The sequence below is a fragment of the Gobio gobio genome (genome assembly GCF_949357685.1).
Source record: "Gobio gobio genome assembly, chromosome: 2".
Classification (NCBI taxonomy): Eukaryota; Metazoa; Chordata; class Actinopteri; order Cypriniformes; family Gobionidae; genus Gobio; species Gobio gobio.
This window is the reverse complement of record NC_137098.1, coordinates 6,014,614-6,158,792: the sequence shown is the minus strand read 5'-3', so window position 1 is coordinate 6,158,792 and position 144,179 is coordinate 6,014,614. Positions and strand designations below refer to the sequence as shown.

Sequence of the window (144,179 nt, the reverse complement as noted above, 5' to 3'; positions counted from 1 at the left end):
ACTTAACATGTAAATCACTCGTGTGAAACGCTTCATTCGCATCTGGTGTGAACGCACAATAAAAGTGGAGTTAAACGCAGCCTAAAGACCTTGATTGGCTGGTTCAGGTGTGTTTAATGAAAGTCGGGGCTAATCTCTGCATTTCTGTCCAAAAACATAGTCTGAACCCTATCCCTATCCCTAAACATATCCCTACCTATAACTCATCCCTAAAATCTGAGGGAAATGATGCGAATAAGAATGATGTAGAAGCTTGACATTAACTCCAAACCCATCCCTCAAATTTGATTGGTTGATTGCAATGTTGGTCCTGAATCAATGTTCCAATCAACCAATCATGTTCTACTTGGTGAAATCACATTCACTTATAATCTGACTACTCATAATCATAAAGTCTTACTCGTGAATGCATGATCAGCCTGGTGGAAACGCTCAAGAGGGACTCCTCTGATTCAACACGTGCCCTGAAACACACACACACACACACACCCACAGACACATTGCATAACTGGATACACAATATTTCCAGATATGTTGTTGTTGTTGCATGATAGGAGCCACCTGTTCATTCATCTGAAGCAAGAGCTCAGGTGCAGGCCTCATTTGAACAGCTGTGTGTGCTGAGGCCAGTGACCTGAGCTCATCTGTGGAGCCACATCAGTACACTGACCTCTCCAGAAGAGCACTCAGCTGTGGCCTTCAGCTCTCAGTGGGAATATGATGGTCTTAATGTTATCTAGAAGCGAGTGTGCCCCGAAACAATGACAACATTCACATTTAGAAGGTATACGCATTCAAATCACTTCTGCAAATATGGATCAATGATTTTGATGACATCACTGCACTTAAGTTTCTCATCAGATTTCCTGTCCAATCAAATGCTCTCTAGATTCAGACAGTGCACTATATAGGGGATAGGGAACAATTCAGACATTATATAGGGGTGATTCAGACAGTGCACTATATAGGGGATAGGGAAAGATAGACAGTGCACTATATAGGGGATAGGGAAAGATAGACAGTGCACTATATAGGGGATAGGGAAAGATAGACAGTGCACTATATAGGGGATAGGGAGCGATTCAGACAGTGCACTATATAGGGGATAGGGAAAGATAGACAGTGCACTATTTAGGGGATAGGGAGCGATTCAGACAATGCACTATATAGGGGATAGGGAAAGATAGACAGTGCACTATATAGGGGATAGGGAGCGATTCATACAATGCACTATATAGGGGATAGGGAAAGATAGACAGTGCACTATATAGGGGATAGGGAACGATTCAGACAATGCACTATATAGGGGATAGGGAAAGATAGACAGTGCACTATATAGGGGATAGGGAAAGATAGACAGTGCACTATATAGGGGATAGGGAGCGATAGACAGTGCACTATATAGGGGATAGGGAGCGATTCAGACATCGCACTATATAAAGGATGGGGAACAACTCAGACATTATATAGGGGATAGGGAACAACTCAGACATTATATAGGGGATAGGGAACAATTCAGACATTATATAGAGGATAGGGGGCGATTCAGACAGTGCACTATATAGGGGATAGGGAGCGATTCAGACAGTGCACTATATAGGGGATAGGGAGCGATTCAGACAGTGCACTATATAGGGGATAGGGAAAGATAGACAGTGCACTATATAGGGGATAGGGAGCGATTCAGACAATGCACTATATAGGGGATAGGGAAAGATAGACAGTGCACTATATAGGGGATAGGGAAAGATAGACAGTGCACTATATAGGGGATAGGGAAAGATAGACAGTGCACTATATAGGGGATAGGGAAAGATAGACAGTGCACTATATAGGGGATAGGGAGCGATTCAGACAATGCACTATATAGGGGATAGGGAAAGATAGACAGTGCACTATATAGGGGATAGGGAACGATTCAGACAATGCACTATATAGGGGATAGCGAACGATTCAGACAGTGCACTATTTAGGGGATAGGGAGCGATTCAGACATCGCACTATATAAAGGATAGGGAACAACTCAGACATTATATAGGGGATAGGGAACAATTCAGACATTATATAAAGGATAGGGGGCGATTCAGACAATGCACTATATAGGGGATAGGGAAAGATAGACAGTGCACTATATAGGGGATAGGGAAAGATAGACAGTGCACTATATAGGGGATAGGGAAAGATAGACAGTGCACTATATAGGGGATAGGGAAAGATAGACAGTGCACTATATAGGGGATAGGGAACGATTCAGACAATGCACTATATAGGGGATAGCGAACGATTCAGACAGTGCACTATTTAGGGGATAGGGAGCGATTCAGACATCGCACTATATAAAGGATAGGGAACAACTCAGACATTATATAGGGGATAGGGAACAATTCAGACATTATATAAAGGATAGGGGGCGATTCAGACAGTGCACTATATAGGGGATAGGGAGCGATTCAGACTGTGCACTATATATAGGAGATACGTCAAAACATTGAATAATGCTGTGCGTTTCCAGGCACTTCAGTGGGGCTTTAATAAAAAATAAAGTAAGTTACAGTTGGAAGATATAGAGACAACTGGAAGATATAAAGTCGCAATTACCTTTTACTCTATAAAGTGAAAGCAGGCTTCCATACTAAATAAATGAAGAGTTTAAAAATAAGTTTAAATCAGTCATATCAGTAGCTTATTATTTGAGCATTGCAAACTGAATTATACACATCTATGTAATTAAATATACAACCAATACGTAATATGGCAGGTTTTTGTTGGTCCTATTCTCACCCCATCAGATCAGAACTAAGCGGACTGGTTTTACCCAGCTGTTGACTGCGTCTAGCCTCTGAAACCCTGCAGCTGATCATACAAGGTTTATAGCTGTCAAAGGTTCATAACGACACGTGAAATCAGAGTTCTGAAAACTTTGGTCACTGTCCTGCGTGAGATGTGGTGTGTAACACACTTCCAACAGCTGAGCTAACACAGACACGGGCCGGCCGCTGCTGGCACCCTTGAAAAGCCGTCCCTGGGTTCAAAGCCACTACAGTGGATTCTAGGAAACATTGACGACATTTCCAGAAAGTAGAAGGGACGAGTACTGTAGTAGCACAATGAGCAATAAGCACCATGATAAAACAGTATAATACAGAGAATATTCCTGTATACATGCCCCAACTGTCACTCTAAAAATATGGCAAAAATCACTATTTTTTGTGCCATTTCCTCAAAAATCTGTCAAAATAGACTGATTTTTGAGGAAATGGCACAAAAAATAGTGATTGCATTGGACAGCAGAGAAACTCTCTGGAAGAGAAACTCTCTTTCTAGTAGTTTGAGAGACAACAGACCCGTGGATCCCATCGCAGATATGATTCAGGATGAATATGCATGCATTCAATAATGAGACAATAAGACTGTTCCTCACTCATTTAGTGAGATGAGCTGTTGAGGACATTGTGACCGGGCCAAACAAGCATCCGAGGCCACATACTTGCCTACTTTTCATACCCAACGACAGATATTAGTTCTTGTTTTAAGCACAAACTCACTTAATTTTGTTCAATTTCTCACTTAATGTATTCATTGTGCATGTCATTCAAATGTATCTTGATTTAAGGATGTTTTGAATTTGCTGGAAGACAAAAATCCTGAGGAAGAACATTATTTTGTGCAGTGCATGCAATTAAATTTTGTTAATATTGTGAATTAGCTTTTATTTTTATATTTTCATGTACATTTTTGTTAAGTGATGCTATCTTTGAATGCATATACCACATCGCTCCCATGGTACATGTTCAAAAAACACATGGTTTGGTTATGAGAAACAATTCAAATTGCATTTCCAGTCAGGAATATACACATTCATTTACATGAAAAAAAATCAACATAGACATATCTCAGAAATTCATCATATTTATTTCAAGGTGTGCTAGAATTGTCCACATTCACTGTATTTCAACAATAAAATGCTAAACCTTTCCGCCATTAATATCACATTTTAAAGGTTTAGCGTTCTTAAAACGTTTAATCTATTGAATTTTACCTGTTTTTTCAGCCCTGTCTCTGAATTCCTAATGATATAATTAGAAAAACAAATCATTAGTAAACAGTGGGTCTCCTATGAAGCTGATTTGAGGTAGGGCTGGTATTTTGTGGCACATTAAAAAGTTGATACCTGAGCCGGAAAAGTTATTACAATGAGTAAAAAGGCACTGGTGGAGAAAAGGTGCAGCGTCTTAAAAACCTTTGAATATAGCAACACATCCCTCTAAATAAATAAAACAAGGCGAAAGATGACTCAACTCAACTGAAATGGAAACAAAAGGCAGAACAACAGCAGACAGGGAATAAAAAACATAAGTAAAAAGCTACAGTGTCTTTTGCAGTGGCTGTTTCCGTTTAAGCCTTTAACCATAGCACGGCTACATTGAAGCATGATTGGTCTGTGTGACCCGTGATTGCACCACTTAGACATGATATTGCTTTTGATAATTAAGGATCTGGCACGAGACGCTCCCTTTTATCTTAGCGAGTTCTTCTCCAGTAAACAGCAGCTACAATGAACGCCACTGCAGCGATGCAGGACACGGTGCGCCACCTCGACACGCTGCGGAAAATGCCCTCCTGCAACACAGGCCAGAGAAAGCATTAGATACACCCTGCGTATGAACACGAGACCTTTACACATCCATCAAAAGAAGGACTTTTTTGCATGGATATCAAACTGCTAATGAGAGCAACAGTTGAGGGAAAGATTTTCATTAAATAATGACTTCTATTAAGGAATGGGAATTGTAAAGAATATAAAAGGTGAAGTATGTAGTTTCTGCGACGCTAGTAACAAAAGCCACGCCCCAAACTCTACAGTAGCCACGCCCCGAACTCTCCCCCTGCTACAGTAGCCACGCCCCAAACTCTCCCCCTGCTACAGTAGCCACGCCCCAAACTCTCAGCCTGTTACAGTAGCCACGCCCCAAACTCCCCCCCTGCTACAGTAGCCACGCCCCAAACTCTACAGTAGCCACGCCCCAAACTCTCCCCCTGCTACAGTAGCCACACCCCAAACTCTACAGTAGCCACGCCCCAAACTCTCCCCCTGCTACAGTAGCCACGCCCCAAACGCTCCCCCTGCTACAGTAGCCACGCCCCAAACTCTCCCCCTGCTACAGTAGCCACGCCCCAAACTCTACAGTAGCCACGCCCCAAACTCTCAGCCTGCTACAGTAGCCACGCCCCAAACTCTCCCCCTGCTACAGTAGCCACGCCCCAAACTCTCCCCCTGCTACAGTAGCCACGCCCCAAACTCTACAGTAGCCACACCCCAAACTCTCAGCCTGCTACAGTAGCCACGCCCCAATCGCTCCCCTGTTACAGTAGCCACGCCCCGAACTCTCCCCCTGCTACAGTAGCCACGCCCCAAACTCTCCCCCTGCTACAGTAGCCACGCCCCAAACTCTCCCCCCGCTACAGTAGCCACACCCCAAACTCTCAGCCTGCTACAGTAGCCACGTCTCAAACTCTTCCCCTGCTACAGTAGCCACGCCCCAAACTCTCCCCCCATTACAGTAGCCACGCCCCAAACTCTCAGCCTTTTACAGTAGCCACTCCCCAAACTCTCCCCCTGCTACAGTAGCCACGCCCCAAACTCTCAGCCTGCTACAGTAGCCACGCCCCAAACTCTCCCCCCGCTACAGTAGCCACACCCCAAACTCTCAGCCTGCTACAGTAGCCACGTCTCAAACTCTTCCCCTGCTACAGTAGCCACGCCCCAAACTCTCCCCCCGTTACAGTAGCCACGCCCCAAACTCTCAGCCTTTTACAGTAGCCACGCCCCAAACTCTCCCCCCGCTACAGTAGCCACGCCCCAAACTCTCCCCCCGCTACAGTAGCCACACCCCAAACTCTCAGCCTGCTACAGTAGCCACGTCTCAAACTCTTCCCCTGCTACAGTAGCCACGCCCCAAACTCTCCCCCCGTTACAGTAGCCACGCCCCAAACTCTCAGCCTTTTACAGTAGCCACTCCCCAAACTCTCCCCCTGCTACAGTAGCCACACCCCAAACTCTCAGCCTGCTACAGTAGCCACGCCCCAATCGCTCCCCTGTTACAGTAGCCACGCCCCGAACTCTCCCCCTGCTACAGTAGCCACGCCCCAAACTCTCCGCCTGCTACAGTAGCCACTCCCCAAACTCTCCCCCTGCTACTGTAGCCACGCCCCAAACTCTCCCCCTGCTACAGTAGCCACGCCCCAAACTCTCCACCTGCTACAGTAGCCCCGCCCCAAACTCTCCCCCTGCTACAGTAGCCACACCCCAAACTCTCCCCCTGCTACAGTAGCCACGCCCCAAACTCTCCCCCTGCTACAGTAGCCACGCCCCAAACTCTCCCCCTGCTACAGTAGCCACGCCCCAAACTCTCCACCTGCTACAGTAGCCCCGCCCCAAACTCTCCCCCTGCTACAGTAGCCACACCCCAAACTCTCCCCCTGCTACAGTAGCCACGCCCCAAACTCTCCCCCTGCTACAGTAGCCACGCCCCAAACTCTCCCCCTGCTACAGTAGCCACGCCCCAAACTCTCCCCCTGCTACAGTAGCCACGCCCCAAACTCTCCCCCTGCTACAGTAGCCACGCCCCAAACTCTCCACCTGCTATAGTCGCCACGCCCCAAACTCTCCCCGTTACAGTAGCCACGCCCCAAACTCTCCCCCTGCTACAGTAGCCACGCCCCAAACTCTCAGCCTGTTACAGTAGCCACGCCCCAAACTCTCCCCCTGCTACAGTAGCCACGCCCCAAACTCTCCCCCTGCTACAGTAGCCACGCCCCAAACTCTCCCCCTGCTACAGTAGCCACGCCCCAAACTCTCCCCGTTACAGTAGCCACACCCCAAACTCTCAGCCTGCTACGGTAGCCACGCCCCAAACTCTCAGCCTGCTACGGTAGCCACGCCCCTACCTCTCAGCCTGCTACGGTAGCCACGCCCCTACCTCTCAGCCTGCTACGGTAGCCACGCCCCTACCTCTCAGCCTGCTACGGTAGCCACGCCCCTACCTCTCAGCCTGCTACGGTAGCCACCAGTGATGCGCGGGTTGATCCAAAATGAGCGGGTGCCCGCGGCCACCCGCGGTTACCCGCGGTTACGAGTCATCCAAAAATATTTTTAATGATATTCGGGTCACGGTCGGTCGGATCGTCAATAAATCCTTATTTACCTTTTGAATGTTGAGCGTTATTAACTTTTGAATAAATGCTGACGCGGGACAAAATGCCCGATTTCCCAAAACGTTGAACTGAGCAATGCCATTGTACCATTTTAATAGGCTACTTTTAAACGCATTTAAAGTCAGTTTTATGTATTTTCTGAGAGGGGGCGGGATTTTTGTTGGGAAAGTCGGGGGAGAGACGCACACTTCGATTAGACTGGATAAACACATGCAGCATCTTAATTGTTAAGAAAATTAAACGAAATAAATGAATAAATCAAGCCTGTATTACATAACACTAGGCTATATCATACAGCATTCAGAAAAATAACAGTTTGCGCTCCTAAGGGCTTTCACACTTTTCCAAATGTTTTCCAAATGTGGGCTGATGAATTCTTCAAGCCGGGTCGAAACATAAACATCGCGTTCATCAATAATATGCATCTGGAGCTGAAATGGAAAATGATGGGCCGCCTCAAGAACTTCCTGCTCTCGCTGCTGCACCTCTGAGCGCACCACGTCAGGGCCTGAAACATTTTCTCAATGGCCCAATGAGCTACGATGAGCATTTACTACTTTTAAAAAATGCGGGTCAGGAAGCGGGTCGGGTACAATATTTTCTTCTTTTTTTTTTGCGGTCCGAGTTGCGGGCGGGTTAGTTGAAAACGTCGGTCGGGTGCGGGTTGTTTATACATTGACCCGCGCATCACTGGTAGCCACGCCCCTACCTCTCAGCCTGCTACGGTAGCCACGCCCCAAACTCTCAGCCTGCTACAGTAGCCACGCCCTAAACTCTCAGCCTCCTACAGTAGCCACGCCCCAAACTCTCAGCCTGCTACAGTAGCCACGCCCCAAACTCTCAGCCTGCTACAGTAGCCACGCCCCAAACTCTCAGCCTGCTACAGTAGCCATGCCCCAAAATCTCAGCCTGCTACAGTAGCCACGCCCCAAAATCTCAGCCTGCTACAGTAGCCACGCCCCAAAATCTCAGCCTGCTACAGTAGCCACAGCCTAAACATACTAATAGTAGTCAATGAACAATAAACTGGGTTAAGAGAATCTATTTCAACATATATGTATTTAACATCTTATATACTTCACCTTTAACTATTCTGTTCAATTAACATTTTAGTAACAATATTTTTTTTTGTCCATGCAGTCACTTCTACATCTTTCATTCAGTTTAAATACATATGCACATTTTAATCTAAATATTTGAGCGTAGTGCTGGGCGGTATACCGGTTCATACCGAATACCGGTATTTATTTTTGTTATGATATGAATTTTGATGATACCGCAATACCGGTGTGTCGCTTAAACAACGTTCGGAACGCGGCGCAGCGCGTCATTGTTTGAGAGGGGACGCATTTCACTGTTGCACTGTACTAGTGAGAGCAGTCAGAGCACCGCTGAGATTACATTACAGAATCCGAGATCGCCCCCTATACCCTCATTCACTATTCCCTGCGTTATCACTTTATTTGAAGGAGTGAATGAAAACGAGAGCGTGAAGTCACAACCGTTGTGTGTACATCAGCTGTACACTCGTTATTGCGGTGCAATGGGATAGAATGAGTGCACTCAATAACGTCCACTATGGTTTCGGACACCACTAAGCGCTGTCCCCTCCAAATAATGCTATATTTGAGGTTATAAGGGGCGATTTCGGATTCAGCCCTTGATCACAGTGCAGAATTCAAACTACACGCGGCGCGCGCGCGAGAGAGAGCGGTTTCTGCGCGGAGCGCCGCGATGGGTTTAACAACGCTCACCACATGGATCATATAGCTCTGATATAGACCAGAGCGAGCGCGTTTAAGTTTTTTATGGACATATTTCATATACTATAGTGCTCTAAACGTGAACTCGAAGCGTGTATGCGCCCATATTTCATCAGGTCTTCAAATGAAATGTGCACTGATTTGGCTACACTGAACCATATACATCTGATCACGACCGCGATGACACGATGGATTATTCTGCTATACAAAAGACAATGAATGATGTAAGTTAATAAATAAACTGACAATTCAAAGAAGAATGGGCAAAAAAGTAACTGCTTTATTCTTTCTGTGCTAAACTGATGTGTCGTTTGTTCAGAGAGCTTAAATGTGTTGCAAATATCCGCGTTTTTCCCTCGTTTTGGCAGTTTGTTGTTATAGGATTTTTATAACAACAAGATAAGGTTTTTTAAATGCAAAAGGTGCCCTCAACTCTGTTTATTTTCTCTCCGTGGTCATATTTTAATATTCATGTGTCTGTAATGAGTGTGTTGCAGGTCTGTGTTTTATTGGTGGTCTCTCCACAGCATCATTTTGAGGGGCTTTGCAAACCTGTATTAACTCTAGTGTGGAATTCTTCTACAATTCTCTCGTCATGACAGTAAAATAGGGCATTCTAGTCAATCTACTGCAGTATTTCCTCTCTCAATCAGTAGAAAATGTGATTAACACCCGGTCATGCATAGGGGGAAAAAATACCGTCATATACCGTGAAACCGATATAATTTAGAAAAATACCGTGATATACATTTTTGGTCATACCGCCCAGCACTATTTGAGCGTGTCACAATCAGCGCATGTGCATAAACCACTGAGTGTGTTGTAAAAGAAAACCTGCGATCAAAAATGACTGTTAGATATATGATATAACGTGAGTTTTTACTAAGTTATTACTCTGAGATTTGCTATGTGGTATATATTGATTTAAGTGAGTGTATTAAAAGTATGCCGGTGGCTGTACTTTACATCCAACTTGAAATATATTGCTGGGCGATAATATAGTATACATGATATAAATCAAGCAGTTGAGATTTGCTATATAGTATATATCGTTTCACGGAAATATACTGTATTTATACAGGTAACGCTGGATATACTTTCAGGAGTTGTAGGTTGGAGTTATTAATTTATGTGGTGATATTGAAGTTTATGAAATCTACTAAGGCTTGGTTCAATTTATAGCAATTTGGTGTAGAGACAAGCCTAATTAATATTTAGTTTTGTGTATCACTGCCATGGATAAATGACCAGGTTAACATTTCAGTCTATTTAACTGAGGAGTTCAATTGAGAGTCCCAGCATAATATTTATACATAACACATTGTACATATTACATCATATCTTTGTTGTGCAAGCCAAAAGCAATTGTGGCATGGAATGAAAAACTTGGATAATGGAGGAAAAAAAAAGTGATGTCAAATTGATTGAATTGTAATATTAGTGGCACATTCCCCTGCAGTTCAATCTCTAAAATACTACAGAAAGCAGGTGCCTGATCCTCCTCAAATCCCCAAAAATGAGGGTCAAGCATACAAGCGTCACGTCTCATCCCTCGCTGCGTCTGCATTCTTCAGGCTCACAGTAAATATTGTCACATGTTTAGTATATGGCAGTTCTCAGGGCCACAGTTTGCTCCATGACGCCCGAGTGTTTGAAGTCTAAACCCAGCACCCCCACATTCTGCTTGCTTTATGATCATATGTGTGCTATTAAACTGGAGTGGCCCCGGGAAAGTGGAGGCTCTGCAGCGCACATGCCAACCGCATCTTACTGATGTATGATAACAGCAAGAGATGAGACGCAAAAATAGGCATTCTTGATACATATTTTCAAGAGGTGTAAGATCAGATCACTGCTATCTATCCTGGGTCAGTGGGTTTGTGTGTCTGGGTATTGCTAGACAGGATGTGTCTGGGATTGTGCTCATGTACTTCCTGACTCGAGTGGGTGCGTCTCTTAGTGTGTGGTGGCTCATGTCTGGCTCGACCTGTGTGGCTCCACATGGGTGGCCAGACAACACACACAAAACAGCAACTTACCCATCCTCCTTGCTGTCTGATCCAGGCAGAAATGTTTTCCTTGATAAACTGTAAAAACCAGCTAATGATCCTCCTGATAATATCAAAGTGGTTCTGAGTCAGAGCCTAGAGGAATGAAAAGTAATCAGGTTTTTATACATCTGCATTATTCAAAATAATAGCCATTGGTTAGTTTACCAACAAAAAAAAATTCTGTCATTAATTACCTGATCTCATGTCCTTTCAAACCCATAAGACTTTTGTTCATCTTAGAAACAAAGATTTTTTTTAGGAAATCGGACAGATTTCCGTCCCTCCATTGAAAGTCTATTCAACCAAACCGCTGACGATTGTAAAACAAATCCATATGAATCAAGTAGTTTAATCAAAGCCTTCAGAAGAGACACGATCGCTTTATATGATAAACAGATTTCGTTAAGGCTTTTATACACAAAAATGAACCTCATTGGTTCTTGCTGAAGCTCAAACGTGCTGCGTAACACGAGAATGAACCTCATTGGTTCTTGCTGAAGCTCAAACATGTCTCTTCAGAAGACTTGGATTAAATGTTTGCTTGTGTTTTGAAGATTGCCGAAAGGTTTGGAAGGACATGAGGCTGAGTAAATTATTTGAGTCAGTGAACTATCCCCGTGATTATTTCTTAATAATGCAATGCCAATGACACTTTGATAGAAGAACAAATGGTGTTGTAATTCTTTCACATTTTAATTTAAAATTAATGAAAGATAACAAAATGAATCATGAATACTACAATGCTGTTTTGAAATAAAATGCTAAATGAGTTTAACCTGGTGAATGATCCTATACGCGAGGTGAAACAGAGCCACCACGCGTCCCCAGTTAATGCCATCCTCAAAGATGCTCCGGGCCACCGTCATGAAGACGTCCTGAGCGCAGTTAGCTTGAACAGTGCCGATGAGACTGTGAGGGGGGGGAAAAGTTTATGTTGTTATGTTATGTTAAAGATTTTCCCTGAAAAGATCATCACTACACATAAATTAAGCCTAAAAAAATCCTCAAAAATTCCAATGTTCTACTTTCAGACGAATTTTGCTAAAAGATTGGTGTGTGTGACGGCTTCTGGAACTTGAATGACTAGCCTAAAAAACATTCACAGATTTCTGCAATCTTTAAAGTGCTGTCATTCAGTCTTTTGTTCCTCATTAAAAGGTTTCACCCATAAAGAAAACAGTACTTTTTAAATGATTTACACCCACATGAGATGAAAACACCCAATAAAAGCCATTTCAGATGTTCGAGATCACATGACCAGTCAAATTGATTTCCTTTTATCCTGATAACGCATTTTTTCATGGAATAAATGAATCATGGCTGGCTGTAAATAGAGCATTTCTACAATAGCGTCTGTTATGCTGCGTTCACACCGAATGTGAATAGAGCGGCGCGAGTGATTTCCATGATAAGTCAATGGAAAGGCGAGTTGACATGCGTCTGGAGGTCCTGCGGCGCAATAGACGTTTCGAATTGAGCGTCTTGCGTGATACGCACGTTATGCACGAGTGGTGATTTCTGTGCATTCACGCGTTTGAAGCAAATTCGCGTCTGACGCCGAGCTGAAAAATCTGAACTTTGGCGTCAATTCGCACCGCGTTAACCAATCAGGAGCCTGCTCTCTGCTGTCACATGGTAAAGTGATGTAATGAGAAACCCTGCATAATTAAAGATACTACTATTGTGGCACAAAATGTAGTTAAGATTTTTTCAGGTGGGAATACAGTTGTTTAAAGCTCAAATCTGTGGTTTATTTATAAAGAGAGCGCCTATTTAAAAAAAATGATCTTGTGTTTTTGGAGTTGTGAGATCCAGGCGATCACCGGGCGCTCAGCGTTCATTAACCCCAGCGAGAGCAGCCTTTCCTCGGCTAGTCCTTCTGAAGTTTGCCATTGGCTCTGATGTCCTGTAGTGGTTAAACATGAGATATAATTCATCTTGTGTAGATCTAACAGGCGATCTTTGGTGTCATGAATCTATAATTTGTTGTCTGCCAAATCGTTTTGACTGAGGGCAAAGAGAAGTTTCATAACTATTTTTTTTAGGATATTTAAATATACATGCAGTGAAGATAATGTAGGAGTTGCCTGGACCACATTTGTGTGACTATTAATGTTTAAAGGGTTAGTTCACCCAAAAATGAAAATTCTGTCATTAATTACTCACCCTCATGTCGTTCGACACCCGTCAGACCTCCGTTCATCTTCAGAACACAAATGAAGATATTTTAGTTGAAATCTGATGGCTCTGAAAGGCCTCCATTGGCACAATGCACGGTTCACTCTCAAGACCCTTAAAATACACTAAAGACGTCGTTACAAAGTCCATCTCACTACAGTGGTTCTACAATAACTTTATGGATACTTCATCATGAAGCTTCGAAGCGTTATGAATCAGTGAGTCGATTCAGCAGTTTGAATCACCAAATTTCAGCAGTTTGGTGGTTTGACACGCGATCCAAATCATGTTTCGGCTCAGTGATTCATAACGCTTCGAAGCTTCATGATGCCGTGTTTTGAAATCGTCATCACTATATAAGTCGTTATTTAGGGTTTTTTTGCGCACAAAAACTATTCTCGCCGATTCATAAAGTTATTGTAGAACCGCTGTAGTGAGATGGACTTTGTAACAACGTCTTTAGTACCTTTTAAGGGTCTTGAGAGTGTAAAGTACATTGTGCCAATGGAGGCCTTTCAGAGCCATCAGATTTCAACTAAAATATCTTCATTTGTGTCTGAAGATGAACGGAGGTCTTACGGGTGTCGAACGACATGAGGGTAAGTAATTAATGACAGAATTTTCATTTTTGGGTGAACTAACCCTTTAATATATATTTTTAATGAAAATGAAAAGAGTCAGAGTGGTGTTTTATGGCATATTTCTCCTGGAGCCCCTTGAACGCACGTCTATTTCGCTTCAAACGCTCACTTTATTTGGAATGTACTCGCAAATGGATTCAAAATGTTCATGCGTCCAACTAGACACGGTAGACTCGATTTTGACGCTCTATTCACGTTTGGTGTGAACGCAGCATTAGTCTGAATGTTTGCTTTTGCATCCATGCTGTTAGGTGTCAGTCGCAGACGGCAGTGCAACATATAAAAATGAATGAGTGCATCTTTAAGCAAAACTATATGCAAATTATTGGCTTAAACTTTTACTATTTCAGTTTCTATTTCACAGCAGTAGATAGATTCATACTGCGCATTACATTTCCAAGCCAACTTTAGAGTACAGATAAAAAGTCACAATTAGCTTTTGTCAATTTTTATCCCGTGGAGGAAACAAGCTTCCATATAAAACTTTCTCGGGATGATCTCTAAAAGAGAAAATGCTACAATTACTAAAAATACTATAGGTCGTCATTATAATTGAAAAAAAATTATATATTAAAGCCGGTTTCTGTTTGAGAACAAACAGCTTTGTCATGCCAGAAGATGAACGGCATGATAAATGTCTGTTGCAATGTGTAATTTGACCATAAAGGACATTTGGTTATATTAGCCAGGACAGGAATTAAAGGGATAGTTCACACAAGTTGTTCTAAGAGTTTCTTTGTTCTGTTGAACACAAAAGAAGATATTTTGAAGAATGTTGGAAACCACCAGAAACTGTCTGATTATCAACGTTCTTCAAAATATCTTCTTTTGTGTTCAACAGAACAAAGAAACTCATACAGGTTTAAAACAACACATGTTAATTTTTTTATTTTGGGGGTGAGCTTTCCCTTTAAGAACCGCTGTTATAGACCTTATTCAGAGCAGCACCTGACCGGTAAGAAAGCGAGGCTGTGAGACTTACCATGTTTTCAATAAAATGCTCTTGCTCATGTTGACTAGAGTTTTTTTGTCTACTGAAATTTCTTGGAAAGACATTTTTGCAGTGTTTACAGGCAGAACAATCCAAAAATACATTAAATAACAGTACAACCCACTGAAGAGATGTACTGTACCATATTTTCCGGACTACAAGTCCCACTTTTTTTCATAGTTTGGCTGGTCCTGCGAGTTCTATATCAAAATGAATTCATATTGACTGACAAGAATAAACATTTAGCTACGTCTACAGCCGCGAGAGGGCGCTCTATGCTGAAAAAATTTACTGAAAACTGAAAAAAACTGTTAACTGAAATATTAACTTAAAGACAACAGAGAAAGACTGAACACAAACAAAATCCTATTCTGCAAATTACAAATTGCAGGTAGTAAAATATGCAGCCGAAAACAGTAATCGAGCAGCAGAAAGAAAGTTCGGAGTGAGTGAGAAACTTGTGAGGGACTGGCGAAAAGCAGAGGTTACTTTAACTGTAATGAAGAAAACAAAGAAAGCGAATCACGGACTGAAAGCAAGATGTCCAGAGCTGGAGGAACGAGATGGGTGCTTGAACAACGCTCTGCCGGGAGAGGCTCAGCTGCGCGAGACAAACGCTGCCAGTGTGAATGCACAGCGGGCGCACTGCTTCTGCCCTGCCAATGCACTGCTTGTGTGTGCGGTGTGAAGCCGGCGTTATAGTCCAGTATAATGCGACTTATAGTCCAGTGCGACTTATAGTCCGGAAAATACGGTATGTTTATCCCTCAGTCTCGCTTTCATTGCCGTCACAGCTGTGAATAAGGTCTATAAGACAGGAATTTTATGGAAAATGGGAGGCCTTCAATCAGAAAGTTTGAGAACCACTGGATTAGACACTATCATACACTCGGCGCAATGTGACGCAAGTGTTTTTTTGCTAGTTTCAGCCTGACGAAATTATCATTTGCAGTTATCGTCCAGCTCCATGTTGTTTAAATAGCAAATGCACTCGCGCCAATCTGTTCGTGCTAGTCTGAAAACCAGGTGTGTTCAGGTGCATTGTTGGCGTGTTGCTATTTTGAGGAACTGAAAACGAATGCGCCATTGACCAACACAAACCTGCTCTAAAGTCAATAGCGCAGTATTTTGTGTGCTATTTAAAGGGTGTGTTAGTAATATGCACCTTTAGGCGGGTGCACAACGCGCTAGGGATGCACCGAATCCAGGATTCGGGTTCGGCCAAATATAGGGCTTTTTGACAGGGTTCGGTTTCTGTTTTTTTCCACAGAACCGAACCCTAGGCTTGCGTGCGCTCCGCTGGTCGAACGTAATGACGCCGCCATTGATTATGGGAAGGTGTTGACTAGGTGGACCGTTCGAATGCAGGCTGTGAACGAAATAGAACTCGTGAGCAGAAAACGTGTTGTTTGGCAGTATTTTCAATCAAAAGAAGGCGATTCAAGTCGAGCTACATGTTCAATTTGCAATGAAGATTTGTCTCGTGGTGGAAAGGACCCTAAACAGTAGCCGCTGTTAAAACATTTGCGTATGAAACATCCGAAAGAATATGAGTTATGCATGAGGGAATCTACAGACAGCAGCCAAAGTGCAGCAACGTCAGGTACAGCAAAGGAAGGACAGTCATCCTGGCATAATGTTGCCTATTCTTTCTTTTTTTACAGTTAAAATAAAATAAAATGAAAAATGCACTGCTGTGGACGTTGTTTACTTCATTAATGTGTTTACTGTGATAATGGACTGAGGATGGGAGCAGGATTCGGTATTCGGTTTCTGCAGAATCTTAACCAGTGGATTAGGTATTCGGCCGAACCCCAAAAATCTGGATTCGGTGCATCCCTACAACGCGCATACACTCTGCTTATTACACACACAGGGACACGCAGCAGCACACACACATTTTTTAATATTGAAAATAAAAGGACTCCTCTCTGGAGAAGCGTTCAGTCTTTCCACTCGCCATGTAAATAGTGAATCGGCCATGGTGTGAGCGCAACTGGCCTTTAAAGGGAAAGGGAGATGAGACTGATTTGTTTATTGCACGTTACGCCCAAAACACACCCATTACTCATTAAGAGACTAGGGACAACCCTTTTGGACCATGCCGACCGTTTTTTTCCCGTCCTTAAACAAGCAAAGGTGGTTTCAGACACACCCTAAGTGCACCTGCGCTTCAGACCATGTGCTCAGATCTTTCAAATAGGGCCCTTAAGCTGTGTTCTTTCCCATCACAAAATCTCATATTCTAGGGCCCTATGAAATCCGTTTTATTTTTTCCCAAATTCCATTTTATTTTTTCCCAAATTCCGTTTTTTCCGTTTAAATTTTTGCTAATTCCTTTTTTTTCGTTTTAATTTTTGGGAATTCAGTTTTTTTTACCCTTAACTGTTATTTTAGTCGTAAAAAGAGTGTTTTTAATGTTAATATAATAGAACATAAAACATAAAATAGGAATGACCTTAAATTTATTGAGGTAACAAACATCACATTTACTTTTCAGGACAAATACTGCAACATAATACTGCACTCTAAGCACTTCAAGTCACAACTAGATATTAGTGCTGTGAATTGATAATTTAAAAAAAAAAGAATTAATCACATTTTTTTCTGTAATTAATCATGATTAATTGCAATTAAAAACATTGGAGTTTTTTATATTTTGATATTGTAATAATTTCAGTTACTCTCCAAATTAATTTAGAAACAATTTAAAGACAGCATATTTTAAATGTGTGTTGTAATGGCATCTTTTTATGAATGAAGGCCAGTATCACTGATATTAATGTCTATATGAAACATTGATGACGTTACATTACAGTATAACCGAAAGCTACCAATTTCAACATTTATTAGGCTTTAAAAAAACTTTTAACTTTTAATTTAATTGAACTTAAAACAATCTTTACATAAATCTATTATAATAAATGTTATATTTGCCTGTGGCCTTCCCTCTCAGACATAGTCTACACAGAAATTGAATAAAGTTATCAACACCTTTCTTAACTGCATAAATAATAAGTGAAATATAGATTAATCATCATTAAAGCTACAATCTTCTCTTCCCGTTGTTCTTTGAACATTAATGACAGACATTATCAGTGCTACTGTCACTTTAAGAGCTACCTCAGCCAAACATGATGTGGATAATGCTGCCTTCACGTGCTATCGGAAATTTGATGATTCCGACTTATGAAGTCGTGATTACGAGCGCATTGCATTCAAGTTTCAAAATGTGAGGGCGTTCATGTGCAATGTTTACCTAGGAAACTTGTATATTACGATAATTCCGAGAGCACGTGAAGGCAACATAAGACGCGCTGACCCGCGCATCTCATTTCCTCTCAAGTTCATTTAAGGCATTATTTCCCATACAGTACATTAAAGTGCATTAAAAACAAGGCAAAATACAGCAAGCACTCCCTGAGGGAACTGCTCGGCTCGGTACTGAGGGCTTATCGTTGAGTTTCTTAACTTTTTCGCCGACGAAAGCAGAGCCGTGGAGCCGCTTCGCCATACTTTCAGTGTTTTGAAGGAGGAGCTGAAATGACGGGAGGGGTTGTGCTTTCCCAGATTTGCTTCCCCCGGTCTGCATTTCCCCAGACATACGTTCTTCTCCCACACAAAACCGCATTTCATTCCAAATATGTCAAATTCCGGGAAATTCCGCGTTAACAATAGATTCCGCGTTAATATGCCAATTCCGCGATTCCGTCCGCGATTCGGTGATCGCGGAAATCATAGGGCCCTAATATTCACAGAAAAAGACAAAATGAGCTGGAACAAAATTAAAAACATACTGTTGAAGCTCAGCATGCTTGTTGAGTTCATCGGCTATCTTCAAAAGTTGATCTACGACCTCTTTGATTTGAGGATCATCTCCGTCATGAGGTCTTCCTCCTAAATCCTCATGGCTCACATGCATGGATGGATCCTCTACAGTAACTCGCTCTATAATATACCTTCAAGTGAAAAACCAAAGCACAGTGAGAGAGATGCATTCATTCACACAAATGCATGAGTATAAAACAGAACATATAGATGGCCTATTTAAAACTGACGATTACATGAGTTTACCCTCTTAGCAGAACAGCACCCTGCTCAAGGATTGCATCGTCTATGACATCTGCAAATAAAGGGAAAACGAATATTAAATCGAGTTCATATGAACAATAATCTTCAAAATACTGGAAGGTCAAAGTACAGGAATCAATCTTTGTATTCCTGGGCGTGAGAATGGAGTGAGATGGTATTATAAATGTGGTGAACACTGACATCCCAACTTCCTGTTTTGATATGCCACAGGTTTATGAGAAGGTTTGTGGTGTAGCCAAAGCACCCTATTGCCAAATGTTGACTCTCACTTCCTGTCTTCTTGTCAATGCCTTGGTTAAAGTTTGATTGTCTAATCTCGTCTCAAATAGCTTTAAAGTATACATTTTAATGTTAAAGACTAATTTCCTGACCCTTTTGCTGGATGTCATTAGTGTCGGGTATTAAAGTGTCTGAATTTGAATTTGTTGTAGTGGCTGTTTTACTCGTTTAAAGCATTTAAAAACAATCTTAGATGCCACAGACTCCAAAATATGATCAATACTAATACGTCACACTTTAGTTTAGGGTCCAATTCTCACTATTAACTAAGACTTTAGCCTCAATAAACTCCTAATTACTGCTTATTAATAGTTAGTAAGGTAGTTGTTAAGTTTAGGATTAAGGGATGTAGAATAAGGCATTAATATGTACTTTATAAAGTACTAATAAACAGCCAATATCATAGTAATGTGCATGCTAATAAGCAACTAGTTAATAATGAGAATTGGACCCTAAACTAAAGTGTTACCATTTATCGATATCTATCCATCTATATTTTAATCATTTTCAATGTCTAAAGACACATTATAAAACAGATAGTGCCGGTCCTTGATTCTGATTGGTTGAGCTGACACCTGTGATATCATTACATCATCACTATTGCTGTGATTTATGTATTTCAGCAGAAGTGTTTAAGAAGTATGAGTGACCCCTGCTGGCGTTGTGATGCATCATTCACCTTTAAGTTTGAGAATACGCCTTGGTCTAAAAGAATCTTCACTATAGGATGAGCCGATGGCATTCGAGTACGAGATGCGAATGAGCATTTGTTTGGTCGGACCGAGTGAACAAATGCCGCATTTTCATGAATTCTGATAAGATTTGCTTTTTGGGTAGAATGCTTATGACGCCTTTCTACACTCAAAAAAATTAACTTTCACAGTTGTTAGTTGCACTCAAATCATCCTTGTTCAAATTACTTAAACTCATGTAACTAAATTTACTTAGATTTACTGAGTTGTTTCTACTAAAAATGAGTATTGTCAGCTTTACTTAATAAGTGTTTGTTTGGTCAACTTAACATTGCTGAGTGAAACGAACAAACTGGGCAGTGGATCTGTAGTTCCCAGCATGCTTTGCAAGGGACTACATTAGGAGAGTAAATTGTGGGATTAAAGTGTTATTTTATCTTTTTCAGTAAAGGGAAAGATGTTGTTAGTTTATATTAGTGTTATGTGCAGTTATGTTGGACATTTAGAGGAGTTTCTGTAATTTTGTGGTTACCATTATGCAGAAGAGTGCCTGTGTTTAGGCACTCTTTTGTTGGATAGACTTCCTGTTCTCAATTAAGTTATTTTTTTTAATTTTGTTTCTAAAAAATATGCTTTTTGTTATATTTAATAGTTTTCCACTTACACTTGTAGAGCAAGAAGTTAATTTAATAAGGTAAATTAAATCAATAAATGTGTTCACCTAACATAATAACAATTGATACATTTAACATAACATTATTAAGTAAACTGCACATATAAATATTATGTTACCGTGACAAATTCAAATGGTTTGTATTTACTTAAAGACATTTTGTCAGCTTTACTTGACTTTCTTTTGTTCATATAACTCAATTGTTATTTGTAAAAATGACTCAATATAGTTGTGTGGAACCACTTGACGTAGCTTTTTTAAGTAAATTCAACAAATAATTTTTTTGAGTGTAGAGTCTCTCAGGTTCTGTTTACACTGGTATTAAGCTGCGTTTTGGTCGAACGGATCACAAGTGGAAGCACCAAATACAGGTGTAAACGGGTCTAAAACGTTGAGCGTGTCCACTTTCGACCACTTCCAGAGGTAGTGGAAAACACATTAGACCGGATTGCTTTCGTAGTGTAGACGCTCATGTGGTCGAATGTGTTCAAACAGCCACAAAAGACTGTCTTCTCTCCGCCTACTGACCTAATGCATGAACATTATGGACAGGATTTAAACTGTCGTCTGAAGACACAAGTTTGGTTTGAAGATGAAAAACGTACCAGCTCAATGATCTCTCTCCATTCCTGATGTCTAACACACACTCAAAGCTTTCGGCTGGTCTTGCGGCTGTCAGAGCAGAAACTGAAGCTGATGCTCTCCGTGTGTTTTCCCGTCGTATCCAGTCACGTTCATATGTAAATAGTGTGAGCTATTAGATGGAAAGATCTGAAAACCCCCATACATTTACCCGCCCCTCGAAGAAATCAGGACAGAAGTGCTTGAAAGTGGACAAAAGAGACGGATTAAAACACCAGGTGTAAACGGGAATGTGTCTCCATCGTCTACTTGTGATCCGAGCGCCCAAATGCATCTTAATACCAGGTGTAAACACAGCCTTAGTGCAGGGCCATAGGGCCTTATTGCATGAATTCCAACCCAACGCTTCAGTTTTAACCGTGAAAGAGTGCGAGTCAAGATACAAGTCAACATTTAATATTTAACAACGGTTTTGGTGAAAAGATAGGCCATCATTTACGTGATTTATGCAATCTATAACTGTGATGGGACATTTATTAGTTCTCAACCTTTATTAGACTCCAAAAAGTCCACAACAATATTCAAAGGCCTCGTGACTTTTCCAGTCATTCATGATTTTAATACATTATTTTAAAGCTAGACATAACTAGAATTGTTTAAATAAAACTGTCCAATTGAGTTAAAAGATTTTATTTATTTATATCACTTAAAGTCTAGACTTTTTTTCTAAACAGTGGCAATCTTGGTTCTTTTATTTTATTGTATTTATTTGTTTACTTTTAATTTTTTAAAAAGCACTTGTTGAGGGGTTGAATTAAAACAAGCAATATCATGTAGTCGTTTTAGCTTATTGTAATGCTTTTTTTTGGTCTTGTATTGGTTGTAAATCATTTAAATCATATTGGATGTTTGTGGCAACCACCTGTATAGAACCAAAAAATAAAAATAACTAAATATATATTTTTTTGTACATATATCAAACTCTTTACTTAAATCCAAACATTCACTCAAAACACAAAACAAGATTACTTGTCGCCATCTACTGAAGAAAAAGAAGAAAAAAAAGTTCAAAGCACAAATTAAAAACACTCAGTCACCACTATTTCTATTTTTGTCCTGAAAAACCCCAACACGCCCCGACATACGTCAGACTGGATTTAGTATGACATCAGATGAAGTTCCATGAAACGAAATGTTTTATATTTTGATAACAATCGCTAATTGTCTGTTTATCACTCCTTTATGTTTATAGCTCATAATCTGACTGGTAATAAAACTTTTTTTTTTTTTTTTTTTATGAAAAGGAGGTCCTATAATAAGTGAAACGAAAAGTTAGAAGACGACTATGAGGCTAAACACGAGATATAATGAACTAATTTAACAGAAAATCGCCATATATCATAAACTGAATGTCAATCAATCTAGTATTATTTAAGATATTATGAAGATGTTCAAAGTCAAGTCGCCGTCGAAGAATCGGTGACGTCACGTCTACTTCAAAGAGCTAGAAAATGGATGGCTAGTTCACAGAAGTCGCTCTAATTCGTTTAAAAGTTGTGCCCCGTCTTACCTTCGCCACCTGTTGCCCCGTTCAGCTCGTTTTCGTCTGTCCTCTCTCCATTGTTGGCATCTGCCATGGTTTTATTCGGCGCAAACACCGCCCGGCTCGAGTAATAGCTTTGCTAACTAGCCGGACCAGCCTAACAATCTCTGAATGCGCTAAATTCACAGTTTACAAGAAAACACAACATAATCTAGTCACGTTATCGACGCTTGTGGTTATGTCCTGCTCGGGAGTCCCATTAGAGTGCTAAAAACATGATATGAAAGTTTAAAAAGTGGTTAAGCGGCTTCAAGAAGGGCTCCGCCAATCCATAGGAACGCTTTCAACGCGGAAGTGGAGACGCGTCAGGCGCGAGCTGATATTATATGAGCTGATTCGTTGTGCCAAGAGTAAACCACAAACATTCATCCTCCCGTTATATTAGTTGTTTTACAAACCAATCAAGCTATTAATAATTCTGTCATGAGTGTGTCATTTGTAAAATAGTAACAGAACATTCTTGCATGGTCTTTACTGAAGCCCTCAGAGTGTAATTTTTATTCAATCATAATATATGTAGGCCTGTATACAAAATATTCTATACAATAACAGATGGGAATGTGAATAAGGATAGGATATGTTAAATAATGTATACATATGTGCTGTGTATTGCATGTTGTTTTTAAAGCATAGTTTAACACAAGAGTCTTTATTTATTTATTTGTTTAGATTCATCTTTATTCAGAGGCTTTGGGCTAACTATCTATCTATCTATATCTATCTATCTATCTATCTATCTATCTATCTATCTATCTATCTATCTATCTATCTATCTATCTATCTATCTATCTATCTATCTATCTATCTATCTATCTATCTATCTATCTATCTATCTGTTTTGAGGTTAATCTTTTTTATGTAAATATTAGACATAAATGCTATATTATAGCTAATACTCGACATTCCTAAATCCCTTTATTGCATACTAAACCTATTAAAGTTTTTCCCCCGGTTTATTTCGCAGAAGCAGGCGATCCTGTTCCCCTCTTCTGTGATTGTTCTTGATTCTGAAACTGTGATTGATTTTAATATGCGATGTGATATTAATGTCTACAGACTGTAACGCACATCATTCACCACAAGATGTCGCTATCAGACTGAGGATCAGGGTTACGGCGAGCATTAGCATCAGTTTCCTAAAATAGGGCATTTAGCTATCTGAGCAAGGGGAACAGGTCAATTACAAAAATGTATGCATGCATCGTTGCCAAATTACATGTAGGCCTATTTATTTATAAGAGCCAGTTCCCGGTTTCTCTTAACATTACAGAAAGTGAGACACTTTGGCATGACTCTGTCATGAGAATTTCTTCCTGACCTCAACAGGACCAGCACTCTCATCATAAACCTCCAGCAAACCCAACCCAGCCCACATTAGCAGGTGCTGCAGGGTCAGCTGAACCAATGCACTCAGCTCGAGTAGAGGTGTGTCTAACCGCTAGATTCCCACCACAAGAGAAAGATGATACTGGTGAAGGAAGAGAATCCAGCCTTCACACAACCTGGATGCTGTTTCTCAGAGTGTGAGAACGTCTCCTTTCCTTTAGGCTGGCCACATGCAGTTATACATCTCATGGTCAGCTTTGGTTTTTATTTGTAACATTTACAGTTTTTCCTCAATCGCATTGGCACTTTTTTCCAAATCATTCTCTAAAGGTAAGCTCAATTGTCACAACTGTTTGGAACATCATAACTCTGCAAAATTTAGTTACTCGCCCAAAACATTTCATTCACACTTCAGATGTGTCAGTAAATTGGCCAATGCCACCATAAATAAGTTCATTTAGTTGTTATTTAGTGGCCCATGGAAAAAAACTATCCCTGAGTCTTGATCGATCTGTACGATCAGATCGAACTCCCAGCATACCACGGCGTGATGGAATAAGTGGACTGGATAGTGGACTGATAGATGGCCACCAGCAACCTTTGTTCCAACCCACTTTTCCTGAGTACTCTCAGAAATCAGAGGCGCTGCTGGGCCTTCTTTATCCATGCTGTGATGTTGGTGGTCCAGGAAAGAGTCTCTGAAATATGATGTTGCTCTCTCTACACAATCTCCATTTATGTAGAGGGGTTTGTAATCCACCATATTTCTCCTAAAGTCAAAGTTTTATGGTGTTGTGTTGTGTTAAGATGATTTGCTGTGCACCAATCCGTCAACCCCTGAACTGTCACCCCCCTTTTTGAGAATAGACATGAAAATGCAAACTTAAAGGGCTGTAATTTAAGACTGCTCTGGAATATAGACCTAAGTTTATGTCTTGTTTTAAAGAAGACACTCGGCAGATTATTGCTGAAGTGAAAGCATTTCAAAAGATGAAAGTATGAAGTTTAAATGTACAGTTTTATATTAAAAAAAATACTAGGGCTGCCACTAACGACTATTTATGTCGATTAATCTATCGACTAATTTATCGATTAATCTATCGACTAATTTATCGCAATAATTCTCAACAATTTAACTTAAAAAACATTTAATTTAACTCACAACGTTGGCCTTCAGTAGTGTCCTATAAAAAAGTATAAATGTAAACAAGCCCTTGACAAAACGTTAAACTAAGTGTAAAAATGTAAAAAGGTAAAAATTTGTAAACCAACATAAAAAAAGAGAATATCAACAAATACTTTTTATATAGAATTGTGTTGTCACGATACCAAAATGATGACTTCGATACGATACCAGACTAAAATACCTCAATATCGATAAGTTACTGAATCGATACCATGGCAAAAAAATGTAAAAGTAATTGAATAATATGACAGAACTATTGATTGTTTAATCGTTGTTTTAGGGTTAAAAACCCCTAAAAACTCACTTGGCCGGCATGTTCCTGCCCTGCTTCACACAGAATATGAAGTCCGGCCAAATTCATTGTAACACCCGATTTCTCATTCAACTCTGTATACGTTCACTAAAGACAAATCGGTACTACCGGTACTAATATCATTTCATATCGTAGCCGCACTTTTCTGTTGCGTTCTTTTCCTGAGCTGCGTCAATTGTGCCAATTGTGACATGCCTAAAAAATACTGTACAAAATATTTATTTTACTTTATATAAAATATATAATAAAATTACAATAAAATCAAAGCCATGTGTCTAACCAAGTTGTGTTCCAAATTTGAAGTTGATATCACAAAAATTGAAGTTCCCATGAGATTTTGTTTAGGCGCTGTACCAAAAATATCCACCGGTGTCATCCATATTCCATTGATTGTTTTGTTTTTTTATGCATTTTTCTGTAACAAATTAAAAAATGTCTGTCCAAATATCACTTCCATCACAAAACATTCACCAAATATGGAACCTTGAGACGCAGACCTTTCTGACGATATGTGTTTTTTTCAAGATTATAAAAGATTATAATTATAAAGTAGTTAAAATAAATTTTGTAATATGAAACATGACTCCGCCCACTAGGGGGAGGAGCCTGCTAGAAGAATTTAGAGTACTGTTTCCATGGTAACGCAACATCCTATTTCAAAACGGTTTTCACAGGATGAATTTTGAGCTTTCGAATGATACCTAATTTATGATTACTAAAATATATGATACGAAAAAAAAAGTTTATCAAAAAAAGAGCGCCAAGCGCCCCACCAGCGGCTTGGTGACTTAAATGCCACACCCCTTCTCTATACGCCATCCCATCCCCACCTGAAATAAGTCTGACCACTGTCGTATCATCCGCAGACTTTATGATTATGGGGTTTCTGATTAATTGTGTGTTTTTTTTTTTTATTATTATTATTATCTTTTTATTTGGAAAGGCAAATTCCCATCCACTCTAAAAAAGCAATTAGGTTGTTTTAAGCAAACATTTAACCAAACTGCTGGGTTAAAACAACCCAATTGCTGGGTTAGTCCATTTTCAACCCAACTTGGGTTGTTTTTAACCCAGCACTTTTTACAGTGACATACATTAATTACAACTCTATTTGTTCAATTACATAGGTAGGGATGGATTCAGATTCTTATTCCAGTTAAGAACATTAACAAAGCAGAACAGAACCGGGATGGGCACCACTTCACGTAATTAAAACATCACATATAAAGAGGGCAGGTCTACACAAAGCACCAGTATAGACAAATTACATCAGATCTAATTGGTTTTACATATTCAGTCCATTTAGTTCTTTTTCAACTTTGAGGGAAAAGGATATCTTTTCCATAACATAAATCTCATAGACAATTTCAATCCATTCATCAATGGTGGGTGGGTCTACTTTTACAGTTGTTCTCAATTGTTTACACACATTTTCTGAAAGCATGCCTCATATTCTCAGAACTCTACACACAAATCCCAAAAAAACACACACAATGGGCAAAACCCCTCAATTCTCCTGCAAAATGAAACTTTACATTCAAAACAATGTTATTTCTTCTCAAAATGGGATTTTGTTTTCAAATGACACACACAAACCATCATATGAATAGACATTTATAAGAACCAGTTGAACACTGCTGTGCTCAATGTAAAACACTATGATGAATGGAAAACACTTCATTTCCATTCATCATAATGACTTAGGTCTTTTTTTGGTTCAATGTTACACTTACAGACAGTACATACACATAAGTGTGTTGTAAAATATTTGAGTATATTGTTTTTATACTCAGAACACACAAATACACTGTAACAAATATATTATTTTTCCCACAAAAACAATGTACACAGTGTACATCCCAACCAACACAAAGTTGCACATACAATGGTCTGCAACAACAGAAGAATTTACTGTATACAGTTACAGTAAAAAACTTTGCTGCTCCAAAAGAAGAGCTCACCTATTGTCCTTTTATGCTAAAGCTCTGTTTGCTAATTGTAAAACTGTGTGACGAGTGTTTGCCCTTGTGAAGAGTCAGTGTGCATTTTTGAATGGCAGTGTGTTCCTTGTGAAAACAAGATATTTTCTGCATGAAAATTGTGCCAAAAGCAGAGAATTGTGTGTAGTGTTTTGAAAAAAGTGTGTTTTAGAACTGCAATTTGAGTGTAAAGCAGGAACTGTGCTTGTAGTTTAGCAGAATTGGTTCAGGGGGTTGGTGAATGAGTTACCTGTTGTGGTCATTGTGTCTCAAGTACCAGAATTTGTGTGTAAACAATTGAGAAAAATTGTAACCATTTCCTCATAACAGATTTCTTACTGGCTGCCAATAGTATCGCCAGCAGTTTTTTTACCATCAATGTTCCATGTTTCAAACCCTAGATTGCCCAAATACACAGTTTCACATTTAAATGGAATGTTTACATTAAATATATTGTTTATATGTTTATGGATCTCTTCCCAGTAAGGTCTTAAAAAAAAGTCCCAAAAAGTGATTAGCTCCATTAGATCCACATGGTCTCCAACAAGCATCTCCACTTCCTTGATATCGTTTCTGAATGGGTGTGATAAAAAATCCCACAATGTTTTTCCAGCAGAACTCCTGCCATGTGTTTGACCCGGTTGATAACCATAACTGGCATATTTCCCCAGCTCTCCTGTGTGATCTTCACGTTTACCTCCCTTTCCCATTTTTTCTTTAAATATTCAGTATTTTCTTTTTTTAGATAAGTGTATAGCATTATAGATTAATTGTGTTTTGTTTCATTCTGATATTCTGATCAATAAATGACTGGATCTGCAGATTCCCCCCTCTCCTTGTGCCTGGATAAAGGACTTCTTAACCAATAGACCATAAATTGTGAAATTTGTCTCTCGCATATCAAATTCAAATTGGCTTTATTGGCATGAATGTAAATCATACAATATTGCCAAAGCTATGAATATATGAACATAAATAATTATACATGAACATTAATAATAATATTAATGTTGATAATAAACATCAAAATAATAGAGGAAAATATTACAACATAACTTAAACTTAAATAAACAGTGTAACAAATTAGAACATTTGATACCAGAGTGTTTAAACATAACATATCCTCCTCTCTCACACACTCAGCACTGGATCACCAAACTTTCACCTCAAAACAGTTCAATCTGTGCTCAAAACTGGACTATGTTGTCAAATCGTGCTTAAAACACTACTAAATAGAAAACACAATGCTCAGGACATGAAGCTGGAGAAATAAATGTTTAGTGTTCACTGTAGGCTAAATGCATGTTGCAAAAAAACAACAAAAAAACTGTGCATTTAGCACTTGTACAAAAAGACAAAACAGAAAACTGATGCGTTTGCCACTTGTGTACAGTAAGCCCATGTAAAAATAAAGTACAAAAATATACATGGAATACTAGGCCTACAAACAGTTAGACCAACCCTCCATTACAATATTACAGAATATTGGTACAGTGATGTCCTGAAACATATATTTACTTACAGTATACTGTGGTACAGTATACAGTAATTGCTGTCAACTTTTACATACTGTACTATAATGTCAAAAAAAGGTAATTACCTGTTCTCTTCTCTAAATCTTGGGATTATGGTGGACACAGTGATCTACTGATGTTTGGTTGTACCTTTTGTCCAGCCTCCCTCATGCTCATAACATGGTCAATCACAGGAGCTCTGATTTCATCAGATATTACTGTTCTTTGTCTTCGCTGACCTCCTTGACCTCCTTGACCTCTCTGACCTCCTTGACCTCCTTGACCTCCTCTCTCAGATTTCTATCTATTGTAGTGCCTCACAAACCAGTGCTCTCTGAACTGGCTCACTGTATATGTTCCCTCACATCATCAGCCACAAGTGTGATCAGTTTTGAGTTGTTGTGTTCAAGTGGTGACATCTGTGCTTTAATTGTGTTTAACTTTTGTCACCATTATGCAGCACGGGTGCATCACAATGAAAATGTGTTGGCAAGTTGTGTCTAAACAGGTGAAAAGTGCTTATGGTTTTGCCAAAAGAGTGATTGATTCAATCAGTGGGTTCAGGCTACTGGGCATATGGTTCAGACAATAGGGTTTAGTGTTTTAGCAATTGAGAAAAACTGTATTGTGTTGCTCATTCCAGTCTCACCACTGCTCTCTGTAATTACCACTTGTGGAGTTATGTGATAACATATGTACAATATAGCCATTATTATGTTTTTTTTTTATCTATACCTGTATAACTTGTTACATGTTTATTGCTTTGGCAACATTGTACTATTCAACAGTCATGCCAATAAAGCTGAATTGAACTGAATTGAGAGAGAGAGAGAGAGAGAGAGAGAGAGAGAAAGTGTGTGTGTGTGTGTGTGTGTGTGTGTGTGTGTGTGTGTGTGTGTGTGTGTGTGTGTGTGTGTGTGTGTGTGTGTGTGTGTGTGTGTGTGTGTGTGTGTGTGTGTGTGTGTGTGTGTGTGTGTGTGTGTGTGTGTGTGTGTGTGTGTGTGTGTGTGTGTGTGTGTGTGTGTGTGTGTGACTGGTAATCCCTACGTTATGGGGACAAAATGTCCCCACAAAGATGTCAATCCGAAATCCTCATCCTTGTGGGGACATTTTTTGGTCCCCATGAGGAAAACATCTTATAAATCAGACTAAGTGATGTTTTTTGAAAATGTAAAAATGCAGAATGTCTCCTGTGATGGGTAGGTTTAGGGGCAGTGTGTGTGTGTGTGTGTGTGTGTGTGTGTGTGTGTGTGTGTGTGTGTGTGTGTGTGTGTGTGTGTGTGTGTGTGTGTGTGTGTGTGTGTGTGTGTGTGTGTGTGTGTGTGTGTGTGTGTGTGTGTGTGTGTGTGTGTGTGTGTGTGTGTGTGTGTGTGTGTTGCATTTTAACAAACATTCCATGCCATTAATATCTATGGAACAGAACATGTCTGACAGATTTTGATGTCTGAATGGATGATTTTGCATGAGATGCTCACGATGAAAGAACGTTTACAAGCTGTGAAGAGTTTGACAGCTTCACTGAGAATCAAGACATGTGCTTTTAGTCATTGTGCAAATCGTGGACAATTGTACAACTCTCGTCTCAAATGTAGACAACTCTTGTGCCAAAACAAATGCAATTGGCTTAAATCAAGAAGAAATTCTAATCTGATGTGAACAAGAAATGAATTGTTCAGAGATCTGAACTTATTGTTTTGAGGGGGAAAAAGGCTCATTTGAGAATTGAGGAAAACTGTAATATGTGCTTATTCTAGCCCTGTCTAGTTATATGGCAATCACGTAAAACATGGCTTTAGTGCTTCTGCAGACACATAGTGACCTGTAAACCTCAAATGTCTACATTTCCTGCTGAATGTTATTGGAAGTGGTGCTGTCATGGAGTGTTTTTATGAACAGTGTGTTTTAACCTTTTTTGACTCCCAAACCTGAAACGATTACTATGTAAAATGTGAGTGATTTAATTGAAACATTCCCAGCTTAAATGCATTAAAATTCAAGTACTGTTAATGCAATGGATCTTTTTTTTCAGTTAGTGCAATTCAATATTTTTTTGAATGCATTTGTCATTATTTTTCTTCCGTATATTACATTGGCTTGGTCTCAACCCCTCTAAGTCTTGGTCTTGTCTTGGTCTCAACCCCACAAAGTCTTGGTCTTGTCTTGGTCTCAACCCCTCTAAGTCTTGGTCTTGTCTTGGTCTCAACCCCACAAAGTCTTGGTCTTGTCTTAGTCTCAACCCCACAAAGTCTTGGTCTTGTCTTGGTCTCAACCCCTCTAAGTCTTGGTCTTGTCTTGGTCTCAACCCCACAAAGTCTTGGCCTTGGCTTGGTCTCAACCCCACAAAGTCTTGGTCTTGTCTTGGTCTCAACCCCACAAAGTCTTGGTCTTGTCTTGGTCTCAACCCCTCTAAGTCTTGGTCTTGTCTTGGTCTCAACCCCACAAAGTCTTGGCCTTGGCTTGGTCTCAACCCCACAAAGTCTTGGCCTTGGCTTGGTCTCAACCCCACAAAGTCTTGGTCTTGTCTTGGTCTCAACCCCTCTAAGTCTTGGTCTTGTCTTGGTCTCAACCCCACAAAGTCTTGGCCTTGGCTTGGTCTCAACCCCACAAAGTCTTGGTCTTGTCTTGGTCTCAACCCCTCTAAGTCTTGGTCTTGTCTTGGTCTCAACCCCACAAAGTCTTGGTCTTGTCTTGGTCTCAACCCCTCTAAGTCTTGGTCTTGTCTTGGTCTCAACCCCACAAAGTCTTGGCCTTGGCTTGGTCTCAACCCCACAAAGTCTTGGTCTTGTCTTGGTCTCAACCCCTCTAAGTCTTGGTCTTGTCTTGGTCTCAACCCCACAAAGTCTTGGCCTTGGCTTGGTCTCAACCCCACAAAGTCTTGGTCTTGTCTTGGTCTCAACCCCTCTAAGTCTTGGTCTTGTCTTGGTCTCAACCCCTCTAAGTCTTGGTCTTGTCTTGGTCTCAACCTCTCAAAGTCTTGGTCTTGTCTTGGTCTCAACCCCTCTAAGTCTTGGTCTTGTCTTGGTCTCAACCCCACAAAGTCTTGGCCTTGGCTTGGTCTCAACCCCACAAAGTCTTGGTCTTGTCTTGGTCTCAACCCCTCTAAGTCTTGGTCTTGTCTTGGTCTCAACCTCTCAAAGTCTTGGTCTTGTCTTGGTCTCAACCCCACAAAGTCTTGGTCCTTTCTTGGTCTCAACCCCTCTAAGTCTTGGTCTTGTCTTGGTCTCAACCCCTCAAAGTCTTGGTCTTGTCTTGGTCTTGTCTTGGTCTTAACCCATCAAAGTCCTGGTCTTGTCTTGGTCTCAACCCTACAAATCCTTGGTTCTGACTCGGTTTCGCCCTGTCTTGGTCTTGTCTTGGTCTCAAGCCCACAAAGTCTTGGTCTTGACTCGGTCTCGCCCTGTCTTGGTCTTGTTTTGGTCTCAACACCACAAAGTCTTGGTCTTGACTCGGCCTCGCCCTGTCTTGGTCTTGTTTTGGTCTCAACACCACAAAGTCTTGGTCTTGACTCGGCCTCGCCCTGTCTTGGTCTTGTTTTGGTCTCAACACCACAAAGTCTTGACTCGGCCTCGCCTTTTCTTGGTCTTGTCTTGATCTCAACCCCACAAAGTCTTGGTCTTGACTCGGTCTCGCCCTGTCTTGGTCTTGTTTTGGTCTCAACACCACAAAGTCTTGACTCGGCCTCGCCTTGTCTTGGTCTTGTCTTGATCTCAACCCCACAAAGTCTTGGTCTTGACTCGGTCTCGCCCTGTCTTGGTCTTGTTTTGGTCTCAACCCCACAAAGTCTTGACTCGGCCTCGCCTTGTCTTGGTCTTGTCTTGATCTCAACCCCACAAAGTCTTAGTCTTGACACGGCCTCGCCCTGTCTTGGTCTTGTCTTGATCTCAACCCCACAAAGTCTTGGTCTTGACTCGGCCTCGCCCTGTCTTGGTCTTGTCTTGATTTCAACACCACAAAGTCTTGGTCTTGACTCGGTTGTCTTGATCTCAACCCCACAAAGTCTTGGTCTTGTCTTGGTCTCGGCACACGCTGGTCTTAGTCTAGTCTTGGTCTCGTTTTAGGTGGTCTTGACTACAACACTAGTGAACACACCCTAAATCCCTTTGTGGAGACACAAGCATCATGTGACCCCTTTATATTTCAGAAAGCAATTAACATCAGCAATTTTTTTGGCTGTGAAAAATAAATAAATCCATGATACAGGAATAGAAAAAAGATTAATTGAATAAGAGGGCAGTAAGATCAATGATACCCATTATTGGAGTGTTTTTCTGTGACCTCACTCAGAGAAAAACATCCTCCCCAGCACACACAGGATGTCCAAGCTCTCCCTCCAAAAATTCCAAACTTAGTAGTCCCACGACGGCCAGTCCTCAGCATTGTCATAACCATAACTGTGACCATCACACACACACACACACACACACACACACACACACACACACACACACACACACACACACACACACACACACACACACACACACACAAACACACACTGCCTTGTGCCAAAACGATGCTGTTGGCCATCGCAGTCCCTGAGATTTATGTTCTGGACAGTTCATGGAAAGGATGTTTCTCTTTGTTCTTGGTGTAGACCCTTCATCTTCAAAAGCTCTGCAGTCTCCAAATGACCCTCAGTTTACTTGACTTGACTGAGCCTGTGAGAAAATATTCAGAGCATCCTAAGAACAACTAGGCTGCGTGACAAGCTTTCACTTTGACTGTTTGGGATGGATTGCAAGCTGATCCACCAGCCTGTTTCAATTTAAAATGAGAATTGTGACAGGAAATATGGGGATAAGAGGAAGTGGTCAGTGTATGGGAACTTGTTAATGGACTGTTTCAGATTGGGGTGAGGAGAGTAATAGACATATTTCCCATGGAGAGTGCATTACCACTATCACAATGTTTATAGTCCATAATTAATCTGGGTTCAAAAACAGTTTCCGAGATCTCATTCTCAGTGCACAGTGTCTGATCTTAAATGTATAATAATGGTAAGTTTGATACTATTTTGCACAAATTCGAACAAAAATATTTGATCTAGTCCGTCTTAAAGGAATGTTCTGGGATAAAATACATGTGGAAAATTGCATTAATGCACTTATAATGTCTGGGGCAAGGGAAGAGTTATTTGTTTTTAACCCTCTTGGTCCTCTTTGGTCGAAAAGTTTTACTTTCTTTTTTTTTTTTTTATGTTTTGCGTTATCGGAATGGGATGACACTTGGTGGTTTTTGTCGTATTAGCTATGTGAACGCACAAAAAAAAACATGGACATGATCCGGATATGTTGTGGAGCATTTGGACTGAGCCAAATAATGTCATAACGGCTTTGCATGATGCTAATGTGCGCTATTACTAGCTAAAAGTTTGTCAACTAGCTAGTACAGTATTATAATTCAGCTGTGTAACATTAAAGTAAATGAAATTGAATGCCTGAATCATGTCAGGGAGCCATATAAAACTCACTTTGAGACTACTTAATTAGGTCACTTAAAATGTATTCATTCCATGATGTTGAAGTTACGTCAACAAATTATGTTTGTTCAACTTAATTGATGTGGGACCGATGTACACAATTAAATCATGTAAATCCAACACACTTTATTTTCAGTGTTGGCTGGTCTTTACAGTGTGTTTAAGCGCAACATTTTGGCCCAGGTATGAGGCAATACAGTCATTCTTCATCACCACTACACCCTAAAAAATGCTGGGTTGTTTCAACACATGTTTGGGTCACATGTGGACAAATCCAACCGTTGATTTAATTAATTAATTAATTAATTTGTAGATATTTAAACCCATCTGTTGGTTTAATTTTTAATTTTTTAAACCCATCTGTTGCTTTCCTGTAGCTCAAACAGTAGAGCATGGCGCTAGCAACGTCATGGGTTCGATTCCCAGAGAAAGCAAGAATGGACAAAGTGTAAAATGTGTACCTTGAATGCAATGTAAGTCGCTTTGGATAAAAGCATCTGCCAAAATGCATAAATGTTCATTTTTACATTTTTAAACCCAACTGTTGGTTTAAATGTTAAATTTTTAAACCCAACTGTTGGTTTAGTGTTTACATTTTTAAACCAAACTGTTGGTTTAATTTTTACATTTTTAAACCCAACTGTTGGTTTAATTTTTAAATTTTTTAAACCCAACTTTTGGTTTAATTTTTTAATTTTTTAAACCCAACTGTTGGTTTACATTTTAAATTTTTAAATCCAACTGTTGGTTTAATTTTTACATTTGTAAACCCAACTATTGGTTTAATGTTTACATTTTTTAAACCCAACTGTTGGTTTAATGTTTACATTTTTTAAATCCAACTGTTGGTTTAATGTTTACATTTTTTAAACCCAACTGTTGGTTTAATTTTTACATTTTTAATACCAAACGTTGGTTTAATTTTTACATTTTTTAAACCCAACTGTTGGTTTACATTTTAAATTTTTAAATCCAACTGTTGGTTTAATGTTTACATTTTTTAAACCCAACTGTTGGTTTAATTTTAAAATTTTTTAAACCCAACTTTTGGTTTAATTTTTTAATTTTTTAAACCCAACTGTTGGTTTAATTTTTACATTTTTAAACCCAACTGTTGGTTTAATTTTTACATTTTTAAACCCAACTGTTGGTTTAATATTTACATTTTTTAAACCCAACTGTTGGTTTACATTTTTAATTTTTAAACCCAACTGTTGGTTTAATGTTTACATTTTTAAACCCAACTGTTGGTTTAATTTTTACATTTTTAAACCCAACTGTTGGTTTAGTGTTTACATTTTTAAACCCAACTGTTGGTTTAGTGTTTACATTTTTAAACCCATCTGTTGGTTTAAATGTCAAATTTTTAAACCCAACTGTAGGTTTAATGTTTACATTTTTTAAACCCAACTGTTGGTTTAATTTTTTATTTTTTAAACCCAACTGTTGGTTTAATTTTTACATTTTTTAAACCCAACTGTTGGTTTACATTTTAAATTTTTAAACCCAACTGTTGGTTTAATTTTTACATTTTTAAACCCAACTGTTGGTTTAATGTTTACATTTTTTAAACCCAACTGTTGGTTTAATTTTTACAGTTTTAAAACCAACTGTTGGTTTAATTTTTACAGTTTTAAAACCAACTGTTGGTTTAATTTTTACATTTTTTAAATCCAACTGTTGGTTTATTTTTTTAATTTTTAAACCCAACTGTTGGTTTAATTTAAAAAAATTAACACCAACTGTTGGTTTAATTTTTACATTTTTTAAACCCAACTGTTGGTTTACATTTTTAATTTTTAAACCCAACTGTTGGTTTACATTTTTAATTTTTAAACCCAACTGTTGGTTTAATGTTTACATTTTTTAAACCCAACTGTTGGTTTAATTTCTTAATTTTTAAACCCAACTGTTGGTTTAATTTTAAAAACTTTAATACCAACTGTTGGTTTAATTTTTACATTTTTAAACCCAACTGTTGGTTTACATTTTTAATTTTTAAACCCAACTGTTGGTTTACATTTTTAATTTTTAAACCCAACTGTTGGTTTACATTTTTAATTTTTAAACCCAACTTTTGGTTTAATGTTTACATTTTTTAAACCCAACTGTTGGTTTAATTTTTTAATTTTTAAGCCCAACTGTTGGTTTAATTTTTTAATTTTTAAGCCCAAACTGTTGGTTTAATTTAAAAAAATGTAATACCAACTGTTGGTTTAATTTTGACATTTTTTAAACCCAAATGTTGGTTTAATTTTGACATTTTTAATGCCCAACTGTTGGTTTAATTTGTAAATTTTTTAAACCCAGCTGTTGGTTTAATTTTTATTTTTATTTTTTTTTTACATTTTTAAACACAACGGTTGTATCAATTTTTTTATATTTTAAACCCTATGGTTGGTTTATTTTTATTTTTTTAATCCAATGGTTAGTTTATTTATTTTTTTAGAATTTTTAAACCAAACTGTTGGTTTACTTTTTTTTTACTTTTAAACCCAATGGTTTGTCTTAATTTGTTTCAATTCTTTAACCCAATGGTTGGTTTACATTTTTAAACCCAACGGTTGGGTTTGTCCATATTTGGCCCAAACATGGGATGAAATAACCAAAAAATTGTATCAGAATGTAGTTCTTTGATGTTGGATTGGCGTGTCTAGGCCTTTAGGTCGACTTCATTTGCACTACAGACCTGATTCTTCGCGACATCATTGTCATCATTAGATTGTGTATTCCTGATAAGTAGAATAAGTTGCAAATCGTCACTGCTCGTTTTGGAAGCCGGTCTCCTATATACTTCTGCTTTCATGTCTCCTGCATCACTCAGTTTCTCTCTTTTCATAACCGACTGTACTGAGTGCCTCTGAGGATTGCAGATCTTTTATGGTGAACATAAAACTTTCAAGATTTGTAGAAGCTCGGGAGTCTCCTGTCCTCTTAAATCCCGAAAATGAAAACACTAGTTGGAAGAACAGCGAGTAAGTGACACATGGAGCATAAAATAGGGAAAGATTTATGTTTAGGTTATTACTTTTCTGGCTAAATCAGACTCATGATTTATGCAAAAATACATTAGAATGTGTACATCAGAGACAGTAAGCAATGGGCAAGCATCCCTCAAAATGTTGGATAAATGTGAGTATAAACGATATATATAGTTGTCCAGTTATTCTGGGCTCAGAGAAGACAAGCCAAATGTTTAAAGTCTCCGTGGTGTAAAAAGCGGAAATAAACATGGGGTTAGATTGTCGAGGATATGTCAGCACAACCACGGAGGGCCTGGGTTCAAAGGTCAGGACAAAGTTTCTGACAAACGGGAAATGGTGGTGGAGCCTATAGCGATGCTGTTGTTGCTGAATTCCCAATGGAAAGATTTTTTTTCCCTAAAACATCATCAGCTTCCCGGCTTTATCTAATGCTACATCATGCAACATAGATTCTGACCACAAATGTTTGTCGTTTACTGTGAGAACAGGATTAGAAGTTTAAATATAGCATCACTTGTAGAGAGACCAAAACAAAATCTTGTTTTTTTGGCTTGGTCAGAGTGGAGGATAGAGTTTGCATACTGTCAGATCCTGTAGCATCAAGCGGTCACTGATAGTGATAAACCTCTTACATTTTAAAACTTAGGGTGGGGGCATTAAAATGGACCTTTGTTGATAAATAGAATGACATAAACATTTGTGATGTTAACTTTTCGTTGTTTCTCACCATTTGGAACTTCCAACATACATTTGTGCATTCAAGGGGCGATTCTAGGATTTTCATAGCGAGGGAATGAAAAAAAAATGGTAAGACTTTAGTTTAGGGTCCAATTCTCACTATTAACTAGTAGCTTATTAGTATGCATATTAGGATATTGGCTGTTTATTATTACTTATAAAGCAAATATTAATGCCTTATTCTGCATGACCATATTGTACATCCCTTAATCATACAAAAAGTAAGCAAGTTTATAATCAGAGATCCCATAAGTGAGGTTAGGGTGGTTCGGGGGCTTGAGAACATTTAGATTTCTATGATCTACATATATGCATTTTAAGATGTTCTGAACGCCAAAAAATTTGAAAACAGTAAATGTTAGTGGGCAGATATGACTGATTAAGTTTTTCCATTTTCGTCAGTGAAGAAAGTAAACATATGTTTAACAGATATTTATATGTTTTATGAATCATTTTCATAGACATAGACAAATAATTTTGATACCCCAATTCCCGAGATGGGCGTTTCAAGCTTTAAACATGGTGGCGGGGAGAACTATTGCTGTGGTAGGTGTGATTTTATTGTTTTTTTCCCCAAAACAGCTTGGTCATCTTGTCTTGACATTAATGTAGTACATATTTACATGTAAGAGTAATCATATGAAGCGTATTGTATGCTTGGTACACAAAGAAAATAGCCTGCATTTGACTGAAATTACAGAATCAGCAGAAAGCGGACTATCTGGAATGTTTATATGGTTGTCGGTGCATGGGAGACTACAAATGATGTTGGTTTTAATAAGATTTTCCCCATAAATAGGCCAGAATAACCTGGTGTCCACCATGATTCCTGTTCACTCCGACAACAAAGCACTTGAATACAACAAGCTCGTAATCACGACTTCTGAAGTGGGAATTAGGGAATTTCCGATAGCACGTGAAGGCAGCATAAATGCACCTAATCCAGATAATCAAGTCCATCAGGCTTATTGAAAACTATATGTTGGAACTAGACTCTGAAGGGCTGTCCAGGAAGTTTTGCACACCTGGTGTTGGGCCTCCTTTTGCGGCCAATACTCATTTTGGGAATGACAGATGCAAGTCCTGCACAGTGGCCAGAGGGATTTTGAGCCGTTCTTCTTCCAGAACAGTGGCCATGCAGGTCACTATGTGATGCTGGTGGAGGAAAAAGATTCCTGACACGCTCCTCCAAATCACCTCAATATTATTCAGATCTGGTGACTGTGCAGTGCCATGGGAGATTGACTTGACTTTCATGTTCATCAAACCATTCCGGCAGAAAGTGTAACGTCTCTCACAGTTCAAAACGATTGCGCTACGTCAGATGTCATACAGTTGAATAGTAGGTTGAATACAGATGGCGGTCTGGAAGAAGCTAGATATTTTACATTTTTAAATATGGATATTTTTCTTATAAAAAACCCCATCGATTCCATTCAGAAGGCCATTATTAACCCCCCGGAGTCGTGTGGATTACTTATATAATGGATGTGTGCGCTTTTTGGGCTTCAAATTTGGGGCTGCCATTATAAAGCTTGGATTAGCCAGGACAGTTTTTTAATATGACTCTGATTGTGTTCATCTGAAAGAAGAATGTCATTTCCACAAGTTTCCTATGCCACATGAAGCCTTGTGTCAAAAGTGGAAGTGTCTTCCAGTTCGAAGTAAACAAGCGGGACATTATGCATTTCCATCGTAGTTTATGCACACGCTTTCGTATCGAATAGAAAATGTATCCGACTCAAACAAGCGCATATATTTTTTACAATTCATGCGCATCTAGGTGCAAAAATAGGTGCATGGAAACATAGCTTATTGACATTCAACAGTTAACAGTAATTCAAGCTATCCAAATTTGCTAACGATGTGGGAACACAACCTCAACAAAGTCCATCTCACTACAGTGGTTCTACAGTAACTTTGTAAAGCGACGAGAATAGTTTTTGTGCGAAATAAAAATATATAAAAATAATGACTTTATTCAACAGGTGCTTGTCTTCCGTCTAAGCCTCAGACGTGAACTCACGAAGCACCACGAGAAACGCATGTGCGAGAATAGAGTCGGCGTTCTGACACATGACACAGAAGCGAGTATCTTTGTTTATAAACAGAGGAAGACGTGCCATATCTAAGCTGTTGAATTCTACATTGATCGTGCTTTAGGTCTTGGCGTAGTGCTCAAAATGGGGCTAAAGTGTGCATTTCATGGATGCCCGAACGCCGGTGCTACGTCATATTCTCGCGCATGCGTCCTCGATGAGTTCACATCAGAGGCCTAGACAGAAGACAAGCACCTGTTGAATAAAGTCGTTGTTATTTTTTTGCGCACAAAAACTATTCTCGTCGCTTCATAAAGTTATTGTAGAACCACTGTAGTGAGATGGACTTTGTAACGACGTCTTTAGTACCTTTTATGGGTCTTGAGAGTGAACCGTGCATTGAGCCAATGGAGGCCTTTCAGAGCCATCAGATTTCAACTAAAATATCTTCATTTGTGTTCTGAAGATGAACGGAGGTCTGACGGGTGTCCAACGACATGAGGGTGAGTAATTAATGACAGAATTTTCATTTTTGGGTGAACTAACCCTTTAACCCTTGTGGCACCATCTGATAAAAAAATAGTAAAAATGTTCCTTTTGAAACCTTGCCAATGATCCGAAAAACACTTAGCCTCTTCACTAACTAGCACACAAAATACCATTGGTATACTACTTCCACCGCCTCACCGGAAGTTGTACCCACATTCTTTTTTACAGTAGCGCCCCCTGGGAAAAGGTGGATACACCTGGGATGGCTTGAAGCTCAAAGAAAGTGACATTTTGGGCTAGTCACGACATGTTAAAGGTGCACTATGTAACATTTTTGCAGTAAAATATCCAAAAAACACTGGCCAGGGTTATATATTTTGTTCAGTTGAGTACTTACAATATCCCAAATGTTTCCAACTATTTGTAAATAGTGAGAAATTGCTATTTTAACCGAGGAACCGGGACGTGTGAGGGCGTTGCCTGTCGATGACATCATATCTGCGTTACCCTCTGTTTCCTGTTTTATTTTGCAGAAATGCTTTACTCTCACTGCAGTGTGAACAAGTGTCATATCAGCGGTTTTCGTAATGTCATAACATCATTTTCAACACACTCAGATGTGTCTAATATGATCAACAGAGCTGCGTTACCTCACACTCATGAGCGGAGGAGCGGAAGTGGCGCCCGCGACTGTGGCATAATAAAAGTCCCGCTGCTCGCGAGGCGTGTGTTGTGTTCATCTCATTAACAATCGCTCCAGCGGTTCCTCAGCTCCACAACACTCGCTCCTGCTCTGCATCACTACAGTAACGTTAATAATCACATCAACATGATTTCTGCCCGAGTCCTATCCCGATTCTTTCCCACCGGCTGTGAGGTGAAGACCACATGTCCCAAGATTCTGCGCTCAAACGTGGCGTCATCAAACTACGCCTTTGTTTTGAACAGGCGACCTCTTGTGGATGGAAAAGTTACATAGTGCAGCTTTAATCAAACCAATAAGTTTGAAAACAGCCATTTGTACCAAACTCATATCAAAGCGTGACCCCAAAACCAAGGTATCTACCAAACCGAGACTTCTGTGTACCATTACTTTCCTAGTTAACAGTCTTGCTGTGTGTAATGGTGCATGGGTACATTTGAACCATTGGGTGCACGTGTTCCTCCAGAATGGTTCTGCAGTCCTTGGCATTGGTAGTGACGCATGCCCATCAAGCACAGTAGGGAATGCCATGATATTGCAGCCCAAACCATCACTGATCCACCCCGTGCTTCACTCTGGGAACCTGCAACAGTCCAGCTGGTAAACTAAACACCGTAACTCTCTGGGATGTGGGAGAGACAGTGAAGATGGACTCAGAGCCGACATTTGGCATGAGTGACTGTATGTTTGGCTATAGCAGCCTGACCACGAATATTGAGCCTGTGGAGCTCCCAATGAACAGTTTAGATGGAAACGAGAGTCGAGGTGCACATTTAACTGTGCAGTGAGTTGGGCAGCTGTGGTTTTATGTCTTTTGGACACAAACTGGGTTAGTATAATGACATCCCTTTCAGACAGCTTCAGCTTCCTCTTGCGTCGACGGTTACTTCTGCTGGATGTGGTTCAACCTTCGTGGAGGTATACTGGTACCGTGGATTTCGATACACCACAAAGAGTCACTGTCCTGTTAACAAATGAGCCAGTGAGACGTGCAACAATTATATATATTCTTTTGAACATTGATATGGCTCCCATTGTTGTGTGGTTTCCAGTATTTTAGCACAGCTGTTCTATTGCTCTGCTAATTCAACCTTCATACTTGGCTCTTACTGATGGAATGTGAAATCAGTGAAGTTTGGCCACATATATAGCGTAAAACCCAACACTATATTGGCCAGTGTTTTAGTTTGATTGTCCAACCCTGTATATGGACTGATGGCTTCATTGATGGCATGAACATTTAAATACTATAGAGGAAGAGGAAGTGATGACAGTTGGTGATCTCTGTAAACTCAAAAATGTGTCATTTGAAAAAAACTCTGGACCCTTTCTATCAGAACCAGCATTAACTTCTTGAGCAGTTTGAGCTCCAGTAGCTCGTCTGTTTGATCGGACCACACGGGCCAGCCTTCACTCCCCACGTGCATCAATGAGTATTTTTTGTACCGCTTTGAACTCATCGCGACCTCATGTATGAAAATGATGGATACAGCACGGGTGCGAGCCATAGCCTGTAAAAAAATATGGACGTAGTGTCCGTGACGTCACCCATAGGATTTTGAAGAGCAGTTTTAAAGGATAAAGTAGGGACGAGCTGGCCATTGCCATCTTGGCAGTGCGTCACTCCCAGTCCCGGATAACAGAAAATGGGCAAAGAGACGGGACGTGGGCGGAGCTGAGTTGACGCGATGACTAACAGACAGCAGACAAACGGCAATCCACCTGTGACTCAAAGTGGCCATGCCCTTAATTATGCAGAACTTTAAGGCTTTATATAATGTAAACGAATGAGTTATAAAAAAATTCGTCATCACAGTCGTCATGAAGGGCAAAATTAGCCGTATAGACCAAAACTACAATTTGTACCAGACTGTAAACATGTGTTTTTCTGCTGTAAAGTTGGACATTTTAACATGAGATTCTGCTCCTTCTGGAGTCTGTCTCTAGTGGCCAGTCGATGAATTGCAGTTTAAGTCACTTCCGTATTGGCTTCAAGAGAAACTGCGGGAGGTTGTCGCTTGGTGCAAGCATAGGCATGCCGTCACCGTGACCAGTGAGTGACTGATTACCATGGACACTTGAAATTCATGTAGCTTATATAGATAGACTGTCTCTTTGAATTTTAACCTCTTAACCGGATTGAGGGCGCATTCGTCCTTAAGCTTTATTTGTTTAAATTAGCTCAAATGACTGTCAGATGGAAGTAATTACAAGTGACAAACTATACATCATTTAAAAGATCTAAGAGTCAAGCTTCCATTTTTTACCTCTGTTTTATTCTCAAAGTTTTATAGTGACAGTAATTTGTTAATATGTGTCAGGAGTTATGAATATGAAAACCGCGTCTGTACCGTTTGATTGTAATATGAGCCTCAGCTGATCTCATTCATAAAAAAACTCCTCTATTCTCCTCACTCACGACAAATCAACATCCCTCAGGGCTTTTAGTTCAAAAGTGTGCAGATGAGGAGAAATATTGATAGATTCTCATATGTCTGTGTCAAATTTCTAAACAGAGGAGTATTTTTTATTCAATACTTCCTCAAAATGCGCAGATGTAGCCTAATCATGAGCGATTGAGTCTCTTATGTGTTGTTTTCAATTCATCCTGGCAGCCGGAGGGCGCTCTGTGCACATGTAGTCCATTTGGTACAGACAGACGAAGAAGATACCATGTGCCATAATAGAAGTCCATAATAAAAGCTTCCTGAGATCACTAAAGATGCAAATAGAGACATTTGAAGATAATAAACACACAATCGCGACGATGTATGGTTTGTCTGTGTTCTTTATACCATTTTGGGTGTATTCATAATAGATTATATTTATAATGCAATGCTATTCGACATAGCTTTTATCAATATGCAGAATATTGTAAAATGATATATTTTCTGTCTGATTTTTTGATCCGAAGCCAAATCTGAGACCACAGAAGGTTATTTAAAACATCCCACTTGTGATATAAAGTAATTTTGGAGAAAAAACATGGTTTTAATCTTTATTGTATTTTGATTGTGTGCTAAGCTAACATATTAGCTAGCCAATGCACCTGCCACCTGGGCAAATACGTTATTTTTATTAATAATTTTGAATAGACTGAAATGAAAAACCAACTGAAATGTTTCTATTGTCAACAACGGCATTTGAGGCTTTTTAGAAGGTGAAGTGAGAAGTTTGATCATAAATGAGGTTTGAATAGAACAGTTTGAATAGAGAGTCGTCAGTGATTACAATGAAGACAAAAGAATAATTTAATAAGAGCCATAACCTGGCCAGAGAGGTGTGAAAGTGTTCTGGGGAGACTGAAACTGAATGGGCAGTTTGCACCTCAAAACAATAGAGACAATAAACTGAATCGTAGCTCAGAAGAGATGGCAATAAACATCAGTTAACATTTTAGAGAAATCTCAAAATAAAATCGTATGACATGATCTTGAAAAACATTTCATAAAATTCAGAGTTTTAGACTTATCATCTTCAGATTTGAAATATAACATGGTCAGACATGTGGCTTCAGCTGTAGTGCACTTCTAGATTGCTAAAATGCCAACTTCAATTTTATTTTCATAAAGATATTTCATACAAATATATTTCTAATGACTTTACAAAACTTTGAAGCTTATTATAGCTATTTTTGATTATGAAAATAATTATAATTTTGAATTTACAGTAAACTGCCAAGTGTCTGCTTTCAAATGATGCCATACTTATGATTTTAGTGCAAAGGAATCATTAACTGTAACGGTTTTAGTCTGATTATGCCATTTCTTAGGATTTTTTCAAAAGCGGGGGTGCAGGCTAACAGGTCAAAATCAATTTATACACATACATGAAAACCTCAACTTGTCGTGAGCACACTTGCCCAATGAAAAAGTGCGGGGGACGAATTTACATTTTATAAAAAGTGGGGAGGACATGTCCCCCGCGTAATCACGCCCATGGCCTGATCGGTGTATAATGAACAAATAATCCCTTAATTTCCTCTCCTAATGCAGTCCCATGCAAAGCATGCTGGGAACTACAGATCCACTGCCCAGTTAGTTATGTCAACAAAAATTGATTGAACACAATTAAATTAAGTTGTGACTTTAGCTCATTTTAATTAATTACACTGAACGAGAGGCTAAACATTTTGTGTGTGTGTGTGTATTTTCTCCTTTTGTGTTCCACAGTAGAAAGAAAGTCATAAAGGCTTGGAATCTGGAACGACATCAATCAATAAATGAAATAAACAAAATTAACTAATTCAAGGAAACAACTGTGTCTTTAAAGACCAAGCCTTGATTCATATGGTCTATTTGTGTTGGGGCTTGGGAGGTCCTTCCAGACCAGTGAAAATGAGGATCTCCCACCATGGATGGACTGAGACGGCCCACTCAGACTGAGGGCTTCTTTAGCAGTCCAGCCTTCACTCGCTTACACAGATATACAGTGCATCTTTCAGTATGCTGCATATTTTCAGCGAGTTGAGGAAGCTTTAAACCGAAGGAGAGGACGGAAGAGGCACGCTGACAGAGACAGACAATTCCAAGAGCAGGTAAACATGTATATAACATTTTTATGCATCAAATAATTATAAGCTGCACCTAAAAATGCATGCACTAAAATGCTAAAAACACAGCACTAACTGGCATTTATTTAACGCAAGCATAAGATATGCCACAAACATTTTGTTTATAAACAATAGATACGGGAAAAGCACTTGTACACTTGTCAGACTTGTCAAACTGGTCTATAGTTAATGTGATGGATACTCTGACAGGAACTTGAGGGTTCATAATGTCCTTGTATTCAGTTTGGCTGAAATGTAATTTCAAATATGACTCGGAACAAATGCTGTTATGCGTTAATATTAACACTGTCATGCATATGCAAATCAAGGTTTATTTTGGCCACCATGTGTAAATCATAAGTTGTGCCAAAGCATACACGTTTTATCAGTTCACTTTTATCTGGTACAGAAACAGGTGCTGGCTTTCTGTATTTTGCCTTACTAAAAGTAGGTTATCAATGGCTGGGTGCATAAACTACTTACTCTATAAGAATGGTCCTAACTTTTTATGGTCAGTTCCATAAATCGATCTAATTTGAATTGGAAAAGACTGATTAACTCTTATCTAACTGCTAGTTGGTCAATATAAGTCTATGCAACTGGCTCCAAGCAGGCGGCATTATATTCTGAGAAAAAAGTCCTGCATCATCTGTTTGCAGAGACACTTTGCATGATATGTTGTTATCTAGTGCAATGACATGCTTCAACAGAGGCCACAGAAGTCACACACACACGTTTTAACTATATGGAACAGACAGAAAGCGAGAGAGTGTATAATAAAGATAAGAGAGGAGACTAGTTTTTTTAGAGGTTACATTAAAAACTGATAGTTAAGAAGAGCTATGAATTGCATTCATGTCAAACTAACTCTTGTTTATTTCTGCTTCACACTGATGGCGACCATTAACATAAAATCTTGTGACAAAAGAGGAAGCCGATTTTTTTTCCCACATGCACTGACTGAAGTCATCTGAAACCAAGCCACAACACAATAGAGAGCAAAGCTATAAAGACCAGACACATAAGAGGAATGTACACACTAAACCCCTTTGCAACAGGCAGGTTATGTGTATTGAATGACTCTACGGTCTTTTGAAAGAAGGTCTCTGGCTGGCTTATCTGTTATATGCCTCGTCAGAAAGCCAAGTATAACATACAGGAACGCTGGAGTGTGTGGCGATTGGAAGAGTCAACAGAGGGAAACCACAGCCCTCGGGAAAGCCTGGGGTGTTTTGGAAGCAATTAATGCTGTGGTTTGATTGCAATTAAAGACGAACACCCTGTTAGACAATGGGGTGGATCATCTGTGCTATGTGAACCAGAACATACTGTACCAATGAATGGAACATATTTATGCACGCAATGTGTAAATATAGTTCAGAGCAAACCACACACTTACCTCAAACTCTTTGAACTTTAACGGGGTCAACATGTGATAGATACTGTACAGACAGACAGACAGACAGACAGACAGACAGATAGATAGATAGATAGATAGATAGATAGATAGATAGATAGATAGATAGATAGATAGATAGATAGATAGATAGATAGATGATAGATAGATAGATAGATAGATAGATAGATAGATAGATAGATAGATAGATAGATAGATAGATAGATAGATAGATAGATAGATAGATAGATAGATAGATAGATAGATAGATAGATAGATAGATACTGTACAGACAGACAGACAGACAGACAGACAGACAGACAGACAGATAGATAGACAGATAGATAGATAGATAGATAGATAGATAGATAGATAGATAGATAGATAGATAGATAGATAGATAGATAGATAGATAGATAGATAGATAGATAGATAGATAGATAGATAGATAGATAGATAGATAGATAGATAGATAGATAGATAGATAGATAGATAGATAGATAGATAGATAGATAGATACTGTACAGACAGACAGACAGATAGACAGACAGATAGATAGATAGATAGATACTGTACAGACAGACAGACAGACAGACAGATAGGTAGATAGATAGATAGATAGATAGATAGATAGATAGATAGATAGATAGATAGATAGATAGATAGATAGATAGATAGATAGATAGATAGATAGATAGATAGATAGATAGATAGATAGATAGATAGATACTGTACAGACAGACAGACAGACAGATAGACAGATAGATAGATAGATACTGTACAGACAGACAGAGAGAGAGAGAGAGCGATAGAGAGAGAGAGAGAGAGAGAGAGAGAGAGAGAGAGAGAGAGAGAGAGAGAGAGAGAGAGAGAGAGAGAGAGAGAGAGAGAGAGAGAGAGAGAGAGAGAGAGAGAGAGAGAGAGGGAGGGTAAGGTTTCATATGTTAACATTAGTTAAATTCTTCTAACGCATTTACTAGCGGTACTAATGGGATGTTGTTAAGTCTCTGTCCCAATCACAACTTCCGTCCGAGACCTGTGGTTAATGTGAGGAACTTCACTTCGCACAAAGCACTTAAAGACATCACATTTGGCCATGAGATGATCAAACTGTGTGCGTGCATGTTCGGTGTGTGTTTAAGATCTCACTGTGTGTTAACAGAGAAAACATTTACCCAGTCATTAGACTGTGAACGTATAACTTTTCGCCAGTCCCGCGCCTGCCCACACTCAGACCTGCTCGGGTTGAAAGTGAGGGGAACACCTATGAGTACGTCATAGCAGGGCTGTGCACGCGCCCTCCATACATCGCGCACATACGCTGCGTCGCGTCGCTTTTGAACGAAAAGTACAGTACTTTAGTGAAGACTTCGCTCTTTGTGAGGTGTGAAGCGGAGAGATATTTACATGTTCTTGAGTGCTTGATAGATAAAGTGCTTGAGCAGGTGAGCAGGAGTCAAGAGCTGGAGCGCTGGAGTGAGCGAGTTCCTCTCCGAGCACAAGTAAGAGTTGGCATTTTCATTCTTTCATTCTCAAGTTGTGAAATCACCGGCTTTGAAGCAAAGCTGACCTGAAAACGTCTAGACGTTGTTCTCTTTCGGGAAGTATTGACTGTCTAGTGTTGCCGGTGTGAGTCTGTAAGGTGTGCGCGCGCCCTCAGCTGATCTCTGTAAAGTTTAATCAGTTTGACATACTGGAAATAATCACAAAATGTTACCGCACATGGTGGTTGTGTAGCCTAGCTAAGAAACGTTTAACATCACACTTAAGTTCATAAGAATTGAAACGGACCAATCATTACAAAAAAAAAAAAAAAAAAAGTCCATAGGCGTCGAAAAAATGCCACTCATTCCTACTTTAAAGTCATAATAAAAAAATAAAAAAAACTTCATTATTAACATTTTGACCTATTTTAATTAACTATACCATTAGGCTAATTATTAAACGACTTTTTTTTGTTGTTGCTCAAAACAAGCATTGTTATTGTTTGTGTACTGCAATTGGCTGGATGAGCAATATCACACTTGCTTACCTGCATCTTTTAATGCTTTTGTTCTTTGGGTCAAATGAAAGTAATGGGGGAAAAATCTGCTTGCTATTTCCCTGAGGAAATCATAACTTTTTTGTTACAGTATCCTTACAGTGAGCGCTGGCGAACGCATTTCTCCAGAGCAGGGGTGTCCAAACTTTGTAAAAAGGGGTCAGATTCGATGTTGTGGACAGGGGGCCGGTTCCCTTTCTATTATATATATATATATATAATGTATATGTGTTTTGTTTCTTGGAAACATGACAAATTTGACAAAAGCTTGAGCTGACAGTTGAGTAGCTTGTAAAATGTATAGATATTTAACAATATCTGTAAAACTTTTTGGCTGATGAAAGTTTTAATGGGTGAAATGTAAATATTATTAGTGAGTTAGAACTCTATTCTTATTTAAATGAATGTGCACTCTATTTAGATCACCACAGGTAAAACCACACTGCAAAAAAAAGCTTTTCTTACTTAGTATTTCAGTCTTTTTTCCACTCCAAATATCTAAAGTCTTAAATCAAGATGCTTTTACTAAAGAAAATTACTTTTTTTTCTTCTTGATTTCTGGGGGGGGGGGTTTAAAATTGTTTTTCCTTAAAACAAGCTAAATTATCTGCCAATGGGGTAAGAAAAATAATCTTGTTTCTGTCCCAAACAGAAACAAGATTATTTTTCTTACCCCATTGGCAGATAAATATGCTTGTTTTAAGCAAAAACTCCCTTAAATTTCATTTTATTTTCCAGAAAACAAGAAAAATATCTTATGTAATTTAACTTATCTAGTAAATGCATCTTGATTTAAGAATTTTTAGATATATTTAGACTAGAAACAAGACTGTAAATACTGAATAAGAGCATTTTTTGCAGTGCACACATGACACTTCACTGCATGGTAAAAAGTAAAAAATATTAGTGATCGGGACACTCGCAAGTAAACACATTTGTTCCGAGTCAGAGCTCGCGAGTTGTGCTGTGCACAAGTATCGCTGTTTCGCTGTTGCCGCTGTTTCCCTGGCCTAAAATCTAGCACTTTGACATTGTGAAACTGCATGATTTGTAAATGATGTGTGGCGAGCCACATATAATACACTGTGTGCAGAATTATTAGGCACGTTGCTGATCATATTTTTTTTCCAGGCACATTTGACCAATTCCAAACCACAGTAATCCTAATAACTACTATTGATTTAGTATTTAATAATGTATAAGTGATATATAATTGTTCATGAAGGCTGGAAATGAAAACACTTTATATTCAGGTGTGCAGAATTATTAGGCACATTTTCTTTTATAGATAAAGATTTAACTCAGACTGAAAAGTCAAAAAATATTAAATGCCTGTGAGGATACAATACTAATGCAATATTGCAGTTAAGGCATGACTATTGGACATTGAAATGCTCATTGGGTCAGCAGGGTCAGACAAAAACATGTGGCGGAGAAAAGACACCTGTTAACCGAAAAATAATGATAATGTCTAGTATTGCATTAGTATTGCATCCTTCTCATGGGCATTTAATAATTTTTGACTTTTCAGTCTGAGTTCAATCTCATTTTTGGCTCCTTTTATCTGTAAAAGAAAACATGCCTAATAATTCTGCACACCTGAATATAAGGTGTTTTTCATTTACAGCCTTCGGGAACAATTATATATCACTTATAAATTATTAAATACAAAAAGTTTAATGTGGTTTGGAATTGGTCAAATGTGCCTGGAAAAAAAATATGATCAGAAAATCAACGTGCCTAATAATTCTGCACACAGTGTATATTTGAATAGACAAGCTGCGGGCCGTTTGAAATTCATCCCCGGGCCGGACTTTGGACACCCCTGCTCTAGAGTGAAGTTTAAAGCTGCAGTCTGTAAGTTTTGCCTCTGTCGCCATCTCTGTTTGAAACCTGCAACTGCAGTTATTTGTTGAATTATCATCTTTACGCGTGTTGTGCATCGTCACGGCTCCTCAGCGCGGATTTATCTAATGTTTTGAGGAGTTTGTGTGGTGAGGCCATTTTGTATTGCTGTGGGGAAGAGTTGTTGTGGTATAGTTAGTAGGCTGGAGTGTTGTTGCCGCAATGCCGACGAAACGCTGCTATTTTCATCCGGATTGCAGGTCCACTTTGTTCAGCCTTCCTAGGGACGGGGGAGTTAGGGATCAATGGTTTTAAATTTATTTTTAACTCGGTCCCTCATAATTATTACCCAAATCTCTCTGTGCTACACATTTCACGGAGGAAAGCTTCCACAATCTTCGCGAGTTCAATGCAGGATTCGCACAACGGCTTGTCCTGAAAGATGGATTTAAAAACAGAAGCTGTTTACGGGCCACAACCTGTAAGTATGATTTATGTCTCGTCGATGTGTTTTCCTGTAATAGTTCGTTTTGTTAATTGTACATTGTAGCAAGGAAGTAAACAAATGACAACGCTGTTCTGCAAACCAGTCTGTTAAATGCTCATTCATACTTAACGTTATGCGACAAACACCTAACGTTACAAACTAAACTTGCATACAACGTATCTAAAAAGTATGAGACAACAACAACAACAACAACAAAAAAACAAATCATTCTGAAATGTCGTTTAACAGCCATTCTTGAACAGGTTCTGCTCGATCATCTTCACTAAAATGTTCTGGGTTAGCCTGGATGCCAGCCGAATTTAGCCCCGCCCACAAAATGTTTTGCTCGGGCAATTCGGTCTGGACTCGCTCCATAGAGGAGGAATTATGCCCGAACAGAAACTGTTCGGACCAATGAAATTGTCAGGACGGGCTTTAGACGATGATGGACAGATGATCAACAGTAACGTAATCATCCACGTCATCGAAGGCTCTTGGGTTGAATTTGCTCTTATCCTAAACGGAGAACTTGTTCGTATATGCGTTCACCTTCACTATTTCTCTCAGAAACGATGATCGTGTTGGTAAGTACTCTTTGTATCCTTAAATTATTTTATTACTGCCAAAGATCGTTTACACTCATGTTTTTCTTGTAACGTTACTTAATCATGCGTGCGTGCAGACAGGGTTTCCAAGTGTTTTTGCAATGTCGCGCACAATTGCTACTCAAAACGTTTGGTTGGCAAAATATGTTATTTTGGCAAGGTTGCCTGCTAAAATTCGCATTCCTGGGTTTATATAATCACATAATTGGGGTCGCTTCAGCCCACGGACATGGAGAAAAACACGGACTTGGTAACAGTGCAGTTGAGTTCTGTTGACATTTGACAACTAACGTTACGCGTCGCTCCGTTGCTCTGATTGGTTGTGGGTCTATCCAATTGAGGTCTTTCCTGGCTCGGTTGAAACACGCCCCATAATCAAAGCTCAATGGAGCGGTACCAGACTCAAATTCTGACTAGAATTGAGTATGGCCATGCCAGGCTAGTTCTGGGTCTGATTCGGGCTCAAATTGGTATGGTTTTATTGACGCCATTGTTTCTAATACTACCAAAGCAAAGTCTACCGGTAAAGGTAAGGGGGCGTGATGTTTCCGATAAACGTGCACTGCGGTTAGCGAATCACAACACACTGGGCCAGCTAACCAATCAGAGCCCATTGCGTATTTTTGAGGGACTGGCTTCATACAACCCGGAAACCATCAGACCGTTTTTACAAGGAGGGACAGAGCAGTGTAGAATAAAGGTCAAATATATGAAAAATAAGGATTTTTTTCAAAAACGAAGCATGAACACATGTTACGGTGCACCCCACAAACACAATCGAAAGAATGTGCTTTACAACCCCTTTCAATAAATACAAATACTGTGAACAAACACTTTTTTGCCTCTTCTGTTACACATAGGTCTACATCAAGATATATCGTAGATAAAATTTGTCTGGCAATTTTAATAGAGTAGGCTATTGCAGAATCACTGTATCACGATACCATCGATATGATGGACAAAGTTGTATTGTAGTTGCGAGTACACCTGTGCAATTATTCTTGCCTCACTAAATGTGTCCTGCTTTTTGGTGTTATGGAAATGGCCGCAAAATGTAACCCTTATATAAAACATTCTAGCCTAATTACAGGCCAGTTGGTCAAAACAATGGTTAGATATTTTTGTAGTTTGACTAGAAATGTTCTAGTTTTTCTTCATTTTAACGGTGAAACATTTGTAAAACTGAGCTAGCTGGAGTAAAAGGTGCGACGCGACGACTAGCCCCGCTTCACATTTATAGCCGACATGTGTAACACAAACATGCTGTAGAGTGAGTTCAACACATAATTTAGCAGAGCAGAATGAGATAAGCCCGCATTCAACTGGTGTTGCTTCAGGAACTGCCCAAAAGCGCATCTGATAAGAGGACGAGCTCGTGTGTGTGGCAGTGATGTAGATGTGTGTGGTTGGTGCGCGAGATAAAACGCAGGATATTCCAGGAACGATCTCTCTCTCTCTCTCTCTCTCTCTCTCTCTCTCTCTCTCTCTCTCTCTCTCTCTCTCTCTCTCTCTCTCTCTCTCTCTCTCACACACACTCACTCTCACACACACACAACTTCCACTTCATCCACCTGGAAACTAGACACAACGCACATTTGTGCCAATGAAGGGAGAAGATGATGTAAATACTGCGATGAAAGATGAGGAGACTGATGGCTCGGGTGAGTTTCTCGCGTTTTGTGTTGAGATTCCTTTATTATTTTGACAATGGAGATTAAATATCGACAGATATCGCTCCGTAGACAACCAGAATCCACCAGTCTGATAAAATGTTCATTTCTAACGCATGGTTATGATGCACAGATTGCTTTGCGAGACAGTTTATGATATCCAGGTATGTTATAAATAATGCATTTGAGCAAAAACCTGTTGAGTGATGTTATTCATAATAAAATAATATTCATATTAAAGGCAGATAAGCTGTATGAATATTGAAGCTTGCATTATTAGGTGAAAAGCAGTGGGTTTAGTGCAGTCACGTATTGCCTGCAGGCAGCGCGCACACACGCGCGCGCGCGCACACATGAGGAAAATCCATCGCAGCATCATCTTCACCTGAGGAAATAGAGAGAGAGAGAGAGAGAGAGAGCGAGAGCTGTTCTGAGGGGGCGGTGCATGTCAACTTGAGCTGGCAGAGGGGATTTTCCCAGTTGGGGAAAGTGAAGGCATGTGGCATGCAGGGAGAATGTTAATACTATATTGTAGAATGTATGCATGATAGATAAAACCTGTACTATTTTACAAATTTCTCTGAAAACGAGTTTAGCAAAAGCGACATGATTAATAGGTGTCAAAATGTTTTCATTTGTCTGACATCATTAATGTGGATGTACTCAATCTTCATGGTCTATACACTGGCAAATGAGTATGAATATGGTCCTCTTACACTCTAAAAAATGCTGGGTTAAAAACAACCCAAGTTGGGTTGAAAATGGACTAACCCAGCGAATGGGTTGTTTTAAGCAAACCTTGAACCCAACCGCTGGGTTAAAACGACCCATTCACTGGGTGGTTAGTCCATTTTCAACCCAACTTGGGTTGTTTTTAACCCAGCATTTTTTAGAGTGTAAACATAAAGATTATAACATGTGATGATGGGTTGGGGTTATTAGTTTTCAGGTTAAGGTAGGACAATTTGTTAAGCAGTTCTGATGAATTATGATGATTCATATGCATACTGTTATGAGCAAGCAAGCACAAAGCAAATATCATGCATCAGTTAGAGTAGCTGTGCTGTAGCCCAAATATGATACTGATGCATGTTGTATAAATCAACGTTTTACTGGCAGCTACACTGATCAGGCACAACATTATAACCGGTCTATAACACTGATTATTACGCCACCTGTTAGTGGGTGGGATATATTAGGCAGCAAGTGAACATTTTGTCCTCAGAGTTGATGTGTTAGAAGCAGGAAAAATGGGCAAGTGTAAGGATTTGAGCAAGTTTGACAAGGGCAAGATTGTGACTGGGTCAGAGCGTCTCCGAAACTGCAGCTCTTGTGGGCTGTTCCCGGTCTGCAGTGGTCAGTCTCTATCAAAAGTGCTCCAAGGAATGACCAGTGGAGAACCGGCCACAGGGTCATGGAGGACCAGTGGAGAACCGGCCACAGGGTCATGGAGGACCAGTGGAGAACCGGCCACAGGGTCATGGAGGACCAGTGGAGAACCGGCCACAGGGTCATGGAGGACCAGTGGAGAACCGGCCACAGGGTCATGGAGGACCAGTGGAGAACCGGCCACAGGGTCATGGAGGACCAGTGGAGAACCGGCCACAGGGTCATGGAGGACCAGTGGAGAACCGGCCACAGGGTCATGGAGGACCAGTGGAGAACCGGCCACAGGGTCATGGAGGACCAGTGGAGAACCGGCCACAGGGTCATGGAGGACCAGTGGAGAACCGGCCACAGGGTCATGGAGGACCAGTGGAGAACCGGCCACAGGGTCATGAATGACCAGTGGAGAACCGGCCACAGGGTCATGAAGGACCAGTGGAGAACCGGCCACAGGGTCATGAAGGACCAGTGGAGAACCGGCCACAGGGTCATGAAGGACCAGTGGAGAACCGGCCACAGGGTCATGGAGGACCAGTGGAGAACCGGCCACAGGGTCATGGAGGACCAGTGGAGAACCGGCCACAGGGTCATGGAGGACCAGTGGAGAACCGGCCACAGGGTCATGGAGGACCAGTGGAGAACCGGTCACAGGGTCATGGAGGACCAGTGGAGAACCGGCCACAGGGTCATGAATGACCAGTGGAGAACCGGCCACAGGGTCATGAATGACCAGTGGAGAACCGGCCACAGGGTCATGAATGACCAGTGGAGAACCGGCCACAGGGTCATGAATGACCAGTGGAGAACCGGCCACAGGGTCATGAATGACCAGTGGAGAACCGGCCACAGGGTCATGAAGGACCAGTGGAGAACCGGCCACAGGGTCATGGAGGACCAGTGGAGAACCGGCCACAGGGTCATGAAGGACCAGTGGAGAACCGGCCACAGGGTCATGGAGAACCGGCCACAGGGTCATGAAGGACCAGTGGAGAACCGGCCACAGGGTCATGGAGGACCAGTGGAGAACCGGCCACAGGGTCATGAAGGACCAGTGGAGAACCGGCCACAGGGTCATGAAGGACCAGTGGAGAACCGGCCACAGGGTCATGAAGGACCAGTGGAGAACCGGCCACAGGGTCATGGGCGGCCGAGGCTCATTGATGCTCGTGGGGAGCGAAGGCTGGCCCGTGTGGGCCGATCAAACAGACGAACTACTGGAGCTCAAACTGCTCAAGAAGTTAATGCTGGTTCTGATAGAAAGGTGTCAGAATACACAGTGCTACCAAAGCATTGTTGAGACCATGTCCAGCCTTTCGTGGAAACGGTATTCTCTGGTGGCTGTGGCTCTTTCAGCAGATAATGCGCCGCCACAAAGCACAAATGCTTCAGGAATGGTTTGAGGAGCACAACAACGAGTTTGAGGTGTTGACTCTGCCTCCAAATTCCCCAGATCTCAATCCAATCGAGCATCTGTGGGATGTGCTGAGCAGACAAGTCCGATCCATGGAGGCCCCACCTCGCAACTTACAGGACTTAAAGGATCTGCTGCTAACATCTTGGTGCCGGATGGCACAGCACACCTTCAGGGGTCTAGTGGAGTCCATGCCTCAACGGGTCAGGGCTGTTTTGGCAGCAAAAGGGGGACCAACACAATATTAGGATGTAATGTTATGCCTGATCGGTGTAGGGTTGCCAGAATAATTAGCGAAGCAATGTTGCTGCTAAATCACTTTTGTGCCTTTAACATACACTGACAGACAACATAACACTGATGATGATGAAGAGAAAACCAAACGATGAATCAAATTCATCACAAGTAGCCTTTCCACAAGCTGAGGTAAATACTAATATATAGAAGGTGCACAGAGTCATGCACTCAAATACTAAACACCTTTAACAAACACGACACTAAAATAGTGCAATAAACATTAATTTAATAACATAAGATGTAACATAAAACCCTAATGTACATAACTGACACTTTATTTTAAGGTGTCATTGTTAGTGTAAATATAGTACTGAGTAATATTTATTAACAACGTACTTATTATAGGATGAGCGTTAGTTGCATGTAATTATGTATAATTTACTGTTATTACTGTAATTATGTGCAACAAGGACACTGTAAAATAAAGTGTTACTGAAAAAACAAAAAACAATAAAATGAAACCATCAAATGTGAAGTGTCACACAGGGAATTCATGTCAGTTTACTGCTTTTCACTTTAAAATATTATAATTTGTTATTTTACTTGAAAAAAATTTACATTTGTGATTTACTGTAAAATAACACAAAATGTAAGGTTAGATCTATATTTTCCCCCTATATATATATATATATATAGTATGGCAACTAATTAACAGGACATTGTTTGGCACATGGCTTTCAATGGTGAGACTTTTGTTTTTGTAATCAGTCAATCATATATCTCATTATATAAAAATTTAGATTTATCAGCCAATATTTCGGTTATCTAGGCTGGGTAAACCCAGCCTGATCTGCCAGCGATTTGATTTCTCCCGGCAACTCAGTCTGGAAACCCGTACATTCACTTCTACTGCTTCTGTTACACTTTTGCGGGAACCAATCACAGCCTGGCTTATCCACCTGGCGAGCTATTGGAGAGATTATAACGATGACGGATAGAGAAGCGATGGGTCGTTGGCAGTTGATCACGCCTCTTGTGGTCTGATTTGTTGAAGGACTATCCAATTGCGTACAGAGTCATTTAATTTATGCGCGTTTATGCTTGCGTGTGCAGTAGAAAATACAGAGCAGACTCACCAGACCAATGTTCAATCTTAAATTGAGCTTGGTCTGGTGATAGCCAGACAATCGGTTATCGGCTTTTAAATATAAATAATTATCGGTTATCGGTACCGGCCAATATTTTCATATCTGTGCATCCCTAGGAACATGCTAGTTAGTTTTGGTTATTAGCTTGTCTGAATTGATGGATCAGATGGACTACTAGCTCATGTGGCTGAGATTGTCCTGTTAGACTTTTTCCAAACTAGTTCAGGCTGGTAAACCACCTTGGACCAATAACAAACTAGCTATCATGTTCAACTTACACTGATATGACATGGATTTCCCGCAGGAACATAAGTCTAATTCAACAAAATCTTATAATTTATCACTTTTTATAAAAGAAAATAGCTCTAAAGATGTTTTAATTATTACAGTAAATATTATATAATAATATGAATATGATATTATATAATAAAATGAAGAATATTTCCGTTAACTAATTATTTTCACATTTAAAATGCTATTTTATTAGGATGATTTTTATTAATACCCCTAGATAAGATGTTGTATTAAAACCTCTAGTTTCCATATATAAGGAATATTTTTCTTGTGTTATTTATTGTGATCACATTCCATTTTAAATTGAATACATAAGAAAAAAGGCAAGCTGACATTATTGCAGTGACAATCCCCTTGGAGCAATTTGAGGTTACACACACACACACACACACACACACTTGTATCCCACAATGACCTACATATGCACTCTAGGGAGGAAAATGTAGCCATGCCTTTCTATAGGACGTTGTTTTTTTAGATTTTGTTTCGCCATAGAATAGCACCCTTGTATTACCACTCCATTTTAAAGAACATGATATTATCTATTAGGTTTTATCAAGGTCTTAAGATGGAACATTTGATGTGTACAGTATCTAAAATGAACTGTATTTGTTTTCAGCTGCTCTGTAATTGTGTTGGGAGGCTTTATTTTTATCAGGCGTCTGCAGTGCTTGCATTATTTTAGAAAAAAATGTTGACCCCTGCTGCCCTCTCTGTTTTCCCTCTTGTGATTTATAAAAAGCAACATAAGTCATGATGGTATTAAATATAGTATGTGTAGTCTGAGATTTCAGTGGAAAATCAAATGTAAATAAATGGTTGAGCAAAGAAACATAATGTGAAAATAATAAATATTTAAGATTCTACATAATTTCTTAGGGACTAATCATATTTAGAATACCGACCATGTGACCACTTTTTTAATGTTCGTATATTGATTACACTTTATTATTATTTTGATCATATTTAAGCTCATAGCACATACATTCTTTTTGCATTTCTTGATTTATTTTGCATTTAAACTTGCTTTTTCTCTTTAAATGCAAGTCAAACTAATCTTCACACCAGATGGTTATTTGCAATCCTTTGACACAAATAGTTGTTGGGTCATTCCATGTCAAAGCAGCCAAATTTCAGAAACTTCCACGGCTCAAATGTTTCATTTCTTCTGAAGAAAGATGAACATAAATAGTGTAATGAAAGGCAAAATATTAACTGTAGTGAATGTATATTTATTGATTAATCCACTGTTTTGTAAAAGGGGTTGAAATTACAATTTTCACCTGAGAAGCCAAATTACAGGGGGTAAAAATGACTTTGGAAAGATGGCAGCATCATTATATTATTTTCACACAGAGATTGATAGGTCTATTAGTAAAATCTGTTGACTTTATCAATCTTTGTTGCATTAAATGCCAATGGTGACTGTTCAAAAATGGTGATTTGGTCAATTGGTCAAACCAAATGTGGGTCACTTTGCATACAGTTGATGCTTTTTTCTTTTAAAGAGGAATATATGAACAACAAATAATGTAACAAGATACACTTCTAGTTTCCTGTCAACGCAATTGCATAACCGGTCTGAGTGCCAGAAATACTCTTTTTCCAAAGTTTGCATGCCTGTCACTCAAAACATTATTAAAGGTATCACAATATGATTTTAGATTCTGATTCTTAACAAACTTTTCTTTGGAAATTTTCATTTTCAAGGCCCAATGTGATTCAATCCCATAGATGTGGGGAGCTCAATATGGCTCTACGTTCATTTTATTGTATTTGACCCATTTTCAAGTGCCCAAGTTACACAAATGCTTTTCCCCATTCTTGAACAGTCACTGTTGGCATATAATGCAACAAAGATTGCTAAATTTAACATATTTTACTAATAGACCTATTAATCTCTGTGTGAAAATAATATAATGATGCTGCCATCTTTCTAAAGTCATTTTACCTCCCTGTAATTTGGCTTCAAATTGTCATTTTGACCCCTCTACAAAAGAGTGGATTACTCAGAAAATATACATCCATGACATTTAATATTTGGGCTTTCTTCTTTATTTACGTATTTCTTTCACCAAAATCAAACTTTTTTGCCGGGGACCTTTGGTTGAGTTTGATTTAGCATTGCACTTTGTGTTCCTATCACAAAGCAATAATGTTTGCACTGATGAATTTCTGTTTTCTCTTCAACAGGTGAGAAACTCTTGGGTTTCAACAGCACAGAGGAGCAGCCACCAGGGCCGGGAGGACAGGACAGCATGTGGCGAAATGAGAGGTATGAATGTGTCCCGTTGGACGTGAAGGGGATTGATGAAGACAACTCTAAAGGCACGAGGGACTCTCTACACCCCCAGACTGGCTCTGCTGTAAGTCACAACAACAGAGGAAAACTTACTCCGCACATCTTGTCCATTTCATCCCAGGGATATAGACATAATACCAGTTCCACTTTAAACATCCATGTTTTCCTGTCTTTCTAGTGCAGCATAATTTGCAAGTCAAACTTTGGGCAAATATATGGACATTTGAATGCTTCAGTTTACACTTTTGCAGTGGTGTCTTTGAGAACAGGTGATATGAAATTAAAGCTAGGGATGTTCAATTACACACATAGTCACATTTGCATTGTGTTTATGCAAGGCAAATACTCTTATTAGCTTTTATCGTAGTTGATCATTCATAAAACAACCAAATATATGTATTTCACAAAAAGCCAAAGCTTGCCAAACACACTGCCTCCCATGCTCCAGATGGTGCAGTAAACTTCAAGCACTGCGGATCTTGAGTACCCTGTGTGTGTGCAAAACTATTTTGCATCCTGAGGGTGTATTTGATCATTTTTGCAAATTTACAGGACAGACTGGTCACTTTGAAATACCCTCTGCTAATTCTGAATCACTTTATACAAATGTATTCAACCATGTGTTTGGTGCTTGTTTATAGATTTGGTACTATTTGAGTGTGGTGTGTTACAAGTCCTTAAAAGGATGTAGGGGAGCGCGGGGCACAACCTAACCCGGGGTTAGTTGTAACGCACATGTTTTAACCCTTTCCACACATGCCAGAATGACGAAACAACTTAGTGTATTAACTAGTTGCCATATCAACATTATTTAGAGAAAAAATAGCGCCAAAATTAAAAAATCTCTGGAAGATATCACTGAACATGTATTTAACCATAGCAAAAGTAAATTTCTTACTTAAGTTTAGTTTTCATCTCTATTTTTTGTGTTTCTCTATTTCAAGTGGATTTACACAAACTGAGAAAGTCAAAAAGCGTTAGGTTGTGCCCCGCTCTCCCCTATCCACAATTTTTAAAGAGGTTGTGTGTGTGTGTGTGTGTGTGTGTGTGTGTGTGTGTGTGTGTGTGTGTGTGTGTGTGTGTGTGTGTGTGTGTGTGTGTGTGTGTGTGTGTGTGTGTGTGTGTGTGTGTGTGTGTGTGTGTGTGTGTGTGTGTGTGTGTGTGTGTGTGTGTGTGTGTGTGTGTGTGTGTGTGTGTGTGTGTGTGTGTGTGTGTGTGTGTGTGTGTGTGTGTGTGTGTGTGTGTGTGTGTGTGTGTGTGTAATTTGGAAGGGATTTTAAAATCATTTTTAAAAAGTACATCTGTGAAACATGAATTTCTCTTACGTCCCGCTGGAAAACTAGTCCCATCCTAATAGGACTATAGTGTACCTTTAACAATCATTCATCTTTTAAAAAAAAAAGCACTTGACAAGCAGTAAACATACTTTTGCATCCTTCTAGGGGAGGAAGTTGTCAAAAGGCATGCTATCTCATTAATTATTCAGAAAAATGTACCATGAGAAATCTATTCACAGGACTGAAAAGTGTAGTCAATGGCCTGAAGGCTAAGCCAAAGTTAAAAAAATGTTTAATTTGACCTTCTTACGCTTCAGTAATAGGATATGTGTAATTTAAAAGTCATTAACCTATTGTCATGAATAAGACGAATAGAATAGAAGATGCAGCCGTGAGAAATTGAGAAATGTCTTTTGCCTTCCTGCTCTGAGCTAATGCGATTTGTTTACTGGTTTTGTCGTAAATCCCTGCATTGTGGTTCTCACTTCCCTTAATACACAGAAGTGGCATGATAAGTGGTCAAATAACAGTGCTGGAAACCCAAAGGTCCCGGGTTCAAACCTCACAAGGGATGATGCATGAAAAGTAGAGTTGCTGAGTTCCAGTTTGTTCTCAAGTAAAGTGCACTGAATGTTCTTAAACACTTAAGCCCTATTCGGACGGGATTCGTTTTATAAGGGTAGATGGAGTAATGTCATTTTACAGCAGGACGTCTTTTAATATTAATGGCCAATTCACACAGGATAAGAAATCGCAGTAAAACTACCTTAAGTGGGAGGGCTGACTCGTTTTACGCACCGCTATCACCTCCCTCTCGTCATTTTTGGATTGCGTTGTTTCCTGATATCATGTGCGCAAACACACAACATGAAACTAGATATGTAAATTTTCTGAAGAAAATGTAAGTGGCGCTTGCCTGAATGCTAACTGAATGCTTCAAATGCCCACATACTTGAAAACATGTTGAAAAATACTTTTAAGCAGGAAATGACAGAATATTTACGGACATACACTATATTGCCAAAAGTTTTGGGATGCCTGCCTTTACATGCACATGAACTTTAATGACGTCCCATTCTTAATCCGTAGGGTTTAATATGGAGTTGACCCACCCTTCGAGCTTTTAACTCTTCTGGGAAGACTTTTACAGGCTTTAAAGGGTAACTAAACCCTTAACCAACTTTTTTTAGTTAATGATCTGTAAAACTGGGGCTTTATTAATGCTGTTCATTGATTTGAGTAAATGTTTTGACATTTGAGTATAAAGTGTTTTAATTCTATAAAATATGGTGTAAAACCGCCAAAGTGCTGCCCTCTTAAGGTTGAACGGTGGCTACTGCAGTTGAATTTTCCTATTGGACGTTGTGGTACATCGTGACTTAGGATGGTACTAATCCAGCCATAGATATACATAATAAAGGCTAGATGTCTTATGGCGGAACTTATGCTGCGCAAATACATCCTTCTGCAACAGATGCCTTTCAATGGATCCTTTACATCAAACTGTCTAAGTGAGCCAGTTGCAAAACCTCTTCAGACCCTTCTAGATGTTTTGATTCAAGGCTCAAGCACTGTTGAGCAGAATGAAGAGAATCAGGCCACCATCAATGCCAGGGTCAGAGTCGCCTGCACTATAAGTAGCTTTACTTATAGCTTTACTAAGTAGCTATACTTATAGCGTGTAGCTTTCCTATAGCTCAAACAGTAGAGCATGGCGCTAGCAACGCCAAGGTCATGGGTTCGATTCCCAGGGAAAGCAAGAATTGACAAAATGTAAAATGTGTACCTTGAATTCAATGTAAGTCGCTTTGGATAAAAGCGTCTGCCAAATGCATAAATGTAAATATAAATAAGTCAGTTGATATGCAGCAATGCTGCAAAGCAAAGTAGTCAAGCCCTCACCCTCTATCAGAGGAAGGAGAGAGAGACACCCTTTCCGCTCTATGCGGGACTGAAACTACATGGAAATGATCGCAATAAAGGCATCATCAAGAAGTTCCATGCACTTGGCATGTCAGTATCTTATGAACGAGTCATGGATGTCAGGAGGGCCCTTGCCCGTGCCATGTCAAGACAGTTTGCAGTTGATGGAGTTGTTGTTCCATCAAACATGAAGCGGGGAGTTTTCACTACTGGTGGAGTTGATAATATTGATGAGTCTGGTCGATTTGAGCTCCATGGCACTGCTATATCCCTAACCAACCATCTCACTCATGACAACATGGGGGTGGACCCTCCTCCTCTAACCCTTGAAGGTTCTGAAGGCACCTTTATCAAGCTTCCAAATGACTTTGCCATTGTGCCGTGCATCGCTGAATATGCTGGGGAAATCAAGCTTTCATCAATTTCAGATGGAAGACCCAGACCAGCTTTCACTGAGAACACTCAAGCAGGAGTGTCTGACGAAGCATGGCTAGACCATCTCCAAACTGTCCTGATAGAAAAAGATGGAAAACTTCAAGACACACCAGTGACCTACTCTGGATTCTTCTCTCATGGCCAACGCAAAGAAGATGTCAGGCCAAGGGCCACAGTTGGTGTTTTCCCTGTTTTTTATGAGAAGGCCTCATCTATGGCCATGCAAAAACACTCAATGCTTGTGGTCATGAAGGCAACCGAGTTCGTGAATCCTGGTCAGGTTCCAGTCATAGTGGCTGACTGCCCTCTGTATATACAACAGAAAAAACGCCAGTGGAATTTCCCTGATGAGGTTGGCGAATCAAAAATGGTGTGCTTCATGGGCTTCCTTCATATTGAGATGATGTCCCAAGAGTGTGGAGGTAAGCTGTTAGCTGGCTCTGGATGGGACCGGATGTTTGCCCTTGCAAAGATCTTCAATACTGGTGTTGCAGCATCTCTACTAAGCGGCAAGCATGTCAAACGTACACGGTATGCCTACCAGCTTACCATTGCCTGGCTCCATGTACTCAAAATACAGGCATATGAGGAGTACTGCCAAGAGGGCTATGGGCCTCATGAAAGCATGGAGAGCAGCCAAGAAAATTAATCACCCTAAAAAATTAACTTTTAACATTTTTTTTGTCATCCTAAAACAATCAGCTTTACTCATTCTACACTAAAAGGATAAGATAAGACAAATAAAATGAGAAACTATTAATTATATTATTATTTTTTTTGAGTCAGACAGCTGTCAATCAATCCGTCACTGCGGGTCTCAGGTGCACGCCCTCCGCTCAGCTCCGCCCTCGGTTCGTCCCCTCTGTCTCCGCCGGGCTCTGCCCACTTTTCCAGCATTTTTTAAAAATTGCCAGTGGGTGGAGTTAAGCTCTGAGCTGGGGTTTAGTTACCCTTTAAAGACAGTTTACATCCATGTCTTTGTTAAATGTTGGGACAGGAAGGGGCCGTCCCCAAACTGTTCCCACAAATTTTGGAGCATGAAATTGTCCAAAATGTCTTGGTGTGCTGAAGCATTAAGAGTTCCTTTCACTGGAACTAAGAGGGCCAAGCCCAAACCCTGAGAAAAAAAACCCACACCATAATCCCCCCTCCACCAAACTTTACACTTGGCACAATGCAGTCAGGCAAGTCCCGTTCTCCTGGCAACCACCAAACCCAAACTCGTCCATTGGATTGCCAGACAGAGAAGCGTGATTGGTCACTCCAGAGAACACGTCAACACTGCTCTAGAGTCCAGTGGCGGCGTTCTTTACCCCACTGCGTCCCACGCTTTGCATTGCACTTGTTGATGTAAGGCTTGGATGAGCTGTTTGGCCATGGAAACCCATTCCATGAAGTTCTCTATGCACTGTTCTTGAGCTCATCTGAAGGCCACATGAATTTTCGAGGTCTGGAGCTATTGACTCTGCAGAAAGTTGGCGACTTCTGTGACCCTCAGCATGTGCTGACCCCGCTCTGTGATTTTACGTGGCCTATCACTTTGTGGCTGAGTTGCTGTTGTTCCCAATTGCTTCCACCTTGTTATAACACCACTAACAGTTGAGCGTGGAATATTTAGTAGTGAAGAAATTTCTCGAATGGACTTATTACACAGGTGGCAACCGATCACAGTACCACACTTGAGTTCACTGAGCTCCTGAGAGCGACACATTCTTCCACAAATGTGTGTAGAAGCGTCTGCATGACTAGTGCTTGATTTATGCACCTGTGGCCATGGAAGTGATTGGAACACCTGAATTCAGTGATTTGGAGGGGCGTCCCAATACTTTTGGCAATATAGGGTATTTACAGCCGATCTATTTGCACAGGATTAGCATTACTTGAGGTAATAGTCGGCGTAATCTTTACTGACATTGTCTGTAATGAGATGGCACATGACGGGACTAAAATCAATGAGAAGCTCTGGTAATTATAATTATTTTACCCCACCTCTCCCATCTGAATAGGGCTTTAGTCTGCAGTAAACTATACTAGGTATATCTAGTGGTAAATAACAAAAAACACTTGTGTGTGTGTGTGTGGCATTGAGGAATAAACATTAAATCTGCGTTGGAGGGGAATTTAAGAGCATGGGCTGATTGCGTTCCTTTCCTGATAAATGTGTTATTGCACTGCTCATTTCTCGAAAAGGAAGACTAGACTTTCACTCAGTGTCACCTTTTCATTATTGGTTTTTGAAGAAAATGTTCTCTGTTTTTCTGTGAGACGATCCCACTTGTAAATACTTGCATGCATCAACAAATGGTTTTACAGTTTCTGTAATCTGTAAGGTACTGGATTGCAAATATACAATGTGGTTGTAAAATAAAAATACAGTGACAACAGTAAAATTGTGAAATATTTTTACAATTAAATTTTCTATTTGAATGTATGATAAAATGTAATTTATTCCTGTGATCAAAGCTGTATTTTCAGCATTATCTCCAGTCTTCAGTGTCACATGATCCTTCAGAAATCATTCGGATATGTGGTGATCAAGTAACATTTCTGATTATCAGTGTTGAAAACAGTTGTGCTGCTTCATGTGTGTGTGGAAACTGATACATTTTAATTTTCAGGATTCTTTGATCTATCGAAAGTTCAAAAGAGCAGCATTTATTTTAAGATTTTTTTTTCGTAACGATATAAAATATTACTTTTCTTTAACTTTACACAATAGTGTAAATGCATAAATTGGTTTCAACAGTAAAATAAAAACAGCAAATTCAACACATTTAAGAAATGAACAGGCGATCTGTTAGCTGGGATTTGGTTGGTGGGTAGTAGTTCTCTTGCCTCAGTGTTTCTGTGTGTCCTTGTTCAAACAAACAACGCCCCAAACTCCCTGCAATCAAACCAACAGAGCTGCAGTGTTTACCATCTTCTGTAATATCAGTCTATGAATGGTTTACTTATAGATGTGTCAGTTTACTAAGGTGGAATATAATGAAGTATTTAACACAAAAATACAGCTTTAAAGGACCAGGAATCCACCACACCCTACGCATAAAGTTGGAAATGTTACTGGAAGTCTGTAAATATACAGGCAGGTTTGGAATAGTGTGCCAAATATTACCAAGATTAATGGTATTTATTTATTTTTAGTTAATTCGTATTGAGGTCACTTCCAGATCCCATTATCGCGTCTGTCCTTAAATCTCTTCACTTTATTAAAAAAAAATGTCAAGATATATACATTAAATCATGACCTAATGCATTATTACAAATGTCTCTCTTTGTTATACAGATGCATATAATCCTGATTTCTTTCTCAGCTCCGGAAAACTCAACCGTTACATGAGAAACCGAAGGATGCGAAACTGTGGCCGTACTTCCAGGATGGCCAAAGGCGGATAGATTACGTCCTCACCTACCACATCCAGAAACCCCACAGCGCTCGCAAACAGAAGTCCCGTTCCTGCTGCTTGAGCCACAAGAGTAAACGGGCCAGCTCACCGGCTCGTGAGGATCCCGAACTCGCAGCCCAAGAGAATAGGCTGGATTACCATGAGGACGACCAGCGCCTCCGCAGGGAGGAGTATGAGGAGAACCTGCGTGAGATGGGCCTGGAGATGGAGAAAGATGAAGGGGTGAGTCACATTGTCATTCACAGTGGAGGCCATGATAATCTGGGATTCATAATCGAAAACATAAAATTTAGGGATGCACCGATATTACAATTTTTGGCCTATACCGATAACCGATAATTCTTTATATTTGGAAGCCGATAACCGATATATTTGCCGATAAATCTAAATCCAGATATGTATATAATTTTTGAGAGCCTGATTACAAAAACAAGTCTCACCATTAAAATCCATGTCCCAAAAACACAATTATGATGTTCTCATTACAATTTAATGTAGCCTATATGACAGACTTGCGCTGCACATGTTGCACTGAACCATATTTTCCTTTTGTGAAGTGATTTCAATCATATTTCAAGCATTTCAAAACCATCATGGTGAACAGTGCGCATCTGCATCATTAACATGAAAACTGAACATTTAACGTCCGATACCGATATGGTGTCCGATATATCGCGCAACCCTAATAAATAAATAAAAAATAAAGACATTTTACAGATTCAGCACTAGTTATAGGTCACTTACTCCTTCAGATGGTTAAAGGGTTAGTTCAGCCAAATATTAAAATTCTGTCATTAATTACTTACCCTCATGTCGTTCGAGACCCGTCAGACCTCCGTTCATCTTCGGAACAGAAATTATAATATATGAAGATATTTTAGTTGAAATCTGATGGCTCTGAAAGGCCTCCATTGGCTCAATGGCACCGTTCACTCTCAAGACCCTTAAAAGCTACTAAAGATGTCGTTACAAAGTCCATCTCACTACAATGGTTCTACAATAACTTTATGAATCGGCGACAATAGTTTTTGTACGCAAAAAACCCCTAAATAACGACTTACATAGTGATGACGATTTCAAAACAAAGCATCATGAAGCTTCGAAGCGTTATGAATCACTGAGCCGAATGATGATTCGGATCGCGTGTCAAACCGCCAAACTGCTGAAATTTGGCGATTCAAACCGCTGAATCGACTCAGTGATTCATAACGCTTCGAAGCTTCATGATGCTTTGTTTTGAAATCGTCATCACATTTATGTTATCGTCATTGGCCCAATACGAAAATTTGGCTGATATATTAAATGATTAGTTTACCTCAAAATTAAAATGTCCTGATAATTTACTCACCCCAATGCCATCCAAGATGTCCATGTCTTTCTTTCTTCAGTGGAAAAGAAATTCAGTTTTTTAAGGAAAACATTTCAGGATTTTTCTCCACACAATGGACTTCAATTGCAACCAAACTGTTGAACGTCCACATCAATGCAGTTTCAAAGGGCTTTGACGTGCTTCAAATGGTACCGCGCGATCCCATCTGAGGAATAGGGTCTTATCTAGCGAAACCATCTGTCATTTTCTAAAAAAAATTCAAATGTGTATACTTTTTAACCACAATTGACTGTCTTGTGCTGGTCTGCAACGAGCCAGGCATTACGTAACGTACGTTGAAAAGGTCACGCCGAACATGGGCGGAAGTACCGCCCCATTGTTTACAAAGCGAACGTTCTAAGACCAGAGGTGGACAGTAACTAAGTACATTTACTTGATTACTGTACTTAAGTACACTTTTTGAGTATCTGTACTTTCCTTGAGTAGTATTTTTTCTGGAAACTTTTACTTTTACTTCACTACATTTGAAAGACAAATATCTTACTTTTTACTCCACTACATTTCTATCAAGGCCCTCGAAGTAGAAAGTCGTAGCCGCTTTGAAAGTCAGTGGATGATTTGTTTTCTTCTTTAAAACGTGATTCCTTTTTTTGTTTTTAGCAGACAGCCTATCAGTAATCACTCTTGAAGGATCACATGAAGTTCAATGATTTCCAAGTATTTTTTGAACACTAATCAATTGATGGCAAAATAGAAGACGGCAGTTCCAGATGCAGTGCGCGCAACCATAGTCATACTTAAAAGTTAAAATTCAGAAGAGCAGACGTGGATAAGTCTGAAAAAGTGCGACGACATGAAAGTGCACACAGAAAGCTGCCTCTCAGACGCCAGACCACAAGAACTGAAGTTTTGTCTATTGAATCTACTAAAATTGTATTATAGTTAATTAAAACTAGACTAAAACTAAAACAATTCAGATGCCTAAAATGTTATAGTCAAAAGACTATGACTAAAACTAAATCACAATTTGCTGTCAAAATTAACACTGGTATTAAGTATGGTCGGTCAAATGATTTTTCTAGATTTACCCGCCAAGTTGCCATAGCCTTGTGGATACAGCGCTAACGCATAGGTAACGTTCGACAATGATGTTAGTTGTAAACGTAGTTGGGCTAATAATGCTAACTAAATTCCTTTCAGAAATGTGTTTTACATAATCCTGTCAAATAAACACAATGTAGAAACCTTTCTTTTCTAGTATGATTTTGACTTTGATAAGAGTTTTGTAACTTTTAAACAAGTATTTAAATGAGTTCAAGGTATGCTAGCATGTCAGATGGAGCATGACTGGCTTAAACCACCATGATGGAACAGCGTACATTCATACAACAATGCAAAAATAATAAAATAACGCTTTTACTTTTACTTTTGATACTTAAGTACTTTTAAAAGCAAGTACTTCTGTACTTTTACTTAAAGGGGCTATATGCTTTTTTCTGAAATTTAAACTCGCGACTGACACCTGTGGCCAAAAAACAGAACTGCTCTTATTTTCTGCTCGCTCTCGCAGCGGTGGTGACGTCACATCCGCAGACAGCGCGGGAAAAAAACGACCCGCCAGAAAATAGGAAAAATAGGATACAGGCTTATAGGTGCACCCACTGTGAGCGGACAAGGTGTCAGTATGCTCATCAGGAGATGTTTGAGTCATAAATGGTAAAATAAAAAGGCTATTGTTACGTTTATTTTGGGGGAAAAGTTGCATATAGCCCCTTTAAGTAAAAATCTATCTTTACAACTTTCACTTGTTATGGAGTAATATTTGACCAGTAGTACTTTTACTTTTACTCAAGTAATGGAGTTGTGTACTTTGTCCACCTCTGTCTAAGACTAATACAAGCGCTTTTTTAACAAAACAGGTAAAACAATGATAAATTAAATAATAAATATGTCATTCAACATGCAATCAAATTCAAATTTGAACGATCCTCCTTTTCCACACTTTTAAACAATGGGGCGGTACTTCCGCCCACGTTAGGCGTGACCTTTTCAACGCACGTTACATAATGCCTGGCTCGATGCAGACCAGCACAAGACAGTCAATTGTGGTCAAAAAGTATATACATTTGAATTTTTTTTCAATTTTTAAATTATCAGGACATTTTCATTTTGAGGTGAACTAATCATTTAAAGACGATTAAATAATGGATTATTTCCTTTTAAAAAAATGTTTTTCGATTTATCGGCCAATATATCAGTTATCAGCTTGCAAATATTATCGTTATCGGCCAAAATGTTCATATCGGTGCATCCCTATTTTTTGAATATTACCTTTCATGCAGTGTGCAATAAAGCCGTTTGTGAATGTAAAAGGTCTGCAAAGTTTTAAAGATAAAAGTGCACAACAAATAAAGTTATTGTCTCTGGTCACACTTTATAGCGAGAATTGAACCCTAAAATAAAGTGTTACCTTGTCTCCTAAAAGCAAGAAGTAATCCTGAACTGCTGAAACGAGTCATCAGTAATTACAGTCTCACTTCCTGATACACACCTGCATAACAATGTAACAAATCTGCATAATGCCAGCCTATGGTCTTCATTGGCTGTCAGCGAACAACGTCTACTTTGCCCCGCCCTCAAAACACTGTAGTTAAAGCTGAGACTGGAAGAGTTTAGGTCGTGTGTCAACGTGTCAAGACGCTATTTTTAGTGCTGAAAATATACTTTGCATGTACTTCAAAAGGATGGTCTTGACCATGACCAATGTTGTACACCGTCTGCCATGTTTATGTCTTCGCTAGAGCATTTAAGTAAGGGATTATTTTCTGTTGTTGACCCAGTTTGAGTGGTGTGGAGGACTACACTAATAGTGCTATCTGTCAAATATCTTCTCAGTGAAATGCTGAAGATGTATATTCTTATATTTATAATAATGTGGACAAACTAGACACCTTACAAGCGTTTGGTGTTAAAGAGCTGTCACCCTTAGGATACATAATAATATGTCTCTAAAATGTTCTCCAATCCCGCTAATGCTATTATTGCTGATTGCAAAATCGGTTAATATGAGTGTTGGCAATTATGAAGCAAGTTAGCACTTACTTTACTGTGTAATGTTTCTAATTTGCAATCTTATTATGATTAGCGGCTTCTCTTTCAAGCTTAACTTCTGCAAACCCATGCCATTTGCTTTGATGTTCACAGATTAGAGGGATTTAACTTCCTCCGCTCTGCCGGTTGTTCTCACCGAACGCTAAACCAGAATTTGACGAAGAGGTCGTTGTGGGCTAATCATCAGCAAAGCGAAGTGTTTATCGTGCGGATGATAATAAACTGAAGTATTAGTCTAAAGGACTAAGATTAAAAGTGCAGGGAATTGTTTCCTGTGTACAAATCTTTTGGGTTCACTTCAATATTCTGATTGTTGTTTCACACAGGGACATTATTAGCTTCCTCTGTTTCTGAGTTGAATTATATTGCACGAATATTATTATTACTGAACCTTCAAGATTCACATTATTCCACCTCAGGCACAGCTTTGTGCCAAAACCAATATTTTTTGCTGTACAAAATGAATCACTATGTTTTTTCCCATAACTCTTGAGTTTGACAAGGCCAATATGAATGTAGACATAATAAAACACTGATAACTTGCCTCTCTTTGAACCATGCTGTCAAAAAACATGTCACTCTTATCTATATATATATTTATATGTATTTATATATGTTGACTCACGTCAGTGTTAACGGACGTCTTTGCCTCCGGTGTCAAGCTGTCATTTTTATTTTAATTGCGGTTGAATTGGGTTTATAAATACTTTTATATAGTGTAGGATAAAAGTAGAAAAACCTGTTTGTGTTGTTGTTCACTGAAAGCAGCGGCTGGGATTGAACAGACTGGGTCAGACCTCGTGTGTGGGATGCGAGTTATAACAAGAGTGGGTCATTTGAAGCAAATCTTACATAACCCTCTCTCCAGCTTCAGAAAACCAAGAGAGAAGTCCTTCTCTTCATGCCTGAGATTTTTTTTTCTTCTTTCCTGTGAATTCATTTTCTCTCAAAAGGTCCTTGGTGAGGAAAGAAACCCCTGGTTTCACAGACAAGGCTTGAGTCTAGTCCCAGACTCAAATGCATGTTTGAGTTCTTATAACTGAAAGCTACTTGTAGTGACTTATCCTAAAATATGTCAGTGCCATTGTTTTATTTCAAAGGCACGTTTGTAAAAGCTACTTAAATGTCCTAATTGTACTGTCTGTGAAATCAGACCCTAGTGTGTAAAGGGATGTTTGTTAATTTCGTAAATAGTTTCCTTGTTTTTTCATCAAATATCTCTCATACTTGGGGTTTGTGATTTGAACAAACCTCTAGTCTAACCCAAGAAACGAATACTGTTTTAATTGTATAACTAATCTCACACCATTTGACGTACAGACATGAATGAGGCCTACAACTGGTGAAAAGAGCAGTGCTATTACGCTCCTGGGAATGTTACCTGCCATACAATAACATGGGTGAAAGACTAACCAATATGTAGGGGTCAGAATATCATAGAGACTTGCCGGTGGGCCAGAAAGCAATGCACGTTTTGCATATGCAAACACCACTCACGTTCTTTCAGAAATGCAAAAAGCTGGTTACATTTGCTATAACATTACCCTTTTTTACTTGGTAGAACCCCAGCAAACATTTAGGAGCATCACAACTAGTAAAAAGTTTATCCTGATTTCTTAGCCACACATTTCTCCCAGTGTTTAATCAAGCTCTCGCGCTTAAAGGGTTAGTTCACCCAAAAATGAAAATTCTGTCATTAATTACTCACTCTCATGTCGTTCGACACCCGTAAGACCTCCGTTCATATTCAGAACACAAATGAAGATATTTTAGTTGAAAGCTGATGGCTGAGAAAGGCTTCAGATAGGCCTCCATTGGCATTCAGTACATTTACACTCCCAAGACCCATAAAAGGCACTTAAAACGTCGTTACAAAGTCCATCTCACCACAGTGACTCTACAATAATTTTACGATGCGACAACAATAGTTTTTGTGCGCAAAAAAAAATCAAAATAACACCTTTATCCAACTTGTTCTTGTCTTCCGTGTGTGCCTCCACGACGCATGCGCGAGAATATGACGCAGATCCGGCGCTCGGACACATGACCCAGAAGCGATTTGTTTACAAGCAGAGGAAGACGCGCGTATTTCAGCTGTTGAATTCTACATTGATCGTGCTTTAGGTCTCGGCGTAGTTCTCAAAATGGGGCTTAAGTGTGCATTTCATGGATTCCCGAACGCCGGCGCTACGTCATATTCTCGCGCATGCGTCGTGGAGGCACACACGGAAGACAAGAACAAGTTGGATAAAGGTGTTATTTTGATTTTTTTTTGCGCACAACTTTTGTCGTCGCATCTTAAAATTATTGTAGAGTCACTGTGGTGAGATGGACTTTGTAACAACGTTTTAAGTGCCTTTTATGGGTCTTGTGAGTGAAAATGTACTGAATGCCAATGGAGGCCTATCTGAAGCCTTTCTCAGCCATCAGCTTTACACTAAAATATCTTCATTTGTGTCTGAAGATGAACGGAGGTCTTACGGGTGTCGAACGACATGAGGGTGAGTAATTAATGACAGAATTTAAATTTTTGGGTGAACTAACCCTTTAAAATGTGTGGATTAGTGATACGGTTATATCCGCGGATAATACGCGGCCCTGTGATTATAAAAATAGTATTCCAGTTAATTGCGGGTGGCTGAGAGAGACATCATTAATGTGTTGACGTTAATAAAGACACAGAACTGTCTTTTCACGCATCACACGTTTACTTTCGCTTTCAACAACAATGTAAACCAAGGAAATGGCCTCAGAATGCATAGAGCGCCTCTTAGTGGTCATTATATAATGCAAAGGAAAAAACATCCAAGAAATTGCTTAACAACTTAACATCCAGTGTTTCCCACACATGGACTAATTGGTGGCGATGCGCCACAGAATCAACACCGGCCGCCAGATATTGCGTGTCGTTATTCATCAACTTTTTTAAATCTCACGCCAAACTGCCAAACCTGCTTTTGATATGAAAGTCTAAGCTTTTAAAATTGAATACGGAATTCAAACAATAAATAGCGTGTTGGCGCTAATATGGCATAACAGTTAAAGCCAGAGGCTTTGCGACATGCTCTCATCTCCCGGCGGCGCGCGGCCACGTGATTCATGGAGCTTCTAAACAAACCAGCGACTGTCAATGCATTTGAATGGCTTAAGCGGATACACAACAGTTTTACCATAGGCCTACAGGTATTTGCAGCAATTTTTTTTATTACGTCAACCATATTTACAGGATCATTTTATTATGGAGAGAGATGGAGATGCAACATTGTTAACATTAATGTTAATGTTTTTCTTGTATTTAGCCCACAGGTACTCCTTACTAATTGGTCACACTCACTCTCATTGATGTTTTTGTTGCTTTAGTTGCTTCTTTTGCTCTCATTTGTAAGTCGCTTTGGATAAAAGCGTCTGCTAAAAAATGACTAAATATATGGTCAAATGTGACCATACACCTTAACTATTTTTCAATTAAATAAATGTTCTATATTTTAATTTAATAATATTTATTGAATATTTTGAGGATATCTTTTGGCACTAAATTGGCCTACTATTTGTGCAATAATTATGGTGTATATATAAATAATTTTTCTTATTTATATTACAATTAGTCTAGCAATTAAGGTTAAAATAGAGAATTCCAATGCAAAGAGGCAAATTAGAGTAATTTTGTGGCTGGAAAAATAATTTTAATTTGTAAAGCCATGGTTTACCCACTAGGTGCTTGTATGGCTCTTTAATAAATATACATCTATCTAGTCTAGTTGCTCAAAAAAGTATTGCAGATCATAACTGCTTACTTATTTTTAGGATTGGCTGTGATTGGCTAACATCTTTGCATATGAAATAAGTATTACATGTTTAGCACATTTTTACTGTTACAGCTCTCAAGGTTAACTTATCGTGAAGAGTGTTGAATATACAGTAGCATTATATTTAGATCTATGGCAGCAACAGAGGCAAAATATTTATATCTATGTTTGTATATGATAGTTTATATAAATTACTGCATGTGCGGCAACTGGAGCTTCCAAAGGCGTGGCTTTACCAATCAGCGATTGGCTCTTTTATTTAGAAGGCGGGACTTATTCCGCCATTTTGCGCATTGCACTTTCTTCCATTCATAGTAATCTGAGTGTAGCATCTTTGTATATCTAAAGTCTTTGGCACAGAAGCGTTCTGTTCATATGCTAATGCCATGTTTGTTTATCTATGTTTTCCAGACTAAAATCCCAGGTGTGGGGTTCGTGAAGATACATGCGCCATGGGAAGTTCTGTGTCGAGAAGCCGAGTTTATGAAGCTCAAAATGCCAACAATAAAGGTATCTGTTCTTCAGTCTTATAAAGTGACCGGAGATCATATTCTATACTGATGTGCTGTCATTTTCAGAAATATGAAGTCAGTCATGGAAGCGGCATTGTGGAGAAGATCAACATGTTTATGCAGAAAGCCACTGCACCTTTGCAACCTAACGTCTTGGATAGACAAACGGAAGATGAGAAGCACCTCTCCTACGCGTTCTCACGAGAAAAACGGCATCTGTAAGTCTGCGGTCATTCACGAACATGCTTGGATCATGTTTAGGATGATTTCTGACCAACTGTTGTACATAGGGTTGTCAACCGTTTCGTATAATACAGAATCTCAGTTTGTCCCGTGTACACAGGCTAATGTTAATGTTATTGTTATCGATCCAATAAGAAAATTACATAATTAGATACAATTTGATAAGATAATTCAGCCACAAAGCAGTAAAAAAACTAACTAAATCATGTGCTAATCATGTTAGAAACATTGTAGCAATGTGCTAAATCATGCTAGAAACTTTATCAACATGCTAAAATATTAAACAATGTGCTAAATCATGTTAGAAACATTGTAGCAATGTGTTAAATCAGGCTAGAAACATGTTAAAACATGCTAATAACATATTAAAACATGCTATCCATGTGTTAAATCATGCTAGAAACATGTTAAAACATGCTACCAACACATTAAAACATCCAATCAATGTGTTAAATCATGCTAGAAACATGTTAAAACATGCTAACAACATATTAAAACATGCTATCAATGTGCTAAATCATGCTAGAAACTATCAACATGCTAAAATATGTAAGCAATGTGCTAAATCATGTTATAAACATTGTAGCAATGTGTTAAATCAGGCTAGAAACATGTTAAAACATGCTGACAACTTATTAAAACATGCTATCAATGTGTTAAATCATGCTAGAAACATGTTAAAACATGTTAACAACGTATTAAACATGCTATCAATATGTTAAATCATGCTAGAAACATGTTAAAACATGCTAACAACGTATTAAAACATGCTATCAATGTGTTAAATCATGCTAGAAACATGTAAAAAAAATGCAAACAACGTATAAAAACATACTATCAATGTGTTAAATCATGCTAGAAACATGTTAACAATGTGGTATATCATGATAGCAACATGTTTAAACATGCTAGCAACGTGTTAAATCATGCTATCAATGCGTTAAATCACGCTAGAAACATGTTAAAACATGCTAAAGGCATATTAAAACATGCTATCAATATGGTAAATCATGCTAGAAACAATGTAGCAATGTGCTAAATCATGCTAGAAACTTTGTAGCAATGTGCTAAATCATGCTAGAGACTTTATCAACATGCTAAAATATTCAAGCAATGTGCTAAATAATGCTAGAAACTATCAACATGCTAAAATATTCAAGCAATGTGCTAAATCAGGCTAGAAACATTGTAGCAATGTGTTAAATAATGCTAGAAACATGTTAGCAACATGTTAACAAATTAAAACATGCTATCAATGTGTTAAATCGTGTTAGAAACATGTTAAATCTTGTTAAATGATTGTCTTTCCTGAAGTTGGCAACCCTAGTTGTACATGATCTATTCCTCACATTCTACTTGGATGAATGAAAAACATAACAGATGATTTTGCCAAATGCTATTTGTACTTTAGAAGTCATCAGTCAAAGACGTGATAGTTATAAACGGTCACATTTCTGGTCCAGCTAATGTAGTGAAATATGAAGGATGCTCATTAATAACCCTTTGAAAGGCAGTATTGCTTCAGTTTTTATAGCCTCATGGTGTTATTGCCTGTGAAATTGAACAAGGAGGCACAAACCAGTGAATGAAATGACTCTTGGTCTCTTTTCACAGCTTTGATTTATCAGACAGAAACTCCTTCTTCGACAGCAAAACCAGGAGCTCAATAGTAAGTTCCAGTCTCTTGTGAAAAGCCCATCCAGTCAGGGGCGATTTAAGACCTGATGTGATTAGCATCAGCCTGTGTGCCCCCACACCAAAATGTCAGTGACGTCAAAGTGGACGATAATTTCAGTCACTTGATTTGTCAGCTGCCTCTTCAAACGCTGTTTAACCTCAGAATGATTTTTGTCAGCAGTATGTATTTATTTTTGCTATTTTAGGTCTCTTAAAGGTATCCTATGATATTAAGAACATTGGTCTTCTAACATTATGTTGGCTTGACAAAGATGGCTTGTTGGCTTGACTATTTTAGCTGCTTCTTCTGCGACCACAATTATAAAATGAATGCGTCCCAAAACGTTCTAGCTGTGACCAGAAAACTCTGACCTTCAGACTGTTCTGACTCGGAGATATGTGTTGCTTATGCTAGCAATGTGTTAAAACACAGCAGCAACATGTTAAAATATAATGGCAATGTGCTAAATAATGCTAGGAACATGTTAAAACATGTTATCAGTGTTAAAACATGCTATCAAAACATGTTATCAATCACGTTAGAAACATGCTAGAAATGTGTTAATATGATAGCAATGTGCTAAATCATGTTAAAATATGATAGCAATGTGCTAAATCATGTTAAAATATGATAGCAATGTGCTAAATCATGTTAGCAACATGTTAAAACATGTTATCAGTGTTAAAACATGCTATCAAAACATGTTATCAATCACGTTAGAAACATGCTAGAAATGTGTTAATATGATAGCAATGTGTTAAATCATGTTAGCAACATGTTAAAACATGTTATCAGTGTTAAAACATGCCAGCAAAACATGTTATCAATCATGTTAGAAACATGTTAGAAATGTGTTCAAATGTTAGCAGTGTGTTAAATCATGTTAGCAACATGTTAAAATATGATAGCAATGAGCTAAATCATGTTAAAGTATGATAGCAATGTGCTAAATCATGTTAGCAACATGTTAAAACGTCGTCGGTGTTAAAACATGCTAATAGTGTTAAAAAATGCTATCACAACATGTTATCAATCATTTTAGAAACATGCTAGCAATATGCTAAATCGTGTTAGCAACATGTTAAAACATGTTAGCAGTGTTAAGACATGCTTTCAAAACATGTTATCAATCGTGCTAGAAACATGCTAGCAATGTGTTAAATCATGCTAGAAACATGTTAAAATATGTTAACAACACATTAGCAATGTGTTAAATCATGCTAGCAACATACTAAGTCACATTAACATGTTAAAATGTCAGAAATGTGTTAATTCATGCTAGAAACATGAAAACAATGTTTTAAATCATGTAAGAAACATGTTAAATCATGTTAAAAGTATGTTAATACATACAAGAAACATGCATGCAAAACATGTTAACAGTGTGCTAAATGGTGTTATCAAACATTAAAACATGCTAGCAATGTGCAAAACCTTCCTAGCAACATGTTCACACATGATAGCAATGTGTTAATTCATGCTAGAAACATGCTAGTAATGTGTGTTAAATCATGTTAGAAACATGTTAAATCATGCTAGCAATGTGCTAATTCATGCTAAAACATGCCTGCAACATGCTAAAACATGTCAACAGCTTGTTTAAACATGTTAACAATGTGTTAGAACATTTTATTGACCACTTTGAGTGAAATCTTCAAACTTAAACTTATTTTTAGGCTTTGTCAAGCCAACATCAATGTTTGTCATCAAACTTTACTCATTTTAGTTATATTTCGAGTCTAATATCACCAATCAGGAATGCTATTTCTAATAACCTTTATTTGTTAATCCTCGTTATAAACCTATGTATTAATCATCAACAGGTGTATGAAATTTTAAAACGAACAAAATGCACACGGGCTAAGTTTATCATGGGTAAGTTTCCTCTTATTATTACTTTTGCTTGACATGCATAATTACAGTTAATTGCAATTAACCCTGAACCAAACCCTGATCCTAAACCTAACCATATAAAGTAAGTACAATATACTCACAGCGAAGTTTCGTTCTTCGCTTATGGGTGAACCGAAGTTTGAAATACCTTTGCAGAGATATACTTTTATTCAGAGATGTATAAAGTACTGGAGACACATACTTGAGTAAAAGTACAAGTTCCTTATCAAAAAAGTGACTTGAGTAGAAGTTGAAGTGCTCTTTAAGCACCACACTTAGGTAGAAGTACTAAAGTATTCAACATTTTTTGTACTTAAGTATTGCAGGTAGTTTATTTTAAAATGTACTACTCAAGTACTGAAAGTAAAAGTACAAGTATTGTGTTATGTAGTTATTAAAGAAAGTAGTCAAAAGTTTGAACATCATATTGTTTTTATTATTTCAAATGATTAAGCTAAAGGACAATCACAATGTTGGTAGGTAATTTTTCTACATATTGTCATATAAATAACCTGAAAATACTGTAGTTCATTAACATTAAATCTTACTATAACCACTCTTACTAAAGAAAATGGGGTAAGCACACTTATATTCTCATTTCAAGAGGTGTTCTGAGTAAATGATTTGTTTGTAACACTTTACAATATGGTTTGATTTGTTAACATTACATTAGTTAATGTATTAGACTAATAACTAACATGAACTAACCATGATCAATACATTTGTTACTGTATTAATTAATCTTTGTTAATCTTAGTTAATAAAAATCTCTCTCTCTCTCTCTCTCTCTCTCTCTCTCTCTCTCTCTCTCTCTCTCTCTCTCTCTCTCTCTCTCTCTCTCTCGCGCTCTGTCTCTCTCTCTCGCACTCTCGCGCGTGCTCTCTCTCTCATGCGTGGTAATGTGGGTTTGGAATGGAATGATTCGTAACATTTTTATAGTTGTAACGAGTAACGATGCAGCACATAAAAAAAATATCGGAGTAAAAGTATTAAACTCATCGAAAATATGTACTGAAGTAAAAGTGGAAGTAGGAGAAAAAAATAATACTCTAGTAAAGTACAGATACTGCCTTTTAGTACTTAAGTACAGTAGTGAAGTAACGTTAGTTCTACTTCGTTACTATACATCTCTGCTTTTGTGTGTGTGTGTGTGTGTGTGTGTTGGCAGGAATCAGCAGTCTGCTCGGCAGTGGTGTTTACACAGAGGCCTACCCCTTGCATGATGTGAGTAACATCATATTTTGCTGTTTTTATGTGTTCGCAAACATCTTTCCGCTTCTCTCCTGTTGATTTGTTGTATTTCTTGTGTCAGTTCATTTGAATCATTTTAATTACAGGGAGATATTGACGACGTACATGCTGAAACAAACGACAGAAAGGTAAGAGACATGTTTACATGTAGTGGGATACATACTTAAATCTTGGACTTGTGTTTTCACCCAACAATGAAAATAATGTCATTTATTCCTCACCCTCATGCCGTTCCACACCTGTAAGACACAAACACAAATTAAGATATTTGTGTTGAAATCCGAAGGCTCAGTGACGCCTGCAAAGCCAGCAATGACATTTCCTCTCTCAAGATCCATTAATTTCGAATTTCGAAATCGGTTATCACTATATAAGTCGTTATTTAGTTTTTTTTTGGCGCACCAAAAATATTCTTGTCGCTTTATGATATTAATATTGACCCACTGTACTCACATGAACTGATTTAAATATGTTTTTAGTACAGTAATGGATCATGAGAGAGATATCGTCATTGCTGGCTATGCTGGCCTCACTGAGTCTTCGGATTTCAACACAAATATCTTAATAAGAATAAGAAGATATTCAGTTGTGGAACGGCATGAGGGTGAGGAATAAATGACATTATTTTCATTTTGGGTGAACTAACCCTTTAACCTGCCATTAGTTTGGAAAATGGCTACATTTCACATATAAATAAAAAATAGAGAATTCAATATTTTATATTATATTATATTATATTAGATTAGATTAGATTAGATTAGATTAGATTAGATTAGATTAGATTAGATTAGATTTTATATTATATTAATTTATTATATTATTATATAAAACCATTGAAAACATTTGTTACTTGAAATAAATGTCAACTGAAATAAAAGACAAATATAATAAACTTATACATTTATTTCAACTAGTTCAATTATTTCTCATTTTTATTTAGTTTATTTATTTAACTTGCTTTAGCTATATATATAAATTACAAAATAAAAACATAAATGTATGTATCCTAACATAAATCTGAAAAAAAACTATTTAAAATAATAACTTTTTTTATATGCCTTTTAATTAATTTTTAATGTTATATATATATATATAAATAATATTTAAATAATTTATTTTAACTAGTTGCCAAGGCAATATTTTTCATTCTTATTTAGTTTTACATGATGTGCTAAAATTACAATAAAATTAATAAAAGCTATACAGGCATAAAAATTGCAAGATAAAACATGAAATAACAGCTATATAGACACACAGAAAATTAACTAAAGCTTTAACTAAATTGAAAATGGAAATATATATGTCAATGATACTAAAATAATACTGATATTATAACACTCACTGTGTATATATATATATATATATATATATATATATATATATATATATATATATATATATATATATTATTAGTGCTGGGGAAAAATAAATCACGATTAATCGCATCCGAAATAAAAGTTCATGTTTACATAATATATTTGTGTGTACTGTGTATAATTATTATGTATATATAAATACACACACATGCATGTATATATTTAAGAAATATTTGAATGTATATACTGTTTATATAATTTATCTTGTATAAAATATAACATATTTTTCTTAAATATATACATGCATGTGTGTGTATTTATACACACATAATAATTATACACAGTACACACACATATATTATGTAAACATGAACTTTTATTTCGGATGCGAATAATCGTGATTAATTTTTCCCCAGCACTAATAATAATAATAATATCTATATCCTATTACAAAAAAAAACATACATTTATGTATTCTAATATAAATCTAAAAAACATGCCTTTTAATTCATTTTAATGTTATAGTTAATTTTATAATATAACATTCTCAGTTCATTCTTAAATGTAATAGATTTCTAGATTTTCTCAGTTTGGCAATATAAATACGTTTGTCGATATACACATTATTGTATCTAACAGAACTGACACATTGAGTTACTACCAGGAGAGACATTGTGTGTGTAGAACAGGGCAAACACAAATTATTATTTCATTACACGTTTAACAGGATAATCAAAAGTTTTATCCCACATCTCAGTGACGCATTTAAATTTTTCACATTTTGCACAATAACCTAAAAACACCTCAAGCTTCGGGTGCTCGGGATAATGAAGCCATAATTCAGAGGATTTGCCTGAATGATGCCTGCGCTAAGGTTTCCAGCATCCATCCCAGAATAATCAATAGGCTATATAAAGTGATGAATCCTACGTTCTTCACTTTACCATCTGTAGACGGAATAGATGTGTTATCATTGCATCCTCCCTGCATCTGCTCTCTAAATCTGGTCTTATCACACATTAATCGTCCTCCTTTCCTTCGCCTGTTTGGACTGTTTGATGGCGTACTGTAAGAATCTGGTAATTGAATCTCATATTGACCACTTGATGTGATGAAACGCTGTAAATGGGCTGCAGGATCTAGACCTATAGCTTGTGTAGACCTGGTGAGACTCTGGACTCGCCTGCAGCGAGCTCCGAATAATTGTCAGGTCACCAAGGCAACAGGATCATTTCCCACTTCAGCCATCTGTGAGCGGCACTCCTGCAGGCTTACTGTTGAGTCTCACTGTTTAGTGGGCAGTGTAGCCCTTCTCTAAATAATTTATCACCGCTATTTTCAAGAACTGAAAAAGAGTAAATGCTCTTTTTTTCACAACAAACCCTTAAGGACCCTTGGAGAGAGTTGGAGTTTGTGGCTGTTAGGCTGTGTTTACACCTGGTATTAAAGGGTTAGTTCACCCAAAATTGAAAATAAAGTCAGTAATTACTCACCCTCATGTTGTTCCAACCATGTAAGACCTTCGTTCATCTTCGGAACATAATTTAGTATATTTTTGATGAAATCTGAGAGCTGTCTCACTCCTCCATAGGCTTTCAGAGGGAATGAAACTTGATGGCCCAGAATAGTAAGTAAAAACGTCATTTAAGGAGTCCAAATGACTACAGTGGCTCTGTATTAAGTCTATCATGCGACGAAAATACTTTTTGAGCGGAAAAACAACAAAAATAACTACTTTATCCCACTATTATTGTTGTTCAATTTGAGCCTCTGACGAGAGTTCGCGGGAGTGCCACGATGCATGCGCGAGAACTGAGATTACGGCGTTCTTCTCGTACTACTCCGAAAGAGTGAGCAGCCAGTAACAAGTAGTAGTAGAAGAAGAACGCCGTAATCTCAGTTCTCGCGCATGCGTCGTGGCACTCCCGCGAACTCTCGTCAGATATGGGCTTTTTTAGATCTTTCCATCTAATGGATAAAATAAGCTCACGCTATTTACATATGAATGCGACCGGAGACGGCGGAAAAACATTCTGCTTTCGTTTCAGCCGCTAGACCAGCCGAACGCTGTGAGTGTGGGCCAAGTGTGCCGCACACGTCCTGAAAAGTGAAGCCAAACGTCTCGATCGCTCCCAGGTGGCTGATCCCAGTATAGCTCATAAACCCCGCCCTCTCCATGTATTCTAATGGGACGCGAGACAAACTAAACAATCAAATTACACTTAAAATACATTTTTTCCAAAGATAGTTTCTGTCATTTTAAAGGGATAGTTCACCCAAAAATGAAAATTAGCCCATGATTTACTCACCCTCAAGTCATCCGAGGTGTATATGACATTCTTCTTTCAGACGAATAAAATCTGAGTTATATTACAAAAGTCCAGGCTAATCCAAGGTTTAGAATTGGATTAATAGTTGCTCTGTTTTTGAAGTCCATAAAAAGTGCATCTGCCCATCAAATAACTGCTCCATGCGGCTCTGGGGTGTTAATAAAGGCCTTCTGAAGCGAATCGATGCGTTTGTGTAAGAAAAATATCCATATTTAAAACTTTATCAAGTAAACTTTCGGCCGACCGCCTTCCGCCTTCCACTTCAGTACACCGACTGAACAATAATGGAGAAGTTAAGACTACTTTTCCTGCATTTTTTTTATATTCAGTAATATTCTTAAAAATGAGATACTAGTAACACATTACTGCCATGGATATTCTGTATCATAGCAACCAAAGTAGCTCAGCTGGAAAAACACTGTGCTTGCAAATCGTTCTCAAGCGCCACCAGCTGGCCGTTTTCAGAAGAGCATCAGGTGTTTTTTAGCTGGCTAAAAATGCTTTGATGGACACACGATAATTTAATATTGCTAGGCATGTGGCCAATTAGTCTCTTTAGCATTTATGCAAAATACTGGAGCCAAACCTGCGAAAAAAGTCCAGAAAATTCCACAGCGTTCCTGTACACGTCATTTGCAGTTGTAACTCATGGGCGGGGATTATGCTAATTATAAATGAGCGTGCACGCGCATCCTATTTACGAATGTTTGTAATTCATTAATATTCACACGTTTAACTACCGAATCCGTGGTATACGAAGCATTTGTGAATCTGGAGGAGAGTTTTCGAAAAAGGTGAGTTTTACGCGCAAATTGCGATATATTTACGAAAGTTTCATGAATGAGGCCTCTTGAGTTGTTCTGCAGCTAACAGATACTGCGGGAGTGTGGGCGGGGTTTTAATATCGATATACCCTCTACTGCGCAGACTCAGGTGCAGAATCAGCGAAAGATGTCAGCGCCATATTCGGACTTTTGGCGGCTTCACTTTTCTCCAATAGTAGATAGTGAAGGGGCGTCGTCCATCTTTTTTTACAGTCTATAGTGAGGGCCCTATCATACACACGGCGCAATGTGGCGCCGGACGCGACGCAAGTGTTTTTTTGCTAGTTTCAGCCTGACGCAGTTCTCATTTTCATGTCCAGCGTCATGTTGTTTAAATAGCAAAAGCACTCGCGCCATCTTTTCGCCCATGGGTGTGTTGGTCTGAAAACCAGGTGTGTTCAGGAGCATTGTTGGCGTGTTGCTATTTTGAGGAACTGAAACGACTGCGCCATTGACCAACACAAACCTGCCCTAAAGTCAATAGCGCAGTATTTTATGTGTTATTTAAAGGGTGTGTTAGTAATATGCGCCTATAGGCGGGTGCACAACGCGCATACACTCTGCTTATTACACACACAGGGATGCTCAGCAGCACACACGGAAAAAAAAAAAGGATTCCTCTCTGGAGAAGCGTTCAGTCTTTCCGCTCGCAATGTAAATAGCGAATCCGTCATGTTGTGAGCGCAACTGGCTTTTAAAGGGAAAGGGAGATGAGACTCTGACTGGTTTATTGCACGTTACGCCCAAAACACACCCATGACTCATTAAGAGACGAGGGACAATCCTTTTAGACCATGCTCCGGTCGAGCAGACCGTTTTTTTCCATTGTTAAACTAGCAAAAGTGGATTCGGACCATCAGCTCAGATCATTAAAATAGGACCCTGTGTTAGAAATCAGGAATGGTGAGAGAACATTGTGCTGGTACGTTTTTCATTTGGGTCTCCAGACGACAAAGATTATATTCCGTCTGGCTAGCGTGCATCCCATAATGTTCATGCATTAGGTCAGTAGACGGAGAGAAGACGGTCTTTTGTGGCTGTTTGAACACATGAGCGTCTACACTACGAAAGCAATCCGGTCCATGTGTTTTCCACTACCTCTGGAAGTGGTCGAAAGTGGACAAGCTCAAACCGCTTTAGACCCGTTTACACCTGTATTTAGTGACGTCCACTTGCGATCCGATCGACTTTAAAATCTTCTTATTGCCAGGTGTAATCAGAGCCTGTGTGTTTGATTTGATTCCACTCCTAAAACATGGTTTTGCCTTTTTTTTGTAGATCTACACATTTAAAATGCCTATGTCGAGTGTGCTTTTGTTGTTCATTTGTCCTTTTCATGGAATGATCAGTTATTTTGCCTTTTTCATGAAACCTCTAAGACGTGCACTCACTGTATGTCAGTATCATTTTTCCAGAACGTTTGTGATTTTTAGTTCTGTCTTCGCAGATCTTGTATGAACAGTGGGCGAGCTACAGCATATTCTACAAGTACCAGCCCATCGGACTGATCAGGTATTATCCCGAGGCTGAAGAGAGTAGAGGTGTTAGAAATACCTTCTGATAGGCATTAATCAGGAGTCAGATGATCAGATGGGATGAGCGATGTCTGAAGAAATGTTTATGTCTTTGACATCATTCCCATAGGTCTTTTTTTTGTCTAGAGCTATTATTTATATATATATAAAAAAACATACAAAATTAAATTGATGCATACAGTGAATTGAATACACTTCTATGATGAGCTTGTTTCAATGTTCTGAATAAAAATTTATTTTAATATTTTAGAGAGCATAAAGTAAAAAAATGTCAAGGTAATACAACCCCAAATCAGAAAAAGTTGGGACAGTATGGAAAACGCAAAAAAAAAAAAAAAGAAGTGATTTCTAAATTTCCTTTGACTTGTATTTCATTGCAGACAATATGAACACAAAATATTTCATGTTTTGTCTGGTCAACTTCATGTCATTTGTAAATATGCATCCTTTCCTGTCATTCAGACCTGCAACACATTTAAAAAAAAGTTGGGACAGTAGCAATTTAGGGCTAGTAATGAGGTAAAATGGTTAAATAATGATGTGATTTGAAACAGGTGATGTCAACAGGTGATTGTAATTATGATTTGGTACAAAAGTAGCATCCAAGAACGGTCTAATCCTTTAGGAGCAAAGATGGGCCGAGGATCGCCAGTTTGCCAACAAATACGTGAGAAAATTATTGAAATGTTTAAAAACAATGTTCCTCAAAGAAAGATAGGAAGAGATTTGGATATTTCACATTCAACAGTGCATAACATAATTAAAAGATTCAAGGAATCTGGAGGAATCTCAGTGCGTAAAGGACAAGGGCGCAAGCCTAAGCTGAACAACCGTGATCTCCGATCCCTCAGGCGGCACTGCATCAAGAATCGTCATTCATCTAGAAGCGAGATCACCACATGGGCTCAGGACTACTTTGGCAAACCTTTGTCAAGTACCACAATACGTAGTTACATCCACAAATGCCAGTTAAAACTGTACTGTGCCAAAAGGAAGCCCTATGTTAACAGTGTCCAGAAGCGCCGTCGACTTCTCTGGGCTCGGAGGCATCTGGGATGGACCATCACACAGTGGAAACGTGTACTGTGGTCAGATGAATCAGTATTTCAGGTATTTTTTGGGAGGAATGGACGCCGTGTGCTCCGGACCAACGAAGAAAAGGATCATCCAGACTGTTACCAGCAACAAGTCCAAAAGCCAGGGTCTGTCATGGTATGGGGTTGTGTCAGTGCCCTTGGCAAAGGTAACTTGCACTTCTGTGAAGGCACCATTAATGCTGAAAAGTACATAGAGATTTTGTAGCATAATATGCTGCCTTCAAGAAGACATCTTTTCCAGGGACGTCCATGCATATTTCAACAAGACAATGCAAAACCACATTCTGCACACATTACAAAGTCCTGGCTGCGGAGGAAGAGGGTACGGGTACTTGACTGGCCTGCCTCAGTCCCGACCTGTCTCCAATAGAGAATGTGTGGCGCATTTTGAAGCGCAAAATGCGACAACGAAGACCCCGTACTGTTGCCCACGTTAAGACTTGTTTGCAGGAAGAATGAGACAAAATTACACCTGAAACACTTCATCACTTGGTGTCTTCAGTCCCTAAACGTCTTTTAAGTGTTGTGAAAAGGAATGGCAACATTACAAAGTGGTAAATGCTTTACTGTCCCAACTTTTTTTGAAATGTGTTGCAGGTCTGAATGACAGGAAAGGATGCATATTTACAAATGACATGAAGTTGACCAGACAAAACATGAAATATTTTTTGTTCATATTGTCTGCAATGAAATACAAGTCAAAGTAAATTTAGAAATCACTTCTTTTTTTTTTATTTGCGTTTTCCATACTGTCCCAACTTTTTCTGATTTGGGGTTGTACATTATTATTTCTATTTTAGGGAAAATATTATTTATCAACTGCTTCACTGCCTATTCAAATTTTAAAGTGCACTATATAGGGGATAGGGAACGAATCAGACAGTGCATTATATAGGGGATAGCAAACGAATCAGACAGTGCACTATATAGGGGATAGGGAAGGATTCAGACAGTGCACTATATAGGGGATGGGGAAGGATTCAGACAGTGCATTATATGGGGGATAGGGAACGATTCAGACATTGTACTATATAGGGGATAGGGAACGATTCAGACAGTGCATTATATAGGGGATAGAGAACGATTCAGACAGTGCATTATATAGGGGATAGAGAATGATAGACAGTGTACTATATAGGGGATAGGGAACGAATCAGACAGTGCATTATATAGGGGATAGGGAACGATTCAGACAGTGCATTATATAGGGGATAGAGAACGATAGACAGTGTACTATATAGGGGATAGCGAACGAATCAGACAGTGCACTATATAGGGGATGGGGAAGGATTCAGACAGTGCATTATATGGGGGATAGGGAACGATTCAGACATTGTACTATATAGGGGATAGGGAACGATTCAGACAGTGCATTATATAGGGGATAGAGAATGATAGACAGTGTACTATATAGGGGATAGGGAACGAATCAGACAGTGCATTATATAGGGGATAGGGAACGATTCAGACAGTGCATTATATAGGGGATAGGGAACGATTCAGACAGTGCATTATATAGGGGATAGAGAACGATAGACAGTGTACTATATAAGGGATAGCGAACGAATCAGACAGTGCACTATATAGGGGGTAGGGAAGGATTCAGACAGTGCATTATATGGGGGATAGGGAACGATTCAGACAGTGCACTATATAGGGGATAGGGAATGATTCAGACAGTGCTCTATATAGGGGATAGGGAACGATTCAGACATTGTACTATATAGGGGATAGGGAACGATTCAGACAGTGCATTATATAGGGGATAGGGAACGATTCAGACAGTGCATTATATAGGGGATAGAGAACGATAGACAGTGTACTATATAGGGGATAGCGAACGAATCAGACAGTGCACTATATAGGGGATAGGGAAGGATTCAGACAGTGCACTATATAGGGGATAGGGAATGATTCAGACAGTGCTCTATATAGGGGATAGGGAACGATTCAGACATTGTACTATATAGGGGATAGGGAACGATTCAGACAGAGCACTATATAGGGGATAGGGAACGATTCAGACAGTGCACTATATAGGGGATAGGGAATGATTCAGACAGTGCTCTATATAGGGGATAGGGAACGATTCAGACATTGTACTATATAGGGGATAGGGAACGATTCAGACAGAGCAATATATGGGGGATAGAGAACGATAGACAGTGTACTATATAGGGGATAGGGAACGAATCAGACAGTGCATTATATAGGGGATAGGGAACGATTCAGACAGTGCATTATATAGGGGATAGAGAACGATAGACTGTACTATATAGGGGATAGGGAACGAATCAGACAGTGCATTATATAGGGGATAGGGAACGATTCAGACAGTGCATTATATAGGGGATAGAGAACGATAGACAGTGTACTATATAGGGGATAGGGAACGAATCAGACAGTGCTCTATATAGGGGATAGGGAGCGATTCAGACAGTGCACTATATAGGGGATAGGGAATGATTCAGACAGTGCACTATATAGGGGATAGGGAAAGATAGACAGTGCACTATATAGGGGATAGGGAGCGATTCAGACAGGGCACTATATAGGGGTATATATATATTTTTTTTCAACTGTTTATGTTCACTTAAGATAAAACAGACTATGTTTACTAGGATACATCCCGAAAAAACAGCCTTTTTTTTACTTAATTTTGTGTGAATTTGTCTGTTCAAACACAAGACATGAAAGCGAGATCAATTCACACAAAATTTCTCACTCTATTAATTGAGTTCTCTTTCACGTCTTCATGTGCTTGAATATTTAAATTGGCAAGGCGTAAAAACACGTGCAAATGATAAACTTTTGCGATGCAGCATCGCCCGATCAGGGAACTTACAGCTGCGTAAAACTGTCCCGAGCGACATTTACACACAGTCCTTATTGTCGAGTCCTGAAGTCGAGCATGTATTCTTTCTGATGTTTACTAGTTTTAACTGATTTTTCTCTACTTTGTTCTTCTTTATTTCTCTCTTAGGAAGTATTTTGGTGAGAAAGTGGGCCTGTACTTTGCGTGGCTGGGTGTGTATACTCAGATGCTAATCCCAGCAGCGGTTGTGGGCGTTATCGTGTTCCTGTACGGCTGTGCCACTGTGGACGACAACATCCCCAGGTCAACTTTATATAATTTATGTGATAGTCTATTTAGATTGTTTGCTAACTTTCATGTGACACCTCCCTAAACCGCTGACAGCTTTGTACATTAAAGGTCCCATGGCATGGCATTTTTCTATTATTTTATAGTGTTTCCTGAGGTGTACTTATATTGTTAGTATGATTTTTACATCATGAAATGTCATAATTTAGAAATAAAAGGCATTTTGTCTAGACTGCTGTTTGCCCTGTGGCTGAATGCCCTGTTTCAAGAGGCGTGTCTGCTGAGAGACTTCAGTAAAAACGCCCACTGTTGTGATTGGCTGACATCTTTGCATTTGAAATGAGCGGAGGGGGCGTGGTTTAACGAGGTCTACGACGCACGAGCTGCTGCCAGAGAGACGGATGGACCTGAGTTCACTTCTCATCAGTTCTCAACATGTCTCAGTTCAGGGTGAACTGTTGTAGTTACTAGCATATACTTCAGGTTATTAGTCTATTTCTAGTCGGAGGGGCTGTCACTCATGTCAGAAAGTTAGTAACTTTAGTAAATTATGGATCAGCGCTGACTCGAGACGCGAACCGTTTAGAACGATTCAGTCCGATTTGGTGAACTGGTTCGGTTCACTAAAAAGAACCGATTCAAAAGAATGATTCGTTCGCGAACCGGACATCACGGAGACGGATTGCTAACAAAGTTATTTATAGTAACTACTGAGTTATGAGAGCGCTGTCTGTCAGCGCGAGTTTATTGTGTTTGTATCTGAGAGTTCTGAATAAACACGAGTCCCAGTCACGCCGAGTCCGTCTTCATCATTATTACCAACTTTGTAACACATGCAATGTACCATTAAAGCGAGATGAACGAGTTAGTAAGTTTGATTAAAGCATTATTTCTACATATGTTCCAATCATATGAAAAGCGTCAGTGACGCGCATTGAGTAACTTACACAGCGCAAACAAAGACACAACAGCAGTAATCGAATGTAATCCAGTTTATTGTGGGGAAAGCTGGGTAGCCTAGCCGGATACCCTCACGCTTACCCCCCTTCTGCTTAATCTCACGCCGCGTTTGGTGCCTCCGCTGTGGGCCAGATGCAGTACTGGGGGTCGGGGATGTTGAAGGCCGAGCTTCGGCGTGTGTGAGGTTTATCTCTAAAGATGTGGCTCTGCCGATGTTGAACAGAAATTCCCGACTGTATGCACATTTAAGAACAGATAGACGCGACGAGGACGTACAAAAACACTGACTCACAAGATAGAAAACACAAAAACACCGTTCTGTCTGGAGAGAGAGAAGCCGCAGTGTGTGCACGAATAATAAATAATTAGCTACACATAAGAAATCACTGATCACAGATCAGAAGGAACTGAAAAAACACTTCTGTTTTCATTTGTACATCCAAACACTGAGAAACTGCCAGCGTTCACTCGTTCACAAGTAATGATCTCTCGAGCGTTTGCATGGGCCAGATTCTCTGGGCGGAGGAAAGGGAGGAAACCGTTCCTGCTTGGACGTCAAACCAGGAGACTTCAGGATTGGCTCGTATGGCCTGTCATTTTTTCAAAGGCAGAGAAAGACAGCCAGAACTCGGTTTTACCCCGATCAACATTTCTATCCACTTGGGGACAATATTCAGGCTAGGGGAACTCATATTAATGTTGAAATACCTCATAAAATGAAAATTTCATGCCATGGGACCTTTAAATGTTCTGCCAATCAATGCTTAATTATGTAGAATTCATTTGTCGCATAACATTTTGATTGACACATTCTTATCTGTGTCATGGAGTTCAAACGCATTTCTGTCTCTCACACCCCTGGGAAGCAAGTCTCAACTCGCAATGGTTTTGAACTTTGTGGGAAGATTTTTAACGAAGAATTTGCCTGGCCATTTACGAAGGAAACCACTGCTGCACTTTGCAAGAAAAGCGGGATGGATGTTGAAGTGCGTGGTAATTAGGGAGTTTGGAGTGGGTTTTGAAATGGTGCGACTGTAATGGACTGTAATGTAGTGTATAATGAGAGTGACTCAGTCTTCGCTGGCTGTCTCACAACGACATTCATTAATTCCACAGATGCCACTGCAGAAAACAAGCTGTTCCTAAACCGAGTGCCACGCATGCCTTCATTTTAAGCACTGTAGCTGTACAAAACATGTGTATATACTGTATGTATATATTTTCTTGGTTTATAGTACTGGGTAATTTACATGTGATCTGGATTATGTAATCAGATTCCAAAAATTAAGTACTTGTAATTCGATTATATTACGTTTTCAAATTCTCATAATCAGACTACAGTTGTTCAGAAGGTCTTCCAGGTTTGTGGAGTTGCGCACACACTGAAAACGGACAGCATTTGATCACTGGATTTACAGAAATCGTTTCACTTTTAAGAAGTGTTTTGTCAACATTGCAAGACTGCACATCTAGCCAGTTCCTGACGAACACATTCATTATTATTTGAATTATCACTTTATCACGTAATTATTTTTTTGAGTAACGAGTAATCAAACGAATGACTGTTTCTCCCGTTACAACGCCGTTAGCGTTACTGAGAATAAAATGCGGCGTTACTATAATTGAGCTCACTGAAGCGGTTTTCATCCGAACAGGCTTTCTGTCAGTCGGACATGCAACGCTTTTTTTTTTTTTCCCTCTGGTTGGTTGGTGTGTGTGTGTGCGGGCGTGCATGCCATGCGTGTTTATGGTACACATAACTGATGATGATTGGTGGGTGGGAGGGAGACAAGGTTGAGGTTGATAGGTTGAGTTCACACACACGCATATGCACAGTCACACACACCAACGAGTCAGAGCGATGGCAAGTCCAACGACTTCAAAGGTAGCTTTCGCTAACTGGAAGTATAATCGTTACTTTTCCCTCGTTGAGGTGAAAGGTAAGAATGTTTATGTAATGTGCAACTTATGCCCAGGAAGAAAGAGTCTCTCCACGTCAGTGGCAAGTAATTCTAATCTAATAAAAGCCTCACATCATCTCATGCCGCCACAAAATTAGTGGCTAAAAACCCAGCAATGGCCAAAAGTGATGTCCGGAAATATATATATTGACAAAATTATTTGGCAAAAAAGGCAAACTACAGCTACAGTTTTTTATGTTAGTATCCCAAAAAAATGCATAGAAAAACAAAGAAGATTGTAGAATAATGCTTTTTTTCTTTTAGAAATAAGAAATGCAATGCAGACTTAATTCATTAATAGCTTTTCTTGTTGTCTGGGGAAACATGGAGATATGATGCATTTCTGAAATCAGTTTTTTGTTGTTGTTGTCTCTCAGCATGGAGATCTGCGACGAGAGAAACAACATCACCATGTGCCCAATGTGTGACCGAGCCTGCAGTTACTGGAAACTGGTCACGGCTTGCGGCACGGCCAGGGCCAGCCACCTGTTCGACAATGCGGCCACCGTCTTCTTCGCCATCTTCATGGCACTCTGGGGTCAGCAGCTCTCTTCTCCTTTCATGTCCACCCGCATGCTTTGTTGCTGCTGTACACCGACTGTTGTGTCTGTACATATTGAGGGCGGATTTGATCTGGCAAATGTTGGAAGAGATTTGTGCCCTGGTTTTACACTTCTCTTTAATTCCCCCTGTACTCATCCCCGTGCAGATGCTGAGCCTCTTAAAAAGCTGGTATATTAAGCCCTAAATTTGCCCTTCCTGTTTTGATACCCTGCTGTTACAGGCTTTGAAATTAAAAATGACACCCTATGACAAATCAACTTGCTAACTTGAGTCCACGATAACCCTCTGGTGCATCTCACATGGGGGTCAAAAATGACTTTTTTAGGGCCCAAGCCCTGAAAGGGCGCAGAGCCCTATTGTTCTTCCTCAGATTATTCTTTGTTTTTTTTATTTTTTTTATTTTTTTTTTCGACTTCTCGGGTACTTTTGGGGCACTTAACATGCTCGAAAACTCTTGAAACTTCGCACAGGCGTCGGAATGCGCGGCCATCAGAGCCGGGCTGAAGCTGGTACCCGGGCGTGGCAGGGGGGCTCGACAGCGCCCCCTAAAGTGGGGTCTGAAAACTTGGTCCATATATCAAACACACTTGCACGTACATGTATGAAACTTGGTACACATTTAGATCTCATCGGGCCGAACAACTTTCGTGCTCATAGTTATGTGTCAGCCCAACAGGAAGTGAGCTATTATGGGTTGTTCGGAAAACGCATGCTCTGGAATTTAATATACTCCTCCGAGGCCATTGTTTCGATCATTGCCAAACTCGGTCAGCATTAAGTGAACATATCCAGGATGCTAAATTGCGAGCGGATTTTTGATATCTCGAAAAGTCTGGCCGTGGCGATGCAACGAATTTATGGCGAGAAAAGGGAAACAGGAAGTGTGTTATAACTTGTGCAAACATTGACTGGTTTGGATGAAACTTCAGCTGTGTGTTCGTTGTAAGAAGCCGATCACATGGATATGACTTTTGTGAGTCAAAGTTATAGCGCCACCAACTGGCAGCAGGAAGTGTGTCACTTTCAAAAATGCTTTGAATCACCATCTTATTTTCACCAGATTTATTTCAAACTTCATCAGTATAATGTGAAAACATGACAGATAGAGACGTATGAAATGGATTCCTGAAATTTCAAATACTGTTGCCATGGCAACGTGTCAAAGTTTAATAATCTTTTGGCTGTTCTGAGGCACTTAGCATGCTTGAAATAGCTTGAAACTGCTTGAAACTCAACACACACATCAGAGATGTCAGTCAGTACACATGGGCAAAGCCTCAGAAACGGGCGGGGATGAGGGGCTCTCTAGCGCCACCTTTTGACAAAAGTGAAGGGCTTCGTTTCATCTACAATCACCAAACTCAGTATATATATTGACCTCATCGAGCCGGACAACTTTCTAATTTACAGTCATTAGCTCCGACCAACAGGAAGTCAGATATTTTGGTTTGAAGGTAAATTTTTGGTTAAATCGGGGTCTGAGTTTTTACGTTCTCCTCGTAGGCGATTTATTCAATCTCCACCAAACTCGGTCAACATGAAACAAAGATACTGAAGATGCTAAAATGTGAACGGATATTGGATATCTCAAACGGTGTTTCCATGGCAAGGGATTAAATAAGGACAAAAAAGGGAACAGAAATTCTCTGTGTCTGCTGCTCTCCCCTCAATGAACACAAGATGGCAGCATTGTATTAGTTTTGAAGCAGGATAAAAAAAAACTTGTTTCTCTCTCTCTCTCTCTCTCTCTCTCTCTTGTTTGTGATTTATGAGGACACAAATTTGTATAATGACATGGGTATTACACTGGTATTACAACGTGTATGTGTGTGTGTTTAAAAACATACTAAAACAATGTTTTATTAAAATGTAACCAAATAGCTTTAAAATAATCATACTATTTTTCAGATCAATATATTTATTTTATTTAATATATTTCTTCTGAATATTTATTCTCTGTCTGCCCTCCCCTCACTAAAAGGTAGCAGTGTTGTTATTTTTGAAACTCTCTCTCCGTGTGTGTGTGTGTGTGTGTATGTGTGTGTGTGTGTGTGTGTGTGTGTGTGTGTGTGCTTGTTTATGTGATTTATTAGGGACACAAATTTGTATAATGACATGGGTATTACACTGTTATTACAACGTAGTGGTTAATGAGGACATTTCATGTGTCCACATAATAAAAATATCTTTAAAAACATACTAAATAATGTATTATTAAAATGTAACCAAGTAGCTTTAAAAATATACTACAAATTACAATGAAAACATGGTTTATGAGAATATTTCCTGTGTCCCATAAATGAAATAGCTTTAAGGGGTTTGTGTGTCTGTGTGTGTGTGTGTGTGTGTGTGTGTGTGTGTGTGTGTGTGGGCATGTTTTTGTGAAATATCAGGACACAAATGTGTATAATGACATGGGTATGACATATTACAAAAAGAGGGTGAAATATGAGGACGTTCCCCATGTCCTCACTTTTCAAAATGCTTATAAATCACACAGAACAAGGTTTTTTTCACAGAAAGTGAACTGCACAGTCTCCTGTGAGGGTTAGGTTTAGGGACAGGGGCAGTGTAAGGGGATAGAAAATACGGTTTGTACGGTATAAAAACCATTACGCCTATGGAATGTCCTCACATTTCACAAAAACAAACGTGTGTGTGTGTGTGTGTGTGTGTCCACCAACTGGCAGCAGGAAGTGTGTCACTTTCAAAAATGCTAAATCACTGTCTTGTTTTCACCCGATTTACTTCAAACTTCATCAGTATAATGACAAAACATGGCAGATGTAGACATACGAATGGATTCCTGATATTTTACATACTGTTGCCATGGCAGTGTGTCAAAGTTTAATCATCTTTTGGCTGTTTTTGAGGCTCTTAGCATGCTTGAAATTGCTTGAAACTCAACACACACATCAGAGATGTCAGTCAGTGGAAATGGGCAAAGCCTCAGAAATGGGTGTGTTGGAGGGGTGTTTATTACAACATAATCATGGTTTATGAAGACATTTCATGTGTCCCCGTAAATCAAAATAGCTTTAAAAGCATACTAAACAATGTTTTAATAAAAATGTAAAAATGCAGAATGTTTTCTGTGATGGTAGGTTTAGGGGTAGTGTGTGTGTGTGTGTGTGTGTGTGTGTGTGTGTGTGTGTGTGTGTGTGTGTGTGTGTGTGTGTGTGTGTGTGTGTGTGTGTGTGTGTGTGTGTGTGTGTGTGTGTGTGTGTGTGTGTGTGTGTGTGTGTGTGTGTGTGTGTGTGTGTGTGTGTGTGTGTGTGTGTGTGTGTGTGTGCGATATGTAGGCTTAGGGGTAGTGTAGGGGGATAGAATTTACAGTTTGTACAGTATAAAAACCATTAAGTCTATGGAATGCCCTCCGCCTGTCTTTCCCCTTCCCCCTCTCTATCACTCTCTCTCTGTGTGTGTGTGTGTGTGTGTGTGTGTGTGTGTGTGTGTGTGTGTGTGTGTGTGTGTGTGTGTGTGTGTGTGTGTGGAGGGGGGGGGGGGGGCTCTCTCTCTCACCCTGTGAGTATGTGTGTGTGCCTTTCTCTCAGTCCTTCCCCTCCCCCTCACTCTCCCTCTATCATTGTGTGTGTGTGTGTGTGTGTGTGTGTGTGTGTGTGTGTGTGTGTGTGTGTGTGTGTGTGTGTGTGTGTGTGTGTGTGTGTGTGTGTGTGTGTGTGTGTGTGTGTGTGTGTGTGTGTGTGTGGAGGGGGGGGGGGGGCTCTCTCTCTCACCCTGTGAGTATGTGTGTGTGCCTTTCTCTCAGTCCTTCCCCTCCCCCTCACTCTCCCTCTATCATTGTGTGTGTGTGTGTGTGTGTGTGTGTGTGTGTGTGTGTGTGTGTGTGTGTGTGTGTGTGTGTGTGTGTGTGTGTGTGTGTGTGTGTGTGCCTTTCTCTCAGTCCTTCCCCTCCCCCTCACTCTCCCTCTATCATTGTGTGTGTGTGTGTGTGTGTGTGTGTGTGTGTGTGTGTGTGTGTGTGTGTGTGTGTGTGTGTGTGTGTGTGTGTGTGTGTGTGTGTGTGTGTGTGTGTGTGTGTGTGTGTGTGTGTGTGTGTGTGTGTGTGTGTGTGTGTGTGTGTGTGTGTGTGTGTGTGTGTGTGTGACTTTCTCTATTTATTTTTTATATTGGACCACACATATTGATTTCAAATATATTCAACATATTTTTTTCAGAGAGTGAAATAAAAAAAACTTTCTCCCACCATTTAGATTTTATTTCTTTTTGTTGTTAAAATCTTGTGAACCTGGTTCAATGTGCAGATTGCTCTCTCAGTCCTTCCCCTCCCCCCTCACTCTCAGGCTCACCCTGGGTGTGTGTGTGTTTGATTGTGTGCGCGCACGTGTGTGTGTGGTGTGTGTGTGTGTGTGTGTGTGTGTGTGTGTGTGTGTGGGGGGGGGGGGGGTATCTCTCTCACCCTGTGAGTTTGTGTGTGTGCCTTTCTCTCTCGGAATGATAATTTACCCCTTTCGTATCATAGACTATCACAAAAAACTATCACTTTAGTGTGAATAAGTAAAAAAGAACTACAAACACCTTGAATTAAATACTGGCCTTCTGGACTTACAAAATTTTGAGCAGGAAAATATAACTTTTATTTATTTTATCCTATGACATTAAAATTAATCTAGATTTAAATTACATCATGGGTGTGGCTTGTGGTGATAGTGGCACCAGTTGCTGCAGTAAATGTGGCATATTCGAGCGATTCTAAAATATTCTCCTGTTTAAATGCATATTGCCTGCCGTGCACAGTTAAGCTGATGCCACCGGCGTGGCGGTGCCACCGGCTTGGGCCCGTCATCGCTGCTCGCAGCTTTAATTTATTTTTATTATTTCAATTAAATGAACGTACTATATTTTAGTCTTTTTAATTTAATAATTTGTATTTTAAGGGGATTTTATGCTACTAAATTATATTTATGCAGTAGTTATAATTAGGGATGTACCGATATTAACATTTTGGCCGATACCGATAACCGATAATTCTTTATATTTGAAAGCCGATAACCGATATATTGGCCGATAAATCTAAATCCAGATTTTTATATAATTTTTGAGAGCCTGATTACAAAAACAAAAGTCTCACCATTAAAATCTATGTCCCAAACACACAATTATGATGTTCTCATTATAATTTTAAATAGCCTATATGACAGACTTGCGCTGCACATATTTTCCTTTTTTGAAGTGATATCAATCATATTTCAAGCCGTTCAAAGCCATCATGGTGAACAGTGCTCATCTGAAGTGTCTCAGCTATAGGAAATATTACATTATTTATCGACTTTAATATATCGGCCAAATGTTCTTATCAAACCGATAACATTAAAAATGAACATATATCGGCCGATACCGATATGGTGGGCGATCTATTGTGTATCCATAGTTACAATCCATTTATTACACTTTTTGAGCATAGACCTAAACAAATTAAATATCAAACTTAATGTCATAAATCTTGAATGCTTTGGAGCACAGATTTTTTTTTTTTTGGTCTGGTTTGGTCTCTTTTTTTAAAGAAGACACTTGGCAGATTGTTGCTGAAGTGGAAAAAAGTTATGAAAATTGCAGTTTAAGGTCCAATTCTTGCTATTAACTAAGACTTTTGCCTAAACAACTCCTAATTACTGCTTATTAAAAGTTAGTAAGGTAGTTGTTAAGTTTAGGATTAAGGGATGTAAAATAATGCACTAATATGTGCTTTATAAAGTATTAATAAACAGCCAATATCATAGTAATATGCATGATAATACGCAACTGGTTAATAGTGAGAATTGGACCCTAAACTAAAGTGTTACCTTCAATTTTTATATGAAATATATATTTTTCAAAACATGCGTTATTCTAAAACTGAGAAATTCAAAGTCCTAAATCTAGACAAATGTTCAAAATTTAAGTTTGATAACTCAAACAATGAGCTTTCAGTCAGATTTTTCAGATTTTGTTTGGGCGCAGTACCAAATGTTTCCACTAGATGAAATTCGTTTCCCATTCATTTCTAATGCCGTCATTTTTGACCACAAGGAGTACAAGTGACTATTTTTTTCATGACCATTTAACCTTTTTGAATCAATTTTGTGTGTGTGTGTTCACATAGCAAGTGCCAAAACCTTTACCAAGTTCCGTACCATTCTGATGAAGTAAAGAAAATCGAACAAAATCAAAACATAAACATTTTCGATCAAAAATGACCGAGGCGCACCAGAGGGTTAAAAGATTCAAAGCTTTATAAATGAATCAAGTGGAAAGATAACCCAGCTCTTTTTGCATTCATACTGTCGCCAGTCCTGAAAGGGATCTCTTTTTGGTTCACTTTAGTTTTTTCAAACCACTTTTCATTCAAACTGACCTAAAGTGATCTGTACTCGAATGGTTTCGGTTTAGTTCTCTTTTAAAGGAGTCTGCACTCCCATAGACTTCCATGGGAACTGAGGAATGCGGAAGTAAAGCGTGTCATGGAGCGACCAATAGTTCCAAACCACCAATATTTACAGCGTTCTTTTCGGTGTATCTCAAACACACTCGCACGCAAATTGATGAAATTACTGCATATTTTGAGATTTTATGGCATTAGTTAACCTTGCAGGAATATTAATAGAAGTGGTATTTTATGAAGCGCGTTATAGTTAATGTTTATTGTTATATAATAGATGGTTAGACTCTAACTGCTGTTAGATAACGTGAGCAGCACTGCAACAGCTACTATATCCAGCTGCTATCGTCATATTTCAACAGTTTTCAGTCTCTCTGAGATCTTTCTGTCGAAAGCGTTTCTATGAAGTAGCCCATTCAAGGAATAACGTATAACACCTATGAGTAATGAATATGAATATCGCCTGGATAAAATGAGTTGAATTAAATTGGTTGCCCTGGTTTTTTTTTTAAACACTATTTAAAACTTCTTACTTGGGTTAAATTCTGTATATGCTAGAATCCTTAATTTATATTCACCTTTTGTGTATGCTTATGTGAGTATCATAAAATAACATTCGGACAACATTTAAATGATAAAATAAATTACCACTATAACCAGTAGATGGTGGAAGAGGAACACTTATCGGCTCAGCCATTTTTTCTCTTTTTTTGAATGAATTTTTATAGATCATCAAATCACTATTATAACATTAAAATATCTATTTTTGTTACTTTATTTGTACTAAGTGTTAAATATATAGGCTAATTGTAGGGAAAATCACAGTCTCATGAAAACAAAAACTTCACAATAAATCTATATTTAAATCGTCTCTGTGCTTTGTTTGTTATGATGAGAGGATTTGTAGATAATGGGAAGATTTGTGTAAAACGTAAACTTGCTCTAAAATTCATTCAGCGTTTTGAGACTGTATAAAACTTGTTTTGATCGATATGGATTCTCATTCCTGGTAAATTAAACATGACTGGTCATTATTTTCAACAGAAATGCCAGTGATTGGCTATAACACTCAACGCTGTAAAATCATGCACCCACATGACCCAGATCACTCAAAACAACATTAATGTTATCTCTTCTTTATCTCTCCTCAGAATAAAATGCTACTGTAAAGCCCAGTCGAAGTCGATGCACATATTGTGTTAATATTTACCAGAAATATAGTGAAACTGCTGTCTGTCCTGCTTAATCCTATTCAAACAGATTGACAGCACGAGTTGTTTGGAACTATTGTGAGCTCCATGAACCACGTGACCAAAGAGTGTCGCAGCTCTCTTTTTCTATGGCTCTGGTTGGGGGCATTCACACATGAGCTAAAATTGAGAACCGGACTCAGACCCTTAAAACGAACCAAGTGTGAAAACGCCATTTAAAATACAGATTCCAAAAAAAAAAAACGTTTTACAGCCCGATGCTATAGAAGAAACCGGCTGTGTGAGCATTATAAAGTGATGAATATTTCTCATTAATAACAGGGGATTTGAAAGCAAAAAGACTCAATTTGTAGCTACATAAACTGACAAACCACCCGATCAGCGCTGAGCCGGTCAGTATTTAAGAATGTGGGTCTGTTGGTGAAGGTTACCTCTCTGTGTCACACAGCCACCATGTTTATGGAGCACTGGAAGAGAAGGCAAATGAGGCTAAATTACGTCTGGGACATGACCGGCTTTGAAGACACAGAGGTTAGTCACACACACCCGTGTTGACCAAGAAAACTGTCAATATAAGACATTGATGTTGATAAGATAATGTGGGTTTATTTATGTTTTGTAGGTGTGCTCCTATTATTTTCTTGTATTATCCTGAGGCTTGGGTGTAAAGAATTAATAATGTCTGTTTTATACTGATTCAGTGCCATTAAATCCAACTGTCTTTTCACTGTTTGTTTTTTTTGTTTTGTCCTGTTTTGTATAGGAGAAACAAAAGGTTTGGAATTGGTTCATTCACAGTATTGACTGGATTTCTTTCCTAACCTTACAAGTGCATTTTAGTACTAACAAATTCTTCATTTCTTAAAAGTCGTCTTCAAGCATTGTCGTCACATTCTTGCTTGTGTTGAGTATTTCACCAGCACTTAGTGTATCTATCTATCTATCGGTCTGTTGTTGTGGAGGTCTGGGAGATTCCTGTTCTCTCTTCCTCCGGCCTTACAGGTCAAAAGCTGCTCACTTTTCCTTTCGGCAGTCACAGTCTTTCTGGGCTCGCCACTGTTTATGTGGACAAAATGAGGAGGAGGAGGAGGAGGAACTAATCAATCCTAAAGCTGCTGAATGTGGAAAGGAATATGATTTTCGTGGTGCTGAGAGCTTTTGGTTTTAAGGATTATACTTTCACTGAACGTCAATGTGTTGCTATTACCAGAATTTCTGTTCTGTTCACTGATCATGCACATGGCTGCTTTTGGCTCCATAACCAGTTATCTCTTTCCACTTTTTTTTTGGTTTTGTTTAACCTTTTTAACTGGTTTAAGTCCTCTACCTGTTGTGAATTGCTTTCTCTGTTGTTCCCAGAGTCATCCTAGAGCAGAGTATGAGTTCCACGTCATGAAGAAGTCCTTGAAGAAAGAGAAATCTCCAAAGGTAGGTCTTTATGAACAGAAATGCAGAACATTTCTGCAGAAATTTCTGGGTGATTTTATATCTTCACCATGAAACAGCTATTTTCACATTTTACCACAAACATCGACCGATTTTTGCTAGAACAATCAGTTATCGGCAAAAATCCATACTGATATGCTGGCATTATATCGTACGAGAGCCCTCTAAAGGCGAAATAAAAACTATCACTGACGCCTCATGGAGTTTGTTTTGACACTAGTGTTGTAGTATTCGAGAACGGTCTCAAGACCATTGTTTGAAGGTCTTGGTCCTGTCTCAAGTCTCGACCACATGTGTACTCGGTCTGGTCTTGGTCTCAGACTAAAGCCGGGTGCACACTGTGCGATTTAGAATAGTCCTTTATGATTGTTGCTTGTCAGACTGTACGAACATGATCCCCGCTGTAATCATGTCACACTAATGACAACTGAGATCTTACAATGTCAGACTGGACGATAGTCAAGCCGCGATAAAAACGGACGCACGGCAAGAAAACTCATCCAGAGTTTTATATCATCAATCAATGACACGTTTGATGGCGGGATTGAAATGGTGGCTACAAATAAATCTCTAGTGCTCATTTTGGTCATGGTTTGAAAAAGTAGATAATTTGACTGCTGTCCTATGAGAAGTCACACTGCAGGATTGTGCGACAAATCTTCAGACACTGCCAGAATTTTGTCAAATTTGATCGCAGCGGTCATTAATCGGATGCCGGTGGACATGTCAAATCCAACGATCAAAGACTTTTTTTTAGCCTAGGATCAGAGGAACCTTTTAGGATTTGCAAAATTTGTCTCCGACGGCCAAATCGTGGCCAAAATCGCAGTGTGTACCCGGCTTTAGAGGACTCAGGGATTTTGTTTCAAGACCACAATTGCTGGGTGCATTGTCTGATTTATTTATTAACGTCATTAATGTGATTGGATGTAAAACTGACTGCTTCAGATGCAATCAACAACTTATTTCTAATTTGATTTATTTATTGTGCCGGTTTAGAAATGAATTAGGGATTGTGTCAAAAATGTCACCAAAATTAATTTGAATGCTCACAAAATTCAAGATATTGTTGCAAAAAAAGTAAGCGTATGAGATCTGGATTCTTACATTATAATGTGATATAATTAAGCAATATCACAAGAGCAAGAGAGCTGTTTTCACAAACATCAAAATTGCTTGTATACAAACATTCAATAACTGTATGCATTTGTAATTTACCCAATCCAACCTACTTATCGTTATTGGTCAAATCCACTATCGGACGACCTCTAAACCAAGGCCGTGAACAAAATTCTAGGTCTAATTGTAGTTGGGAAATAGTCATTTTGGGACTATTTGCAAATAATATATGCATTAATTTGCATCAAATATATCGTTAGTCTCGAGATTCTTCCCGTTAGTGAATAAATGCATAGATCCGCTGTTAATATTCGAATTCCTTAGTGGTCTGGTGGTAGAAATTTTGTAAACCGTGTCGAAGGTTACAGGTTCTAATCCGCCCTTATATAGTTTTTTTTCTTCATTAAAATCAAAGATGTTCAATCATTGTACATTAAGAGCAGGGACACGTTTGTGTGCATTTTTGTTTTGTGATATCACCGGAAAGAATAGAAATCCCCGTAATGACATTAAGCGATTGATTGACACGCTCATCTGTGTGAAGACTGTGAACGAGCCAAAAGAGAACGTAAACCCCGCCTACTTTGATTTGATTGGCCATCTCAATCATTTTGACATTGACGAGCGCTGTTAGACCACTGAGGCAAACCAGATTAAAAATTTTACTTTTAAACCTTTTTGTCATCCTAACATACAGAGCACTGCGTAATGAAGTGCAGGAGAGCAGTGCAAGAATTTCAAATATTGGGAAGGACAATTTGGCCATTTATAATTATGTCTATGGTGGTTTTAAACGTGTCATAAAGGCACACTTTGGTCTTGTGTGTGTATACATGGGGTGAATTCAGGTTGACCGGCACACTTCATCAACCTGAAGTCACCCTTTATAAGACCAACGGTATATTTGCCATTTTGCATGTCGATCTGTATTCTTCTGCTTGTCCAAGTGGGTAGTTCTTGGCTAGAATAATCTACAGTGTGGACCGGACCATATGCTTATTTAAAAAAAAAAGTGCCTTTATTTGTGCCTGGCACAACACAGGCAGTGCTGCTCTTGCCATGTTTTTGTCTGTAGACTTATGCATGCCATCCTTTCTGTCATTGGGATGTCTGGATTATTGGGTATTATGCTCAGTAGATGTTGACCTAGTTGCAGTATACTGAAATGTTATGTGACAGCACAGCTGTAACGCATGTCTAAGGGCTTGTATTTGCTCTGCTTGGCTTGACCCTGTCTGTCTCTTCTGAGGCCAAAGCATGCTGGAAGCCGGAGACTACACATCTGATTTTTGCTTATCTGTTGCTAGATATATGTGTTAGGGTGTGTTTTTAACTCCTATTTGACAATTCATGTCTTGTTTCAGACGGGAAATGTGAAGCTGACATGCACCGACAGAATGCCAGCTTACATGACCATTATCGTCATGATGATTTTTTTGGTAAGACCCGACTCATTTATTAGATTTATTGTGGTATAATGCTATATTCTTTTGCAATGAATTGAATTATGCTATGTTTAGCAGTTTAAGTACTTTTTGTTCAACAACCAGTCAGTTTATTTTAAATATGGGTGGTGGCCATCAAGTTGGAATCACATGAACAGACAACTCCCTTAATCTCATTAAGCCCCTTATCAAGACATTTTCATTGCAGAATAAAGTAGTCATGATGACTTACATCTGTGCCAAATACTATTGTAACCAAAAACATTGGCTTTTGCACGATCCAACTGGATTAAATCATTAGCTTATGAGTAGACTCTCTTTTCTTATTGTGTGCAGATCTTTGTGACCTTGGCCATCGTGTTTGGTGTGGTGCTATACAGGGTCTCCATTATGACTGCCCTGCACATGAGTTCCACTGCCACTGTCTTCCGCACTAATATACGGGCCACCGTTAAAACCACTGGGGCTGTCATCAACCTTATCATCATCATCATCATGGATGAGGTCTATGGAGCAATTGCACGCTGGCTCACTATTATGGGTACGTCTGGTTTTTGTTTTCAAGACATTTAGTTCGTCAGCTGTGTTGCAAAAAGCTATGGTTACAGTACGTGCTGTTGTTCTCAACCCATCAGAGGTGCCAAAAACTGACAAGAGTTTTGAGGAGAGGCTGATCTTCAAGACGTTCATACTGAAGTTTGCAAATGCATTTACCCCGATTGTGTACCTGGCATTCTTCAGAGGCAGGTAAGAGCATTGGTACCAAGCAGTCACTCTCAAACTGAACGTAAACCCAGTCTGCAATAGGATTCCCTTTAGTTTGAGCTCTGTTTCATAACCTGGTAAGCTGCTCTGCTGTCTACTGCCTACATAGGCGGCTGCCCTAAGGCAGTATCCTAACCAGGGCTCTGAACCGGTTCAAGGAACGAAAACGAAAACCGGAAACGAACGAAATTTTAAGAGGAACAAAAACGGAAACAAAATCAAAATCAATTTGAATCGTTCTGAACAGAAACGTTAATTTGAAATGACCATTAACCGGTTAATAACGTTATTTTATCGTTCTATTTAATATTTTAATTTGGCAGTGACCAATCATGAATTGAGTAGTACAGCATGTGACGCTGACGGATCAAGCGTGAGTGAAATGCCCGCGCAACATCATCTATGAATCTACCGGTACGCAAGTCAGTTTAGAGCGCGCATTTACATGCCTCAAGTTCATTTCTTTCCCCGCTGAGGTCTACAATGAAAGCGCAGGTATTGGAGGACATTCTTTTCGAACGTTTAAATAAGTAGTACGGACTTTAAGCTCAAATAGACTGATTTAGGCTAGTTTGTAGATTTTGTTTAAGCCTGTCCAAGCAGGCTACTAGCATCTATCAAACATTTTTCCTATAGTCTTTCAGATTGCCAATACAGGACAGGTCAATGTTTTCTATATAGACGGTTGTTGCTTCGTATTAAATGGTATGTTATATATTGCATTAAATGATCAAGCTTTATTAGCTGACTGAATTTGATTATGTGATGCAAGGACGTGTTGCGCAGTGTTTGCTTTGAAATTAGCAGTTGACGGTGCATTAAAAAAGCAATGGTTATCCAGTTTATTTATTCTTTATTCATGCAATTTTTAAAACAAGTCGTGTTGAAAAAAAGTTATGTACAAAGAATGTTATCACTCTTCTGAAAAGAATTCGGCATATAGAGGGCCACTTTCGATTGTCTAACGCTCCATTAAAACAGGGCCGCTGTTTATGCTTTGTAATTAATGCATGCATTTCTGGTTTTAAAAATGTTATGAAATAAATATTCAAGTTTAATTACCATGCGTTATATTATTATTGAGTGAAAATAAGTCTATTTATACATATTTGTTTAAAGTTTAGGCTAAATTAAAATAACGTTATTAACCGGTATTTTTTTCATATCAAACCGTTTTCGGAACAGTAATGTTTATTGAGGAACGCAAAAACGGAAACGCTATAATATCGATTCTGCTCGGAGTGAACCGATTGATATTTTTTTTCGTTTTTAAGCCCTGATCCTAACTAATTTGTAATGTGAACAACTGGTTGAGGGTAGAAATATGCTAATATGGGTCAGTCCGTCAGCGGTTGTGGGTGGAGCATGAGCAATTTGATGTCATATTGCTCAGAAAATTAAAACGGCTTGATTATTGAGGCTTTGTGAATGTATTTTTATCATTGTAGGGTGGCTGTGTCCACATACTGCAAAGGCACATTTATATGCAAACAACATATAAAAGCGAATTGTGCATCCGATGACCTCTTTAACATGTTGCTAGGATAAACTAAACTAACTAATAGCCAAACAAATTTCACAGCACACACATACTGGGTAAAATAACAGAGCCCAGGATGGCATTGGCAGCATGGTAAGTCTCAATGTCAACACACTCTGAATCATTTGTAGAGGTTTAATCATGCATGTAGGAAGGATGGCATATTGCAAGAGCATTGCAGTTGTCCAGTCTATAGATGACAAGGAATTGTGCAGGATGCTTTATCCAAAATCCATGTGTCTTGATGATAGATCCCAGTAATTATGTAAAACGAAAAGGGGAAAGGGCCAAACACTGAACCCTGGGGTACCCCTATGGATACCCCTATGCTCCCTTCCAAGATACTTTATAAATATTAGGATCTGGTAATTTTTACATTTGCAGACAGATCCAGCAGGACAATTGATCTACAGGCATCTTTTGCCAGCCGCAGGGCTTTAGTGACAGAGATTCATTTCTGTTTTTGAGTGTCTGCTTTTAAATCGGCAGGAAGAGATCAGTGACTTATGCTACCCATTTCACTAGGAACCTTCGATCGGTGCCATTTTCTCTCTTGAGTTTGGTTTCACAAAGAACATCTGATGTCCAGGGGTTAGTGGGCGTTTTGTGCAAACGGACCTGGAGGAGGGAGGACAGATGCTGTCTAGACAAGACGTTCAAGTGGATGTAAATACTGTATTTACATAAGAGAGGAGGAGCTTTTTGCAGGATGAAGAGAGGTGGGCGAGTATAGGAAAAAAGTTTAGTGGGTAAGAGGGAGTGGAGGTTATGTTGGAAGAAAACCAAGTGTGTGTGCAGCAAATCACAAATGTACAGTTACTTGTGTAAATTAGGCCCAATAGGTTTCCTGATTTGTAATTTGGTGAGATGGTGAGGTTAAACAAGCTTATCCATGTGACTGTAATGTAAAACCAAGAACCACAATAGGGTTGTCGTCTTCAGGGAAAGTGGATAATAGCACTTCCAGCTCTTCTAAAACGTTTCCCAGCTGATGTAGAGGATGATCAGATCATAGTAATTGCATGACATTTAAAAGGAGAGCTGTCTTATTTGTTTACTCCTGACTTTCTAGAGTTTTTTAGGAAGTGCCAAACAAGAGCCATTGTCTAAACATAGAGGAATGAAGAAATATGTGCCTAAGCTTGAATCCTTGTTCAGACTTGTACAAAAGTTCAGTTGGACAGGTCATTACATAAGTTAGTTCATCAAACAAGGAGCACAAAGAAAGTGATCAGCATGGATGAGATTACAAATAGTATGCAAGTGCTGCTTTGTTTGCAGTGCTAGTTTTGGTTTCCCTTTTTGAATGATGAAAACAGACTATTGATACCTGCTGATATAGACAGATATTTACTTCTTTGTGGTGTGTTCAAGCACAGCTTTAGCTGAGACGCGAGGCGACAGCACAGGCGGTTTTAGTCAACGTTAGTTATAATTTTATGTCGGCTTGGTGTGTCACAGTCTTTAGAGTGCATGAGTTATCAGTAATTAAGCAAAATCAGCTAAACGCCTTTTGGATTAGCAGTACGTTGCATATATTGTCAAAGGCTGAAACAAAAATACTGCAGGACTGGTACCGCCCTACAGTACAAGAGCAATTAAAACCGATCAACACCAACAACTCCTTTCTAATATTCTTAAACAATAGAAACAATGTAGCATTTACTACTGCAGACTTGTATTGCCAAACCACTTAGCTCTTTTATGGTGGATTCACAGTGACTCACTGCGTTCTTGGTTTCTATTTGGCATTCCTACTCTTCAACTATATTTAACTGTTTAAGGTGGCAGTTCCCTGGCTGCACTCTTTTTGGTATTCGCAGCTTCTTATCAGTGCTCCAATCAACTTTGTTGTGCCACTAATGGTTGCTGATGTAACTGATCCCACTCAACTTGATTTGTTTGGGATATCTGGGGTGGAATGCTAAAGACAAGGATGCTAAAGACCGCAGCTGCTTGCGCGCCTCTTGAGGCCAAGGGAGTGAGGTTTACATGCACAGCGTGCGTGCGTGTGTGTGTGTGCCATGCGTGTTGGGGGATGGGTGGGGTGGTACACATAACTGATGATGATTGGTGGGTGGGAGACAAGGTTGAGGTTGATAGGTTGAGTTCACACACAGACACACGCATATGCACAGTCACACACACCAAGTCCAACGACTTCAAAGGTAGCTTTTGCTAACTGGAAGTATAAGCGCTACTTTTCCCTCGTTGAGGTGAAAGGTAAGAATGTTTATGTAATGTGCAACTTATGCCCAGGAAGAAAGAGTCTCTCCACGTCGGTGGCAAGTAATTCTAATCTAATGAAGCGCCTCACATCATCTCATGCCGCCACAAAATTAGTGGCTAAAAACCCAGGTGATAAAGTGAGCTCCACTACCAAAGGAATAATATAGTACTGATAATATTTACACAATATTTGCACTATAGTAGGTCTACGGAAAATATTTACAATAATGTATTGAATTTGATAGGTGTCTCTCACATTGTCCCACAGCAACATTACAATAGTGTACATTAGTATACAATGTTTTATAATAATAATTGATTCTATTTAGTGTCCAATTCATTAATTTAACATATTTAATATTGGGGGCATCCAAGTTTTGAAAAAAAAAAAAGTAACTCAGTAGTTACTTTCCCTGGTAATTAGTTACTTTTATAATGATGTAACTCAGTTACTAACTCAGTTACTATTTGTAAGAAGTAACTAGTAACCATAACTAATTACTTTTTTAAAGTAACGTGCCCAACACTGGTCGCTAGTGCCCCTTTTGAGGCCAGGGGAGTGAGGTTTATACACCCAGCTCTTACTGGCCTATGTTACACTCACCCCCCTAAACCTCCAAATGTAACCGGTCCTAGTCGACCCACGAGCGGGACTTAAACTGGTGTCTCCGGCATTGGAGGTGGACGCTATAACAAGGATGTAAAGGCCGCAGCCTCTAGCGTCAGTCGCTAGTGCACCTCTTGAGGCCAATGGAGCGGGGGAAAACATTTATAGCTTTTACTGGCCTAAGTTACACTCACCCCCAAACCTCAATCCCATCCGGGTCATGGCACCAAATGTCACTGGTCCTACTCAACCCGCTCCGAATACAGGATTTGAACCGTCAGTCGCTAGTCCGCCTCTTGAGGCCAGGGGAGTGAGGTTTATACGCCCAGCTCTTACTGGCCTATGTTACACTCACCCCCCTAAACCTCACTCCCATCCGGGTCACGGCACCAAATGTAACCGGTCCTAGTCGACCCACGAGCGGGACTTAAACTGGTGTCTCCGGCGTGGGAGGTGGACGCTATAACAAGGACGCTAAGGACCGCAGCCTCTAGTGTCAGTCGCTAGTGCACCTTTTGAGACCAATGAAGCGGGGTATACATTCATAGTTTTTACTGGCCTAAGTTACACTCACCCCCTAACCTCACTCCCACCTGGGTCATGGCACCAAATGTCACTGGTCCTACTCAACCCGCTCCGAACACGGGATTTGAACCGTCAGTAACTAGTGCGCCTCTTGAGGCCAGGGGAGTGCGGTTTATACGCACAGCTCTTACTGGCCTACATTACACTGACACTATTGTCACCTGAAAATTGCTGTTACTCAAAGAAAATGTATGATGTCACTAGGTTGCTCACTAGGTTTTGTAACAGAGCTCACCCCTGCCCCATCCCCGATTTCCCTTTTAGGATACTTTTACTGTAATGTCTGTTTTGTGAATCTCCACTGGTAATCTCAGCTCTTGACCTTCCTCTATCCAATGCCTCCAGACTCATTGGACGTCCAGGCAAATACATCTACGTTTTGGGGTCTTACCGGATGGAAGAGGTACTTATCTAGTTTTCAACTCCCTCCTTTATGTGTGTATGTCATAAACTGTGAAAAATAATTTCATGAGAATTAGTCTAATTGAACAACTGGTGTATATGTATGTGTGTGTGTGTGTATATTAAGCAGCATCCCTTCTGAGCCATACTCTATTCTTGGAGTCTTGTAACCACATCATCATATGAAAAATAACTTGACAGATTGTCCTAGTTACCTCAGTCCCGATGACTAACACATTCAAAGGTTTGTAGATGGTCAACTCCACAGTAACTGACTGAAGTCTCTGTTTCTCCCTGAAGTGCGCCCATGCTGGCTGTCTGATGGAATTGTGCATTCAGCTCTGCATCACCATGCTTGGCAAACAGCTCATCCAGAATAACCTGTTTGAGATTGGTGTTCCGTGAGTACATACAGCATAGAGAACATGTAGGCACATTTCCAAGACGAAAGAAATGTGATCAATTTCCACTCTGCATTATAGGTGTGGTGTACATTTCTAGACGTGATTGCTTTAGGAAATAATTGTACATACCAGAGCATTGTAAATACCTCGCAGGATCTTTTCTTGATTTGTTTTTCATGAACAAATCACGCTGACCTATTTTGTGGCATATTTGCAAATACAATTTATGTTGTTCTTGGACAAATGCAAATGTACTGGATCGTAAGCTTTTCTAATGCAAATGGTCCTGAAAGTAACGCATGGTAAAAGACACACATCCAGCAGGTTCAGACAGAACTTTTTTCATATTTTCTGAGCTAATTTTGGGGACAAATTTGCAGAAATTTAAGTCAAGTCACACATCACAATTTCTGGGTCCAAACACTTCTTATATATATATATATATATATATATATATATATTGCCAAAAGTATTTAGACACCCCTCCAAATCATTGAACTCAGGTGTTCCAATCACTTCCATGGCCACAGGTGCATAAATCAAGCACTAGTCATGCAGACGCTTCTACACACATTTGTTGAAGAATGTGTCTCTCTCAGGAGTTCAGTGAACTCAAGCGTGGTACTGTGATCGGTTGCCACCTGTGCAATAAGTCCATTCATGAAATTTCCTCACTACTAAATATTCCACGCTCAACTGTTAGTGGTGTTATAACAAAGTAGAAGCAATTGGGAACAACAGCAACTCTGCCACAAAGTGGTTGGCCACGTAAAATCACAGAGCGGGGTCAGTGCATGCTGAGGGTCACAGAAGTCGCCAACTTTCTGCAGAGTCAACAGCTACAGACCTCCAAACTTCTGTGGCCTTCAGATTAGCTCAAGAACAGTGTGTAGAGCTTCATGGAATGGGTTTCCATGGCTGAGCAGCTCATCCAAGCCTTATATCACCAAGTGCAATGCAAGGCGTGGGATGCAGTGGGGTAAAGCACGCCGCCACTGGACTCTAGAGCAGTGGAGACGTGTTCTCTGGAGTGACCAATCACGCTTCTCTGTCTGGAAATCCAACGGACGAGTTTGGGTTTGGCGGTTGCCAGGAGAACGGGACTTGCCTGACTGCATTGTGCCAAGTGTAAAGTTTGGTGGAGGGGGGATTATGGTGTGGGTTGTTTTTCAGGGGTTGGGCTTGGCCTTTTAGTTCCAGTGAAAGGAACTCTTAATGCTTCAGCACACCAAGACATTTTGGACAATTTCATGCTCCCAACTTTGTGGGATCAGTTTGGGGACGGCCCCTTCCTGTCCCAACATGACTGACCAGTGCACAAAGCGTCACTCCATAAAGACATGGATGAGCGAGTTTGGTGTGGAGGAACTTGAGTCCTGACCTCAACCCGATTGAACACCTTTGGGATGAATTAGAGCAGAGACTGAGAGCCAGGCCGTCTCGTCCAACATCAGTGTCTGACCTCACAAATGCGTTTCTAGAAGAATGGTCAAATATTCCCATAAACACACTCCTAAACCTTGTGGAAATCCTTCCCAGAAGAGTTGAAGCTGTTAGAGATGTAAAGGGTGGGTCAACTCCATATTAAACCCTACAGATTAAGAATGGGATGTCATTAAAAGTTCATGTGCACGTAAAGGCAGGCGTCCCAAAACTTTTGGCAATGTATATTAAATGAATTGTCAATTTTTTTATATTTAAAGAAAACTCTAATGCTCTGCATTTATAAATACAGTAATATTGTAGAATATTATTAGAATTTTAAAGAAATGTTTTCTGTTTTAATATGCTTTAAAATGTAATTTATTTCTGTGATCAAAGCTGTATTTTCAGCATCATTACTCCAGTCTTCAGTGTCACATGATCATGCAGAAATCATTCTATGATGATTTGGTGCTCAATTATATATCAGTTATTATTGATGCTAAAATATTAATAATCAGTTTTAATGCATCCTTGCTGAATAAAGGTATACATTTCCTTTTGTATAAAAAATATAACAATATATTATTAAAATGGTGAAAAATACAGAGATCTAATTTAATCTGGTCTGCAAATGAGCACATCATGTAATAAATATATGCTTGAATTCACCAAGATAGTTATTTAAGCAAAATCCACAGTGATTATTTATTAATGTATCCGTGTCACAGGAAACTGAAGAAACTGCTCCGACAACGCAAGATAGACAAAAAGCATCAGGAAGAGCTGAACAAAACGCTTCATCGTCACGAGAAGGACCACTTCCTTGGGCCCTTTGTCGGACTCAACCCAGAGTACATGGAAATGAGTGAGTCACTACACACTACGCGCCCACACACACACACACACACACACACACACACACACACACACACACACGCACACACAGACATATAAACATTTGTTTGTATTCTCTCCTGGTCCTGCTGGCTGTTTTCAGCACTCATGTAGGAACATGGCATCATTAAAAATGCATCATAATTACAATTTCCGATCATGAATTATTAAATTCGTGCTGTTCGCGAACACTAATTGAAATGTCTAAACTCAACTAGACAGATTTATGCACGTCATCTCAGCACTATCAAGTGTAATTCAAGCACCCAGACACAGCATGCATGGTGAACAGGGTAAATGCACATCCATTCTGTGTAGGATTTGCAGTATTATGCGTGGAGTTGGTGTGTTACCGGCCCCTCCTCTTATCTCGCCTCATCTGTGCTACAGCGTGGGCTGGACTTCTGCTAAGAGAGAGGCATTATGGGTCCAAAGGGGGGCTGGCAGAGCAGTGTGAGATTATGAGCTTTAGTTCTGGCTTGAATTCATTAATAACACGCCACCCCCTCACCTACCATCCTCCATCCATACTTCTATCACTCCATCTCTCACTGTTTCTCCCGTCCCATTCCTCCATCTTTGAGCATGGCACGTCCCATACTCCTCCTGAGACCCTAAACCGGTAACGTTCAGGAGCATCCGCCAAACTAGAAAGAACCAAAAAGGATGCAAGTCCTTTTTAATTTCATAAGACCAAGTTTTCCCAGCATACCAAAGTCTGATTTGTGTCTGATAAGATAATTGATGTGAAGTTGTGCTTTAGTGGATGTTTTTGTTTCTTTTTCTTATCTAGTCATTCAGTTTGGGATGGTGACCTTGTTTGTGGCCTCCTTTCCGCTGGCTCCCCTCTTTGCTCTGCTAAACAACATCATTGAAATCCGTCTTGATGCCAAAAAGTTTGTCACGGAACTGAGAAGACCGATTGCTGTACGCGCAAAAGACATTGGTTAGTATCTACACGCAGTGCATTCAGTATTGTTTTGTTTGGCAAAGAGTGTTTTATGTGATTTATACACACTTCCTTTTAGGTACTAATATGTAAATTTTGAAAAGGTACTGCCCCAGACAGCTTTTATACCCTTATTTTCTGAGAGTGCATAATAAGACACTACAAAATATACATACTCACTCCAAAATTCAAGATATGTGGACAGAACATGCCCCCGTTTGAGCTTTTCATAGGACATACTTGTAATCTGTGATAGAGTTAAGCAATCCCACACAGCTGCAAATATGATATTTATATAACAGCTGAATAAACAAGAATTTAAAGTTACTAAAACTTACGTTTTAGATGGTGATTGGCGCTTTCGAAGCTTCAAAACCTTTGCGAATCATTTGTTTGTAATCAGTGCTTCGTTAGGTCATAATTATTTCCAAACATTTCCAAATATCAATGGTTGGATTATCTCTGTGAACCCATAAACCAGTGTTTTTGTACTTGATCTCGGATCAGTTTTATAAAAAACATTTTTTATTCCACGTTAGTCTCTTATTGGCCTGATTAACCAAACTCTCCATTAAAACAAGTCCTATAGTTGAATAAAATAATACGTTTTATATAGACATATGTAAATTGCATTTAAAGGTGCACTATGTAACATTTTTGCAGTAAAATATCCAAAAACCACTAGGCCAGTGTTATATATTTTGTTCAGTTGAGTACTTACAATATCCCAAATGTTTACCGGTGACTGTGGCATAATAAAAGACCCGCGAGGTGTGTGTTGTGTTCATCTTATTAACAATCGCTCCAGCGGTTCCTCAGCTCCACAACACTCGCTCCTGCTCTGCTTCAGACTACAGTAACGTTAATAATCACATCCACATGATTTCTGCCCGATTCTTTTCCACCGGCTGTGAGGTGAAGACCACATGTCCCAAGATTCTGCGCTCAAACGTGGCGTCATCAAACTACGCCTTTGTTTTGAACAGGCGACCTCTAGCGGACGGAAAAGTTACAACCCCAAATCAGAAAAAGTTGGGACAGTATGGAAAACGCAAAAAAAAAAAAAAGTGATTTCTAAATTTACTTTGACTTGTATTTCATTGCAGACAATATGAACACAAAATATTTCATGTTTTGTCTGGTCAACTTCATGTCATTTGTAAATATGCATCCTTTCCTGTCATTCAGACCTGCAACACATTTCAAAAAAAAGTTGGGACAGTAGCAATTTAGGGCTAGTAATGAGGTAAAATGGTTAAATAATGATGTGATTTGAAACAGGTGATGTCAACAGGTGATTGTAATTATGATTTGGTACAAAAGTAGCATCTAAGAACGGTCTAATCCTTTAGGAGCAAAGATGGGCCGAGGATCGCCAGTTTGCAAACAAATACGTGAGAAAATTATTGAAATGTTTAAAAACAATGTTCCTCAAAGAAAGATAGGAAGAGATTTGGATATTTCACATTCAACAGTGCATAACATAATTAATTAATGAGGAATTTCAGTGCGTAAAGGACAAGGGCGCAAGCCTAAGCTGAACAACCGTGATCTCCGATCCCTCAGGCGGCACTGCATCAAGAATCGTCATTCATCTAGAAGCGAGATCACCACATGGGCTCAGGACTACTTTGGCAAACCTTTGTCAAGTACCACAATACGTAGTTACATCCACAAATGCCAGTTAAAACTGTACTGTGCCAAAAGGAAGCCCTATGTTAACAGTGTCCAGAAGCGCCGTCGACTTCTCTGGGCTCGGAGGCATCTGGGATGGACCATCACACAGTGGAAACGTGTACTGTGGTCAGATGAATCAGTATTTTTTGGGAGGAATGGACGCCATGTGCTCCGGACCAAAGAAGAAAAGGATCATCCAGACTGTTACCAGCAACAAGTCCAAAGGCCAGGGTCTGCCATGGTATGGGGTTGTGTCAGTGCCCTTGGCAAAGGTAACTTGCACTTCTGTGAAGGCACCATTAATTCTGAAAAGTACATAGAGATTTTGGAGCATAATATGCTGCCTTCAAGAAGACATCTTTTCCAGGGACGTCCATGCATATTTCAACAAGACAATGCAAAACCACATTCTGCACACATTACAAAGTCCTGGCTGCGGAGGAAGAGGGTACGGGTACTTGACTGGCCTGCCTGCAGTCCCGACCTGTCTCCAATAGAGAATGTGTGGCACATTTTGAAGCGCAAAATGCGACAACGAAGACCCCGTACTGTTGCCCACCTTAAGACTTGTTTGCAGGAAGAATGGGACAAAATTACACCTGAAACACTTCATCACTTGGTGTCTTCAGTCCCTAAACGTCTTTTAAGTGTTGTGAATAGGAATGGCAACATTACAAAGTGGTAAATGCTTTACTGTCCCAACTTTTTTTTTAAATGTGTTGCAGGTCTGAATGACAGGAAAGGATGCATATTTACAAATGACATGAAGTTGACCAGACAAAACATGAAATATTTTGTGTTCATATTGTCTGCAATGAAATACAAGTCAAAGTAAATTTAGAAATCACTTCTTTTTTTTTTATTTGCGTTTTCCATACTGTCCCAACTTTTTCTGATTTGGGGTTGTACATAGTGCAGCTTTAATAGATGGCACTTATAATAAAACATTTGTTATTGGTTTATAAAAAGTATTTCTGTGCATGTCATTTGCATTTGCATTTAGACAGTTTTGACCAGCAGCACCTTGGCTCAATTGATTCAAAGTTTCAAAAAGCTTTGTTTCTCTTATCACAATATGGTCTGTTCTCGCTGAACGACAACAGTTCCAAACGCAGCCACAACACAAATATTGTGCATCTCAGAGCAACCCACAGATGTTTACTGAATGAATCAGTTCAGTTGAGTGAATGATTCAATGACTCATTCATACACTCGCCTGCTTCATTCGAGTTTAATTCCACTCTTTTATACCTTTCCCTCACTAACTTCCCTCCGTCTCGCTCACTCGGATGCACATCATTGCTTGTCCAAATAAACAGATCCTCGAACGACTGACAAAGTTTATTTTTAGAGCTCGTGAGTGTATAGTTGTGTCCCAAATGACGCACTATGCACTTATACATGTACTCAACCATGTAGTCGTTGTATGAATTTTATAAGGATATTCGTCATTCAACATCAAAGTCTGATGCCCTTCCACCTCCAGTACGTGATTAAAGCTGTGAGGGTCGAGTGCATGAAGTGTCCAACATTGCAAACATAGTTTTTTTCAGTTAATTAAGTGCACTTTTTATACTACAAAACATCAGAACAGTGCACAAGTAGATGAATTGGAACACACCATATGTCTAAAAGTGGAGTTAAATGTAGCCAATTGGTTTTGAATGGATCATTTGATCATTTGAATCATTCACTCATTAAGACTCACCCCCACCTAGTGACAGTTTAATAGTAGTTTTAAATGCAAGTTTTAATTTATTTCATTCATCATTTTATATGTGAGATATTTGTGCCGTTTCCACTCTGTGCCACTCCTGCAGTGCAGTGATTTTGTTGATAGTGATTTCATTCGATTCTCTCAGGTTAGAAAACAAATTGCCCTTATAAAAGTTAAAAAAAGCCCCTCCAAATTAAATTACGGGAGCAAATGTCACCACTTAATGTAAAAGTTAATTTGTTTTACTGAGTTGGCCTTTCAGATGCCCTTTTATTGTGACATCTTTGTTTTCATCATGTTCTCTCTCTCTCTCATACCGATCAGGCATAACATTATGACAGGTGAAGTGAAAAACACTGATTATCTCTTCATCAAGTTGATGTGTTCGAAGCAGGAAAAGTGGGCGAGCGACAGGGTCATGGGCGGTCAAGGCTTATTGATGCTCGTGGGGAGCGAAGGCTGGCCCGTGTGGTCCGATCAAACAGACAAACTAATGGAGCTCACATTGCTTAAGAAGTTAATGCTGGTTCTGATAGAAAGGTGTCAGAATACACAGAGCATCTCAGTTTGTTGCGTATGGGGCGGCACAGCCGCTGACCAGTCAGTGCCCATGCTGACCCCTGACCCCGCCCAAAGCACCAACAGTGGCACGTGAGCATCAGAACTGGACCACGGAGCAATGGGAGAAGGTGGCCTGGTCTGATGAATCACATGTTCTTCTACATCTCGTGGATTGCCGGGTGTGTGTGTGTGGCTTACCTGGGGAACACATGGCACCAGGTGCACTATGGGAAGAAGGCGAGCCGGCGGAGGCAGTGATGCTTTGGGCAATGTTCTGCTGGGAAACCTTGGGTCCTCCATCCATGTGGATGTTACTTTGACACGTCCCACCTACCTAAGCATTGTTGAGACCATGTCCAGCTTTTCATGGAAACGGATATTGCAGATAATGTGCTGCCACAAAGCACAAATGCTTCAGGAATGGTTTGAGGAGCACAACAACGAGTTTGAGGTGTTGACTCTGCCTCCAAATTCCCCAGATCTCAATCCAATCGAGCATCTGTGAGATGTGCTGAGCAAGCAAGTCCAATCCATGGAGGCCCCACCTGGCAACTTACAGGACTTAAAGGATCTGCTGCTAACATCTTGGTGCCAGATACCACGGCACACCTTCAGGGGTCTAGTGGAGTCCATGCCTCGACGGGTCAGGCAGCAAAAGAGGGACCAACACAATATTAGGAATAATGTAATGCCTGATCGGTGTTTGTGTGTGTATATATATATATATATATATATATATATATATATATATATATATATATATATATATATATATATATATATATATATATATATATATATATATATATATATATATATATATATATATATATATATATATATATATATATATATATATATATATATATATATATATATATATATATATAAAATCAACATCAACATTTTATAAAATCAGATCATTTGCTAACAGTGATGATTAATGTATTATTATAAATATATAAGTTATTTATTATATTGCACATTTTTCCTGCAATGGGCTCAGTGTAGGTCAATCATTTTCTGGGTAATAATGTAAATGTTCCATTGTAAGAACTAAATCTAAAGGCATTTTTCCACAAGAAAAGTATTCACTGGTGTGACAACTTGCCCCAGACTCCCATAACTGTCTTTAGTACGGTGCATTTAATCCCAGCGAAAGGATAAAAAGGGAAATTATGTTAAAAATGTACAACTATAAGCAATATTGAGTTGCACATGATTATACGTGATTATAAAAAAGCTTTTTTTAAAGGTATTGACATGCACTGATCCCATGTTTTATGACAATCATTTATCACCACCTAGTGGTAATGTGTGGTATTATGTGTCTTTGGCTGAATCTCATGACATTTTTTTCAATTAAATGTGTGATTTTTTTTTTTTTTTTAAATGTTTTAAAGATTGCTTTAAGATTATATTTTACTTAAATAAAAAGAGTGTTTTATTTATTTACTTTAATGATGATTAAGGGATGACATTCATCCTTACCCAGCTGTAAATATAACTATATTTAAAACACGATGTGTGTAATCTAATGTCTTTATTTCTGTTTCTTGTCTTGAAGGAATCTGGTACACTCTTCTCAGAGGACTCAGTAAAGTGGCTGTCATTGTTAATGTAGGTTTTCAATTCCAAGTGTTTGTTCTGAAACGAATAAGAGCTGCTCCTGTTATGATGCGTTCACACCAAATGCGAATAGAGCGTCAAAATTATGGCAAGCCAAAGTGTTCATATAGGCTTGGGCGGGCGTCTGATTGCGCATTGACACGTCAAAAGCGTGCGATTTGACAGCAAAACGCGCAATTTGACACCTTGACACGTGATTTACCACAAAAACGGAAAGGAAAATCTAAAAATCTCATTCACTTATTTAGGCAATTGTAACTACGGTGTAAGTGGATTTTGATAAGTGGTAAAATGGATTTTGTTGATACTGATTTCATGTAATTCTTATAACGGCCATAGTGTATCGTGGTAAATGGATACACTATGGCTGTTATGATACACTATGTTATGATACTATATAACGTGCAGCACTGATACACTGTTATTGTACACTATACACATAGATACACTATGGTAATTACTTAAGAAGATGGTCAACAATATGTAACTTTACTTTATAAGTGGTGTGCCCTAAAAAGTGAGCATGCAATTTGAGAACACCAAGGAAAGAGCATGTTTTTTTCGTCTGTTTGGATACTTCAAACACAAGTTTGCACTGCCTGTTTGGTTTACCTGTTTTACACGTTAAAGGGTTAGTTCACCCAAAAATGAAAATTCTGTCATTAATTACTGACCCTCATGTCGTTCGACACCCATCAGACCTCCGTTCATATTCAGAACAGAAATGAAGATATTTTAGTTGAAATCTGATGGCTCTGAAAGGCCTCCATTGGCACAATGCACTTTACACTCTCAAGACCCTTAAAAGCTACTAAAGACGTTGTTACAAAGTCCATCTCACTACAGTGGTTCTACAATAACTTTATGAAGCGACGAGAATAGTTTTTGTGCGCAAAAAAACCCTAAATAACGACTTCTATACAGAAACGATTATTTTTCTCACCCCATTGGCAGATAATTTAGCTGGTTTTAAGCATAAACTCACTTAAGAAAAAAATATTATTTTACTTATCTAGTAAATGCATCTTGGTTTAAGAATTTTTAGATATTTAGACTAGTAACAAGACAAAAATACTAAATAAGAAGAGCATTTTTGCAGTGTTTCCCTTATCTTGCCTGCATCAGAGGGCTTCTGTTTTTTATGACACTACAATTCGACCATCCGTCATAAATTATCAGGCAACTTTCACCGTGTCTACACCTGGAGCGAGCGGCCAAGCACCCTAAAAAATGAAAGCAATCCTGTCTACATTAGATGCGGCGAGAGGCGACGCGACACAACAAATTCCCAACGTTAAACTGATCACGCGTTATATCACTTCAACTTGGCGGGGGAGATTGATGAGGCGGACCGGGGAGATGCGGGGGACTTAGTTACGTTTTTTTTGCGCTTTATTTGGTAATATTTCAAATTAATATGAATAAAATAGTATCAGTAATACATTTTGGCGCCCCTATGGATGAGTGGCGCCCCTAGCCTTTGCCTATTCCGCCTATGCCACGGGCCCTAACCCCAAGCGCACGTTAAGAACACGCATTTTTGTGGTAAATCACGTGTCAAGGACGTACGTTTTGCTGTCAAATCGCACACTTTTGACGTGTCAATGTTCAATCAGACGCCCGCCCAAGCGTATATGAACACTTTGGCTTGCCATATTCCTTTGACATCACATGAAATCACTCGCTCTTGATGCTCTATTCGCGTTTGGTGTGAACACAGCATTATGAAGTCGATACTGCTCCGCACTGAAAGCAATTAACTAGTGTCACTCCTACTCAGAGTTATGGTTTTACACAGGTGTGCTATTACTTTTCTAAACCATCTGACTTTAGCAGGTGAAAGAAATCTCACCCATTGCACTCAAGCAATTACTAGAGCTGTGTCTGAAATCACCCTCTATGCCCTCATTCACTATTCCCTACATTACTCCACTAACATAGATCACTTGAAGGAGTCTATATGCCACTTTTGCATAGTTTGCGCTTGTTTTTGTTAATAATTATTTGAATCTTAGCAAACTGGTAGCTCCAGTAATCAATTAAAAATGAATTTATATCTGTATGATATTACGCTGTACCCACATTGGACCAACGGTTTGGAAAATGGATGGATGATTCAGCTGTGAGCACCATCTATCTTATGGTCAGACATGGGAATTAATTCAGCACAACCCTCACAATGCATTATGGGTATTCTATAGCCGTTGAGTGTACATTACACTCTAAAAAAAAAAGGTTCTATATGGCACCAAAAATGGTTCTTGGCTCGTAATCATAGGGGAACCTTTTTTAGTGCTATATAGCACCAATTTTGGTTCTTCAGAGGTTCTTCAGAGGTTCTTCACCATTTCTTTGACTAAGAACCGCTGAAGAACCTCTGAAGAACCGCTGAAGAACCACTGAAGCACCAAAATTGGTGCTATATAGCACTAAAAAAGGTTCCCCTATGATTACGAGCCAAGAACCATTTTTGGTGCCATATAGAAACTTTTTTTTTTAGAGTGTAGTTGATTACTGTGGTGCATTATGGGATTGAATGAGTGCACTCGATAACGTCCACTATGGTTTCAGACACCACTACAAATGGCTTTCCCCTCAAATAGTGCCCTACTAAGGGTATAGGGGGCGATTTCGGACACAGCCTAGAAAGCAGAATATCATAAACACCCTAACAAACGCATGAACAAGGTCTGGTGAAAGCTAACGGTCCTGTGTCACTCTTTAGGCGTTTGTGATCTCCTTCACCTCTGACTTCATCCCACGCCTGGTCTATCAGTACATGTACAGTCCAGACGGGACCCTTCATGGCTTTGTCAATCACACCCTCTCATACTTCAATGTTAGTCACTTCCAGCCTGGCACTGAACCGCTGGCGCCTCTGCACCTGGGCTACCGGGTGGACGTTTGCAGGTACTTTGCTTTGCACTGTGTGTATTATATTCTAGGTATACAGGATGACTGTGTATTATATTCATAATGTTTGCACTATCCATAGATATAAAGATTACAGGGACCCTCCATGGTCTGACACGCCGTACGAGTTCTCAAGAGAATTCTGGGCCATTCTGGCGGCCCGGTTCGCTTTCGTCATCGTCTTTCAGGTCAGTCAAAAAACATGATCATTAAACACCAATTACAAAATACTTACTTTTTTTGATTGCTGATCACTTACTGGATGAATCTATTACTATTGGCAGCCCATAGAACCGCTTGCGGGAACGTTATGAAATTTGGCACTCAGATAGAGGACTCTATGAATTGTCATTTTAGCTAATTTGGAGTTTCTAAGTGAATCCCTCTAGCGCCACCAACTGTCCAAAGTTTTTACTTAAGTTTGTGCTAATAACTTTTTAACTGGAAGGGTTAGAAACAAAACGTTTCCATTGCACCAAATGACTCAACATTTTTCCGCCATTTCTTTTTCTGAAAAACCTACTTTTCCGAAGTCTTTAGACCGATTTTCCCCAAATATGGCTCAGATCATCTTCAGACCATGCTGGAAAAAAGTTATTAAAAGCTTTTTAATAAACCCAACCGTTTGTGAATAAATTAGTTTTCCATCATGAAAACCTTTCCGCCATTTATATTTTTTCAGAAAAACCTGTTTTCAAACTCCTCCTAGACGGTTCGTCCAATTCTCACCAAATTTGGCTCAGATCATCTTCAGACCATGCTGGAATTTTTTTTTGATAAACCCAACCATTCTTGAAAAACGCATGGATAAATTAATTTTCCATCATGAAATTTTTTCCACCATTTTGAATTTTCTGAAAAAAACTACTTTTTCGAACTCATCCTAGACGGTTTGTCCGATTTCCACCAAATTTGGCTCAGATCATCTTCAGACCATGCTGGCAAAAATATACTAAAAGCTTTTTGATAAACCCAACAGTTCTCGAAAAAACGCGCAAACAAATTTGACAAAGAGCACACCAAATTGGAGGCGGGGCTATATCTCCACTCTGCTTCAGCATATTGAGATGAGTATTGGTACATGTCATCACAAGCATGACCTGAGGCTTCATGCAGCATTTCGGCACAGCGCCACCTACTGGTCAGGAGATATGAAAAATTACTATGTTTGCTTATAAAAATCATAATGGGTCTCTTTTGATTCAGAGCAGCATACTAAGACAAATGATATCCAATTTTCCCATATTGGCCATTTTGGGCGTCAGCCATTTTGAATTTTGTCACAAATTGCTGTATTTCATTAATGCATTAGCATATCATTACAAAACTCAGTATGTGTGTTATCATAACCATGCCATGAACGTACTTAAAAAGCTTCAGGACAAAATTTGTAATAACATTTCATAAAATGCTAATAGCTTTTGATTAATTTAGCCAATTTTAATCAAACTTGATAGATTCCTTGAGTCATACTGAGATCAATAATACCAATTATGATTTATTTGATTGAACTTTTTGTCCGCCATTTTGATTATCTTTGAAAACCTACTTTTTCAAACTGCTCCTAGACCGTGGGTCTGATTTTCACCAAAAACGGCTCTGATCATCTTCAGACCATGCCGGCCAAAAGTGAAAAGCTTTTTTATTTGACCAAACCGTTCTTGATTTAACACATCAACACATTTGATGGCATGATGCCAAGCTGATTCTGAGGCTGTAACTCTGCAACGCTTTGCCATAGTGATACCAAACTTTGTGTCATTGTCTGCTCACTCTGAACATTAATTGGGTAACAGCGCCACCTGTTGGTCAAAAGTGATAAACAATTTAATCATTACATTTGATTGTGAATTTTTTTTGTTGCCGTTTTGACTAAAATAATCTAAAAACATCTTATTGTTGCAGTTTTCTGAAGCTAATTGCATGTCTCATTGTTTCTTTCTGTGTTTGGCCCCGATAATTGCTGCTTGCAGCTGTACTTGTTGTTGTTTAATATATATTAATTATAAATAAATATTGAATTATAAATAATACATTATATTTTAAGTTAAGATATTTCCCCTCATAATTCACACATTATTATGTGTAAAATCTGATTTTCATTACTGTAACACCAAAAAAAATAATCCTGTCCAGATGCACAATTTTAATGTCTATTTTAATCATTTATGTTCATTATTAAAATGGGTATACATTAATTTCAGATACTTCTGTGATATTAACATGTGTGCAGAATTATTAGACACTTTAAGATTTTCTGATCTTGTTTTTTTCCCAGGCACATTTTTGCAATTCCAAAGCACATTAATCTTAATAACTACTATTCATTTTGCAATGTCTAGTATTGCATTAGTATTGTATCCTTCTCGTGGGCATTTAATACTTTTTAAAAGTTGCACCTTTTTTGCCTCATTTTATCAGTTAAAGAAAACATGCCTAATAATTCTGCACACCTGAATATAAGGTGTTTTTCATTTCCAGCCTTCATGATATCACTTATAAATGATTAAATACAAAATGTATAGTAGTTATTAAGATTAATGTGGTTTGGAATTGGTAAAATTTGCCTGGAAAAAATATACAATCAGAAAATCAACTAGTCTAATAATTCTGCACGCAGTGCATACACTAATATTGCATTATTTAGCGATATTTTACATATTTTCAATTTAGTTTGAGTTTTAGTAATTTTGATAACTGCTTTTGTTGATTTTTTCCTCCAGATATTTCTATTTAGCTTCGTTTTTATTTAAGTTTTAGTCATTTTAGTACTTCAACTTCAGGCAACATGTCTAATTTACATTTAATATTTCATCTTTATTTCAGTTAACGAAACCTATAGAGATCGTACTATATGCTTACAAGTGTACTTTACCATTGAATTTCAATTTCAGTATAGTCGTATAGAAAATACGTACACATTTATCGACTCTTTTGCTGACTGGAAGGCCAGTTACAGTTACAAGAGAACTTGTAAAATTCATATTTTAATGTGTATTTTTGTTGTCTGCTACTCTCCTTTGAGTTAAATGAGGAAGGAAGGAAGAAATAAAATAGGAAGTAGGTTATGGCAAGCCGTTTTGGCGTTTATTCATTCCCAGGACATGTATCTTGATGTCAATTCAATGAAAATAATGTAATGCAAAAACCTTACTTTTGTTATGCAATTAGTTATTTTAACCTTATTTCTTGTGATTTTTGTAGTGTAATTTGACCTATTTCTAGGTTTTGTGTGAGATTGACTCTAATACGAGTGTTACTTCTCTCCCGTCTCTCTGTCCAGAATGTGGTAATGCTGATGAGCGACTTTGTGGATTGGCTAATCCCAGACATTCCTAAGGACATTAGCGTTCAGATACACAAGGAGCGTAACCTCATCGTCGAGTTGTTCATGAAGGAGGAGCGGGGCAAGAAGCACAGGAACACCATCGGCGACCCGAGCCCCCAGCCGCTGCGCTCGCGCCCCAGCTCTCAAGCGTAGAGCGGCTCCACCAGAACTCAGTCCAGCTCAGACAGAACCGCAAACGAGGACCACGGCTGTCGTCATGTGACTGCCACCTCATTTGCATACCACTTTCCTTTTAATCTTTTTCTGTCCGTTTTATGCTGTCTGCAGGTAGGTTTGTTTGGAAAGAGGGCTCTAGGGTTTGTATCGTTTTATCTGTCGACTGATGAATATTACATGTAGTTTTGTGACACACACCTGCTGCTTCTGCGTTTTTATTTGAAAATACGATGCTTTTATAGGACTTTTAACATGAAAATTGAACGTTTATGTTTGCGATATTGATAGGATAGGACTCCGAACCGACTCATTTAAAGTGCTTTTTAAATGATTTAACATTAGACATTTCATTCAGAATATTTCTGCCCGAGTGAATTTAGCAGCTATCGATATCAATGCGTTCAGAAGTAGTTCAGCTCTGTCATAGTAATCAATGTTTCGCAATAAAATATAGACATAAAACACTACAATCAAAGGTACTACGGCCTTTTTCTTTTAGTATTCTACGCGGTTTTGACAGGATGTCGATTGATTTATTGGGCAGCATGCGAGTGCTTGGTTTTTAGGTCTGAAAATGCTGTTATGAAAGGGTACGCTGTGTAGAAACCCATGACGTTCAAGAGGCCTTAATATTCACGGAAATGCGCTGCATTTATTAATATCGAGTCATATATGAATGTTTTCTCTCCCTTGTCTTTATGATGAAATGGCAACCATGATGGAAACGATATATATCGGTACAGTATGTTGCATGTGTCTTCCATTCAATTATGTGTCTAAATAATGAATATAATATCAATATTAAATATAAATTCAGTCTGAAGACATACTCTCTGTTTGTTTTGACTTAAAACTTCATTGTAATTTCCTCATGTACCAAAAAATGTTTTTTTTTTTATATTCACGTGTTCCCAAAAATGCTTTGGTTTGACCTTTTCTAATGTAAACCCATTTTTCGACTGTTACATCATCCACATACTGTTTTCCTCTGTGAAAGAATGTCTTTTGTGTCGTCATGGACTTTCAGTGTCTCAAACTGCTGATGGGAAGTTATGACTGTACTTTTGCTTTTGAACTGTTTCTAAAATAAATATGTCATATTCATTTGGTACGTACACATTTATTGACTCTTTTGCTGACTGGAAGACCACTAATATTTACCAGTTACAAGAAACAAATTCATATTTTAATTTTGCTGCTCTCCTTTGAGTTAAATGAGGAAGGAAGGACGGAAGAAATAAAATAGGAAGTAGGTTATGGCAAGCCATTTTGGCGTTTATTAATTCCCGGGACATGAATCTTGATGTCAATTAAAGAAAAAATATGATTTTTACTAGTAAAAATTGTATTTCTGATATGTGAAATTGGAATTTCAACTAGTAAGAAATAAATTCATAATGACCGATATCAAGATTTATAGCTTTTACTAGTTAAAATGTAATTCTTGATATAAAAAGAATTAGTTTTTCTGCGAGTGATGATGTCATTGATATCAAATGTGAACATTTTTACTAGTGGAAATCAAGGCCGTAACCATGTTTTGAACATTGGGGGACCAAAGTTTGTTTGTGTTTTTTTTATTTAGAGAAATTAAATAATGAAATGATTTGGGGGGGATAAAGAGGAAATACGAATGGTCTAAAAATAGCCTAGTTGTGATTTTAATCCATTAAAACGCTGCAAATAATATATATATTTAAATATGCACACATTCGTACTTGTTTGTATGTCTAATAAGTAAAAAATGCAAAAAAAAAAATGTTTGAATGAATTTAAATGATTAAATATTTGCAGTTCAAAATTACGAAATTACACTAAATTGAGTAGTTTGTTGTTAAACCTTTTCATCGTCAAACCGTTGTCAAATATTACATGTTTAGCTACTTATATCTTCCCACAAACTCACTCTTTAATTGTAAAAACTAAAAGCATGGCGCTAGAATTCACACTCATCTTCAGTAAACATTAAGCCCCGCCTTCTTTGATCTGATTGGCCATCATTTTGACATTGACGAGCGCTGTTAGACCATTGAAGCAGACCAGCCTAAAAATTAACATTTTTATTTTCTGTCTGCCATTCTAACAACACAGAGCAGTGCGTGATGTCGAGCAGCATTAAGAAATATACAATACTGGTCATTTCCAATTATTGGGGACGACTTGTACCCCTCAGTGCCTATGGTGGTTATGGCCCTGGTGGAAATGCATTTTCTGATATAAAAAATTTACATTTTAACTAGTGAAAATTGAATTGTTGATATCAAGAATGCATATCTACGGTGGCCGAGAAGTGCAAAACAAATCACAATTCCAAAAACAAAATAACAAATCAGAAAACACAATGACAAGTCGGACAAAACGGAAAAGGTAGGTATATGTGGCGAATGGAATACTGACCGCTGATTGGACGAGACATCTGTCAATCAAGATTATCGTTATCGGCCCAATTTCCTTCCATTATTTCATTCAGGTGTGCACTGTTCACCATGATGGCTTTGAATTGCTTGAAATATGATTGAAATCACTTCAAAAAGGAAAATAAGTGCAACACGTGCAGCGCAAGTCTGTCATATAAGCTACATAAAATTATAATGAGAACATTTATAATTGTGTGTTTGGGACATGGATTTTAATGGTGAGACTTTTGTCTTTGTAATCAGGCTTGCAAAAATTATCAAAAAAATCTGGATTTAGATTTATCGGCCAATATATCGGTTATCAACTTTTAAATATAAAGAATTATTGGTTATCGTATCAGCCAAAATGTTAATGTCGGTGCATCCTTAATAGTTATCAGTGAAAAAATGCAAGTTATTGGATAGTACTTAAAAATAAGTATAACTAAAATATAATAGGTATGATTACATAGGCTGAGTTTTTGTACATTTATCGTTAAATAACAAATTCATTAAAGTATTACAAGGGATTTAAGAGAATAAATAAATTAGAATGGTACAAAATTCTAGGTGTAATTGTTTCAATTTATGCTATTTGCAAATATTTTATTTTAAAATGTGCACACATTCACGCTTATTCGTAAATTTAAAAACGCAAACCGTTTGTTTTGTCACATTCAGTTTTGAATTCATGAATCATGATCGCAGAGGCTTATTTTCAATTCAAAATGGCGGAATTTCATAAAAAGTTAACGTGTTCGCAGATATTACTGTCGGTCGCTGAACATTTCTATCATAAAAACAGTTCTCTAATATTTACATCTACTCCCTTACTGTCGTTGCACTGTGACAGTGACCATAAGACCCGCCTTCTTTGATTTGATTGGCCATCACGATCATTTTTGACATTGACGAGCACTGTTAGACCGCAGAGGCAGTATCTAAATATTCAAATGGCCTAAAAATTTTACTTTTAAAACGTGTCACTCAAGCTTTACTCGTTCTACCCTAAAATTATAAGACGAATAAAATGAGAAAAACATTTTTTTTTTCACTGCTCAGACAAAATTATTGGCTCTGGTCCAACTATGTATAGTTTAGTTATACTTATTTTTTAAGTACGATAACTTTTTTTACGATTATTTTTTGTCACTGATATCTATTATATTAGATACTCATTACTCCAATAGTGACAGATTTTGACAAGTGCATTCTTCTATTAACTACTGGAAATAAATTGCTTATTTTTCACTAAATTCGTATTGTGTTCCTGTCTTTAGTTGTTTATGGGAGGATTTGGGAAATGTTTGAATTGCACTATATTTGATTTTTTTCCCGATATTTATTCCCTTTCATTCCTCAGGAACAACCTATAAAGTTGATCCTGATTTGTCCTCTTCTGTGCATTTGAAGTGCTGATTGGCTCACGCAGATAGAACCTTATAGAGCCAAGTCAGAGTTCGACTTTATAGATAGAACCTTTTTGTTTTTCAATAAAAAGTCCCAAAATGTACACAACTTTAAAAAAAAACATCACATAATGTAAATAAGTTGTCACAGAATAAGAATATGTGAATAACTCAATTTTGACAAAAACGTCAGATAGAACCTTATAATTCCAAGGGGACGATATGTGAAATTGGAATTTCAACTAGTAAGAAATAAATTCATAATGACCGATATCAAGATTTATAGCTTTTACTAGTTAAAATGTAATTCTTGATATAAAAAGAATTAGTTTTTCTGCGAGTGATGATGTCATTGATATCAAATTTGAACATTTTTACTAGTGGAAATCAAGGCCGTAACCATGTTTTGAACATTGGGGGACCAAAGTTTGTTTGTGTTTTTTTTATTTAGAGAAATTAAATAATGAAATAATTTGGGGGGATAAAGAGGAAATACGAATGGTCTAAAAATAGCCTAGTTGTGATTTTAATCCATTAAAACGCTGCAAATAATATATATATATTTAAATATGCACACATTCGTACTTGTTTGTATGTCTAATAAGTAAAAAAAGTAAAAATGTTTGAATGAATTTAAATGATTAAATATTTGCAGTTCAAAATTACGAAATAACACTAAATTGAGTAGTTTGTTGTTAAACCTTTTCATCGTAAAACCGTTGTCAAATATTACATGTTTAGCTACTTATATCTTCCCACGAACTCACTCTTTAATTGTAAAAACTAAAAGCATGGCGCTAGAATTCACACTCATCTTCAGTAAACATTAAGCCCCGCCTTCTTTGATCTGATTGGCCATCATTTTGACATTGACGAGCGCTGTTAGACCATTGAAGCAGACCAGCCTAAAAATTAACATTTTTATTTTCTGTCTGCCATTCTAACAACAGAGCAGTGCGTGATGTCGAGCAGCATTAAGAAATATACAATACTGGTCATTTCCAATTATTGGGGACGACTTGTACCCCTCAGTGCCTATGGTGGTTATGGCCCTGGTGGAAATGCATTTTCTGATTTAAAAAATTAACATTTTAACTAGTGAAAATTGAATTGTTGATATCAAGAATGCATATCTACGGTGGCCGAGAAGTGCAAAACAAATCACAATTCCAAAAACAAAATAACAAATCAGAAAACACAATGACAAGTCGGACAAAACGGAAAAGGTAGGTATATGTGGCGAATGGAATACTGACCGCTGATTGGACGAGACATCTGTCAATCACGACATGCAGAACGTACAGCAGGCTGTGGCAGGAGAAAGTTGATTCACGTGTGCATGTGTAAATATTAGATTAAATATTATTTTACACGATCCATGTACACTGCATGCTATAAGAGTAATGTTTTGTTTTGTTTTATCAAGTATTGATATGTGAAATTAGAAAGACAAAGTGACACAAACGTCCATAAACGATACTGTGACTATATCAACATGCAATATTGTTGATGAAAAAAGACGAGACGTTAGATCAAACGTATAGTTTCTACGCAACATTTTATAAATGAGACAATTTTAGCGTGCAGCTTTGCAGATCATTAAAAAAAAACAATTATTATCGTAGACTATATATCTCTAATATTTGCACACGCGAATCTTGATTGACAGATGTCTTGTCCAATCAGCGGTCAGTATTCCATTCGCCACATATACCTACCTTTTCCGTTTTGTCCGACTTGTCGTGGTGTTTTCTTTTATTTCCGGAATTGTTTTTGTGTTTTCTAACTTGTTCATTTGCTTTTAGACTTTCCATTGCATTTATAATTTGTTGTTTTGTTTTTTAATTTGTTATTTTGTTTTCGTAATTGTGATTTTGGTTTGCACTTCTCGGCCACCGTACATATCCCGGGCATGAATAAAAGTTCAGGCGGCTTGCCATAAGTAGGTAACTTCAAATTCCGTGCCCTCCTTCAAGTGTGATTCATTTTGGGAATCGATTCTTTTGGATCAGAAAAATCAGCTGAATCAACACTAAAATGGCTTCCAACAAGTCCCTCGTGATTCATTTATATCTCTTAGCTTGAAATAAAGGTTTTGCACGTTTTAATTAAATGGTACTTAGGCCTATTTAAAAAAAAACAAAAAAAACATTCTGTTTCGTTTGTGTATTGTTCATGAAATTTTAATCATCCAGTGTTTGGCTATTCGCTACAATCTTTTCTCTCGGTTCAAATAATTTGGTTCTCGGATAATTACGAATGTTCTGGTCAGTTCTGAATTCAGTCAGAATAAGTTTCTAGATAACCTACAAAAATCCGACTCAAAAGAACGATTCGTTCACGAGTCGGACACCGTTAGTACCGATTGCGTTCAAACGAGTCATTTTTACCCACCAAAAAAAAAGACCAGTTCAAAAGAACGACTCTCTGTGTGAAGCTTAGTTTGGCTGGTGTCGTTCTTTGGTTGCTTTGGTTAAAGCAGTGGAGTTGGGAAACTTTAGGGATTCTCACGATGGATCGCTAAACGCGAGAGCGAGTTTTGAAAGTGAAAGCGTGCGGGCGTCGCGTTGCACTTGCGTTCGCGTTCAAACACACCGATCATGGACACGCGCAGGTTTCGAGAGATGTTACTATTGATATCCCAAAAACTTACCGATGAGAATGTGAAGAGTTTAAAATTTGTGTGCCCTGACATCGGGAAGAAAAGACTTGAGAACATCAATACGGGGTTTGAACTGTTCGAGTGCTTGATCGAAAGAGCTGAAATCAGGCCTGATAACACGGACCTATTGCGAAAACTTCTGAACGACATCGGCCAGGCGGTTCTTCTCGAAATAATAGAGGATTATGAACTGGGCACGACTAGAACCGATGATGGACTGGATCCGACAGAGCGAGGTGTGTATATTTCTAACGTTACTGAACTTTCGCCGGTTCACTGACAGTAAGGAGTGATATGACAGTTAGACTGCCGCATAGTTTTGTTTAACTCTTTAAACCCCACCGATTTAAAGTGAAACAATAGCTTAAGGGCAGACTGAAGTGTAATTTTAGTGATATTTCTAGATATTCTATCGTTTTGTTACCACTGTTTACTCAGGCGGCTTCCTTCTTATCACTAGTACGTGAAATGCTAACTCAGTATGGCAAGCCTGTTTAACATTAATTCCTTTAACGAACTAAAACCTCATGGGCGTAGTTTCACTTGTGTACACCATAATGAAATAGAAGAACATTTAAAATCTGTCACTATTGGAATAATTTGTACTAGGCTATTAGGGCTGTACGATATTGAGGAAAAATGCGATATCCTTGTTAAATAATGCGATATTCGATATGATATTGCTTTAAGTGTGTAAAATCTATTTCTTTCCCCAACTGATATCTTTAACTTAAAGCATAACCGACTGTGTTTACATGAATGCTCATCAAGACACCCATTTTGACATAACTGTGTGTGTATTTGACAGTTCGAGTGTGTAACAAGACACGAAAAAAAGAACGGCTTGTGCGCACGTTTTGGTGTGTGTGTCAGACAGCGCGAGACTGCTAGGAGTTGTTTTTCGCAAGTTATTGCGTTGAATAATTCTTTTTAACGTCAAGCAAGTCGCATAAGTAACAGTCGTGTGCTCAGTCTATTCTCTGCTATATGGGTCAACCTAAAACGTACACTTTTCACAATGTTGAAGTAGCCTATTAAAATCATTCAGATATTGCGTACCCTTGCGATATGCATATTGCGATATGTACATTTGCGATATTTCAATAATTTCAATATATTGTGCAGCCCTATAGGCTATGTAATGGGCTAATAGTTACTAGGGATGCACAAAATATGTACATTTTTATTTGTTATCGTTATCGGCCCAATTTCCTTCCATTATTTCCTTCAGGTGTGCACTGTTCACCATGATGGCTTTGAATTGCTTGAAATATGATTGAAATCACTTCAAAAAGGAAAATAAGTGCAACACGTGCAGCGCAAGTCTGTCATATAAGCTACATAAAATTATAATGAGAACATTTATAATTGTGTGTTTGGGACATGGATTTTAATGGTGAGACTTTTATCTTTGTAATCAGGCTTGCAAAAATTATCAAAAAAATCTGGATTTAGATTTATCGGCCAATATATCGGTTATCAACTTTTAAATATAAAGAATTATTGGTTATCGTATCAGCCAAAATGTTAATGTCGGTGCATCCTTAATAGTTATCAGTGAAAAAATGCAAGTTATTGGATAGTACTTAAAAATAAGTATAACTAAAATATAATAGGTATGATTACATAGGCTGAGTTTTTGTACATTTATCGTTAAATAACAAATTCATTAAAGTATTACAAGGGATTTAAGAGAATAAATAAATTAGAATGGTACAAAATTCTAGGTGTAATTGTTTCAATTTATGCTATTTGCAAATATTTTATTTTAAAATGTGCACACATTCACGCTTATTCGTAAATTTAAAAACGCAAACCGTTTGTTTTGTCACATTCAGTTTTGAATTCATGAATCATGATCGCAGAGTAGGGCTGCTCGATTATGGAAAAAATCATAATCACGATTATTTTGGTCAATATTGAAATCACGATTATGTAACACGATTATTTCACATGACTTTGGGAATGTGTTGTATTTATTAAAAATACACCTTTCAACAATTCAATTGAAATTGTAACATTTGTTGTACTTTTTGAACTATTAAAATAAATAATATAACATATATTCAAATCAAAGTATAAAAGTATTCACGTAAAAATGATAACCACAAATAAATAAGATCAACAATATGGTTCGGCTAGATATGCTTTTCAGGTAGGCTACGTCTAACATTAGTTTTCAGGTACAGAAATGTATCAAATGTAAAATAACATTGCATAGTTGAGTGCATAAATTAAAGATTAATCCTATTAAACTTACAAAAGCTATTCAATCCGAATCGGATATGCGTCGTCTTTATCGACTGTATAATGTTCACTTAAGGCATATACAGACTATGTCTGCTAGGATGCTCATCAAGATGGATGTTGACATACGTTTTGTGTGAGTTTGTCCGTTCAAGAGCAAGACTTGAAAGAGAACTCAATATTTGCGCGCTGTGAGACGTGTGCGCGCTCTCGGATGAGCGCACAGAGACACATATTCTCACTGCGCGCGGCTTCTCATTCGCGTCTTCTGGCACTAAACCCGGGTGACGACGGCGAAAACGACTGGTCATATTCAAACATACGGCAGCACTCGCATGCATTGAACAAAGTTTACAAAGAGAGAATTATTTGAGAAATATGAGGGAAAAAAAGGACGTTTACACGGCACCCCTGCTCTCGTCAGTTTTTGTTTCTTTATTAGATTGTCATTGGTCACTCTTGTGTTTAATTTTCAAGTGGTTAAACAAATTCGTGGTGTTCCCTTGCGTCGCAGCCACTACCATGTAGCAAATCTTAGCATGTTTCTGCTCGTCGTCTGATTCCTCAAAGCCAAACTGTTCCCAGACAACGGAGTTGGTTTAGCCTTTTTTGCTCACCAAACGCTGCTGTAACTGCCCTCCTTCTGCCATCTTTACTCGCGCCAAGTTTTTAAATTCCAGCGGATGATATGCACACGAGACTCACGAACTGAGAGAGATTGTGGCTTCGGGAGGGGCGGATGAACGCGTGCGCGTTTCATTCAGAACGCAAGACAAAATAAGAGTGTTCTTGCAAAACTGAACATGGCAAAATAATCGTTTTTTCTCGATTGTACTATTTTGGTGATCGTTGGGAGGCGAAATCGAAATTCGATTAATTGCACAGCCCTATCGCAGAGGCTTATTTTCAATTCAAAATGGCGGAATTTCATAAAAAGTTAACGTGTTCGCAGATATTACAGGGTTTTTCCTACATTGAAAATTTTTTGCCGGCCGCCAAAACAAATGTCTGTCCCGCCAAAGCCTTATTTGATCAGTTATTGTGATTTATGAGTGATGTAGAACAGATGACTGCTGCACTTGAGTTAACTGAGTGACAGAGAGAACGACCAGTGAGCTCCTACCCCGCTCGCACGCTCTCTGTCTTCAAAATAAGCATTCTTAGCTTTCTAATGTTTCACATTTTCCGTTAATCAAAATCAAAAGGTCGGAAGACCGAATCCATGTTGCACGTGGCACTATCAGACGTGGCGCTATCAGACGTCTTCCTTTAATTACCGCTGGGTGTGAAATGCGCTCAAAAAACATTGACTGATTCTCTGACCAGCTGACATAAAGCATACTTTAAATAAACAGGAAACAAATCCTATCCGGTTATGAAGTGTTTTCTGTGTGTTGACAAATCTTTCGCGATGTTCTAAAGATGGGATTCACACACAATGCGTCTGCTAATGTCCGATTCGCGACCTAATGACTCCTTTGAACCGAATCATTTTAACGACTGGTTAGAACTGATCTGTCCAACACTGAACTCACAAATTAGTTTAATCATTTACTCAGAACACCTGAAATGAGAACACAAGTGTGCTTACCCAATTTAGCAAGAGTGGATAGTAAGAATTATTTTTAATTATCAACAGTCTTTCAGCTTATTTATGTGGACAATGTGTAGTAAAATAAATAGCCTAAAATCATTTAGTTTAGACTGGAGTGAGGTGAACCCAGAACAAATTTGTTGTTAGCTAGCTGATTGTATATGGCAGAAAATTGTATATGGCAGAAAATTAGGCTATTTGTTCATTTTTTTAATACTTTTTTTTAATATTTATATGATTTCCAAAACAATTATCAGTAAATAGTGTAAAAATGAGGAACAAAAACAAACATCAAGGTATCAAAATAAGATAAGCAAAAGTTACAAACTTTCTTTGAATTTATTTCAAATTTATTGTCAGTATTGCGGTTGCAGATCAAGTGGGTAGGGTATTTTTTTTTTACCGTGCGTGTGTGTGTGTATGGATGACCATGTCTGTCAGCCACCACCGAAGACCATTTTTGACCCAGGAAAAACCCTGAGTATTACTGTCGGTCGCTGAACATTTCTATCATAAAAACAGTTCTCTAATATTTACATCTACTCCCTTACTGTCGTTGCACTGTGACAGTGACCATAAGACCCGCCTTCTTTGATTTGATTGGCCATCACGATCATTTTGACATTGACGAGCACTGTTAGACCGCAGAGGCAGTATCTAAATATTCAAATGGCCTAAAAAAACCTTTTGGCCTTTTAAAACGTGTCACTCAAGCTTTACTCGTTCTAGCCTAAAATTATAAGACGAATAAAATGAGAAAATATGAATTCTACAATCATTTTTTTTTTTCACTGCTCAGACAAAATTATTGGCTCTGGTCCGCCTATGTATAGTTTAGTTATACTTATTTTTTAAGTACGATAACTTTTTTTATGATTATTTTTTTTCACTGATAACTATTATATTAGATACTCATTACTCCAATAGTGACAGATTTTGACAATTGCATTCTTCTATTAGCTACTGGAAATAAATGGCTTATTTTTCACTAAATTCGTATTGTGTTCCTGTCTTTAGTTGTTTATGGGAGGATTTGGGAAATGTTTGAATTGTACTATATTTGATTTTTTTCCCGATATTTATTCCCTTTCATTCCTCAGGCCGTCTACCTCATGAACCGTTAAATGCCCCCCAACACTATTTATACTCATATTTATTTAACATTCACATTCCTTTGCATGTGTATATAACATACCTGTACATATAGCCTATTGTCTATTTTTGTGTATTGCGTATGGTTTATTACAGATGACTAAACTGTATAAAATTATTTCATTTACAAGTGTCATGTTTGTGATTATTTATCATGCTAAGCCATCGCTTCTGCATTACATTAAATCAGACTTGTGATTTTATATAACATCAATTACTGCTTTATTCAGATACAGAAGTAACTTAATGTTATTTATCACACATTATATAATACGTTAATCGGCATAACGGTTTCATATCATTACATTTGAAGCCTTTATCGGCCGATTCCAATGTCGTGCATCTCTAGTTGAAAGCAAGTTCTTGGCTCATGCATTTTGGGTCATTTTGTGTCAAATCAACCAAATTTCGTAAACTTCTCCAGCTCAAATCTTTTATTTGTTACTTTTTTCTGTAAAAAAGACAAAATATTAAATGTCAGATGTATTTTTTCGGGGTAATCCACTGTTTTGTAGAGGAGGGTCAACATGAAAATGAATATTCCAAAAGAAAAGTCAATTTAAGAATGAGAATCTAGAAGGATATTAAGTATCTTGAATACTTTTAGAGAGACATGACAACTTTAGAAAAAGAGTCTTTATGGCACACACACAGGTATTGAGCTGATAGAAAAAATGATACATTTATTATTATTTGTTCAGATATTCCTCTTTAAAAGATACAAAGTGACCCACATTTGGTTTTCGGCCACTGAAAAAAATGTGTACAATTTACTCTTGGAGCCGCATTAAGATCTCCATATCTCTGGGATTGAACCATATAGAGCCTTTAAAATGACGATATCAAAAGAACTGCTTATTAAAAACCAACATTTAAAAAGATATTAAGATATAGCTTATAAATCTTGAGTTTCAGGCATGCATTTGGGGCAAAAACACAAAAAGAGCCTTTTTTCGCATTTTTGAACAGTCACCATTGGAATAAAATGCAACAAAGATTGATAAAGTCAACAGATTTTACTAATGGACCTATCAATCTCTGTGTGAAAATAATATAATGATGCTGCCATCTTTCTAAAGTTATTTTTACCCCCTGTAATTTGGCTTCTCAGGTGAAAATTGTCATTTCAACCCCCTTTACAAAACAGTGGATTAATCAATAAATATACATTTTGTGACGCATATTTCACCTTTCTTCTTCATTTATGCATGTCTTTCACCAGACAAATGATCAAAATCAAACATTCGAGTTGGGAAGTTTTCCGAAATTTGACATGGAATAACCCAAATGCAAATTTACACAGTCATTAACCCTATAAAGCCTACTGTATTATATTAAATACATGGATTTTCAAGGCTTCTAAATTATCTACAGGATCAAAACTTTGCTGAAAAACCTGTTGCACACAAACTACTACATGCCTTCTGTCGACTCATTGATGATTCATACATTTTTCACAAGTAAATCATACCTTTTAGTACGATTCTAGAAATTCAGTTTGTGGTTGATGTTATTTTGCTGCGAATTTACAGATTTTTTATTTATCAAAGTAAATGTTACACCACAGGTCTTGAGGGCCATATTCGATCAATTTACATTCTAATTAATATTTAACCCTCTGGGGCTCTTCGGTCATTTCTGACCCAAATGTTTTGTTTTTTTTATGTAAAATATCGTAGCTTCATCGGAATGGTCTGAAACTTGGTGGCTTTATTGGTACTTTGTATATGAACACAAAAAAAATTGGGGACAGGATTTGAAACGTCTAAGTGGTCGTAAAAAAAGTCACACTCAGGACCTTTGGGTCAAAAATGAATGGGAAATTGGCAAAAATATGAAAATACAGAGTTTTTTTGTGCATACAATCTACAAATTAGCCAGGATGCAGAAAAAAAGGACTCAACAGTGAAGGGGTGAATGTCTAAAATATCAAGAGTGCAAAACAGACAAAAAAAACTCACACACACACATAGGCCTGTCACGATAACAAATTTTGCTGGACGATAAATTGGCCACAAAATTATTGCGATAAACGATAATATTGTCGTTCTGAGACCATTTTCATCTAAAATAATGATAATGGCATAATAATGCAGGTACACCTTTTCAAAGATCAATAAACTTTTATTTCTTAAGACTATTTAACACTGAAAACGGAAAGCATTTTAAATATCCACAATAAATGAACAAAACGTAAATGTAAATAAATGTAAAACAACCAAAACAAAAAAAAGCAATGGACTCTGTCTGTTAACCAAAAATGCACTTGAATAAACAGCTGGGAAACTTTAAAGAATCTTTACATAAACCCATTATAATAAATGTTATTTTTACCTGTGTCTTCCCTGTTAGATATATACAGAAATGTAATAGTTATCAAACACTTTTCTTAACTGCATAAATAATAAATGAAATATAGATTAATCATCATTAAAGCTACAATTTTCCCTGTTCCCGTTGTTCTGTGATGAACATTAATGACAGACATCATCAGTGCTCCTGTCACTTTAAGAACAACCGCTGACGCCGATCTCACGCGTTGCCATTTCCATTTTTGTATGCAGAAAAAAAATAATTTTCCATTAATTTCCTATGGGGGTCATTTTTGACCCGAAGGTCCTGAGTGTGACTTTTTTTTTTACGACCACTTAGACTTTTCAAATCCTGTCCCCAATTTGTTTGGGTGTTCATATACCAAGTACCAATAAAGTCACCAAGTTTCAGACCATTCCGATGAAGCTACGATTTTTTTATAAAAACGCAAGATCCACTATAGCGGTAAAAATGTGCTATAAAAATGCTCAATGTGTCCAACGGATGGCACCGATCTCTTTAAAAAAAATAGCTTTCATGAGGCCTAGGCTTGACTCTAAAATGAAACATAGCTTTAATAATAAAATATATATATAAATGTTTTATTATATTCAATGTGAAAAAATATTCCATAAATGGGGTCATAATTATTCCATAAATGTTAGTTATTAATCATAAAATTATCTCAAAACTCAAAAAAAAATATTATTGAACAAAAATATATTTCATTGATTTTCCTCAAATCTTTTTTAATCTTAATCCTGAGTGTGACCCATAAATGAAGAACCCCAGAGGGTTAAAGATGAACGTCTACTGGACTGAAGCAACACACTTGATTATCAATGCATCGGTTTTTTTTCAATAATGTTAAAATATGGCTTTTATGGAACATGAATTTGCACATCTCTCAGAACATATAATGCAACGATGATTGTTGAGATGGTTTCTGTGTCTCTTTTTAGAGAAAATAAGCATTGCGACGGAAGTAATTGTTGTCCAGCTGGGTAAAAAGTGGCTTCAAGTGGGAAGAAAGCTGGGCCTTCAGCAGACTCATCTGGAGGGCATTCAGGAGAAACACAGCCGGGACCTGGAGGAGCAGGTGCGAGAGCTCATCCGCCAGTGGATGAAGATCAGGAGAGAGAAGGCCCGCGTGGAGGAGCTGGTCCAGGCTCTGCGGGACTGCAAACAGAACCTCACCGCGGACCTGGTGGAGAAAAAACTCACAGAACATTAAAACTCGCCTTGAATCCTCACACCTGCGTCCGGAAGCTGGTGCATTACAAAACAATGTGAATTTATGATGAAATTGTCTGTTTACAGAGCTTCTTGGGTTAATTTTAGGTGGCGATTAGATAATATATGTTAAAATATGATTATATTTTATATATATATATAAATGAAATCTATTGAATAATGAGTCTTACCCTTGGGATGGCATCAGGGTTGTGCAGTTTTTACAGAACATGCTCGTTCCTGTTCTTGTATTTACTGATTTTGTGAAATGAATCCAGTCATGTGACACTTGCAAATCAATAAAGGGACCGTTATGATGTGTGATGTACCT

At 38.6% G+C, this 144,179-nt stretch overlaps 3 protein-coding genes across 6 annotated transcripts; 2 read left to right on the top strand and 1 right to left on the bottom strand.

Annotated features, from left to right (window-relative positions):
* Positions 1-3,691: 3,691 nt before the first annotated feature.
* On the bottom strand, positions 3,692-23,062 carry LOC307138661 (apoptosis regulator BAX). 3 transcript variants are annotated; one of them, XM_079837141.1, is made up of 6 exons: positions 22,728-23,062; positions 18,914-18,962; positions 18,637-18,798; positions 11,806-11,938; positions 11,018-11,122; positions 3,692-4,620 (listed from the first exon to the last, which is right to left on the bottom strand). In XM_079837141.1, exons 1-6 carry the CDS (start codon positions 22,792-22,794, stop codon positions 4,522-4,524), a joined length of 615 nt encoding a protein of 204 aa, XP_079693267.1. In that variant the 5' UTR covers positions 22,795-23,062; the 3' UTR covers positions 3,692-4,521. The 3 variants fall into 3 exon arrangements, with proteins under 3 accessions (XP_079693267.1, XP_079693268.1, XP_079693269.1); XM_079837142.1 differs by having other exon boundaries at positions 3,893-4,620; positions 18,904-18,962; positions 22,728-23,059; XM_079837143.1 differs by having other exon boundaries at positions 3,893-4,620; positions 18,904-18,962; positions 21,181-22,794.
* A 25,673-nt stretch (positions 23,063-48,735) lies between these two features.
* Positions 48,736-129,957, top strand: ano1a (anoctamin 1, calcium activated chloride channel a). 2 transcript variants are annotated; one of them, XM_079806689.1, is made up of 25 exons: positions 48,736-48,960; positions 60,776-60,948; positions 67,834-68,148; positions 76,585-76,683; positions 76,752-76,903; positions 78,543-78,597; positions 80,430-80,481; positions 81,668-81,723; positions 81,837-81,878; positions 87,668-87,732; positions 91,836-91,970; positions 95,254-95,414; positions 103,479-103,561; positions 104,390-104,458; positions 106,960-107,034; positions 107,377-107,581; positions 107,676-107,787; positions 113,112-113,169; positions 113,469-113,569; positions 115,726-115,862; positions 116,685-116,837; positions 122,363-122,415; positions 125,150-125,334; positions 125,420-125,525; positions 128,621-129,957. In XM_079806689.1, the coding sequence occupies exons 2-25, from the start codon at positions 60,841-60,843 to the stop codon at positions 128,816-128,818; spliced, it is 2,775 nt and encodes a 924-aa protein (XP_079662815.1). In that variant the 5' UTR covers positions 48,736-48,960; positions 60,776-60,840; the 3' UTR covers positions 128,819-129,957. The 2 variants fall into 2 exon arrangements, with proteins under 2 accessions (XP_079662815.1, XP_079662814.1); XM_079806688.1 differs by lacking the exon at positions 48,736-48,960 and adding an exon at positions 53,789-54,097.
* Positions 129,958-135,051: 5,094 nt separating this feature from the next.
* Positions 135,052-144,152, top strand: fadd (Fas (tnfrsf6)-associated via death domain). Its single transcript, XM_079838489.1, has 2 exons — positions 135,052-135,545; positions 143,578-144,152. Exons 1-2 carry the CDS (start codon positions 135,248-135,250, stop codon positions 143,847-143,849), a joined length of 570 nt encoding a protein of 189 aa, XP_079694615.1. The 5' UTR covers positions 135,052-135,247; the 3' UTR covers positions 143,850-144,152.
* Positions 144,153-144,179: the final 27 nt, after the last annotated feature.

What these genes read in the sequence shown, in the direction of transcription:
- LOC307138661 (XM_079837141.1), bottom strand. Translation starts at nt 22,794, where the DNA reads ATGGCAGATGCCAACAATGGAGAGAGGACAGACGAAAACGAGCTGAAC. An exon ending in CGGGGCAACAGGTGGCGAAG is followed by an intron (nt 18,963 to 22,727) that starts GTAAGACGGGGC and finishes CTTTATTTGCAG; the next exon opens with ATGTCATAGACGATGCAATC. An exon ending in GGTGCTGTTCTGCTAAGAGG is followed by an intron (nt 18,799 to 18,913) that starts GTAAACTCATGT and finishes TTTCACTTGAAG; the next exon opens with GTATATTATAGAGCGAGTTA.
- ano1a (XM_079806688.1), top strand. Translation starts at nt 54,040, where the DNA reads ATGAAGGGAGAAGATGATGTAAATACTGCGATGAAAGATGAGGAGACT. An exon ending in AGATGGAGAAAGATGAAGGG is followed by an intron (nt 68,149 to 76,584) that starts GTGAGTCACATT and finishes TATGTTTTCCAG; the next exon opens with ACTAAAATCCCAGGTGTGGG. An exon ending in TACCGGGTGGACGTTTGCAG is followed by an intron (nt 125,335 to 125,419) that starts GTACTTTGCTTT and finishes CACTATCCATAG; the next exon opens with ATATAAAGATTACAGGGACC.
- fadd (XM_079838489.1), top strand. Translation starts at nt 135,248, where the DNA reads ATGGACACGCGCAGGTTTCGAGAGATGTTACTATTGATATCCCAAAAA. An exon ending in ACTGGATCCGACAGAGCGAG is followed by an intron (nt 135,546 to 143,577) that starts GTGTGTATATTT and finishes GTCTCTTTTTAG; the next exon opens with AGAAAATAAGCATTGCGACG.